A 144,179-nucleotide genomic window follows, 5' to 3' on the forward strand; every position below is an offset into this window, starting at 1 on the left:
GCAGCCAAGTGGCTTGACCTTAATTAGTGAGCCTGGTTACCCCCTCTCGGAACCACAGACTTAGAAATCGCCAGCTCATATACAGTGCATAAAATATATTTATATATATACCCTTATACACCATTTTAATAAAAAATATCACAAAATTCTTCTAAGTCCCTCGGGAAGAGTGAAAGACGCGCACGTTCATTTTCAGAGCTCCTAGACCTTCCTATAAGAAGTTAGCCAAAAAGTAGCTTCGAAAAACGCTTAGGTTAAGTTTCAGAGTTGCTTCTAATGTACCGAAGCTGGACTTAGACATAATTTCACTCTCACAACATTATGGCTGGTTGGAGACAGTCCGAACCACAAGTACCGGGTCCATGGTTCTGGGCGTATACTGGGGGGACGGGGGGGACTCCCATTAACCCCTGACTATACCGGGGATACGCTTATCACAATGCCTTTCCTGTCTGTGCTGAAGCAGGGCATTCTGGCAGCCAAGTGGCTTGACCTTTATTAGTGAGCCTGGTTACCCCCTCTCGGAACCACAGACTTAGAAATCGCCAGCTCATATACAGTGCATAAAATATATTTATATATATACCCTTATACACCATTTTAATAAAAAATATCACAAAATTCTTCTAAGTCCCTCGGGAAGAGTGAAAGACGCGCACGTTCATTTTCAGAGCTCCTAGACATTCCTATAAGAAGTTAGCCAAAAAGTATCTTCGAAAAACGCTTACTGTAGGTTAAGTTTGAGAATTGCTTCTAATGTACCAAAGCTGGACTTAGACATAATTTCACTCTCACAACATTATGGCTGGTTGGAGACAGTCCGAACAACAAGTACCGGGTCCATGGTTCTGGGCGTATACTGGGGGGACGGGGACGACTCCCATTAACCCTTGACTATACCGGGGATACGCTTATCACAATGCCTTTCTGGTCTGTGCTGAAGCAGGGCATTCTGGCAGCCAAGTGGCTTGACATTTATTAGTGAGCCTGGTTACCCCCTCTCGGAACCACAGACTTAGAAATCGCCAGCTCATATACAGTGCATAAAAAATATTTATATATATATATACCCTTATACACCATTTTAATAAAAAATATCACAAAATTCTTCTAAGTCCCTCGGGAAGAGTGAAAGACGCGCACGTTCATTTTCAGAGCTCCTAGACCTTCCTATAAGAAGTTAGCCAAAAAGTAGCTTCGAAAAACGCTTAGGTGAAGTTTCAGAGTTGCTTCTAATGTACCAAAGCTGGACTTAGACATAATTTCACTCTCACAACATTATGGCTGGTTGGAGACAGTCCGAACCACAAGTACCGGGTCCATGGTTCTTGGCGTATACTGGGGGGACGGGGACGACTCCCATTAACCCCTGACTATACCGGGGATACGCTTATCACAATGCCTTTCTGGTCTGTGCTGAAGCAGGGCATTCTGGCAGCCAAGTGGCTTGACCTTTATTAGTGAGCCTGGTTACCCCCTCTCGGAACAACAGACTTAGAAATCGCCAGCTCATATACAGTGCATAAAATATATTTATATATATACCCTTATACTCCATTTTAATAAAAAATATCACAAAATTCTTCTAAGTCCCTCGGGAAGAGTGAAAGACGCGCACGTTCATTTTCAGAGCTCCTAGACCTTCCTATAAGAAGTTAGCCAAAAAGTAGCTTCGAAAAACGCTTAGGTTAAGTTTCAGAGTTGCTTCTAATGTACCGAAGCTTGACTTAGACATAATTTCACTCTCACAACATTATGGCTGGTTGGAGACAGTCCGAACCACAAGTACCGGGTCCATGGTTCTGGGCGTATACTGGGGGGACGGGGGGGACTCCCATTAACCCCTGACTATACCGGGGATACGCTTATCACAATGCCTTTCTGGTCTGTGCTGAAGCAGGGCATTCTGGCAGCCAAGTGGCTTGACCTTAATTAGTGAGCCTGGTTACCCCCTCTCGGAACCACAGACTTAGAAATCGCCAGCTCATATACAGTGCATAAAATATATTTATATATATACCCTTATACACCATTTTAATAAAAAATATCACAAAATTCTTCTAAGTCCCTCGTGAAGAGTGAAAGACGCGCACGTTCATTTTCAGAGCTCCTAGACCTTCCTATAAGAAGTTAGCCAAAAAGTAGCTTCGAAAAACGCTTAGGTGAAGTTTCAGAGTTGCTTCTAATGTACCAAAGCTGGACTTAGACATAATTTCACTCTCACAACATTATGGCTGGTTGGAGACAGTCCGAACCACAAGTACCGGGTCCATGGTTCTGGGCGTATACTGGGGGGACGGGGGGGACTCCCATTAACCCCTGACTATACCGGGGATACGCTTATCACAATGCCTTTCCTGTCTGTGCTGAAGCAGGGCATTCTGGCAGCCAAGTGGCTTGACCTTTATTAGTGAGCCTGGTTACCCCCTCTCGGAACCACAGACTTAGAAATCGCCAGCTCATATACAGTGCATAAAATATATTTATATATATACCCTTATACACCATTTTAATAAAAAATATCACAAAATTCTTCTAAGTCCCTCGGGAAGAGTGAAAGACGCGCACGTTCATTTTCAGAGCTCCTAGACCTTCCTATAAGAAGTTAGCCAAAAAGTAGCTTCGAAAAACGCTTAGGTTAAGTTTCAGAGTTGCTTCTAATGTACCAAAGCTGGACTTAGACATAATTTCACTCTCACAACATTATGGCTGGTTGGAGACAGTCCGAACCACAAGTACCGGGTCCATGGTTCTGGGCGTATACTGGGGGGACGGGGACGACTCCCATTAACCCCTGACTATACCGGGGATACGCTTATCACAATGCCTTTCTGGTCTGTGCTGAAGCAGGGCATTCTGGCAGCCAAGTGGCTTGACCTTTATTAGTGAGCCTGGTTACCCCCTTTCGGAACAACAGACTTAGAAATCGCCAGCTCATATACAGTGCATAAAATATATTTATATATATACCCTTATACACCATTTTAATAAAAAATATCACAAAATTCTTCTAAGTCCCTCGGGAAGAGTGAAAGACGCGCACGTTCATTTTCAGAGCTCCTAGACCTTCCTATAAGAAGTTAGCCAAAAAGTAGCTTCGAAAAACGCTTAGGTTAAGTTTCAGAGTTGCTTCTAATGTACCGAAGCTGGACTTAGACATAATTTCACTCTCACAACATTATGGCTGGTTGGAGACAGTCCGAACCACAAGTACCGGGTCCATGGTTCTGGGCGTATACTGGGGGGACGGGGGGGACTCCCATTAACCCCTGACTATACCGGGGATACGCTTATCACAATGCCTTTCTGGTCTGTGCTGAAGCAGGGCATTCTGGCAGCCAAGTGGCTTGACCTTTATTAGTGAGCCTGGTTACCCCCTCTCGGAACCACAGACTTAGAAATCGCCAGCTCATATACAGTGCATAAAATATATTTATATATATACCTTTATACACCATTTTAATAAAAAATATCACAAAATTCTTCTAAGTCCCTCGGGAAGAGTGAAAGACGCGCACGTTCATTTTCAGAGCTCCTAGACCTTCCTATAAGAAGTTAGCCAAAAAGTAGCTTCGAAAAACGCTTAGTTTAAGTTTCAGAGTTGCTTCTAATGTACCGAAGCTGGACTTAGACATAATTTCACTCTCACAACATTATGGCTGGTTGGAGACAGTCCGAACCACAAGTACCGGGTCCATGGTTCTGGGCGTATACTGGGGGGACGGGGACGACTCCCATTAACCCCTGACTATACCGGGGATACGCTTATCACAATGCCTTTCTGGTCTGTGCTGAAGCAGGGCATTCTGGCAGCCAAGTGGCTTGACCTTTATTAGTGAGCCTGGTTACCCCCTCTCGGAACAACAGACTTAGAAATCGCCAGCTCATATACAGTGCATAAAATATATTTATATATATACCCTTATACACCATTTTAATAAAAAATATCACAAAATTCTTCTAAGTCCCTCGGGAAGAGTGAAAGACGCGCACGTTCATTTTCAGAGCTCCTAGACCTTCCTATAAGAAGTTAGCCAAAAAGTAGCTTCGAAAAACGCTTAGGTGAAGTTTCAGAGTTGCTTCTAATGTACCAAAGCTGGACTTAGACATAATTTCACTCTCACAACATTATGGCTGGTTGGAGACAGTCCGAACCACAAGTACCGGGTCCATGGTTCTGGGCGTATACTGGGGGGACGGGGAGGACTCCCATTAACCCCTGACTATACCGGGGATACGCTTATCACAATGCCTTTCTGGTCTGTGCTGAAGCAGGGCATTCTGGCAGCCAAGTGGCTTGACCTTAATTAGTGAGCCTGGTTACCCCCTCTCGGAACAACAGACTTAGAAATCGCCAGCTCATATACAGTGCATAAAATATATTTATATATATACCCTTATACACCATTTTAATAAAAAATATCACAAAATTCTTCTAAGTCCCTCGCGAAGAGTGAAAGACGCGCACGTTCATTTTCAGATCTCCTAGACCTTGCTATAAGAAGTTAGCCAAAAAGTAGCTTCGAAAAACGCTTAGGTTAAGTTTCAGAGTTGCTTCTAATGTACCGAAGCTGGACTTAGACATAATTTCACTCTCACAACATTATGGCTGGTTGGAGACAGTCCGAACCACAAGTACCGGGTCCATGGTTCTGGGCGTATACTGGGGGGACGGGGGGGACTCCCATTAACCCCTGACTATACCGGGGATACGCTTATCACAATGCCTTTCTGGTCTGTGCTGAAGCAGGGCATTCTGGCAGCCAAGTGGCTTGACCTTAATTAGTGAGCCTGGTTACCCCCTCTCGGAACCACAGACTTAGAAATCGCCAGCTCATATACAGTGCATAAAATATATTTATATATATACCCTTATACACCATTTTAATAAAAAATATCACAAAATTCTTCTAAGTCCCTCGGGAAGAGTGAAAGACGCGCACGTTCATTTTCAGAGCTCCTAGACCTTCCTATAAGAAGTTAGCCAAAAAGTAGCTTCGAAAAACGCTTAGGTGAAGTTTCAGAGTTGCTTCTAATGTACCAAAGCTGGACTTAGACATAATTTCACTCTCACAACATTATGGCTGGTTGGAGACAGTCCGAACCACAAGTACCGGGTCCATGGTGCTGGGCGTATACTGGGGGGACGGGGAGGACTCCCATTAACCCCTGACTATACCGGGGATACGCTTATCACAATGCCTTTCTGGTCTGTGCTGAAGCAGGGCATTCTGGCAGCCAAGTGGCTTGACCTTAATTAGTGAGCCTGGTTACCCCCTCTCGGAACAACAGACTTAGAAATCGCCAGCTCATATACAGTGCATAAAATATATTTATATATATACCCTTATACACCATTTTAATAAAAAATATCACAAAATTCTTCTAAGTCCCTCGCGAAGAGTGAAAGACGCGCACGTTCATTTTCAGATCTCCTAGACCTTGCTATAAGAAGTTAGCCAAAAAGTAGCTTCGAAAAACGCTTAGGTTAAGTTTCAGAGTTGCTTCTAATGTACCGAAGCTGGACTTAGACATAATTTCACTCTCACAACATTATGGCTGGTTGGAGACAGTCCGAACCACAAGTACCGGGTCCATGGTTCTGGGCGTATACTGGGGGGACGGGGGGGACTCCCATTAACCCCTGACTATACCGGGGATACGCTTATCACAATGCCTTTCTGGTCTGTGCTGAAGCAGGGCATTCTGGCAGCCAAGTGGCTTGACCTTAATTAGTGAGCCTGGTTACCCCCTCTCGGAACCACAGACTTAGAAATCGCCAGCTCATATACAGTGCATAAAATATATTTATATATATACCCTTATACACCATTTTAATAAAAAATATCACAAAATTCTTCTAAGTCCCTCGGGAAGAGTGAAAGACGCGCACGTTCATTTTCAGAGCTCCTAGACCTTCCTATAAGAAGTTAGCCAAAAAGTAGCTTCGAAAAACGCTTAGGTGAAGTTTCAGAGTTGCTTCTAATGTACCAAAGCTGGACTTAGACATAATTTCACTCTCACAACATTATGGCTGGTTGGAGACAGTCCGAACCACAAGTACCGGGTCCATGGTTCTGGGCGTATACTGGGGGGACGGGGGGGACTCCCATTAACCCCTGACTATACCGGGGATACGCTTATCACAATGCCTTTCTGGTCTGTGCTGAAGCAGGGCATTCTGGCAGCCAAGTGGCTTGACCTTAATTAGTGAGCCTGGTTACCCCCTCTCGGAACAACAGACTTAGAAATCGCCAGCTCATATACAGTGCATAAAATATATTTATATATATACCCTTATACACCATTTTAATAAAAAATATCACAAAATTCTTCTAAGTCCCTCGCGAAGAGTGAAAGACGCGCACGTTCATTTTCAGATCTCCTAGACCTTGCTATAAGAAGTTAGCCAAAAAGTAGCTTCGAAAAACGCTTTGGTTAAGTTTCAGAGTTGCTTCTAATGTACCGAAGCTGGACTTAGACATAATTTCACTCTCACAACATTATGGCTGGTTGGAGACAGTCCGAACCACAAGTACCGGGTCCATGGTTCTGGGCGTATACTGGGGGGACGGGGGGGACTCCCATTAACCCCTGACTATACCGGGGATACGCTTATCACAATGCCTTTCTGGTCTGTGCTGAAGCAGGGCATTCTGGCAGCCAAGTGGCTTGACCTTAATTAGTGAGCCTGGTTACCCCCTCTCGGAACCACAGACTTAGAAATCGCCAGCTCATATACAGTGCATAAAATATATTTATATATATACCCTTATACACCATTTTAATAAAAAATATCACAAAATTCTTCTAAGTCCCTCGGGAAGAGTGAAAGACGCGCACGTTCATTTTCAGAGCTCCTAGACCTTCCTATAAGAAGTTAGCCAAAAAGTAGCTTCGAAAAACGCTTAGGTGAAGTTTCAGAGTTGCTTCTAATGTACCAAAGCTGGACTTAGACATAATTTCACTCTCACAACATTATGGCTGGTTGGAGACAGTCCGAACCACAAGTACCGGGTCCATGGTTCTGGGCGTATACTGGGGGGACGGGGGGGACTCCCATTAACCCCTGACTATACCGGGGATACGCTTATCACAATGCCTTTCCTGTCTGTGCTGAAGCAGGGCATTCTGGCAGCCAAGTGGCTTGACCTTTATTAGTGAGCCTGGTTACCCCCTCTCGGAACCACAGACTTAGAAATCGCCAGCTCATATACAGTGCATAAAATATATTTATATATATACCCTTATACACCATTTTAATAAAAAATATCACAAAATTCTTCTAAGTCCCTCGGGAAGAGTGAAAGACGCGCACGTTCATTTTCAGAGCTCCTAGACATTCCTATAAGAAGTTAGCCAAAAAGTATCTTCGAAAAACGCTTACTGTAGGTTAAGTTTGAGAATTGCTTCTAATGTACCAAAGCTGGACTTAGACATAATTTCACTCTCACAACATTATGGCTGGTTGGAGACAGTCCGAACAACAAGTACCGGGTCCATGGTTCTGGGCGTATACTGGGGGGACGGGGACGACTCCCATTAACCCTTGACTATACCGGGGATACGCTTATCACAATGCCTTTCTGGTCTGTGCTGAAGCAGGGCATTCTGGCAGCCAAGTGGCTTGACATTTATTAGTGAGCCTGGTTACCCCCTCTCGGAACCACAGACTTAGAAATCGCCAGCTCATATACAGTGCATAAAAAATATTTATATATATATATACCCTTATACACCATTTTAATAAAAAATATCACAAAATTCTTCTAAGTCCCTCGGGAAGAGTGAAAGACGCGCACGTTCATTTTCAGAGCTCCTAGACCTTCCTATAAGAAGTTAGCCAAAAAGTAGCTTCGAAAAACGCTTAGGTGAAGTTTCAGAGTTGCTTCTAATGTACCAAAGCTGGACTTAGACATAATTTCACTCTCACAACATTATGGCTGGTTGGAGACAGTCCGAACCACAAGTACCGGGTCCATGGTTCTGGGCGTATACTGGGGGGACGGGGACGACTCCCATTAACCCCTGACTATACCGGGGATACGCTTATCACAATGCTTTTCTGGTCTGTGCTGAAGCAGGGCATTCTGGCAGCCAAGTGGCTTGACCTTTATTAGTGAGCCTGGTTACCCCCTCTCGGAACAACAGACTTAGAAATCGCCAGCTCATATACAGTGCATAAAATATATTTATATATATACCCTTATACACCATTTTAATAAAAAATATCACAAAATTCTTCTAAGTCCCTCGGGAAGAGTGAAAGACGCGCACGTTCATTTTCAGAGCTCCTAGACCTTCCTATAAGAAGTTAGCCAAAAAGTAGCTTCGAAAAACGCTTAGGTTAAGTTTCAGAGTTGCTTCTAATGTACCGAAGCTGGACTTAGACATAATTTCACTCTCACAACATTATGGCTGGTTGGAGACAGTCCGAACCACAAGTACCGGGTCCATGGTTCTGGGCGTATACTGGGGGGACGGGGGGGACTCCCATTAACCCCTGACTATACCGGGGATACGCTTATCACAATGCCTTTCTGGTCTGTGCTGAAGCAGGGCATTCTGGCAGCCAAGTGGCTTGACCTTAATTAGTGAGCCTGGTTACCCCCTCTCGGAACCACAGACTTAGAAATCGCCAGCTCATATACAGTGCATAAAATATATTTATATATATACCCTTATACACCATTTTAATAAAAAATATCACAAAATTCTTCTAAGTCCCTCGTGAAGAGTGAAAGACGCGCACGTTCATTTTCAGAGCTCCTAGACCTTCCTATAAGAAGTTAGCCAAAAAGTAGCTTCGAAAAACGCTTAGGTGAAGTTTCAGAGTTGCTTCTAATGTACCAAAGCTGGACTTAGACATAATTTCACTCTCACAACATTATGGCTGGTTGGAGACAGTCCGAACCACAAGTACCGGGTCCATGGTTCTGGGCGTATACTGGGGGGACGGGGGGGACTCCCATTAACCCCTGACTATACCGGGGATACGCTTATCACAATGCCTTTCCTGTCTGTGCTGAAGCAGGGCATTCTGGCAGCCAAGTGGCTTGACCTTTATTAGTGAGCCTGGTTACCCCCTCTCGGAACCACAGACTTAGAAATCGCCAGCTCATATACAGTGCATAAAATATATTTATATATATACCCTTATACACCATTTTAATAAAAAATATCACAAAATTCTTCTAAGTCCCTCGGGAAGAGTGAAAGACGCGCACGTTCATTTTCAGAGCTCCTAGACCTTCCTATAAGAAGTTAGCCAAAAAGTAGCTTCGAAAAACGCTTAGGTTAAGTTTCAGAGTTGCTTCTAATGTACCAAAGCTGGACTTAGACATAATTTCACTCTCACAACATTATGGCTGGTTGGAGACAGTCCGAACCACAAGTACCGGGTCCATGGTTCTGGGCGTATACTGGGGGGACGGGGACGACTCCCATTAACCCCTGACTATACCGGGGATACGCTTATCACAATGCCTTTCTGGTCTGTGCTGAAGCAGGGCATTCTGGCAGCCATGTGGCTTGACCTTTATTAGTGAGCCTGGTTACCCCCTTTCGGAACAACAGACTTAGAAATCGCCAGCTCATATACAGTGCATAAAATATATTTATATATATACCCTTATACACCATTTTAATAAAAAATATCACAAAATTCTTCTAAGTCCCTCGGGAAGAGTGAAAGACGCGCACGTTCATTTTCAGAGCTCCTAGACCTTCCTATAAGAAGTTAGCCAAAAAGTAGCTTCGAAAAACGCTTAGGTTAAGTTTCAGAGTTGCTTCTAATGTACCGAAGCTGGACTTAGACATAATTTCACTCTCACAACATTATGGCTGGTTGGAGACAGTCCGAACCACAAGTACCGGGTCCATGGTTCTGGGCGTATACTGGGGGGACGGGGGGGACTCCCATTAACCCCTGACTATACCGGGGATACGCTTATCACAATGCCTTTCTGGTCTGTGCTGAAGCAGGGCATTCTGGCAGCCAAGTGGCTTGACCTTAATTAGTGAGCCTGGTTACCCCCTCTCGGAACCACAGACTTAGAAATCGCCAGCTCATATACAGTGCATAAAATATATTTATATATATACCCTTATACACCATTTTAATAAAAAATATCACAAAATTCTTCTAAGTCCCTCGGGAAGAGTGAAAGACGCGCACGTTCATTTTCAGAGCTCCTAGACCTTCCTATAAGAAGTTAGCCAAAATGTAGCTTCGAAAAACGCTTAGGTGAAGTTTCAGAGTTGCTTCTAATGTAAAAAAGCTGGACTTAGACATAATTTCACTCTCACAACATTATGGCTGGTTGGAGACAGTTCGAACCACAAGTACCGGGTCCATGGTTCTGGGCGTATACTGGGGGGACGGGGACGACTCCCATTAACCCCTGACTATACCGGGGATACGCTTATCACAATGCCTTTCTGGTCTGTGCTGAAGCAGGGCATTCTGGCAGCCAAGTGGCTTGACCTTTATTAGTGAGCCTGGTTACCCCCTCTCGGAACAACAGACTTAGAAATCGCCAGCTCATATACAGTGCATAAAATATATTTATATATATACCCTTATACACCATTTTAATAAAAAATATCACAAAATTCTTCTAAGTCCCTCGCGAAGAGTGAAAGACGCGCACGTTCATTTTCAGATCTCCTAGACCTTGCTATAAGAAGTTAGCCAAAAAGTAGCTTCGAAAAACGCTTAGGTTAAGTTTCAGAGTTGCTTCTAATGTACCGAAGCTGGACTTAGACATAATTTCACTCTCACAACATTATGGCTGGTTGGAGACAGTCCGAACCACAAGTACCGGGTCCATGGTTCTGGGCGTATACTGGGGGGACGGGGACGACTCCCATTAACCCCTGACTATACCGGGGATACGCTTATCACAATGCATTTCTGGTCTGTGCTGAAGCAGGGCATTCTGGCAGCCAAGTGGCTTGACCTTAATTAGTGAGCCTGGTTACCCCCTCTCGGAACCACAGACTTAGAAATCGCCAGCTCATATACAGTGCATAAAATATATTTATATATATACCCTTATACACCATTTTAATAAAAAATATCACAAAATTCTTCTAAGTCCCTCGGGAAGAGTGAAAGACGCGCACGTTCATTTTCAGAGCTCCTAGACCTTCCTATAAGAAGTTAGCCAAAAAGTAGCTTCGAAAAACGCTTAGTTTAAGTTTCAGAGTTGCTTCTAATGTACCGAAGCTGGACTTAGACATAATTTCACTCTCACAACATTATGGCTGGTTGGAGACAGTCCGAACCACAAGTACCGGGTCCATGGTTCTGGGCGTATACTGGGGGGACGGGGACGACTCCCATTAACCCCTGACTATACCGGGGATACGCTTATCACAATGCCTTTCCGGTCTGTGCTGAAGCAGGGCATTCTGGCAGCCAAGTGGCTTGACCTTTATTAGTGAGCCTGGTTACCCCCTCTCGGAACAACAGACTTAGAAATCGCCAGCTCATATACAGTGCATAAAATATATTTATATATATACCCTTATACACCATTTTAATAAAAAATATCACAAAATTCTTCTAAGTCCCTCGGGAAGAGTGAAAGACGCGCACGTTCATTTTCAGAGCTCCTAGACCTTCCTATAAGAAGTTAGCCAAAATGTAGCTTCGAAAAACGCTTAGGTGAAGTTTCAGAGTTGCTTCTAATGTACCAAAGCTGGACTTAGACATAATTTCACTCTCACAACATTATGGCTGGTTGGAGACAGTTCGAACCACAAGTACCGGGTCCATGGTTCTGGGCGTATACTGGGGGGACGGGGACGACTCCCATTAACCCCTGACTATACCGGGGATACGCTTATCACAATGCCTTTCTGGTCTGTGCTGAAGCAGGGCATTCTGGCAGCCAAGTGGCTTGACCTTTATTAGTGAGCCTGGTTACCCCCTCTCGGAACAACAGACTTAGAAATCGCCAGCTCATATACAGTGCATAAAATATATTTATATATATACCCTTATACACCATTTTAATAAAAAATATCACAAAATTCTTCTAAGTCCCTCGCGAAGAGTGAAAGACGCGCACGTTCATTTTCAGATCTCCTAGACCTTGCTATAAGAAGTTAGCCAAAAAGTAGCTTCGAAAAACGCTTAGGTTAAGTTTCAGAGTTGCTTCTAATGTACCGAAGCTGGACTTAGACATAATTTCACTCTCACAACATTATGGCTGGTTGGAGACAGTCCGAACCACAAGTACCGGGTCCATGGTTCTGGGCGTATACTGGGGGGACGGGGACGACTCCCATTAACCCCTGACTATACCGGGGATACGCTTATCACAATGCATTTCTGGTCTGTGCTGAAGCAGGGCATTCTGGCAGCCAAGTGGCTTGACCTTAATTAGTGAGCCTGATTACCCCCTCTCGGAACCACAGACTTAGAAATCGCCAGCTCATATACAGTGCATAAAATATATTTATATATATACCCTTATACACCATTTTAATAAAAAATATCACAAAATTCTTCTAAGTACCTCGGGAAGAGTAAAAGACGCGCAAGTTCATTTTCAGAGCTCCTAGACCTTCTAATAAGAAGTTAGCCAAAAAGTAGCTTCGAAAAACGCTTAGGTGAAGTTTCAGAGTTGCTTCTAATGTACCAAAGCTGGACTTAGACATAATTTCACTCTCACAACATTATGGCTGGTTGGAGACAGTCCGAACCACAAGTACCGGGTCCATGGTTCTGGGCGTATACTGGGGGGACGGGGGGGACTCCCATTAACCCCTGACTATACCGGGGATACGCTTATCACAATGCCTTTCTGGTCTGTGCTGAAGCAGGGCATTCTGGAAGCCAAGTGGCTTGACCTTAATTAGTGAGCCTGGTTACCCCCTCTCGGAACCACAGACTTAGAAATCGCCAGCTCATATACAGTGCATAAAATATATTTATATATATACCCTTATCCACCATTTTAATAAAAAATATCACAAAATTCTTCTAAGTTCCTCGGGAAGAGTGAAAGACGAGCACGTTCATTTTCAGAGCTCCTAGACCATCCCATAAGAAGTTAGCCAAAAAGTAGCTTCGAAAAACGCTTAGGTGAAGTTTCAGAGTTGCTTCTAATGTACCAAAGCTGGACTTAGACATAATTTCACTCTCACAACATTATGGCTGGTTGGAGACAGTCCGAACCACAAGTACCGGGTCCATGGTTCTGGGCGTATACTGGGGGGACGGGGACGACTCCCATTAACCCCTGACTATACCGGGGATACGCTTATCACAATGCCTTTCCTGTCTGTGCTGAAGCAGGGCATTCTGGCAGCCAAGTGGCTTGACCTTTATTAGTGAGCCTGGTTACCCCCTCTCGGAACCACAGACTTAGAAATCGCCAGCTCATATACAGTGCATAAAATATATTTATATATATACCCTTATACACCATTTTAATAAAAAATATCACAAAATTCTTCTAAGTCCCTCGGGAAGAGTGAAAGACGCGCACGTTCATTTTCAGAGCTCCTAGACCTTCCTATAAGAAGTTAGCCAAAAAGTAGCTTCGAAAAACGCTTAGGTTAAGTTTCAGAGTTGCTTCTAATGTACCGAAGCTGGACTTAGACATAATTTCACTCTCACAACATTATGGCTGGTTGGAGACAGTCCGAACCACAAGTACCGGGTCCATGGTTCTGGGCGTATACTGGGGGGACGGGGACGACTCCCATTAACCCCTGACTATACCGGGGATACGCTTATCACAATGCCTTTCTGGTCTGTGCTGAAGCAGGGCATTCTGGCAGCCAAGTGGCTTGACCTTTATTAGTGAGCCTGGTTACCCCCTTTCGGAACAACAGACTTAGAAATCGCCAGCTCATATACAGTGCATAAAATATATTTATATATATACCCTTATACACCATTTTAATAAAAAATATCACAAAATTCTTCTAAGTCCCTCGGGAAGAGTGAAAGACGCGCACGTTCATTTTCAGAGCTCCTAGACCTTCCTATAAGAAGTTAGCCAAAAAGTAGCTTCGAAAAACGCTTAGGTGAAGTTTCAGAGTTGCTTCTAATGTACCAAAGCTGGACTTAGACATAATTTCACTCTCACAACATTATGGCTGGTTGGAGACAGTCCGAACCACAAGTACCGGGTCCATGGTTCTGGGCGTATACTGGGGGGACGGGGACGACTCCCATTAACCCCTGACTATACCGGGGATACGCTTATCACAATGCCTTTCTGGTCTGTGCTGAAGCAGGGCATTCTGGCAGCCAAGTGGCTTGACCTTTATTAGTGAGCCTGGTTACCCCCTTTCGGAACAACAGACTTAGAAATCGCCAGCTCATATACAGTGCATAAAATATATTTATATATATACCCTTATACACCATTTTAATAAAAAATATCACAAAATTCTTCTAAGTCCCTCGGGAAGAGTGAAAGACGCGCACGTTCATTTTCAGAGCTCCTAGACCTTCCTATAAGAAGTTAGCCAAAAAGTAGCTTCGAAAAACGCTTAGGTTAAGTTTCAGAGTTGCTTCTAATGTACCGAAGCTGGACTTAGACATAATTTCACTCTCACAACATTATGGCTGGTTGGAGACAGTCCGAACCACAAGTACCGGGTCCATGGTTCTGGGCGTATACTGGGGGGACGGGGGGGACTCCCATTAACCCCTGACTATACCGGGGATACGCTTATTACAATGCCTTTCCGGTCTGTGCTGAAGCAGGGCATTCTGGCAGCCAAGTGGCTTGACCTTTATTAGTGAGCCTGGTTACCCCCTCTCGGAACAACAGACTTAGAAATCGCCAGCTCATATACAGTGCATAAAATATATTTATATATATACCCTTATACACCATTTTAATAAAAAATATCACAAAATTCTTCTAAGTCCCTCGGGAAGAGTGAAAGACGCGCACGTTCATTTTCAGAGCTCCTAGACCTTCCTATAAGAAGTTAGCCAAAATGTAGCTTCGAAAAACGCTTAGGTGAAGTTTCAGAGTTGCTTCTAATGTACCAAAGCTGGACTTAGACATAATTTCACTCTCACAACATTATGGCTGGTTGGAGACAGTCCGAACCACAAGTACCGGGTCCATGGTTCTGGGCGTATACTGGGGGGACGGGGACGACTCCCATTAACCCCTGACTATACCGGGGATACGCTTATCACAATGCCTTTCTGGTCTGTGCTGAAGCAGGGCATTCTGGCAGCCAAGTGGCTTGACCTTTATTAGTGAGCCTGGTTACCCCCTCTCGGAACAACAGACTTAGAAATCGCCAGCTCATATACAGTGCATAAAATATATTTATATATATACCCTTATACACCATTTTAATAAAAAATATCACAAAATTCTTCTAAGTCCCTCGCGAAGAGTGAAAGACGCGCACGTTCATTTTCAGAGCTCCTAGACCTTGCTATAAGAAGTTAGCCAAAAAGTAGCTTCGAAAAACGCTTAGGTTAAGTTTCAGAGTTGCTTCTAATGTACCGAAGCTGGACTTAGACATAATTTCACTCTCACAACATTATGGCTGGTTGGAGACAGTCCGAACCACAAGTACCGGGTCCATGGTTCTGGGCGTATACTGGGGGGACGGGGACGACTCCCATTAACCCCTGACTATACCGGGGATACGCTTATCACAATGCCTTTCTGGCCTGTGCTGAAGCAGGGCATTCTGGAAGCCAAGTGGCTTGACCTTAATTAGTGAGCCTGGTTACCCCCTCTCGGAACCACAGACTTAGAAATCGCCAGCTCATATACAGTGCATAAAATATATTTATATATATACCCTTATCCACCATTTTAATAAAAAATATCACAAAATTCTTCTAAGTTCCTCGGGAAGAGTGAAAGACGAGCACGATCATTTTCAGAGCTCCTAGACCTTCCCATAAGAAGTTTGCCAAAAAGTAGCTTCGAAAAACGCTTAGGTGAAGTTTCAGAGTTGCTTCTAATGTACCAAAGCTGGACTTAGACATAATTTCACTCTCACAACATTATGGCTGGTTGGAGACAGTCCGAACCACAAGTACCGGGTCCATGGTTCTGGGCGTATACTGGGGGGACGGGGACGACTCCCATTAACCCCTGACTATACCGGGGATACGCTTATCACAATGCCTTTCTGGTCTGTGCTGAAGCAGGGCATTCTGGCAGCCAAGTGGCTTGACCTTAATTAGTGAGCCTGGTTACCCCCTCTCGGAACCACAGACTTAGAAATCGCCAGCTCATATACAGTGCATATAATATATTTATATATATACCCTTATACACCATTTTAATAAAAAATATCACAAAATTCTTCTAAGTCCCTCGGGAAGAGTGAAAGACGCGCACGTTCATTTTCAGAGCTCCTAGACCTTCCTATAAGAAGTTAGCCAAAAAGTAGCTTCGAAAAACGCTTAGGTTAAGTTTCAGAGTTGCTTCTAATGTACCGAAGCTGGACTTAGACATAATTTCACTCTCACAACATTATGGCTGTTTGGAGACAGTCCGAACCACAAGTACCGGGTCCATGGTTCTGGGCGTATACTGGGGGGACGGGGACGACTCCCATTAACCCCTGACTATACCGGGGATACGCTTATCACAATGCATTTCTGGTCTGTGCTGAAGCAGGGCATTCTGGCAGCCAAGTGGCTTGACCTTTATTAGTGAGCCTGATTACCCCCTCTCGGAACCACAGACTTAGAAATCGCCAGCTCATATACAGTGCATAAAATATATTTATATATATACCCTTATACACCATTTTAATAAAAAATATCACAAAATTCTTCTAAGTACCTCGGGAAGAGTGAAAGACGCGCACGTTCATTTTCAGAGCTCCTAGACCTTCTAATAAGAAGTTAGCCAAAAAGTAGCTTCGAAAAACGCTTAGGTGAAGTTTCAGAGTTGCTTCTAATGTACCAAAGCTGGACTTAGACATAATTTCACTCTCACAACATTATGGCTGGTTGGAGACAGTCCGAACCACAAGTACCGGGTCCATGGTTCTGGGCGTATACTGGGGGGACGGGGACGACTCCCATTAACCCCTGACTATACCGGGGATACACTTATCACAATGCCTTTCTGGTCTGTGCTGAAGCAGGGCATTCTGGCAGCCAAGTGGCTTGACCTTTATTAGTGAGCCTGGTTACCCCCTCTCGGAACCACAGACTTAGAAATCGCCAGCTCATATACAGTGCATAAAATATATTTATATATATACCCTTATACACCATTTTAATAAAAAATATCACAAAATTCTTCTAAGTCCCTCGGGAAGAGTGAATGACGCGCACGTTCATTTGCAGAGCTCCTAGACCTTCCTATAAGAAGTTAGCCAAAACGTAGCTTCTAAAAACGCTTAGGTTAAGTTTCAGAGTTGCTTCTAATGTACCAAAGCTGGACTTAGACATAATTTCACTCTCACAACATTATGGCTGGTTGGAGACAGTCCGAACCACAAGTACCGGGTCCATGGTTCTGGCCGTATACGGGGGGGACGGGGACGACTCCCATTAACCCCTGACTATACCGGGGATACGCTTATCACAATGCCTTTCTGGTCTGTGCTGAAGCAGGGCATTCTGGCAGCCAAGTGACTTGACATTTATTAGTGAGCCTGGTTACCCCCTCTCGGAACCACAGACTTAGAAATCGCCAGCTCATATACAGTGCATAAAATATATTTATATATATATATACCCTTATACACCATTTTAATAAAAAATATCACAAAATTCTTCTATGTCCCTCGGGAAGAGTGAAAGACGCGCACGTTCATTTTCAGAGCTCCTAGACCTTCCTATAAGAAGTTAGCCAAAAAGTAGCTTCGAAAAACGCTTAGGTTAAGTTTCAGAGTTGCTTCTAATGTACCAAAGCTGGACTTAGACATAATTTCACTCTCACAACATTATGGCTGGTTGGAGAGAGTCCGAACCACAAGTACCGAGTCCATGGTTCTGGGCGTATACTGGGGGGACGGGGACGACTCCCATTAACCCCTGACTATACCGGGGATACGCTTATCACAATGCCTTACTGGTCTGTGCTGAAGCAGGGCATTTCGGCAGCCAAGTGGCTTGACCTTTATTAGTGAGCCTGGTTACCCCCTCTCGGAACCACAGACTTAGAAATCGCCAGCTCATATACAGTGCATAAAATATATTTATATAATATATTTATATATATACCCTTATACACCATTTTAATAAAAAATATCACAAAATTCTTCTAAGTCCCTCGGGAAAGGTGAAAGACGCGCACGTTCATTTTCAGAGCTCCTAGACCTTCCTATAAGAAGTTAGCCAAAAATTAGCTTCGAAAAACGCTTAGGTTAAGTTTCAGAGTTGCTTCTAATGTACCAAAGCTGGACTTAGACATAATTTCACTCTCACAACATTATGGCTGGTTGGAGACAGTCCGAACCACAAGTACCGGGTCCATGGTTCTGGCCGTATACTGGGGGGACGGGGATGACTCCCATTAACCCCTGACTATACCGGGGATACGCTTATCACAATGCCTTTCTGGTCTGTGCTGAAGCAGGGCATTCTGGCAGCCAAGTGGCTTGACCTTTATTAGTGAGCCTGGTTACCCCCTCTCGGAACCACAGACTTAGAAATCGCCAGCTCATATACAGTGCATAAAATATATTTATATATATACCCTTATACACCATTTTAATAAAAAATATCACAAAATTCTTCTAAGTCCCTCGGGAAGAGTGAAAGACGCGCACGTTCATTTTCAGAGCTCCTAGACCTTCCTATAAGAAGTTAGCCAAAAAGTAGCTTCGAAAAACGCTTAGGTTAAGTTTCAGAGTTGCTTCTAATGTACCAAAGCTGGACTTAGACATAATTTCACTCTCACAACATTATGGCTGGTTGGAGAGAGTCCGAACCACAAGTACCGAGTCCATGGTTCTGGGCGTATACTGGGGGGACGGGGACGACTCCCATTAACCCCTGACTATACCGGGGATACGCTTATCACAATGCCTTACTGGTCTGTGCTGAAGCAGGGCATTTCGGCAGCCAAGTGGCTTGACCTTTATTAGTGAGCCTGGTTACCCCCTCTCGGAACCACAGACTTAGAAATCGCCAGCTCATATACAGTGCATAAAATATATTTATATAATATATTTATATATATACCCTTATACACCATTTTAATAAAAAATATCACAAAATTCTTCTAAGTCCCTCGGGAAGAGTGAAAGACGCGCACGTTCATTTTCAGAGCTCCTAGACCTTCCTATAAGAAGTTAGCCAAAAAGTAGCTTCGAAAAACGCTTAGGTTAAGTTTCAGAGTTGCTTCTAATGTACCAAAGCTGGACTTAGACATAATTTCACTCTCACAACATTATGGCTGGTTGGAGAGAGTCCGAACCACAAGTACCGAGTCCATGGTTCTGGGCGTATACTGGGGGGACGGGGACGACTCCCATTAACCCCTGACTATACCGGGGATACGCTTATCACAATGCCTTACTGGTCTGTGCTGAAGCAGGGCATTTCGGCAGCCAAGTGGCTTGACCTTTATTAGTGAGCCTGGTTACCCCCTCTCGGAACCACAGACTTAGAAATCGCCAGCTCATATACAGTGCATAAAATATATTTATATATATACCCTTATACACCATTTTAATAAAAAATATCACAAAATTCATCTAAGTCCCTCGGGAAGAGTGAATGACGCGCACGTTCATTTGCAGAGCTCCTAGACATTCCTATAAGAAGTTAGCCAAAACGTAGCTTCTAAAAACGCTTAGGTTAAGTTTCAGAGTTGCTTCTAATGTACCAAAGCTGGACTTAGACATAATTTCACTCTCACAACATTATGGCTGGTTGGAGACAGTCCGAACCACAAGTACCGGGTCCATGGTTCTGGCCGTATACGGGGGGACGGGGACGACTCCCATTAACCCCTGACTATACCGGGGATACGCTTATCACAATGCCTTTCTGGTTTGTGCTGAAGCAGGGCATTCTGGCAGCCAAGTGGCTTGACCTTAATTAGTGAGCCTGGTTACCCCCTCTCGGAACCACAGACTTAGAAATCGCCAGCTCATATACAGTGCATAAAATATATTTATATATATACCCTTATACACCATTTTAATAAAAAATATCACAAAATTCTTCTAAGTCCCTCGGGAAGAGTGAAAGACGCGCACGTTCATTTTCAGAGCTCCTAGACCTTCCTATAAGAAGTTAGCCAAAAAGTAGCTTCGAAAAACGCTTAGGTTAAGTTTCAGAGTTGCTTCTAATGTACCGAAGCTGGACTTAGACATAATTTCACTCTCACAACATTATGGCTGGTTGGAGACAGTCCGAACCACAAGTACCGGGTCCATGGTTCTGGGCGTATACTGGGGGGACGGGGACGACTCCCATTAACCCCTGACTATACCGGGGATACGCTTATCACAATGCTTTTCTGGTCTGTGCTGAAGCAGGGCATTCTGGCAGCCAAGTGGCTTGACCTTTATTAGTGAGCCTGATTACCCCCTCTCTGAACCACAGACTTAGAAATCGCCAGCTCATATACAGTGCATAAAATATATTTATATATATACCCTTATACACCATTTTAATAAAAAATATCACAAAATTCTTCTAAGTACCTCGGGAAGAGTGAAAGACGCGCACGTTCATTTTCAGAGCTCCTAGACCTTCTAATAAGAAGTTAGCCAAAAAGTAGCTTCGAAAAACGCTTAGGTGAAGTTTCAGAGTTGCTTCTAATGTACCAAAGCTGGACTTAGACATAATTTCACTCTCACAACATTATGGCTGGTTGGAGACAGTCCGAACCACAAGTACCGGGTCCATGGTTCTGGGCGTATACTGGGGGGACGGGGACGACTCCCATTAACCCCTGACTATACCGGGGATACGCTTATCACAATGCCTTTCTGGTCTGTGCTGAAGCAGGGCATTCTGGCAGCCAAGTGGCTTGACCTTTATTAGTGAGCCTGGTTACCCCCTCTCGGAACCACAGACTTAGAAATCGCCAGCTCATATACAGTGCATAAAATATATTTATATATATACCCTTATACACCATTTTAATAAAAAATATCACAAAATTCTTCTAAGTCCCTCGGGAAGAGTGAATGACGCGCACGTTCATTTGCAGAGCTCCTAGACCTTATTATAAGAAGTTAGCCAAAACGTAGCTTCTAAAAACGCTTAGGTTAAGTTTCAGAGTTGCTTCTAATGTACCAAAGCTGGACTTAGACATAATTTCACTCTCACAACATTATGGCTGGTTGGAGACAGTCCGAACCACAAGTACCGGGTCCATGGTTCTGGCCGTATACGGGGGGGACGGGGACGACTCCCATTAACCCCTGACTATACCGGGGATACGCTTATCACAATGCCTTTCTGGTCTGTGCTGAAGCAGGGCATTCTGGCAGCCAAGTGGCTTGACATTTATTAGTGAGCCTGGTTACCCCCTCTCGGAACCACAGACTTAGAAATCGCCAGCTCATATACAGTGCATAAAATATATTTATATATATATATACCCTTATACACCATTTTAATAAAAAATATCACAAAATTCTTCTAAGTCCCTCGGGAAGAGTGAAAGACGTGCACGTTCATTTTCAGAGCTCCTAGACCTTCCTATAAGAAGTTAGCCAAAAAGTAGCTTCGAAAAACGCTTAGGTTAAGTTTCAGAGTTGCTTCTAATGTACCAAAGCTGGACTTAGACATAATTTCACTCTCACAACATTATGGCTGGTTGGAGAGAGTCCGAACCACAAGTACCGAGTCCATGGTTCTGGGCGTATACTGGGGGGACGGGGACGACTCCCATTAACCCCTGACTATACCGGGGATACGCTTATCACAATGCCTTACTGGTCTGTGCTGAAGCAGGGCATTTCGGCAGCCAAGTGGCTTGACCTTTATTAGTGAGCCTGGTTACCCCCTCTCGGAACCACAGACTTAGAAATCGCCAGCTCATATACAGTGCATAAAATATATTTATATAATATATTTATATATATACCCTTATACACCATTTTAATAAAAAATATCACAAAATTCTTCTAAGTCCCTCGGGAAAGGTGAAAGACGCGCACGTTCATTTTCAGAGCTCCTAGACCTTCCTATAAGAAGTTAGCCAAAAAGTATCTTCGAAAAACGCTTAGGTTAAGTTTCAGAGTTGCTTCTAATGTACCAAAGCTGGACTTAGACATAATTTCACTCTCACAACATTATGGCTGGTTGGAGACAGTCCGAACCACAAGTACCGGGTCCATGGTTCTGGCCGTATACTGGGGGGACGGGGATGACTCCCATTAACCCCTGACTATACCGGGGATACGCTTATCACAATGCCTTTCTGGTCTGTGCTGAAGCAGGGCATTCTGGCAGCCAAGTGGCTTGACCTTTATTAGTGAGCCTGGTTACCCCCTCTCGGAACCACAGACTTAGAAATCGCCAGCTCATATACAGTGCATAAAATATATTTATATATATACCCTTATACACCATTTTAATAAAAAATATCACAAAATTCTTCTAAGTCCCTCGGGAAGAGTGAATGACGCGCACGTTCATTTGCAGAGCTCCTAGACCTTATTATAAGAAGTTAGCCAAAACGTAGCTTCTAAAAACGCTTAGGTTAAGTTTCAGAGTTGCTTCTAATGTACCAAAGCTGGACTTAGACATAATTTCACTCTCACAACATTATGGCTGGTTGGAGACAGTCCGAACCACAAGTACCGGGTCCATGGTTCTGGCCGTATACGGGGGGGACGGGGACGACTCCCATTAACCCCTGACTATACCGGGGATACGCTTATCACAATGCCTTTCTGGTCTGTGCTGAAGCAGGGCATTCTGGCAGCCAAGTGGCTTGACATTTATTAGTGAGCCTGGTTACCCCCTCTCGGAACCACAGACTTAGAAATCGCCAGCTCATATACAGTGCATAAAATATATTTATATATATATATACCCTTATACACCATTTTAATAAAAAATATCACAAAATTCTTCTAAGTCCCTCGGGAAGAGTGAAAGACGCGCACGTTCATTTTCAGAGCTCCTAGACCTTCCTATAAGAAGTTAGCCAAAAAGTAGCTTCGAAAAACGCTTAGGTTAAGTTTCAGAGTTGCTTCTAATGTACCAAAGCTGGACTTAGACATAATTTCACTCTCACAACATTATGGCTGGTTGGAGAGAGTCCGAACCACAAGTACCGAGTCCATGGTTCTGGGCGTATACTGGGGGGACGGGGACGACTCCCATTAACCCCTGACTATACCGGGGATACGCTTATCACAATGCCTTACTGGTCTGTGCTGAAGCAGGGCATTTCGGCAGCCAAGTGGCTTGACCTTTATTAGTGAGCCTGGTTACCCCCTCTCGGAACCACAGACTTAGAAATCGCCAGCTCATATACAGTGCATAAAATATATTTATATAATATATTTATATATATACCCTTATACACCATTTTAATAAAAAATATCACAAAATTCTTCTAAGTCCCTCGGGAAAGGTGAAAGACGCGCACGTTCATTTTCAGAGCTCCTAGACCTTCCTATAAGAAGTTAGCCAAAAAGTAGCTTCGAAAAACGCTTAGGTTAAGTTTCAGAGTTGCTTCTAATGTACCAAAGCTGGACTTAGACATAATTTCACTCTCACAACATTATGGCTGGTTGGAGACAGTCCGAACCACAAGTACCGGGTCCATGGTTCTGGCCGTATACTGGGGGGACGGGGATGACTCCCATTAACCCCTGACTATACCGGGGATACGCTTATCACAATGCCTTTCTGGTCTGTGCTGAAGCAGGGCATTCTGGCAGCCAAGTGGCTTGACCTTTATTAGTGAGCCTGGTTACCCCCTCTCGGAACCACAGACTTAGAAATCGCCAGCTCATATACAGTGCATAAAATATATTTATATATATACCCTTATACACCATTTTAATAAAAAATATCACAAAATTCTTCTAAGTCCCTCGGGAAGAGTGAAAGACGCGCACGTTCATTTTCAGAGCTCCTAGACCTTCCTATAAGAAGTTAGCCAAAAAGTAGCTTCGAAAAACGCTTAGGTTAAGTTTCAGAGTTGCTTCTAATGTACCAAAGCTGGACTTAGACATAATTTCACTCTCACAACATTATGGCTGGTTGGAGAGAGTCCGAACCACAAGTACCGAGTCCATGGTTCTGGGCGTATACTGGGGGGACGGGGACGACTCCCATTAACCCCTGACTATACCGGGGATACGCTTATCACAATGCCTTACTGGTCTGTGCTGAAGCAGGGCATTTCGGCAGCCAAGTGGCTTGACCTTTATTAGTGAGCCTGGTTACCCCCTCTCGGAACCACAGACTTAGAAATCGCCAGCTCATATACAGTGCATAAAATATATTTATATAATATATTTATATATATACCCTTATACACCATTTTAATAAAAAATATCACAAAATTCTTCTAAGTCCCTCGGGAAAGGTGAAAGACGCGCACGTTCATTTTCAGAGCTCCTAGACCTTCCTATAAGAAGTTAGCCAAAAAGTAGCTTCGAAAAACGCTTAGGTTAAGTTTCAGAGTTGCTTCTAATGTACCAAAGCTGGACTTAGACATAATTTCACTCTCACAACATTATGGCTGGTTGGAGAGAGTCCGAACCACAAGTACCGAGTCCATGGTTCTGGCCGTATACTGGGGGGACGGGGACGACTCCCATTAACGTCTGACTATACCGGGGATACGCTTATCACAATGCCTTTCTGGTCTGTGCTGAAGCAGGGCATTCTGGCAGCCAAGTGGCTTGACATTTATTAGTGAGCCTGGTTACCCCCTCTCGGAACCACAGACTTAGAAATCGCCAACTCATATACAGTGCATAAAATATATTTATATATATATACCCTTATACACCATTTTAATAAAAAATATCACAAAATTCTTCTAAGTCCCTCGGGAAGATTGAAAGACGCGCACGTTCATTTTCAGAGCTCCTAGACCTTCCTATAAGAAGTTAGCCAAAAAGTAGCTTCGAAAAACGCTTAGGTTAAGTTTCAGAGTTGCTTCTAATGTACCAAAGCTGGACTTAGACATAATTTCACTCTCACAACATTATGGCTGGTTGGAGACAGTCCGAACCACAAGTACCGGGTCCATGGTTCTGGCCGTATACTGGGGGGACGGGGACGACTCCCATTAACCCCTGACTATACCGGGGATACGCTTATCACAATGCCTTTCTGGTCTGTGCTGAAGCAGGGCATTCTGGCAGCCAAGTGGCTTGACCTTTATTAGTGAGCCTGGTTACCCCCTCTCGGAACCACAGACTTAGAAATCGCCAGCTCATATACAGTGCATAAAATATATTTATATATATACCCTTATACACCATTTTAATAAAAAATATCACAAAATTCTTCTAAGTCCCTCGGGAAGAGTGAAAGACGCGCACGTTCATTTTCAGATCTCCTAGACCTTCCTATAAGAAGTTAGCCAAAAAGTAGCTTCGAAAAACGCTTAGGTTAAGTTTCAGAGTTGCTTCTAATGTACCAAAGCTGGACTTAGACATAATTTCACTCTCACAACATTATGGCTGGTTGGAGACAGTCCGAACCACAAGTACCGGGTCAATGGTTCTGGGCGTATACTGGGGGGACGGGGACGACTCCCATTAACCCCTGACTATACCGGGGATACGCTTATCACAATGCCTTTCTGGTCTGTGCTGAAGCAGGGCATTCTGGCAGCCAAGTGGCTTGACCTTTATTAGTGAGCCTGGTTACCCCCTCTCGGAACCACAGACTTAGAAATCGCCAGCTCATATACAGTGCATAAAATATATTTATATATATACCCTTATACACCATTTTAATAAAAAATATCACAAAATTCTTCTAAGTCCCTCGGGAAGAGTGAATGACGCGCACGTTCATTTGCAAAGCTCCTAGACCTTCCTATAAGAAGTTAGCCAAAACGTAGCTTCTAAAAACGCTTAGGTTAAGTTTCAGAGTTGCTTCTAATGTACCAAAGCTGGACTTAGACATAATTTCACTCTCACAACATTATGGCTGGTTGGAGACAGTCCGAACCACAAGTACCGGGTCCATGGTTCTGGCCGTATACGGGGGGGACGGGGACGACTCCCATTAACCCCTGACTATACCGGGGATACGCTTATCACAATGCCTTTCTGGTCTGTGCTGAAGCAGGGCATTCTGGCAGCCAAGTGGCTTGACATTTATTAGTGAGCCTGGTTACCCCCTCTCGGAACCACAGACTTAGAAATCGCCAGCTCATATACAGTGCATAAAATATATTTATATATATATATACCCTTATACACCATTTTAATAAAAAATATCACAAAATTCTTCTAAGTCCCTCGGGAAGAGTGAAAGACGCGCAGGTTCATTTTCAGAGCTCCTAGACCTTCCTATAAGAAGTTAGCCAAAAAGTAGCTTCGAAAAACGCTTAGGTTAAGTTTCAGAGTTGCTTCTAATGTACCAAAGCAGGACTTAGACATAATTTCACTCTCACAACATTATGGCTGGTTGGAGAGAGTCCGAACCACAAGTACCGAGTCCATGGTTCTGGGCGTATACTGGGGGGACGGGGACGACTCCCATTAACCCCTGACTATACCGGGGATACGCTTATCACAATGCCTTACTGGTCTGTGCTGAAGCAGGGCATTTCGGCAGCCAAGTGGCTTGACCTTTATTAGTGAGCCTGGTTACCCCCTCTCGGAACCACAGACTTAAAAATCGCCAGCTCATATACAGTGCATAAAATATATTTATATAATATATTTATATATATACCCTTATACACAATTTTAATAAAAAATATCACAAAATTCTTCTAAGTCCCTCGGGAAAGGTGAAAGACGCGCACGTTCATTTTCAGAGCTCCTAGACCTTCCTATAAGAAGTTAGCCAAAAAGTAGCTTCGAAAAACGCTTAGGTTAAGTTTCAGAGTTGCTTCTAATGTACCAAAGCTGGACTTAGACATAATTTCACTCTCACAACATTATGGCTGGTTGGAGACAGTCCGAACCACAAGTACCGGGTCCATGGTTCTGGCCGTATACTGGGGGGACGGGGACGACTCCCATTAACCCCTGACTATACCGGGGATACGCTTATCACAATGCCTTTCTGGTCTGTGCTGAAGCAGGGCATTCTGCCAGCCAAGTGGCTTGACCTTTATTAGTGAGCCTGGTTACCCCCTCTCGGAACCACAGACTTAGAAATCGCCAGCTCATATACAGTGCATAAAATATATTTATATACAGTATATACCCTTATACACCATTTTAATAAAAAATATCACAAAATTCTTCTAAGTCCCTCGGGAAGAGTGAAAGACGCGCACGTTTATTTTCAGAGCTCCTAGACCTTCCTATAAGAAGTTAGCCAAAAAGTAGCTTCGAAAAACGCTTAGGTTAAGTTTCAGAGTTGCTTCTAATGTACCAAAGCTGGACTTAGACATAATTTCACTCTCACAACATTATGGCTGGTTGGAGAGAGTCCGAACCACAAGTACCGGGTCCATGGTTCTGGCCGTATACTGGGGGGACGGGGACGACTCCCATTAACGTCTGACTATACCGGGGATACGCTTATCACAATGCCTTTCTGGTCTGTGCTGAAGCAGGGCATTCTGGCAGCCAAGTGGCTTGACCTTTATTAGTGAGCCTGGTTACCCCCTCTCGGAACCACAGACTTAGAAATCGCCAGCTCATATACAGTGCATAAAATATATTTATACAGTATATATACCCTTATACACCATTTTAATAAAAAATATCACAAAATTCTTCTAAGTCCCTCGGGAAGAGAGAAAGACGCGCACGTTCATTTTCAGAGCTCCTAGACCTTCCTATAAGAAGTTAGCCAAAAAGTAGCTTCGAAAAACGCTTAGGTTAAGTTTCAGAGTTGCTTCTAATGTACCAAAGCTGGACTTAGACATAATTTCACTCTCACAACATTATGGCTGGTTGGAGAGAGTCCGAACCACAAGTACCGGGTCCATGGTTCTGGCCGTGTACTGGGGGGACGGGGACGACTCCCATTAACCCCTGACTATACCGGGGATACGCTTATCACAATGCCTTTCTGGTCTGTGCTGAAGCAGGGCATTCTGGCAGCCAAGTGGCTTGACCTTTATTAGTGAGCCTGGTTACCCCCTCTCGGAACCACAGACTTAGAAATCGCCAGCTCATATACAGTGCATAAAATATATTTATATATATACCCTTATACACCATTTTAATAAAAAATATCACAAAATTCTTCTAAGTCCCTCGGGAAGAGTGAAAGACGCGCACGTTCATTTTCAGAGCTCCTAGACCTTCCTATAAGAAGTTAGCCAAAAAGTAGCTTCTAAAAACGCTTAGGTTAAGTTTCAGAGTTGCTTCTAATGTACCAAAGCTGGACTTAGACATAATTTCACTCTCACAACATTATGGCTGGTTGGAGAGAGTCCGAACCACAAGTACCGAGTCCATGGTTCTGGGCGTATACTGGGGGGACGGGGACGACTCCCATTAACCCCTGACTATACCGGGGATACGCTTATCACAATGCCTTACTGGTCTGTGCTGAAGCAGGGCATTTCGGCAGCCAAGTGGCTTGACCTTTATTAGTGAGCCTGGTTACCCCCTCTCGGAACCACAGACTTAGAAATCGCCAGCTCATATACAGTGCATAAAATATATTTATATAATATATTTATATATATACCCTTATACACCATTTTAATAAAAAATATCACAAAATTCTTCTAAGTCCCTCGGGAAAGGTGAAAGACGCGCACGTTCATTTTCAGAGCTCCTAGACCTTCCTATAAGAAGTTAGCCAAAAAGTAGCTTCGAAAAACGCTTAGGTTAAGTTTCAGAGTTGCTTCTAATGTACCAAAGCTGGACTTAGACATAATTTCACTCTCACAACATTATGGCTGGTTGGAGAGAGTCCGAACCACAAGTACCGAGTCCATGGTTCTGGCCGTATACTGGGGGGACGGGGACGACTCCCATTAACGTCTGACTATACCGGGGATACGCTTATCACAATGCCTTTCTGGTCTGTGCTGAAGCAGGGCATTCTGGCAGCCAAGTGGCTTGACATTTATTAGTGAGCCTGGTTACCCCCTCTCGGAACCACAGACTTAGAAATCGCCAACTCATATACAGTGCATAAAATATATTTATATATACAGTATATACCCTTATACACCATTTTAATAAAAAATATCACAAAATTCTTCTAAGTCCCTCGGGAAGATTGAAAGACGCGCACGTTCATTTTCAGAGCTCCTAGACCTTCCTATAAGAAGTTAGCCAAAAAGTAGCTTCGAAAAACGCTTAGGTTAAGTTTCAGAGTTGCTTCTAATGTACCAAAGCTGGACTTAGACATAATTTCACTCTCACAACATTATGGCTGGTTGGAGACAGTCCGAACCACAAGTACCGGGTCCATGGTTCTGGCCGTATACTGGGGGGACGGGGACGACTCCCATTAACCCCTGACTATACCGGGGATACGCTTATCACAATGCCTTTCTGGTCTGTGCTGAAGCAGGGCATTCTGGCAGCCAAGTGGCTTGACCTTTATTAGTGAGCCTGGTTACCCCCTCTCGGAACCACAGACTTAGAAATCGCCAGCTCATATACAGTGCATAAAATATATTTATATATATACCCTTATACACCATTTTAATAAAAAATATCACAAAATTCTTCTAAGTCCCTCGGGAAGAGTGAATGACGCGCACGTTCATTTGCAAAGCTCCTAGACCTTCCTATAAGAAGTTAGCCAAAACGTAGCTTCTAAAAACGCTTAGGTTAAGTTTCAGAGTTGCTTCTAATGTACCAAAGCTGGACTTAGACATAATTTCACTCTCACAACATTATGGCTGGTTGGAGACAGTCCGAACCACAAGTACCGGGTCCATGGTTCTGGCCGTATACGGGGGGGACGGGGACGACTCCCATTAACCCCTGACTATACCGGGGATACGCTTATCACAATGCCTTTCTGGTCTGTGCTGAAGCAGGGCATTCTGGCAGCCAAGTGGCTTGACATTTATTAGTGAGCCTGGTTACCCCCTCTCGGAACCACAGACTTAGAAATCGCCAGCTCATATACAGTGCATAAAATATATTTATATATATATATACCCTTATACACCATTTTAATAAAAAATATCACAAAATTCTTCTAAGTCCCTCGGGAAGAGTGAAAGACGCGCAGGTTCATTTTCAGAGCTCCTAGACCTTCCTATAAGAAGTTAGCCAAAAAGTAGCTTCGAAAAACGCTTAGGTTAAGTTTCAGAGTTGCTTCTAATGTACCAAAGCAGGACTTAGACATAATTTCACTCTCACAACATTATGGCTGGTTGGAGAGAGTCCGAACCACAAGTACCGAGTCCATGGTTCTGGGCGTATACTGGGGGGACGGGGACGACTCCCATTAACCCCTGACTATACCGGGGATACGCTTATCACAATGCCTTACTGGTCTGTGCTGAAGCAGGGCATTTCGGCAGCCAAGTGGCTTGACCTTTATTAGTGAGCCTGGTTACCCCCTCTCGGAACCACAGACTTAGAAATCGCCAGCTCATATACAGTGCATAAAATATATTTATATAATATATTTATATATATACCCTTATACACAATTTTAATAAAAAATATCACAAAATTCTTCTAAGTCCCTCGGGAAAGGTGAAAGACGCGCACGTTCATTTTCAGAGCTCCTAGACCTTCCTATAAGAAGTTAGCCAAAAAGTAGCTTCGAAAAACGCTTAGGTTAAGTTTCAGAGTTGCTTCTAATGTACCAAAGCTGGACTTAGACATAATTTCACTCTCACAACATTATGGCTGGTTGGAGACAGTCCGAACCACAAGTACCGGGTCAATGGTTCTGGGCGTATACTGGGGGGACGGGGACGACTCCCATTAACCCCTGACTATACCGGGGATACGCTTATCACAATGCCTTTCTGGTCTGTGCTGAAGCAGGGCATTCTGGCAGCCAAGTGGCTTGAACTTTATTAGTGAGCCTGGTTACCCCCTCTCGGAACCACAGACTTAGAAATCGCCAGCTCATATACAGTGCATAAAATATATTTATATATATACCCTTATACACCATTTTAATAAAAAATATCACAAAATTCTTCTAAGTCCCTCGGGAAGAGTGAATGACGCGCACGTTCATTTGCAAAGCTCCTAGACCTTCCTATAAGAAGTTAGCCAAAACGTAGCTTCTAAAAACGCTTAGGTTAAGTTTCAGAGTTGCTTCTAATGTACCAAAGCTGGACTTAGACATAATTTCACTCTCACAACATTATGGCTGGTTGGAGACAGTCCGAACCACAAGTACCGGGTCCATGGTTCTGGCCGTATACGGGGGGGACGGGGACGACTCCCATTAACCCCTGACTATACCGGGGATACGCTTATCACAATGCCTTTCTGGTCTGTGCTGAAGCAGGGCATTCTGGCAGCCAAGTGGCTTGACATTTATTAGTGAGCCTGGTTACCCCCTCTCGGAACCACAGACTTAGAAATCGCCAGCTCATATACAGTGCATAAAATATATTTATATATATATATACCCTTATACACCATTTTAATAAAAAATATCACAAAATTCTTCTAAGTCCCTCGGGAAGAGTGAAAGACGCGCAGGTTCATTTTCAGAGCTCCTAGACCTTCCTATAAGAAGTTAGCCAAAAAGTAGCTTCGAAAAACGCTTAGGTTAAGTTTCAGAGTTGCTTCTAATGTACCAAAGCAGGACTTAGACATAATTTCACTCTCACAACATTATGGCTGGTTGGAGAGAGTCCGAACCACAAGTACCGAGTCCATGGTTCTGGGCGTATACTGGGGGGACGGGGACGACTCCCATTAACCCCTGACTATACCGGGGATACGCTTATCACAATGCCTTACTGGTCTGTGCTGAAGCAGGGCATTTCGGCAGCCAAGTGGCTTGACCTTTATTAGTGAGCCTGGTTACCCCCTCTCGGAACCACAGACTTAAAAATCGCCAGCTCATATACAGTGCATAAAATATATTTATATAATATATTTATATATATACCCTTATACACAATTTTAATAAAAAATATCACAAAATTCTTCTAAGTCCCTCGGGAAAGGTGAAAGACGCGCACGTTCATTTTCAGAGCTCCTAGACCTTCCTATAAGAAGTTAGCCAAAAAGTAGCTTCGAAAAACGCTTAGGTTAAGTTTCAGAGTTGCTTCTAATGTACCAAAGCTGGACTTAGACATAATTTCACTCTCACAACATTATGGCTGGTTGGAGACAGTCCGAACCACAAGTACCGGGTCCATGGTTCTGGCCGTATACAGGGGGGACGGGGACGACTCCCATTAACCCCTGACTATACCGGGGATACGCTTATCACAATGCCTTTCTGGTCTGTGCTGAAGCAGGGCATTCTGCCAGCCAAGTGGCTTGACCTTTATTAGTGAGCCTGGTTACCCCCTCTCGGAACCACAGACTTAGAAATCGCCAGCTCATATACAGTGCATAAAATATATTTATATACAGTATATACCCTTATACACCATTTTAATAAAAAATATCACAAAATTCTTCTAAGTCCCTCGGGAAGAGTGAAAGACGCGCACGTTTATTTTCAGAGCTCCTAGACCTTCCTATAAGAAGTTAGCCAAAAAGTAGCTTCGAAAAACGCTTAGGTTAAGTTTCAGAGTTGCTTCTAATGTACCAAAGCTGGACTTAGACATAATTTCACTCTCACAACATTATGGCTGGTTGGAGAGAGACCGAACCACAAGTACCGGGTCCATGGTTCTGGCCGTATACTGGGGGGACGGGGACGACTCCCATTAACGTCTGACTATACCGGGGATACGCTTATCACAATGCCTTTCTGGTCTGTGCTGAAGCAGGGCATTCTGGCAGCCAAGTGGCTTGACCTTTATTAGTGAGCCTGGTTACCCCCTCTCGGAACCACAGACTTAGAAATCGCCAGCTCATATACAGTGCATAAAATATATTTATACAGTATATATACCCTTATACACCATTTTAATAAAAAATATCACAAAATTCTTCTAAGTCCCTCGGGAAGAGAGAAAGACGCGCACGTTCATTTTCAGAGCTCCTAGACCTTCCTATAAGAAGTTAGCCAAAAAGTAGCTTCGAAAAACGCTTAGGTTAAGTTTCAGAGTTGCTTCTAATGTACCAAAGCAGGACTTAGACATAATTTCACTCTCACAACATTATGGCTGGTTGGAGAGAGTCCGAACCACAAGTACCGAGTCCATGGTTCTGGGCGTATACTGGGGGGACGGGGACGACTCCCATTAACCCCTGACTATACCGGGGATACGCTTATCACAATGCCTTACTGGTCTGTGCTGAAGCAGGGCATTTCGGCAGCCAAGTGGCTTGACCTTTATTAGTGAGCCTGGTTACCCCCTCTCGGAACCACAGACTTAAAAATCGCCAGCTCATATACAGTGCATAAAATATATTTATATAATATATTTATATATATACCCTTATACACAATTTTAATAAAAAATATCACAAAATTCTTCTAAGTCCCTCGGGAAAGGTGAAAGACGCGCACGTTCATTTTCAGAGCTCCTAGACCTTCCTATAAGAAGTTAGCCAAAAAGTAGCTTCGAAAAACGCTTAGGTTAAGTTTCAGAGTTGCTTCTAATGTACCAAAGCTGGACTTAGACATAATTTCACTCTCACAACATTATGGCTGGTTGGAGACAGTCCGAACCACAAGTACCGGGTCCATGGTTCTGGCCGTATACTGGGGGGACGGGGACGACTCCCATTAACCCCTGACTATACCGGGGATACGCTTATCACAATGCCTTTCTGGTCTGTGCTGAAGCAGGGCATTCTGCCAGCCAAGTGGCTTGACCTTTATTAGTGAGCCTGGTTACCCCCTCTCGGAACCACAGACTTAGAAATCGCCAGCTCATATACAGTGCATAAAATATATTTATATACAGTATATACCCTTATACACCATTTTAATAAAAAATATCACAAAATTCTTCTAAGTCCCTCGGGAAGAGTGAAAGACGCGCACGTTTATTTTCAGAGCTCCTAGACCTTCCTATAAGAAGTTAGCCAAAAAGTAGCTTCGAAAAACGCTTAGGTTAAGTTTCAGAGTTGCTTCTAATGTACCAAAGCTGGACTTAGACATAATTTCACTCTCACAACATTATGGCTGGTTGGAGAGAGACCGAACCACAAGTACCGGGTCCATGGTTCTGGCCGTATACTGGGGGGACGGGGACGACTCCCATTAACGTCTGACTATACCGGGGATACGCTTATCACAATGCCTTTCTGGTCTGTGCTGAAGCAGGGCATTCTGGCAGCCAAGTGGCTTGACCTTTATTAGTGAGCCTGGTTACCCCCTCTCGGAACCACAGACTTAGAAATCGCCAGCTCATATACAGTGCATAAAATATATTTATACAGTATATATACCCTTATACACCATTTTAATAAAAAATATCACAAAATTCTTCTAAGTCCCTCGGGAAGAGAGAAAGACGCGCACGTTCATTTTCAGAGCTCCTAGACCTTCCTATAAGAAGTTAGCCAAAAAGTAGCTTCGAAAAACGCTTAGGTTAAGTTTCAGAGTTGCTTCTAATGTACCAAAGCTGGACTTAGACATAATTTCACTCTCACAACATTATGGCTGGTTGGAGAGAGTCCGAACCACAAGTACCGGGTCCATGGTTCTGGCCGTGTACTGGGGGGACGGGGACGACTCCCATTAACCCCTGACTATACCGGGGATACGCTTATCACAATGCCTTTCTGGTCTGTGCTGAAGCAGGGCATTCTGGCAGCCAAGTGGCTTGACATTTATTAGTGAGCCTGGTTACCCCCTCTCGGAACCACAGACTTAGAAATCGCCAGCTCATATACAGTGCATAAAATATATTTATATATATATACCCTTATACACCATTTTAATAAAAAATATCACAAAATTCTTCTAAGTCCCTCGGGAAGATTGAAAGACGCGCACGTTCATTTTCAGAGCTCCTAGACCTTCCTATAAGAAGTTAGCCAAAAAGTAGCTTCGAAAAACGCTTAGGTTAAGTTTCAGAGTTGCTTCTAATGTACCAAAGCTGGACTTAGACATAATTTCACTCTCACAACATTATGGCTGGTTGGAGACAGTCCGAACCACAAGTACCGGGTCCATGGTTCTGGCCGTATACTGGGGGGACGGGGACGACTCCCATTAACCCCTGACTATACCGGGGATACGCTTATCACAATGCCTTTCTGGTCTGTGCTGAAGCAGGGCATTCTGGCAGCCAAGTGGCTTGACCTTTATTAGTGAGCCTGGTTACCCCCTCTCGGAACCACAGACTTAGAAATCGCCAGCTCATATACAGTGCATAAAATATATTTATATATATACCCTTATACACCATTTTAATAAAAAATATCACAAAATTCTTCTAAGTCCCTCGGGAAGAGTGAAAGAAGCGCATGTTCATTTTCAGATCTCCTAGACCTTCCTATAATAAGTTAGCCAAAAAGTAGCTTCGAAAAACGCTTAGGTTAAGTTTCAGAGTTGCTTCGAATGTACCAAAGCTGGACTTAGACATAATTTCACTCTCACAACATTATGGCTGGTTGGAGACAGTCCGAACCACAAGTACCGGGTCCATGGTTCTGGCCGTATACTGGGGGGACGGGGACGACTCCCATTAACGTCTGACTATACCGGGGATACGCTTATCACAATGCCTTTCTGGTCTGTGCTGAAGCAGGGCATTCTGGCAGCCAAGTGGCTTGACCTTTATTAGTGAGCCTGGTTACCCCCTCTCGGAACCACAGACTTAGAAATCGCCAGCTCATATACAGTGCATAAAATATATTTATACAGTATATATACCCTTATACACCATTTTAATAAAAAATATCACAAAATTCTTCTAAGTCCCTCGGGAAGAGAGAAAGACGCGCACGTTCATTTTCAGAGCTCCTAGACCTTCCTATAAGAAGTTAGCCAAAAAGTAGCTTCGAAAAACGCTTAGGTTAAGTTTCAGAGTTGCTTCTAATGTACCAAAGCTGGACTTAGACATAATTTCACTCTCACAACATTATGGCTGGTTGGAGAGAGTCCGAACCACAAGTACCGGGTCCATGGTTCTGGCCGTGTACTCGGGGGACGGGGACGACTCCCATTAACCCCTGACTATACCGGGGATACGCTTATCACAATGCCTTTCTGGTCTGTGCTGAAGCAGGGCATTCTGGCAGCCAAGTGGCTTGACATTTATTAGTGAGCCTGGTTACCCCCTCTCGGAACCACAGACTTAGAAATCGCCAGCTCATATACAGTGCATAAAATATATTTATATATATATACCCTTATACACCATTTTAATAAAAAATATCACAAAATTCTTCTAAGTCCCTCGGGAAGATTGAAAGACGCGCACGTTCATTTTCAGAGCTCCTAGACCTTCCTATAAGAAGTTAGCCAAAAAGTAGCTTCGAAAAACGCTTAGGTTAAGTTTCAGAGTTGCTTCTAATGTACCAAAGCTGGACTTAGACATAATTTCACTCTCACAACATTATGGCTGGTTGGAGACAGTCCGAACCACAAGTACCGGGTCCATGGTTCTGGCCGTATACTGGGGGGACGGGGACGACTCCCATTAACCCCTGACTATACCGGGGATACGCTTATCACAATGCCTTTCTGGTCTGTGCTGAAGCAGGGCATTCTGGCAGCCAAGTGGCTTGACCTTTATTAGTGAGCCTGGTTACCCCCTCTCGGAACCACAGACTTAGAAATCGCCAGCTCATATACAGTGCATAAAATATATTTATATATATACCCTTATACACCATTTTAATAAAAAATATCACAAAATTCTTCTAAGTCCCTCGGGAAGAGTGAAAGACGCGCATGTTCATTTTCAGATCTCCTAGACCTTCCTATAAGAAGTTAGCCAAAAAGTAGCTTCGAAAAACGCTTAGGTTAAGTTTCAGAGTTGCTTCTAATGTACCAAAGCTGAACTTAGACATAATTTCACTCTCACAACATTATGGCTGGTTGGAGACAGTCCGAACCACAAGTACCGGGTCCATGGTTCTGGCCGTATACTGGGGGGACGGGGACGACTCCCATTAACCCCTGACTATACCGGGGATACGCTTATCACAATGCCTTTCTGGTCTGTGCTGAAGCAGGGCATTCTGGCAGCCAAGTGGCTTGACCTTTATTAGTGAGCCTGGTTACCCCCTCTCGGAACCACAGACTTAGAAATCGCCAGCTCATATACAGTGCATAAAATATATTTATATATATACCCTTATACACCATTTTAATAAAAAATATCACAAAATTCTTCTAAGTCCCTCGGGAAGAGTGAAAGACGCGCACGTTCATTTTCAGATCTGCTAGACCTTCCTATAATAAGTTAGCCAAAAAGTAGCTTCGAAAAACGCTTAGGTTAAGTTTCAGAGTTGCTTCGAATGTACCAAAGCTGGACTTAGACATAATTTCACTCTCACAACATTATGGCTGGTTGGAGACAGTCCGAACCACAAGTACCGGGTCCATGGTTCTGGCCGTATACTGGGGGGACGGGGACGACTCCCATTAACCCCTGACTATACCGGGGATACGCTTATCACAATGCCTTTCTGGTCTGTGCTGAAGCAGGGCATTCTGGCAGCCAAGTGGCTTGACCTTTATTAGTGAGCCTGGTTACCCCCTCTCGGAACCACAGACTTAGAAATCGCCAGCTCATATACAGTGCATAAAATATATTTTTATATATACCCTTATACACCATTTTAATAAAAAATATCACAAAATTCTTCTAAGTCCCTCGGGAAGAGTGAAAGACGCGCACGTTCATTTTCAGATCTCCTAGACCTTCCTATAATAAGTTAGCCAAAAAGTAGCTTCGAAAAACGCTTAGGTTAAGTTTCAGAGTTGCTTCTAATGTACCAAAGCTGGACTTAGACATAATTTCACTCTCACAACATTATGGCTGGTTGGAGACAGTCCGAACCACAAGTACCGGGTCCATGGTTCTGGCCGTATACTGGGGGGACGGGGACGACTCCCATTAACCCCTGACTATACCGGGGATACGCTTATCACAATGCCTTTCTGGTCTGTGCTGAAGCAGGGCATTCTGGCAGCCAAGTGGCTTGACCTTTATTAGTGAGCCTGGTTACCCCCTCTCGGAACCACAGACTTAGAAATCGCCAGCTCATATACAGTGCATAAAATATATTTTTATATATACCCTTATACACCATTTTAATAAAAAATATCACAAAATTCTTCTAAGTCCCTCGGGAAGAGTGAAAGACGCGCACGTTCATTTTCAGATCTCCTAGACCTTCCTATAATAAGTTAGCCAAAAAGTAGCTTCGAAAAACGCTTAGGTTAAGTTTCAGAGTTGCTTCTAATGTACCAAAGCTGGACTTAGACATAATTTCACTCTCACAACATTATGGCTGGTTGGAGACAGTCCGAACCACAAGTACCGGGTCCATGGTTCTGGCCGTATACTGGGGGGACGGGGACGACTCCCATTAACCCCTGACTATACCGGGGATACGCTTATCACAATGCCTTTCTGGTCTGTGCTGAAGCAGGGCATTCTGGCAGCCAAGTGGCTTGACCTTTATTAGTGAGCCTGGTTACCCCCTCTCGGAACCACAGACTTAGAAATCGCCAGCTCATATACAGTGCATAAAATATATTTATACAGTATATATACCCTTATACACCATTTTAATAAAAAATATCACAAAATTCTTCTAAGTCCCTCGGGAAGAGAGAAAGACGCGCACGTTCATTTTCAGAGCTCCTAGACCTTCCTATAAGAAGTTAGCCAAAAAGTAGCTTCGAAAAACGCTTAGGTTAAGTTTCAGAGTTGCTTCTAATGTACCAAAGCTGGACTTAGACATAATTTCACTCTCACAACATTATGGCTGGTTGGAGAGAGTCCGAACCACAAGTACCGGGTCCATGGTTCTGGCCGTGTACTGGGGGGACGGGGACGACTCCCATTAACCCCTGACTATACCGGGGATACGCTTATCACAATGCCTTTCTGGTCTGTGCTGAAGCAGGGCATTCTGGCAGCCAAGTGGCTTGACATTTATTAGTGAGCCTGGTTACCCCCTCTCGGAACCACAGACTTAGAAATCGCCAGCTCATATACAGTGCATAAAATATATTTATATATATATACCCTTATACACCATTTTAATAAAAAATATCACAAAATTCTTCTAAGTCCCTCGGGAAGATTGAAAGACGCGCACGTTCATTTTCAGAGCTCCTAGACCTTCCTATAAGAAGTTAGCCAAAAAGTAGCTTCGAAAAACGCTTAGGTTAAGTTTCAGAGTTGCTTCTAATGTACCAAAGCTGGACTTAGACATAATTTCACTCTCACAACATTATGGCTGGTTGGAGACAGTCCGAACCACAAGTACCGGGTCCATGGTTCTGGCCGTATACTGGGGGGACGGGGACGACTCCCATTAACCCCTGACTATACCGGGGATACGCTTATCACAATGCCTTTCTGGTCTGTGCTGAAGCAGGGCATTCTGGCAGCCAAGTGGCTTGACCTTTATTAGTGAGCCTGGTTACCCCCTCTCGGAACCACAGACTTAGAAATCGCCAGCTCATATACAGTGCATAAAATATATTTATATATATACCCTTATACACCATTTTAATAAAAAATATCACAAAATTCTTCTAAGTCCCTCGGGAAGAGTGAAAGAAGCGCATGTTCATTTTCAGATCTCCTAGACCTTCCTATAATAAGTTAGCCAAAAAGTAGCTTCGAAAAACGCTTAGGTTAAGTTTCAGAGTTGCTTCTAATGTACCAAAGCTGGACTTAGACATAATTTCACTCTCACAACATTATGGCTGGTTGGAGAGAGTCCGAACCACAAGTACCGGGTCCATGGTTCTGGCCGTGTACTCGGGGGACGGGGACGACTCCCATTAACCCCTGACTATACCGGGGATACGCTTATCACAATGCCTTTCTGGTCTGTGCTGAAGCAGGGCATTCTGGCAGCCAAGTGGCTTGACATTTATTAGTGAGCCTGGTTACCCCCTCTCGGAACCACAGACTTAGAAATCGCCAGCTCATATACAGTGCATAAAATATATTTATATATATATACCCTTATACACCATTTTAATAAAAAATATCACAAAATTCTTCTAAGTCCCTCGGGAAGATTGAAAGACGCGCACGTTCATTTTCAGAGCTCCTAGACCTTCCTATAAGAAGTTAGCCAAAAAGTAGCTTCGAAAAACGCTTAGGTTAAGTTTCAGAGTTGCTTCTAATGTACCAAAGCTGGACTTAGACATAATTTCACTCTCACAACATTATGGCTGGTTGGAGACAGTCCGAACCACAAGTACCGGGTCCATGGTTCTGGCCGTATACTGGGGGGACGGGGACGACTCCCATTAACCCCTGACTATACCGGGGATACGCTTATCACAATGCCTTTCTGGTCTGTGCTGAAGCAGGGCATTCTGGCAGCCAAGTGGCTTGACCTTTATTAGTGAGCCTGGTTACCCCCTCTCGGAACCACAGACTTAGAAATCGCCAGCTCATATACAGTGCATAAAATATATTTATATATATACCCTTATACACCATTTTAATAAAAAATATCACAAAATTCTTCTAAGTCCCTCGGGAAGAGTGAAAGACGCGCATGTTCATTTTCAGATCTCCTAGACCTTCCTATAAGAAGTTAGCCAAAAAGTAGCTTCGAAAAACGCTTAGGTTAAGTTTCAGAGTTGCTTCTAATGTACCAAAGCTGAACTTAGACATAATTTCACTCTCACAACATTATGGCTGGTTGGAGACAGTCCGAACCACAAGTACCGGGTCCATGGTTCTGGCCGTATACTGGGGGGACGGGGACGACTCCCATTAACCCCTGACTATACCGGGGATACGCTTATCACAATGCCTTTCTGGTCTGTGCTGAAGCAGGGCATTCTGGCAGCCAAGTGGCTTGACCTTTATTAGTGAGCCTGGTTACCCCCTCTCGGAACCACAGACTTAGAAATCGCCAGCTCATATACAGTGCATAAAATATATTTATATATATACCCTTATACACCATTTTAATAAAAAATATCACAAAATTCTTCTAAGTCCCTCGGGAAGAGTGAAAGACGCGCACGTTCATTTTCAGATCTCCTAGACCTTCCTATAATAAGTTAGCCAAAAAGTAGCTTCGAAAAACGCTTAGGTTAAGTTTCAGAGTTGCTTCGAATGTACCAAAGCTGGACTTAGACATAATTTCACTCTCACAACATTATGGCTGGTTGGAGACAGTCCGAACCACAAGTACCGGGTCCATGGTTCTGGCCGTATACTGGGGGGACGGGGACGACTCCCATTAACCCCTGACTATACCGGGGATACGCTTATCACAATGCCTTTCTGGTCTGTGCTGAAGCAGGGCATTCTGGCAGCCAAGTGGCTTGACCTTTATTAGTGAGCCTGGTTACCCCCTCTCGGAACCACAGACTTAGAAATCGCCAGCTCATATACAGTGCATAAAATATATTTTTATATATACCCTTATACACCATTTTAATAAAAAATATCACAAAATTCTTCTAAGTCCCTCGGGAAGAGTGAAAGACGCGCACGTTCATTTTCAGATCTCCTAGACCTTCCTATAATAAGTTAGCCAAAAAGTAGCTTCGAAAAACGCTTAGGTTAAGTTTCAGAGTTGCTTCTAATGTACCAAAGCTGGACTTAGACATAATTTCACTCTCACAACATTATGGCTGGTTGGAGACAGTCCGAACCACAAGTACCGGGTCCATGGTTCTGGCCGTATACTGGGGGGACGGGGACGACTCCCATTAACCCCTGACTATACCGGGGATACGCTTATCACAATGCCTTTCTGGTCTGTGCTGAAGCAGGGCATTCTGGCAGCCAAGTGGCTTGACCTTTATTAGTGAGCCTGGTTACCCCCTCTCGGAACCACAGACTTAGAAATCGCCAGCTCATATACAGTGCATAAAATATATTTATATATATACCCTTATACACCATTTTAATAAAAAATATCACAAAATTCTTCTAAGTCCCTCGGGAAGAGAGAAAGACGCGCACGTTCATTTTCAGAGCTCCTAGACCTTCCTATAATAAGTTAGCCAAAAAGTAGCTTCGAAAAACGCTTAGGTTAAGTTTCAGAGTTGCTTCTAATGTACCAAAGCTGGACTTAGACATAATTTCACTCTCACAACATTATGGCTGGTTGGAGACAGTCCGAACCACAAGTACCGGGTCCATGGTTCTGGCCGTATACTGGGGGGACGGGGACGACTCCCATTAACCCCTGACTATACCGGGGATACGCTTATCACAATGCCTTTCTGGTCTGTGCTGAAGCAGGGCATTCTGGCAGCCAAGTGGCTTGACCTTTATTAGTGAGCCTGGTTACCCCCTCTCGGAACCACAGACTTAGAAATCGCCAGCTCATATACAGTGCATAAAATATATTTATATATATACCCTTATACACCATTTTAATAAAAAATATCACAAAATTCTTCTAAGTCCCTCGGGAAGAGTGAAAGACGCGCACGTTCATTTTCAGATCTCCTAGACCTTCCTATAATAAGTTAGCCAAAAAGTAGCTTCGAAAAACGCTTAGGTTAAGTTTCAGAGTTGCTTCGAATGTACCAAAGCTGGACTTAGACATAATTTCACTCTCACAACATTATGGCTGGTTGGAGACAGTCCGAACCACAAGTACCGGGTCCATGGTTCTGGCCGTATACTGGGGGGACGGGGACGACTCCCATTAACGTCTGACTATACCGGGGATACGCTTATCACAATGCCTTTCTGGTCTGTGCTGAAGCAGGGCATTCTGGCAGCCAAGTGGCTTGACCTTTATTAGTGAGCCTGGTTACCCCCTCTCGGAACCACAGACTTAGAAATCGCCAGCTCATATACAGTGCATAAAATATATTTATACAGTATATATACCCTTATACACCATTTTAATAAAAAATATCACAAAATTCTTCTAAGTCCCTCGGGAAGAGAGAAAGACGCGCACGTTCATTTTCAGAGCTCCTAGACCTTCCTATAAGAAGTTATCCAAAAAGTAGCTTCGAAAAACGCTTAGGTTAAGTTTCAGAGTTGCTTCTAATGTACCAAAGCTGGACTTAGACATAATTTCACTCTCACAACATTATGGCTGGTTGGAGAGAGTCCGAACCACAAGTACCGGGTCCATGGTTCTGGCCGTGTACTCGGGGGACGGGGACGACTCCCATTAACCCCTGACTATACCGGGGATACGCTTATCACAATGCCTTTCTGGTCTGTGCTGAAGCAGGGCATTCTGGCAGCCAAGTGGCTTGACATTTATTAGTGAGCCTGGTTACCCCCTCTCGGAACCACAGACTTAGAAATCGCCAGCTCATATACAGTGCATAAAATATATTTATATATATACCCTTATACACCATTTTAATAAAAAATATCACAAAATTCTTCTAAGTCCCTCGGGAAGAGTGAAAGACGCGCACGTTCATTTTCAGATCTCCTAGACCTTCCTATAATAAGTTAGCCAAAAAGTAGCTTCGAAAAACGCTTAGGTTAAGTTTCAGAGTTGCTTCGAATGTACCAAAGCTGGACTTAGACATAATTTCACTCTCACAACATTATGGCTGGTTGGAGACAGTCCGAACCACAAGTACCGGGTCCATGGTTCTGGCCGTATACTGGGGGGACGGGGACGACTCCCATTAACGTCTGACTATACCGGGGATACGCTTATCACAATGCCTTTCTGGTCTGTGCTGAAGCAGGGCATTCTGGCAGCCAAGTGGCTTGACCTTTATTAGTGAGCCTGGTTACCCCCTCTCGGAACCACAGACTTAGAAATCGCCAGCTCATATACAGTGCATAAAATATATTTATACAGTATATATACCCTTATACACCATTTTAATAAAAAATATCACAAAATTCTTCTAAGTCCCTCGGGAAGAGAGAAAGACGCGCACGTTCATTTTCAGAGCTCCTAGACCTTCCTATAAGAAGTTATCCAAAAAGTAGCTTCGAAAAACGCTTAGGTTAAGTTTCAGAGTTGCTTCTAATGTACCAAAGCTGGACTTAGACATAATTTCACTCTCACAACATTATGGCTGGTTGGAGAGAGTCCGAACCACAAGTACCGGGTCCATGGTTCTGGCCGTGTACTCGGGGGACGGGGACGACTCCCATTAACCCCTGACTATACCGGGGATACGCTTATCACAATGCCTTTCTGGTCTGTGCTGAAGCAGGGCATTCTGGCAGCCAAGTGGCTTGACATTTATTAGTGAGCCTGGTTACCCCCTCTCGGAACCACAGACTTAGAAATCGCCAGCTCATATACAGTGCATAAAATATATTTATATATATATACCCTTATACACCATTTTAATAAAAAATATCACAAAATTCTTCTAAGTCCCTCGGGAAGATTGAAAGACGCGCACGTTCATTTTCAGAGCTCCTAGACCTTCCTATAAGAAGTTAGCCAAAAAGTAGCTTCGAAAAACGCTTAGGTTAAGTTTCAGAGTTGCTTCTAATGTACCAAAGCTGGACTTAGACATAATTTCACTCTCACAACATTATGGCTGGTTGGAGACAGTCCGAACCACAAGTACCGGGTCCATGGTTCTGGCCGTATACTGGGGGGACGGGGACGACTCCCATTAACCCCTGACTATACCGGGGATACGCTTATCACAATGCCTTTCTGGTCTGTGCTGAAGCAGGGCATTCTGGCAGCCAAGTGGCTTGACCTTTATTAGTGAGCCTGGTTACCCCCTCTCGGAACCACAGACTTAGAAATCGCCAGCTCATATACAGTGCATAAAATATATTTATATATATACCCTTATACACCATTTTAATAAAAAATATCACAAAATTCTTCTAAGTCCCTCGGGAAGAGTGAAAGACGCGCATGTTCATTTTCAGATCTCCTAGACCTTCCTATAAGAAGTTAGCCAAAAAGTAGCTTCGAAAAACGCTTAGGTTAAGTTTCAGAGTTGCTTCTAATGTACCAAAGCTGAACTTAGACATAATTTCACTCTCACAACATTATGGCTGGTTGGAGACAGTCCGAACCACAAGTACCGGGTCCATGGTTCTGGCCGTATACTGGGGGGACGGGGACGACTCCCATTAACCCCTGACTATACCGGGGATACGCTTATCACAATGCCTTTCTGGTCTGTGCTGAAGCAGGGCATTCTGGCAGCCAAGTGGCTTGACCTTTATTAGTGAGCCTGGTTACCCCCTCTCGGAACCACAGACTTAGAAATCGCCAGCTCATATACAGTGCATAAAATATATTTATATATATACCCTTATACACCATTTTAATAAAAAATATCACAAAATTCTTCTAAGTCCCTCGGGAAGAGTGAAAGACGCGCACGTTCATTTTCAGATCTCCTAGACCTTCCTATAATAAGTTAGCCAAAAAGTAGCTTCGAAAAACGCTTAGGTTAAGTTTCAGAGTTGCTTCGAATGTACCAAAGCTGGACTTAGACATAATTTCACTCTCACAACATTATGGCTGGTTGGAGACAGTCCGAACCACAAGTACCGGGTCCATGGTTCTGGCCGTATACTGGGGGGACGGGGACGACTCCCATTAACCCCTGACTATACCGGGGATACGCTTATCACAATGCCTTTCTGGTCTGTGCTGAAGCAGGGCATTCTGGCAGCCAAGTGGCTTGACCTTTATTAGTGAGCCTGGTTACCCCCTCTCGGAACCACAGACTTAGAAATCGCCAGCTCACATACAGTGCATAAAATATATTTTTATATATACCCTTATACACCATTTTAATAAAAAATATCACAAAATTCTTCTAAGTCCCTCGGGAAGAGTGAAAGACGCGCACGTTCATTTTCAGATCTCCTAGACCTTCCTATAATAAGTTAGCCAAAAAGTAGCTTCGAAAAACGCTTAGGTTAAGTTTCAGAGTTGCTTCGAATGTACCAAAGCTGGACTTAGACATAATTTCACTCTCACAACATTATGGCTGGTTGGAGACAGTCCGAACCACAAGTACCGGGTCCATGGTTCTGGCCGTATACTGGGGGGACGGGGACGACTCCCATTAACCCCTGACTATACCGGGGATACGCTTATCACAATGCCTTTCTGGTCTGTGCTGAAGCAGGGCATTCTGGCAGCCAAGTGGCTTGACCTTTATTAGTGAGCCTGGTTACCCCCTCTCGGAACCACAGACTTAGAAATCGCCAGCTCATATACAGTGCATAAAATATATTTATATATATACCCTTATACACCATTTTAATAAAAAATATCACAAAATTCTTCTAAGTCCCTCGGGAAGAGTGAAAGACGCGCACGTTCATTTTCAGATCTCCTAGACCTTCCTATAATAAGTTAGCCAAAAAGTAGCTTCGAAAAACGCTTAGGTTAAGTTTCAGAGTTGCTTCTAATGTACCAAAGCTGGACTTAGACATAATTTCACTCTCACAACATTATGGCTGGTTGGAGACAGTCCGAACCACAAGTACCGGGTCCATGGTTCTGGCCGTATACTGGGGGGACGGGGACGACTCCCATTAACCCCTGACTATACCGGGGATACGCTTATCACAATGCCTTTCTGGTCTGTGCTGAAGCAGGGCATTCTGGCAGCCAAGTGGCTTGACCTTTATTAGTGAGCCTGGTTACCCCCTCTCGGAACCACAGACTTAGAAATCGCCAGCTCATATACAGTGCATAAAATATATTTATATATATACCCTTATACACCATTTTAATAAAAAATATCACAAAATTCTTCTAAGTCCCTCGGGAAGAGTGAAAGACGCGCACGTTCATTTTCAGATCTCCTAGACCTTCCTATAAGAAGTTAGCCAAAAAGTTGCTTCGAAAAACGCTTAGGTTAAGTTTCAGAGTTGCTTCTAATGTACCAAAGCTGAACTTAGACATAATTTCACTCTCACAACATTATGGCTGGTTGGAGACAGTCCGAACCACAAGTACCGGGTCCATGGTTCTGGCCGTATACTGGGGGGACGGGGACGACTCCCATTAACCCCTGACTATACCGGGGATACGCTTATCACAATGCCTTTCTGGTCTGTGCTGAAGCAGGGCATTCTGGCAGCCAAGTGGCTTGACATTTATTAGTGAGCCTGGTTACCCCCTCTCGGAACCACAGACTTAGAAATCGCCAGCTCATATACAGTGCATAAAATATATTTATATATATATACCCTTATACACCATTTTAATAAAAAATATCACAAAATTCTTCTAAGTCCCTCGGGAAGAGTGAAAGACGCGCACGTTCATTTTCAGATCTCCTAGACCTTCCTATAATAAGTTAGCCAAAAAGTAGCTTCGAAAAACGCTTAGGTTAAGTTTCAGAGTTGCTTCGAATGTACCAAAGCTGGACTTAGACATAATTTCACTCTCACAACATTATGGCTGGTTGGAGACAGTCCGAACCACAAGTACCGGGTCCATGGTTCTGGCCGTATACTGGGGGGACGGGGACGACTCCCATTAACCCCTGACTATACCGGGGATACGCTTATCACAATGCCTTTCTGGTCTGTGCTGAAGCAGGGCATTCTGGCAGCCAAGTGGCTTGACCTTTATTAGTGAGCCTGGTTACCCCCTCTCGGAACCACAGACTTAGAAATCGCCAGCTCATATACAGTGCATAAAATATATTTTTATATATACCCTTATACACCATTTTAATAAAAAATATCACAAAATTCTTCTAAGTCCCTCGGGAAGAGTGAAAGACGCGCACGTTCATTTTCAGATCTCCTAGACCTTCCTATAATAAGTTAGCCAAAAAGTAGCTTCGAAAAACGCTTAGGTTAAGTTTCAGAGTTGCTTCTAATGTACCAAAGCTGGACTTAGACATAATTTCACTCTCACAACATTATGGCTGGTTGGAGACAGTCCGAACCACAAGTACCGGGTCCATGGTTCTGGCCGTATACTGGGGGGACGGGGACGACTCCCATTAACCCCTGACTATACCGGGGATACGCTTATCACAATGCCTTTCTGGTCTGTGCTGAAGCAGGGCATTCTGGCAGCCAAGTGGCTTGACCTTTATTAGTGAGCCTGGTTACCCCCTCTCGGAACCACAGACTTAGAAATCGCCAGCTCATATACAGTGCATAAAATATATTTATATATATACCCTTATACACCATTTTAATAAAAAATATCACAAAATTCTTCTAAGTCCCTCGGGAAGAGTGAAAGACGCGCACGTTCATTTTCAGATCTCCTAGACCTTCCTATAATAAGTTAGCCAAAAAGTAGCTTCGAAAAACGCTTAGGTTAAGTTTCAGAGTTGCTTCTAATGTACCAAAGCTGGACTTAGACATAATTTCACTCTCACAACATTATGGCTGGTTGGAGACAGTCCGAACCACAAGTACCGGGTCCATGGTTCTGGCCGTATACTGGGGGGACGGGGACGACTCCCATTAACCCCTGACTATACCGGGGATACGCTTATCACAATGCCTTTCTGGTCTGTGCTGAAGCAGGGCATTCTGGCAGCCAAGTGGCTTGACCTTTATTAGTGAGCCTGGTTACCCCCTCTCGGAACCACAGACTTAGAAATCGCCAGCTCATATACAGTGCATAAAATATATTTATATATATACCCTTATACACCATTTTAATAAAAAATATCACAAAATTCTTCTAAGTCCCTCGGGAAGAGTGAAAGACGCGCACGTTCATTTTCAGATCTCCTAGACCTTCCTATAAGAAGTTAGCCAAAAAGTTGCTTCGAAAAACGCTTAGGTTAAGTTTCAGAGTTGCTTCTAATGTACCAAAGCTGAACTTAGACATAATTTCACTCTCACAACATTATGGCTGGTTGGAGACAGTCCGAACCACAAGTACCGGGTCCATGGTTCTGGCCGTATACTGGGGGGACGGGGACGACTCCCATTAACCCCTGACTATACCGGGGATACGCTTATCACAATGCCTTTCTGGTCTGTGCTGAAGCAGGGCATTCTGGCAGCCAAGTGGCTTGACATTTATTAGTGAGCCTGGTTACCCCCTCTCGGAACCACAGACTTAGAAATCGCCAGCTCATATACAGTGCATAAAATATATTTATATATATATACCCTTATACACCATTTTAATAAAAAATATCACAAAATTCTTCTAAGTCCCTCGGGAAGATTGAAAGACGCGCACGTTCATTTTCAGAGCTCCTAGACCTTCCTATAAGAAGTTAGCCAAAAAGTAGCTTCGAAAAACGCTTAGGTTAAGTTTCAGAGTTGCTTCTAATGTACCAAAGCTGGACTTAGACATAATTTCACTCTCACAACATTATGGCTGGTTGGAGACAGTCCGAACCACAAGTACCGGGTCCATGGTTCTGGCCGTATACTGGGGGGACGGGGACGACTCCCATTAACCCCTGACTATACCGGGGATACGCTTATCACAATGCCTTTCTGGTCTGTGCTGAAGCAGGGCATTCTGGCAGCCAAGTGGCTTGACCTTTATTAGTGAGCCTGGTTACCCCCTCTCGGAACCACAGACTTAGAAATCGCCAGCTCATATACAGTGCATAAAATATATTTATATATATACCCTTATACACCATTTTAATAAAAAATATCACAAAATTCTTCTAAGTCCCTCGGGAAGAGTGAAAGACGCGCATGTTCATTTTCAGATCTCCTAGACCTTCCTATAAGAAGTTAGCCAAAAAGTAGCTTCGAAAAACGCTTAGGTTAAGTTTCAGAGTTGCTTCTAATGTACCAAAGCTGAACTTAGACATAATTTCACTCTCACAACATTATGGCTGGTTGGAGACAGTCCGAACCACAAGTACCGGGTCCATGGTTCTGGCCGTATACTGGGGGGACGGGGACGACTCCCATTAACGTCTGACTATACCGGGGATACGCTTATCACAATGCCTTTCTGGTCTGTGCTGAAGCAGGGCATTCTGGCAGCCAAGTGGCTTGACCTTTATTAGTGAGCCTGGTTACCCCCTCTCGGAACCACAGACTTAGAAATCGCCAGCTCATATACAGTGCATAAAATATATTTATATATATACCCTTATACACCATTTTAATAAAAAATATCACAAAATTCTTCTACAGTAAGTCCCTCGGGAAGAGTGAAAGACGCGCACGTTCATTTTCAGATCTCCTAGACCTTCCTATAATAAGTTAGCCAAAAAGTAGCTTCGAAAAACGCTTAGGTTAAGTTTCAGAGTTGCTTCGAATGTACCAAAGCTGGACTTAGACATAATTTCACTCTCACAACATTATGGCTGGTTGGAGACAGTCCGAACCACAAGTACCGGGTCCATGGTTCTGGCCGTATACTGGGGGGACGGGGACGACTCCCATTAACCCCTGACTATACCGGGGATACGCTTATCACAATGCCTTTCTGGTCTGTGCTGAAGCAGGGCATTCTGGCAGCCAAGTGGCTTGACCTTTATTAGTGAGCCTGGTTACCCCCTCTCGGAACCACAGACTTAGAAATCGCCAGCTCATATACAGTGCATAAAATATATTTATATATATACCCTTATACACCATTTTAATAAAAAATATCACAAAATTCTTCTAAGTCCCTCGGGAAGAGTGAAAGACGCGCACGTTCATTTTCAGATCTCCTAGACCTTCCTATAATAAGTTAGCCAAAAAGTAGCTTCGAAAAACGCTTAGGTTAAGTTTCAGAGTTGCTTCTAATGTACCAAAGCTGGACTTAGACATAATTTCACTCTCACAACATTATGGCTGGTTGGAGACAGTCCGAACCACAAGTACCGGGTCCATGGTTCTGGCCGTATACTGGGGGGACGGGGACGACTCCCATTAACCCCTGACTATACCGGGGATACGCTTATCACAATGCCTTTCTGGTCTGTGCTGAAGCAGGGCATTCTGGCAGCCAAGTGGCTTGACCTTTATTAGTGAGCCTGGTTACCCCCTCTCGGAACCACAGACTTAGAAATCGCCAGATCATATACAGTGCATAAAATATTTTTATATATATACCCTTATACACCATTTTAATAAAAAATATCACAAAATTCTTCTAAGTCCCTCGGGAAGAGTGAAAGACGCGCACGTTCATTTTCAGATCTCCTAGACCTTCCTATAATAAGTTAGCCAAAAAGTAGCTTCGAAAAACGCTTAGGTTAAGTTTCAGAGTTGCTTCTAATGTACCAAAGCTGAACTTAGACATAATTTCACTCTCACAACATTATGGCTGGTTGGAGACAGTCCGAACCACAAGTACCGGGTCCATGGTTCTGGCCGTATACTGGGGGGACGGGGACGACTCCCATTAACCCCTGACTATACCGGGGATACGCTTATCACAATGCCTTTCTGGTCTGTGCTGAAGCAGGGCATTCTGGCAGCCAAGTGGCTTGACCTTTATTAGTGAGCCTGGTTACCCCCTCTCGGAACCACAGACTTAGAAATCGCCAGCTCATATACAGTGCATAAAATATATTTATATATATACCCTTATACACCATTTTAATAAAAAATATCACAAAATTCTTCTAAGTCCCTCGGGAAGAGAGAAAGACGCGCAGGTTCATTTTCAGAGCTCCTAGACCTTCCTATAAGAAGTTAGCCAAAAAGTAGCTTCGAAAAACGCTTAGGTTAAGTTTCAGAGTTGCTTCTAATGTACCAAAGCTGGACATAGACATAATTTCACTCTCACAACATTATGGCTGGTTGGAGAGAGTCCGAACCACAAGTACCGGGTCCATGGTTCTGGCCGTATACTGGGGGGACGGGGACGACTCCCATTAACGTCTGACTATACCGGGGATACGCTTATCACAATGCCTTTCTGGTCTGTGCTGAAGCAGGGCATTCTGGCAGCCAAGTGGCTTGACCTTTATTAGTGAGCCTGGTTACCCCCTCTCGGAACCACAGACTTAGAAATCGCCAGCTCATATACAGTGCATAAAATATATTTATATATATACCCTTATACACCATTTTAATAAAAAATATCACAAAATTCTTCTAAGTCCCTCGGGAAGAGTGAAAGACGCGCACGTTCATTTTCAGATCTCCTAGACCTTCCTATAATAAGTTAGCCAAAAAGTAGCTTCGAAAAACGCTTAGGTTAAGTTTCAGAGTTGCTTCTAATGTACCAAAGCTGGACTTAGACATAATTTCACTCTCACAACATTATGGCTGGTTGGAGACAGTCCGAACCACAAGTACCGGGTCCATGGTTCTGGCCGTATACTGGGGGGACGGGGACGACTCCCATTAACCCCTGACTATACCGGGGATACGCTTATCACAATGCCTTTCTGGTCTGTGCTGAAGCAGGGCATTCTGGCAGCCAAGTGGCTTGACCTTTATTAGTGAGCCTGGTTACCCCCTCTCGGAGCCACAGACTTAGAAATCGCCAGCTCATATACAGTGCATAAAATATATTTATATATATACCCTTATACACCATTTTAATAAAAAATATCACAAAATTCTTCTAAGTCCCTCGGGAAGAGTGAAAGACGCGCACGTTCATTTTCAGATCTCCTAGACCTTCCTATAATAAGTTAGCCAAAAAGTAGCTTCGAAAAACGCTTAGGTTAAGTTTCAGAGTTGCTTCTAATGTACCAAAGCTGGACTTAGACATAATTTCACTCTCACAACATTATGGCTGGTTGGAGACAGTCCGAACCACAAGTACCGGGTCCATGGTTCTGGCCGTATACTGGGGGGACGGGGACGACTCCCATTAACCCCTGACTATACCGGGGATACGCTTATCACAATGCCTTTCTGGTCTGTGCTGAAGCAGGGCATTCTGGCAGCCAAGTGGCTTGACCTTTATTAGTGAGCCTGGTTACCCCCTCTCGGAACCACAGACTTAGAAATCGCCAGCTCATATACAGTGCATAAAATATATTTATATATATACCCTTATACACCATTTTAATAAAAAATATCACAAAATTCTTCTAAGTCCCTCGGGAAGAGTGAAAGACGCGCACGTTCATTTTCAGATCTCCTAGACCTTCCTATAATAAGTTAGCCAAAAAGTAGCTTCGAAAAACGCTTAGGTTAAGTTTCAGAGTTGCTTCTAATGTACCAAAGCTGGACTTAGACATAATTTCACTCTCACAACATTATGGCTGGTTGGAGACAGTCCGAACCACAAGTACCGGGTCCATGGTTCTGGCCGTATACTGGGGGGACGGGGACGACTCCCATTAACCCCTGACTATACCGGGGATACGCTTATCACAATGCCTTTCTGGTCTGTGCTGAAGCAGGGCATTCTGGCAGCCAAGTGGCTTGACCTTTATTAGTGAGCCTGGTTACCCCCTCTCGGAACCACAGACTTAGAAATCGCCAGCTCATATACAGTGCATAAAATATATTTATATATATACCCTTATACACCATTTTAATAAAAAATATCACAAAATTCTTCTAAGTCCCTCGGGAAGAGTGAAAGACGCGCACGTTCATTTTCAGATCTCCTAGACCTTCCTATAAGAAGTTAGCCAAAAAGTAGCTTCGAAAAACGCTTAGGTTAAGTTTCAGAGTTGCTTCTAATGTACCAAAGCTGAACTTAGACATAATTTCACTCTCACAACATTATGGCTGGTTGGAGACAGTCCGAACCACAAGTACCGGGTCCATGGTTCTGGCCGTATACTGGGGGGAAGGGGACGACTCCCATTAACCCCTGACTATACCGGGGATACGCTTATCACAATGCCTTTCTGGTCTGTGCTGAAGCAGGGCATTCTGGCAGCCAAGTGGCTTGACCTTTATTAGTGAGCCTGGTTACCCCCTCTCGGAACCACAGACTTAGAAATCGCCAGATCATATACAGTGCATAAAATATTTTTATATATATACCCTTATACACCATTTTAATAAAAAATATCACAAAATTCTTCTAAGTCCCTCGGGAAGAGTGAAAGACGCGCACGTTCATTTTCAGATCTCCTAGACCTTCCTATAATAAGTTAGCCAAAAAGTAGCTTCGAAAAACGCTTAGGTTAAGTTTCAGAGTTGCTTCTAATGTACCAAAGCTGAACTTAGACATAATTTCACTCTCACAACATTATGGCTGGTTGGAGACAGTCCGAACCACAAGTACCGGGTCCATGGTTCTGGCCGTATACTGGGGGGACGGGGACGACTCCCATTAACCCCTGACTATACCGGGGATACGCTTATCACAATGCCTTTCTGGTCTGTGCTGAAGCAGGGCATTCTGGCAGCCAAGTGGCTTGACCTTTATTAGTGGGCCTGGTTACCCCCTCTCGGAACCACAGACTTAGAAATCGCCAGCTCATATACAGTGCATAAAATATATTTATATATATACCCTTATACACCATTTTAATAAAAAATATCACAAAATTCTTCTAAGTCCCTCGGGAAGAGTGAAAGACGCGCACGTTCATTTTCAGATCTCCTAGACCTTCCTATAAGAAGTTAGCCAAAAAGTAGCTTCGAAAAACGCTTAGGTTAAGTTTCAGAGTTGCTTCTAATGTACCAAAGCTGGACATAGACATAATTTCACTCTCACAACATTATGGCTGGTTGGAGAGAGTCCGAACCACAAGTACCGGGTCCATGGTTCTGGCCGTATACTGGGGGGACGGGGACGACTCCCATTAACCCCTGACTATACCGGGGATACGCTTATCACAATGCCTTTCTGGTCTGTGCTGAAGCAGGGCATTCTGGCAGCCAAGTGGCTTGACCTTTATTAGTGAGCCTGGTTACCCCCTCTCGGAACCACAGACTTAGAAATCGCCAGCTCATATACAGTGCATAAAATATATTTATATATATACCCTTATACACCATTTTAATAAAAAATATCACAAAATTCTTCTAAGTCCCTCGGGAAGAGTGAAAGACGCGCACGTTCATTTTCAGATCTCCTAGACCTTCCTATAATAAGTTAGCCAAAAAGTAGCTTCTTAAAACGCTTAGGTTAAGTTTCAGAGTTGCTTCTAATGTACCAAAGCTGAACTTAGACATAATTTCACTCTCACAACATTATGGCTGGTTGGAGACAGTCCGAACCACAAGTACCGGGTCCATGGTTCTGGCCGTATACTGGGGGGACGGGGACGACTCCCATTAACCCCTGACTATACCGGGGATACGCTTATCACAATGCCTTTCTGGTCTGTGCTGAAGCAGGGCATTCTGGCAGCCAAGTGGCTTGACCTTTATTAGTGAGCCTGGTTACCCCCTCTCGGAACCACAGACTTAGAAATCGCCAGCTCATAAACAGTGCATAAAATATATTTATATATATACCCTTATACACCATTTTAATAAAAAATATCACAAAATTCTTCTAAGTCCCTCGGGAAGAGAGAAAGACGCGCAGGTTCATTTTCAGACCTCCTAGACCTTCCTATAAGAAGTTAGCCAAAAAGTAGCTTCGAAAAACGCTTAGGTTAAGTTTCAGAGTTGCTTCTAATGTACCAAAGCTGGACTTAGACATAACTTCACTCTCACAACATTATGGCTGGTTGGAGACAGTCCGAACCACAAGTACCGGGTCCATGGTTCTGGCCGTATACTGGGGGGACGGGGACGACTCCCATTAACCCCTGACTATACCAGGGATACGCTTATCACAATGCCTTTCTGGTCTGTGCTGAAGCAGGGCATTCTGGCAGCCAAGTGGCTTGACCTTTATTAGTGAGCCTGGTTACCCCCTCTCGGAACCACAGACTTAGAAATCGCCAGCTCATATACAGTGCATAAAATATATTTATATATATACCCTTATACACCATTTTAATAAAAAATATCACAAAATTCTTCTAAGTCCCTCGGGAAGAGTGAAAGACGCGCACGTTCATTTTCAGATCTCCTAGACCTTCCTATAAGAAGTTAGCCAAAAAGTAGCTTCGAAAAACGCTTAGGTTAAGTTTCAGAGTTGCTTCTAATGTACCAAAGCTGAACTTAGACATAATTTCACTCTCACAACATTATGGCTGGTTGGAGACAGTCCGAACCACAAGTACCGGGTCCATGGTTCTGGCCGTATACTGGGGGGACGGGGACGACTCCCATTAACCCCTGACTATACCGGGGATACGCTTATCACAATGCCTTTCTGGTCTGTGCTGAAGCAGGGCATTCTGGCAGCCAAGTGGCTTGACCTTTATTAGTGAGCCTGGTTACCCCCTCTCGGAACCACAGACTTAGAAATCGCCAGATCATATACAGTGCATAAAATATTTTTATATATATACCCTTATACACCATTTTAATAAAAAATATCACAAAATTCTTCTAAGTCCCTCGGGAAGAGTGAAAGACGCGCACGTTCATTTTCAGATCTCCTAGACCTTCCTATAATAAGTTAGCCAAAAAGTAGCTTCGAAAAACGCTTAGGTTAAGTTTCAGAGTTGCTTCTAATGTACCAAAGCTGAACTTAGACATAATTTCACTCTCACAACATTATGGCTGGTTGGAGACAGTCCGAACCACAAGTACCGGGTCCATGGTTCTGGCCGTATACTGGGGGGACGGGGACGACTCCCATTAACCCCTGACTATACCGGGGATACGCTTATCACAATGCCTTTCTGGTCTGTGCTGAAGCAGGGCATTCTGGCAGCCAAGTGGCTTGACCTTTATTAGTGAGCCTGGTTACCCCCTCTCGGAACCACAGACTTAGAAATCGCCAGCTCATATACAGTGCATAAAATATATTTATATATATACCCTTATACACCATTTTAATAAAAAATATCACAAAATTCTTCTAAGTCCCTCGGGAAGAGTGAAAGACGCGCACGTTCATTTTCAGATCTCCTAGACCTTCCTATAATAAGTTAGCCAAAAAGTAGCTTCGAAAAACTCTTAGGTTAAGTTTCAGAGTTGCTTCTAATGTACCAAAGCTGGACTTAGACATAATTTCACTCTCACAACATTATGCCTGGTTGGAGACAGTCCGAACCACAAGTACCGGGTCCATGGTTCTGGCCGTATACTGGGGGGACGGGGACGACTCCCATTAACCCCTGACTATACCGGGGATACGCTTATCACAATGCCTTTCTGGTCTGTGCTGAAGCAGGGCATTCTGGCAGCCAAGTGGCTTGACCTTTATTAGTGAGCCTGGTTACCCCCTCTCGGAACCACAGACTTAGAAATCGCCAGATCATATACAGTGCATAAAATATTTTTATATATATACCCTTATACACCATTTTAATAAAAAATATCACAAAATTCTTCTAAGTCCCTCGGGAAGAGTGAAAGACGCGCACGTTCATTTTCAGATCTCCTAGACCTTCCTATAATAAGTTAGCCAAAAAGTAGCTTCGAAAAACGCTTAGGTTAAGTTTCAGAGTTGCTTCTAATGTACCAAAGCTGAACTTAGACATAATTTCACTCTCACAACATTATGGCTGGTTGGAGACAGTCCGAACCACAAGTACCGGGTCCATGGTTCTGGCCGTATACTGGGGGGACGGGGACGACTCCCATTAACCCCTGACTATACCGGGGATACGCTTATCACAATGCCTTTCTGGTCTGTGCTGAAGCAGGGCATTCTGGCAGCCAAGTGGCTTGACCTTTATTAGTGAGCCTGGTTACCCCCTCTCGGAACCACAGACTTAGAAATCGCCAGGTCATATACAGTGCATAAAATATATTTATATATATACCCTTATACACCATTTTAATAAAAAATATCACAAAATTCTTCTAAGTCCCTCGGGAAGAGAGAAAGACGCGCAGGTTCATTTTCAGAGCTCCTAGACCTTCCTATAAGAAGTTAGCCAAAAAGTAGCTTCGAAAAACGCTTAGGTTAAGTTTCAGAGTTGCTTCTAATGTACCAAAGCTGGACATAGACATAATTTCACTCTCACAACATTATGGCTGGTTGGAGAGAGTCCGAACCACAAGTACCGGGTCCATGGTTCTGGCCGTATACTGGGGGGACGGGGACGACTCCCATTAACGTCTGACTATACCGGGGATACGCTTATCACAATGCCTTTCTGGTCTGTGCTGAAGCAGGGCATTCTGGCAGCCAAGTGGCTTGACCTTTATTAGTGAGCCTGGTTACCCCCTCTCGGAACCACAGACTTAGAAATCGCCAGCTCATATACAGTGCATAAAATATATTTATATATATACCCTTATACACCATTTTAACAAAAAATATCACAAAATTCTTCTAAGTCCCTCGGGAAGAGTAAAAGACGCGCACGTTCATTTTCAGATCTCCTAGACCTTCCTATAATAAGTTAGCCAAAAAGTAGCTTCGAAAAACGCTTAGGTTAAGTTTCAGAGTTGCTTCTAATGTACCAAAGCTGGACTTAGACATAATTTCACTCTCACAACATTATGGCTGGTTGGAGACAGTCCGAACCACAAGTACCGGGTCCATGGTTCTGGCCGTATACTGGGGGGACGGGAACGACTCCCATTAACCCCTGACTATACCGGGGATACGCTTATCACAATGCCTTTCTGGTCTGTGCTGAAGCAGGGCATTCTGGCAGCCAAGTGGCTTGACCTTTATTAGTGAGCCTGGTTACCCCCTCTCGGAGCCACAGACTTAGAAATCGCCAGCTCATATACAGTGCATAAAATATATTTATATATATACCCTTATACACCATTTTAATAAAAAATATCACAAAATTCTTCTAAGTCCCTCGGGAAGAGTGAAAGACGCGCACGTTCATTTTCAGATCTCCTAGACCTTCCTATAATAAGTTAGCCAAAAAGTAGCTTCGAAAAACGCTTAGGTTAAGTTTCAGAGTTGCTTCTAATGTACCAAAGCTGGACTTAGACATAATTTCACTCTCACAACATTATGGCTGGTTGGAGACAGTCCGAACCACAAGTACCGGGTCCATGGTTCTGGCCGTATACTGGGGGGACGGGGACGACTCCCATTAACCCCTGACTATACCGGGGATACGCTTATCACAATGCCTTTCTGGTCTGTGCTGAAGCAGGGCATTCTGGCAGCCAAGTGGCTTGACCTTTATTAGTGAGCCTGGTTACCCCCTCTCGGAACCACAGACTTAGAAATCGCCAGCTCATATACAGTGCATAAAATATATTTATATATATACCCTTATACACCATTTTAATAAAAAATATCACAAAATTCTTCTAAGTCCCTCGGGAAGAGTGAAAGACGCGCACGTTCATTTTCAGATCTCCTAGACCTTCCTATAAGAAGTTAGCCAAAAAGTAGCTTCGAAAAACGCTTAGGTTAAGTTTCAGAGTTGCTTCTAATGTACCAAAGCTGAACTTAGACATAATTTCACTCTCACAACATTATGGCTGGTTGGAGACAGTCCGAACCACAAGTACCGGGTCCATGGTTCTGGCCGTATACTGGGGGGACGGGGACGACTCCCATTAACCCCTGACTATACCGGGGATACGCTTATCACAATGCCTTTCTGGTCTGTGCTGAAGCAGGGCATTCTGGCAGCCAAGTGGCTTGACCTTTATTAGTGGGCCTGGTTACCCCCTCTCGGAACCACAGACTTAGAAATCGCCAGCTCATATACAGTGCATAAAATATATTTATATATATACCCTTATACACCATTTTAATAAAAAATATCACAAAATTCTTCTAAGTCCCTCGGGAAGAGTGAAAGACGCGCACATTCATTTTCAGATCTCCTAGACCTTCCTATAAGAAGTTAGCCAAAAAGTAGCTTCGAAAAACGCTTAGGTTAAGTTTCAGAGTTGCTTCTAATGTACCAAAGCTGGACATAGACATAATTTCACTCTCACAACATTATGGCTGGTTGGAGAGAGTCCGAACCACAAGTACCGGGTCCATGGTTCTGGCCGTATACTGGGGGGACGGGGACGACTCCCATTAACCCCTGACTATACCGGGGATACGCTTATCACAATGCCTTTCTGGTCTGTGCTGAAGCAGGGCATTCTGGCAGCCAAGTGGCTTGACCTTTATTAGTGAGCCTGGTTACCCCCTCTCGGAACCACAGACTTAGAAATCGCCAGCTCATATACAGTGCATAAAATATATTTATATATATACCCTTATACACCATTTTAATAAAAAATATCACAAAATTCTTCTAAGTCCCTCGGGAAGAGTGAAAGACGCGCACGTTCATTTTCAGATCTCCTAGACCTTCCTATAATAAGTTAGCCAAAAAGTAGCTTCGAAAAACGCTTAGGTTAAGTTTCAGAGTTGCTTCTAATGTACCAAAGCTGGACTTAGACATAATTTCACTCTCACAACATTATGGCTGGTTGGAGACAGTCCGAACCACAAGTACCGGGTCCATGGTTCTGGCCGTATACTGGGGGGACGGGGACGACTCCCATTAACCCCTGACTATACCGGGGATAGGCTTATCACAATGCCTTTCTGGTCTGTGCTGAAGCAGGGCATTCTGGCAGCCAAGTGGCTTGACCTTTATTAGTGAGCCTGGTTACCCCCTCTCGGAACCACAGACTTAGAAATCGCCAGCTCATATACAGTGCATAAAATATATTTATATATATACCCTTATACACCATTTTAATAAAAAATATCACAAAATTCTTCTAAGTCCCTCGGGAAGAGTGAAAGACGCGCACGTTCATTTTCAGATCTCCTAGACCTTCCTATAAGAAGTTAGCCAAAAAGTAGCTTCGAAAAACGCTTAGGTTAAGTTTCAGAGTTGCTTCTAATGTACCAAAGCTGAACTTAGACATAATTTCACTCTCACAACATTATGGCTGGTTGGAGACAGTCCGAACCACAAGTACCGGGTCCATGGTTCTGGCCGTATACTGGGGGGACGGGGACGACTCCCATTAACCCCTGACTATACCGGGGATACGCTTATCACAATGACTTTCTGGTCTGTGCTGAAGCAGGGCATTCTGGCAGCCAAGTGGCTTGACCTTTATTAGTGAGCCTGGTTACCCCCTCTCGGAACCACAGACTTAGAAATCGCCAGCTCATAAACAGTGCATAAAATATATTTATATATATACCCTTATACACCATTTTAATAAAAAATATCACAAAATTCTTCTAAGTCCCTCGGGAAGAGAGAAAGACGCGCAGGTTCATTTTCAGACCTCCTAGACCTTCCTATAAGAAGTTAGCCAAAAAGTAGCTTCGAAAAACGCTTAGGTTAAGTTTCAGAGTTGCTTCTAATGTACCAAAGCTGGACTTAGACATAATTTCACTCTCACAACATTATGGCTGGTTGGAGACAGTCCGAACCACAAGTACCGGGTCCATGGTTCTGGCCGTATACTGGGGGGACGGGGACGACTCCCATTAACCCCTGACTATACCGGGGATACGCTTATCACAATGCCTTTCTGGTCTGTGCTGAAGCAGGGCATTCTGGCAGCCAAGTGGCTTGACCTTTATTAGTGAGCCTGGTTACCCCCTCTCGGAACCACAGACTTAGAAATCGCCAGCTCATATACAGTGCATAAAATATATTTATATATATACCCTTATACACCATTTTAATAAAAAATATCACAAAATTCTTCTAAGTCCCTCGGGAAGAGTGAAAGACGCGCACGTTCATTTTCAGATCTCCTAGACCTTCCTATAAGAAGTTAGCCAAAAAGTAGCTTCGAAAAACGCTTAGGTTAAGTTTCAGAGTTGCTTCTAATGTACCAAAGCTGAACTTAGACATAATTTCACTCTCACAACATTATGGCTGGTTGGAGACAGTCCGAACCACAAGTACCGGGTCCATGGTTCTGGACGTATACTGGGGGGACGGGGACGACTCCCATTAACCCCTGACTATACCGGGGATACGCTTATCACAATGCCTTTCTGGTCTGTGCTGAAGCAGGGCATTCTGGCAGCCAAGTGGCTTGACCTTTATTAGTGGGCCTGGTTACCCCCTCTCGGAACCACAGACTTAGAAATCGCCAGCTCATATACAGTGCATAAAATATATTTATATATATACCCTTATACACCATTTTAATAAAAAATATCACAAAATTCTTCTAAGTCCCTCGGGAAGAGTGAAAGACGCGCACGTTCATTTTCAGATCTCCTAGACCTTCCTATAAGAAGTTAGCCAAAAAGTAGCTTCGAAAAACGCTTAGGTTAAGTTTCAGAGTTGCTTCTAATGTACCAAAGCTGGACATAGACATAATTTCACTCTCACAACATTATGGCTGGTTGGAGAGAGTCCGAACCACAAGTACCGGGTCCATGGTTCTGGCCGTATACTGGGGGGACGGGGACGACTCCCATTAACCCCTGACTATACCGGGGATACGCTTATCACAATGCCTTTCTGGTCTGTGCTGAAGCAGGGCATTCTGGCAGCCAAGTGGCTTGACCTTTATTAGTGAGCCTGGTTACCCCCTCTCGGAACCACAGACTTAGAAATCGCCAGCTCATATACAGTGCATAAAATATATTTATATATATACCCTTATACACCATTTTAATAAAAAATATCACAAAATTCTTCTAAGTCCCTCGGGAAGAGTGAAAGACGCGCACGTTCATTTTCAGATCTCCTAGACCTTCCTATAATAAGTTAGCCAAAAAGTAGCTTCGAAAAACGCTTAGGTTAAGTTTCAGAGTTGCTTCTAATGTACCAAAGCTGGACTTAGACATAATTTCACTCTCACAACATTATGGCTGGTTGGAGACAGTCCGAACCACAAGTACCGGGTCCATGGTTCTGGCCGTATACTGGGGGGACGGGGACGACTCCCATTAACCCCTGACTATACCGGGGATAGGCTTATCACAATGCCTTTCTGGTCTGTGCTGAAGCAGGGCATTCTGGCAGCCAAGTGGCTTGACCTTTATTAGTGAGCCTGGTTACCCCCTCTCGGAACCACAGACTTAGAAATCGCCAGCTCATATACAGTGCATAAAATATATTTATATATATACCCTTATACACCATTTTAATAAAAAATATCACAAAATTCTTCTAAGTCCCTCGGGAAGAGTGAAAGACGCGCACGTTCATTTTCAGATCTCCTAGACCTTCCTATAAGAAGTTAGCCAAAAAGTAGCTTCGAAAAACGCTTAGGTTAAGTTTCAGAGTTGCTTCTAATGTACCAAAGCTGAACTTAGACATAATTTCACTCTCACAACATTATGGCTGGTTGGAGACAGTCCGAACCACAAGTACCGGGTCCATGGTTCTGGCCGTATACTGGGGGGACGGGGACGACTCCCATTAACCCCTGACTATACCGGGGATACGCTTATCACAATGCCTTTCTGGTCTGTGCTGATGCAGGGCATTCTGGCAGCCAAGTGGCTTGACCTTTATTAGTGAGCCTGGTTACCCCCTCTCGGAACCACAGACTTAGAAATCGCCAGCTCATATACAGTGCATAAAAAATATATTTATATATATACCCTTATACACCATTTTAATAAAAAATATCACAAAATTCTTCTAAGTCCCTCGGGAAGAGTGAAAGACGCGCACGTTCATTTTCAGAGCTCCTAGACCTTCCTATAAGAAGTTAGCCAAAAAGTAGCTTCGATAAACGCTTAGGTTATGTTTCAGAGTTGCTTCTAATGTACCAAAGCTGGACTTAGACATAATTTCACTCTCACAACATTATGGCTGGTTGGAGAGAGTCCGAACCACAAGTACCGAGTCCATGGTTCTGGGCGTATACTGGGGGGACGGGGACGACTCCCATTAACCCCTGACTATACCGGGGATACGCTTATCACAATGCCTTACTGGTCTGTGCTGAAGCAGGGCATTTCTGCAGCCAAGTTGCTTGACATTTATTAGTGAGCCTGGTTACCCCCTCTCGGAACCACAGACTTAGAAATCGCAAGCTCATATACAGTGCATAAAATATATGTATATAATATATTTATATATATACCCTTATACACCATTTTAATAAAAAATATCACAAAATTCTTCTAAGTCCCTCGGGAAGAGTGAAAGACGCGCACGTTCATTTTCAGAGCTCCTAGACCTTCCTATAAGAAGTTAGCCAAAAAGTAGCTTCGAAAAACGCTTAGGTTAAGTTTCAGAGTTGCTTCTAATGTACCAAAGCTGGACTTAGACATAATTTCACTCTCACAACATTATGGCTGGTTGGAGACAGTTCGAACCACAAGTACCGGGTCCATGGTTCTGGCCGTATACTGGGGGGACGGGGACGACTCCCATTAACCCCTGACTATACCGGGGATACGCTTATCACAATGCCTTTCTGGTCTGTGCTGAAGCAGGGCATTCTGGCAGCCAAGTGGCTTGATCTTTATTAGTGAGCCTGGTTACCCCCTCTCGGAACCACAGACTTAGAAATCGCCAGCTCATATACAGTGCATAAAAAATATTTATATTTATATACCCTTATACACCATTTTAATAAAAAATATCACAAAATTCTTCTAAGTCCCTCGGGAAGAGTGAAAGACGCGCACGTTCATTTTCAGAGCTCCTAGACCTTCCTATAAGAAGTTAGCCAAAAAGTAGCTTCGATAAACGCTTAGGTTATGTTTCAGAGTTGCTTCTAATGTACCAAAGCTGGACTTAGACATAATTTCACTCTCACAACATTATGGGTGGTTGGAGAGAGTCCGAACCACAAGTACCGAGTCCATGGTTCTGGGCGTATACTGGGGGGACGGGGACGACTCCCATTAACCCCTGACTATACCGGGGATACGCTTATCACAATGCCTTACTGGTCTGTGCTGAAGCAGGGCATTTCGGTAAGCCAAGTTGCTTGACATTTATTAGTGAGCCTGGTTACCCCCTCTCGGAACCACAGACTTAGAAATCGCCAGCTCATATACAGTGCATAAAATATATGTATATAATATATTTATATATATACCCTTATACACCATTTTAATAAAAAATATCACAAAATTCTTCTAAGTCCCTCGGGAAGAGTGAAAGACGCGCACGTTCATTTTCAGAGCTCCTAGACCTTCCTATAAGAAGTTAGCCAAAAAGTAGCTTCGAAAAACGCTTAGGTTAAGTTTCAGAGTTGCTTCTAATGTACCAAAGCTGGACTTAGACATAATTTCACTCTCACAACATTATGGCTGGTTGGAGACAGTTCGAACCACAAGTACCGGGTCCATGGTTCTGGCCGTATACTGGGGGGACGGGGACGACTCCCATTAACCCCTGACTATACCGGGGATACGCTTATCACAATGCCTTTCTGGTCTGTGCTGAAGCAGGGCATTCTGGCAGCCAAGTGGCTTGACCTTTATTAGTGAGCCTGGTTACCCCCTCTCGGAACCACAGACTTAGAAATCGCCAGCTCATATACAGTGCATAAAATATATTTATATATATATACCCTTATACACCATTTTAATAAAAAATATCACAAAATTCTTCTAAGTCCCTCGGGAAGAGTGAAAGACGCGCACGTTCATTTTCAGAGCTCCTAGAGCTTCCTATAAGAAGTTAGCCTAAAAGTAGCTTCGAAAAACGCTTAGGTTAAGTTTCAGAGTTGCTTCTAATGTACCAAAGCTGGACTTAGACATAATTTCACTCTCACAACATTATGGCTGGTTGGAGAGAGTCCGAACCACAAGTACCGGGTCCATGGTTCTGGCCGTATACTGTCGGGGACGGGGACGACTCCCATTAACCCCTGACTATACCGGGGATACGCTTATCACAATGCCTTACTGGTCTGTGCTGAAGCAGGGCATTCTGGCAGCCAAGTGGCTTGACCTTTATTAGTGAGCCTGGTTACCCCCTCTCGGAACCACAGACTTAGAAATCGCCAGCTCATATACAGTGCATAAAATATATTTATATATATACCCTTATACACCATTTTAATAAAAAATATCACAAAATTCTTCTAAGTCCCTCGGGAATAGTGAAAGACGCGCACGTTCATTTTCAGAGCTCCTAGACCTTCCTATAAGAAGTTAGCCAAAAAGTAGCTTCGAAAAACGCTTAGGTTAAGTTTCAGAGTTGCTTCTAATGTACCAAAGCTGGACTTAGACATAATTTCACTCTCACAACATTATGGCTGGTTGGAGAGAGTCCGAACCACAAGTACCGGGTCCATGGTTCTGGCCGTATACTGGGGGGACGGGGACGACTCCCATTAACCCCTGACTATACCGGGGATACGCTTATCACAATGCCTTACTGGTCTGTGCTGAAGCAGGGCATTCTGGCAGCCAAGTGGCTTGACCTTTATTAGTGAGCCTGGTTACCCCCTCTCGGAACCACAGACTTAGAAATCGCCAGCTCATATACAGTGCATAAAATATATTTATATATATATACCCTTATACACCATTTTAATAAAAAATATCACAAAATTCTTCTAAGTCCCTCGGGAAGAGTGAAAGACGCGCACGTTCATTTTCAGAGCTTCTAGACCTTCCTATAAGAAGTTAGCCTAAAAGTAGCTTCGAAAAACGCTTAGGTTAAGTTTCAGAGTTGCTTCTAATGTACCAAAGCTGGACTTAGACATAATTTCACTCTCACAACATTATGGCTGGTTGGAGAGAGTCCGAACCACAAGTACCGGGTCCATGGTTCTGGCCGTATACTGTCGGGGACGGGGACGACTCCCATTAACCCCTGACTATACCGGGGATACGCTTATCACAATGCCTTTCTGGTCTGTGCTGAAGCAGGGCATTCTGGCAGCCAAGTGGCTTGACCTTTATTAGTGAGCCTGGTTACCCCCTCTCGGAACCACAGACTTAGAAATCGCCAGCTCATATACAGTGCATAAAATATATTTATATATATACCCTTATACACCATTTTAATAAAAAATATCACAAAATTCTTCTAAGTCCCTCGGGAATAGTGAAAGACGCGCACGTTCATTTTCAGAGCTCCTAGACCTTCCTATAAGAAGTTAGCCAAAAAGTAGCTTCGAAAAACGCTTAGGTTAAGTTTCAGAGTTGCTTCTAATGTACCAAAGCTGGACTTAGACATAATTTCACTCTCACAACATTATGGCTGGTTGGAGAGAGTCCGAACCACAAGTACCGGGTCCATGGTTCTGGCCGTATACTGGGGGGACGGGGACGACTCCCATTAACCCCTGACTATACCGGGGATACGCTTATCACAATGCCTTACTGGTCTGTGCTGAAGCAGGGCATTCTGGCAGCCAAGTGGCTTGACCTTTATTAGTGAGCCTGGTTACCCCCTCTCGGAACCACAGACTTAGAAATCGCCAGCTCATATACAGTGCATAAAATATATTTATATATATACCCTTATACACCATTTTAATAAAAAATATCACAAAATTCTTCTAAGTCCCTCGGGAAGAGTGAAAGACGCGCACGTTCATTTTCAGATCTCCTAGACCTTCCTACTGTATAAGAAGTTAGCCAAAAAGTAGCTTCGAAAAACGCTTAGGTTAAGTTTCAGAGTTGCTTCTAATGTACCAAAGCTGGACTTAGACATAATTTCACTCTCACAACATTATGGCTGGTTGGAGACAGTCCGAACCACAAGTACCGGGTCCATGGTTCTGGCCGTATACTGGGGGGACGGGGACGACTCCCATTAACCCCTGACTACACCGGGGATACGCTTATCACAATGCCTTTCTGGTCTGTGCTGAAGCAGGGCATTCTGGCAGCCAAGTGGCTTGACCTTTATTAGTGAGCCTTGTTACCCCCTCTCGGAACCACAGACTTAGAAATCGCCAGCTCATATACAGTGCATAAAATATATTTATATATATACCCTTATACACCATTTTAATAAAAAATATCACAAAATTCTTCTAAGTCCCTCGGGAAGAGTGAATGACGCGCACGTTCATTTTCAGATCTCCTAGACCTTCCTATAAGAAGTTAGCCAAAAAGTAGCTTCGAAAAACGCTTAGTTTAAGTTTCAGAGTTGCTTCTAATGTACCAAAGCTGGACTTAGACATAATTTCACTCTCACAACATTATGGCTGGTTGGAGAGAGTCCGAACCACAAGTACCGGGTCCATGGTTCTGGCCGTATACTGGGAGGACGGGGACGACTCCCATTAACCCCTGACTATACCGGGGATACGCTTATCACAATGCCTTTCTGGTCTGTGCTGAAGCAGGGCATTCTGGCAGCCAAGTGGCTTGACATTTATTAGTGAGCCTGGTTACCCCCTCTCGGAACCACAGACTTAGAAATCGCCAGCTCATATACAGTGCATAAAATATATGTATATATATATATATACCCTTATACACCATTTTAATAAAAAATATCACAAAATTCTTCTAAGTCCCTCGGGAAGATTGAAAGACGCGCACGTTCATTTTCAGAGCTCCTAGACCTTCCTATAAGAAGTTAGCCAAAAAGTAGCTTCGAAAAACGCTTAGGTTAAGTTTCAGAGTTGCTTCTAATGTACCAAAGCTGGACTTAGACATAATTTCACTCTCACAACATTATGGCTGGTTGGAGACAGTTCGAACCACAAGTACCGGGTCCATGGTTCTGGCCGTATACTGGGGGGACGGGGACGACTCCCATTAACCCCTGACTATACCGGGGATACGCTTATCACAATGCCTTTCTGGTCTGTGCTGAAGCAGGGCATTCTGGCAGCCAAGTGGCTTGACCTTTATTAGTGAGCCTGGTTACCCCCTCTCGGAACCACAGACTTAGAAATCGCCAGCTCATATACAGTGCATAAAATATATTTATATATATATACCCTTATACACCATTTTAATAAAAAATATCACAAAATTCTTCTAAGTCCCTCGGGAAGATTGAAAGACGCGCACGTTCATTTTCAGAGCTCCTAGACCTTCCTATAAGAAGTTAGCCAAAAAGTAGCTTCGAAAAACGCTTAGGTTAAGTTTCAGAGTTGCTTCTAATGTACCAAAGCTGGACTTAGACATAATTTCACTCTCACAACATTATGGCTGGTTGGAGAGAGTCCGAACCACAAGTACCGGGTCCATGGTTCTGGCCGTATACTGGGGGGACGGGGACGACTCCCATTAACCCCTGACTATACCGGGGATACGCTTATCACAATGCCTTACTGGTCTGTGCTGAAGCAGGGCATTCAGGCAGCCAAGTGGCTTGACCTTTATTAGTGAGCCTGGTTACCCCCTCTCGGAACCACAGACTTAGAAATCGCCAGCTCATATACAGTGCATAAAATATATTTATATATATACCCTTATACACCATTTTAATAAAAAATATCACAAAATTCTTCTAAGTCCCTCGGGAAGAGTGAAAGACGCGCACGTTCATTTTCAGATCTCCTAGACCTTCCTATAAGAAGTTAGCCAAAAAGTAGCTTCGAAAAACGCTTAGGTTAAGTTTCAGAGTTACTTCTAATGTACCAAAGCTGGACTTAGACATAATTTCACTCTCACAACATTATGGCTGGTTGGAGAGAGTCCGAACCACAAGTACCGGGTCCATGGTTCTGGCCGTATACTGTCGGGGACGGGGACGACTCCCATTAACCCCTGACTATACCGGGGATACGCTTATCACAATGCCTTTCTGGTCTGTGCTGAAGCAGGGCATTCTGGCAGCCAAGTGGCTTGACCTTTATTAGTGAGCCTGGTTACCCCCTCTCGGAACCACAGACTTAGAAATCGCCAGCTCATATACAGTGCATAAAATATATTTATATATATACCCTTATACACCATTTTAATAAAAAATATCACAAAATTCTTCTAAGTCCCTCGGGAATAGTGAAAGACGCGCACGTTCATTTTCAGAGCTCCTAGACCTTCCTATAAGAAGTTAGCCAAAAAGTAGCTTCGAAAAACGCTTAGGTTAAGTTTCAGAGTTGCTTCTAATGTACCAAAGCTGGACTTAGACATAATTTCACTCTCACAACATTATGGCTGGTTGGAGAGAGTCCGAACCACAAGTACCGGGTCCATGGTTCTGGCCGTATACTGGGGGGACGGGGACGACTCCCATTAACCCCTGACTATACCGGGGATACGCTTATCACAATGCCTTACTGGTCTGTGCTGAAGCAGGGCATTCTGGCAGCCAAGTGGCTTGACCTTTATTAGTGAGCCTGGTTACCCCCTCTCGGAACCACAGACTTAGAAATCGCCAGCTCATATACAGTGCATAAAATATATTTATATATATACCCTTATACACCATTTTAATAAAAAATATCACAAAATTCTTCTAAGTCCCTCGGGAAGAGTGAAAGACGCGCACGTTCATTTTCAGATCTCCTAGACCTTCCTACTGTATAAGAAGTTAGCCAAAAAGTAGCTTCGAAAAACGCTTAGGTTAAGTTTCAGAGTTGCTTCTAATGTACCAAAGCTGGACTTAGACATAATTTCACTCTCACAACATTATGGCTGGTTGGAGACAGTCCGAACCACAAGTACCGGGTCCATGGTTCTGGCCGTATACTGGGGGGACGGGGACGACTCCCATTAACCCCTGACTACACCGGGGATACGCTTATCACAATGCCTTTCTGGTCTGTGCTGAAGCAGGGCATTCTGGCAGCCAAGTGGCTTGACCTTTATTAGTGAGCCTTGTTACCCCCTCTCGGAACCACAGACTTAGAAATCGCCAGCTCATATACAGTGCATAAAATATATTTATATATATACCCTTATACACCATTTTAATAAAAAATATCACAAAATTCTTCTAAGTCCCTCGGGAAGAGTGAATGACGCGCACGTTCATTTTCAGATCTCCTAGACCTTCCTATAAGAAGTTAGCCAAAAAGTAGCTTCGAAAAACGCTTAGTTTAAGTTTCAGAGTTGCTTCTAATGTACCAAAGCTGGACTTAGACATAATTTCACTCTCACAACATTATGGCTGGTTGGAGAGAGTCCGAACCACAAGTACCGGGTCCATGGTTCTGGCCGTATACTGGGAGGACGGGGACGACTCCCATTAACCCCTGACTATACCGGGGATACGCTTATCACAATGCCTTTCTGGTCTGTGCTGAAGCAGGGCATTCTGGCAGCCAAGTGGCTTGACATTTATTAGTGAGCCTGGTTACCCCCTCTCGGAACCACAGACTTAGAAATCGCCAGCTCATATACAGTGCATAAAATATATGTATATATATATATATACCCTTATACACCATTTTAATAAAAAATATCACAAAATTCTTCTAAGTCCCTCGGGAAGATTGAAAGACGCGCACGTTCATTTTCAGAGCTCCTAGACCTTCCTATAAGAAGTTAGCCAAAAAGTAGCTTCGAAAAACGCTTAGGTTAAGTTTCAGAGTTGCTTCTAATGTACCAAAGCTGGACTTAGACATAATTTCACTCTCACAACATTATGGCTGGTTGGAGACAGTTCGAACCACAAGTACCGGGTCCATGGTTCTGGCCGTATACTGGGGGGACGGGGACGACTCCCATTAACCCCTGACTATACCGGGGATACGCTTATCACAATGCCTTTCTGGTCTGTGCTGAAGCAGGGCATTCTGGCAGCCAAGTGGCTTGACCTTTATTAGTGAGCCTGGTTACCCCCTCTCGGAACCACAGACTTAGAAATCGCCAGCTCATATACAGTGCATAAAATATATTTATATATATATACCCTTATACACCATTTTAATAAAAAATATCACAAAATTCTTCTAAGTCCCTCGGGAAGATTGAAAGACGCGCACGTTCATTTTCAGAGCTCCTAGACCTTCCTATAAGAAGTTAGCCAAAAAGTAGCTTCGAAAAACGCTTAGGTTAAGTTTCAGAGTTGCTTCTAATGTACCAAAGCTGGACTTAGACATAATTTCACTCTCACAACATTATGGCTGGTTGGAGAGAGTCCGAACCACAAGTACCGGGTCCATGGTTCTGGCCGTATACTGGGGGGACGGGGACGACTCCCATTAACCCCTGACTATACCGGGGATACGCTTATCACAATGCCTTACTGGTCTGTGCTGAAGCAGGGCATTCTGGCAGCCAAGTGGCTTGACCTTTATTAGTGAGCCTGGTTACCCCCTCTCGGAACCACAGACTTAGAAATCGCCAGCTCATATACAGTGCATAAAATATATTTATATATATACCCTTATACACCATTTTAATAAAAAATATCACAAAATTCTTCTAAGTCCCTCGGGAAGAGTGAAAGACGCGCACGTTCATTTTCAGATCTCCTAGACCTTCCTATAAGAAGTTAGCCAAAAAGTAGCTTCGAAAAACGCTTAGGTTAAGTTTCAGAGTTACTTCTAATGTACCAAAGCTGGACTTAGACATAATTTCACTCTCACAACATTATGGCTGGTTGGAGAGAGTCCGAACCACAAGTACCGGGTCCATGGTTCTGGCCGTATACTGTCGGGGACGGGGACGACTCCCATTAACCCCTGACTATACCGGGGATACGCTTATCACAATGCCTTACTGGTCTGTGCTGAAGCAGGGCATTCTGGCAGCCAAGTGGCTTGACCTTTATTAGTGAGCCTGGTTACCCCCTCTCGGAACCACAGACTTAGAAATCGCCAGCTCATATACAGTGCATAAAATATATTTATATATATACCCTTATACACCATTTTAATAAAAAATATCACAAAATTCTTCTAAGTCCCTCGGGAATAGTGAAAGACGCGCACGTTCATTTTCAGAGCTCCTAGACCTTCCTATAAGAAGTTAGCCAAAAAGTAGCTTCGAAAAACGCTTAGGTTAAGTTTCAGAGTTGCTTCTAATGTACCAAAGCTGGACTTAGACATAATTTCACTCTCACAACATTATGGCTGGTTGGAGACAGTCCGAACCACAAGTACCGGGTCCATGGTTCTGGCCGTATACTGGGGGGACGGGGACGACTCCCATTAACCCCTGACTATACCGGGGATACGCTTATCACATTGCCTTTCTGGTCTGTGCTGAAGCAGGGCATTCTGGCAGCCAAGTGGCTTGACCTTTATTAGTGAGCCTGGTTACCCCCTCTCGGAACCACAGACTTAGAAATCGCCAGCTCATATACAGTGCATAAAATATATTTATATATATACCCTTATACACCATTTTAATAAAAAATATCACAAAATTCTTCTAAGTCCCTCGGGAAGAGTGAAAGACGCGCACGTTCATTTTCAGATCTCCTAGACCTTCCTATAAGAAGTTAGCCAAAAAGTAGCTTCGAAAAACGCTTAGTTTAAGTTTCAGAGTTGCTTCTAATGTACCAAAGCTGGACTTAGACATAATTTCACTCTCACAACATTATGGCTGGTTGGAGACAGTTCGAACCACAAGTACCGGGTCCATGGTTCTGGCCGTATACTGGGGGGACGGGGACGACTCCCATTAACCCCTGACTATACCGGGGATACGCTTATCACAATGCCTTTCTGGTCTGTGCTGAAGCAGGGCATTCTGGCAGCCAAGTGGCTTGACCTTTATTAGTGAGCCTGGTTACCCCCTCTCGGAACCACAGACTTAGAAATCGCCAGCTCATATACAGTGCATAAAATATATTTATATATATATACCCTTATACACCATTTTAATAAAAAATATCACAAAATTCTTCTAAGTCCCTCGGGAAGATTGAAAGACGCGCACGTTCATTTTCAGAGCTCCTAGACCTTCCTATAAGAAGTTAGCCAAAAAGTAGCTTCGAAAAACGCTTAGGTTAAGTTTCAGAGTTGCTTCTAATGTACCAAAGCTGGACTTAGACATAATTTCACTCTCACAACATTATGGCTGGTTGGAGAGAGTCCGAACCACAAGTACCGGGTCCATGGTTCTGGCCGTATACTGGGGGGACGGGGACGACTCCCATTAACCCCTGACTATACCGGGGATACGCTTATCACAATGCCTTACTGGTCTGTGCTGAAGCAGGGCATTCTGGCAGCCAAGTGGCTTGACCTTTATTAGTGAGCCTGGTTACCCCCTCTCGGAACCACAGACTTAGAAATCGCCAGCTCATATACAGTGCATAAAATATATTTATATATATACCCTTATACACCATTTTAATAAAAAATATCACAAAATTCTTCTAAGTCCCTCGGGAAGAGTGAAAGACGCGCACGTTCTTTTTCAGATCTCCTAGACCTTCCTATAAGAAGTTAGCCAAAAAGTAGCTTCGAAAAACGCTTAGGTTAAGTTTCAGAGTTACTTCTAATGTACCAAAGCTGGACTTAGACATAATTTCACTCTCACAACATTATGGCTGGTTGGAGAGAGTCCGAACCACAAGTACCGGGTCCATGGTTCTGGCCGTATACTGGGGGGACGGGGACGACTCCCATTAACCCCTGACTATACCGGGGATACGCTTATCACAATGCCTTACTGGTCTGTGCTGAAGCAGGGCATTCTGGCAGCCAAGTGGCTTGACCTTTATTAGTGAGCCTGGTTACCCCCTCTCGGAACCACAGACTTAGAAATCGCCAGCTCATATACAGTGCATAAAATATATTTATATATATACCCTTATACACCATTTTAATAAAAAATATCACAAAATTCTTCTAAGTCCCTCGGGAAGAGTGAAAGACGCGCACTTTCATTTTCAGATCTCCTAGACCTTCCTATAAGAAGTTAGCCAAAAAGTAGCTTCGAAAAACGCTTAGTTTAAGTTTCAGAGTTGCTTCTAATGTACCAAAGCTGGACTTAGACATAATTTCACTCTCACAACATTATGGCTGGTTGGAGAGAGTCCGAACCACAAGTACCGGGTCCATGGTTCTGGCCGTATACTGGGAGGACGGGGACGACTCCCATTAACCCCTGACTATACCGGGGATACGCTTATCACAATGCCTTTCTGGTCTGTGCTGAAGCAGGGCATTCTGGCAGCCAAGTGGCTTGACATTTATTAGTGAGCCTGGTTACCCCCTCTCGGAACAACAGACTTAGAAATCGCCAGCTCATATACAGTGCATAAAATATATTTATATATATACCCTTATACACCATTTTAATAAAAAATATCACAAAATTCTTCTAAGTCCCTCGGGAATAGTGAAAGACGCGCACGTTCATTTTCAGAGCTCCTAGACCTTCCTATAAGAAGTTAGCCAAAAAGTAGCTTCGAAAAACGCTTAGGTTAAGTTTCAGAGTTCTTCTAATGTACCAAAGCTGGACTTAGACATAATTTCACTCTCACAACATTATGGCTGGTTGGAGACAGTCCGAACCACAAGTACCGGGTCCATGGTTCTGGCCGTATACTGGGGGGACGGGGACGACTCCCATTAACCCCTGACTATACCGGGGATACGCTTATCACAGTGCCTTTCTGGTCTGTGCTGAAGCAGGGCATTCTGGCAGCCAAGTGGCTTGACCTTTATTAGTGAGCCTGGTTACCCCCTCTCGGAACCACAGACTTAGAAATCGCCAGCTCATATACAGTGCATAAAATATATTTATATATATACCCTTATACACCATTTTAATAAAAAATATCACAAAATTCTTCTAAGTCCCTCGGGAAGAGTGAAAGACGCGCACGTTCATTTTCAGATCTCCTAGACCTTCCTATAAGAAGTTAGCCAAAAAGGAGCTTCGAAAAACGCTTAGTTTAAGTTTCAGAGTTGCTTCTAATGTACCAAAGCTGGACTTAGACATAATTTCACTCTCACAACATTATGGCTGGTTGGAGACAGTTCGAACCACAAGTACCGGGTCCATGGTTCTGGCCGTATACTGGGGGGACGGGGACGACTCCCATTAACCCCTGACTATACCGGGGATACGCTTATCACAATGCCTTTCTGGTCTGTGCTGAAGCAGGGCATTCTGGCAGCCAAGTGGCTTGACCTTTATTAGTGAGCCTGGTTACCCCCTCTCGGAACCACAGACTTAGAAATCGCCAGCTCATATACAGTGCATAAAATATATTTATATATATATACCCTTATACACCATTTTAATAAAAAATATCACAAAATTCTTCTAAGTCCCTCGGGAAGATTGAAAGACGCGCACGTTCATTTTCAGAGCTCCTAGACCTTCCTATAAGAAGTTAGCCAAAAAGTAGCTTCGAAAAACGCTTAGGTTAAGTTTCAGAGTTGCTTCTAATGTACCAAAGCTGGACTTAGACATAATTTCACTCTCACAACATTATGGCTGGTTGGAGAGAGTCCGAACCACAAGTACCGGGTCCATGGTTCTGGCCGTATACTGGGGGGACGGGGACGACTCCCATTAACCCCTGACTATACCGGGGATACGCTTATCACAATGCCTTACTGGTCTGTGCTGAAGCAGGGCATTCTGGCAGCCAAGTGGCTTGACCTTTATTAGTGAGCCTGGTTACCCCCTCTCGGAACCACAGACTTAGAAATCGCCAGCTCATATACAGTGCATAAAATATATTTATATATATACCCTTATACACCATTTTAATAAAAAATATCACAAAATTCTTCTAAGTCCCTCGGGAAGAGTGAAAGACGCGCACGTTCATTTTCAGATCTCCTAGACCTTCCTATAAGAAGTTAGCCAAAAAGTAGCTTCGAAAAACGCTTAGGTTAAGTTTCAGAGTTACTTCTAATGTACCAAAGCTGGACTTAGACATAATTTCACTCTCACAACATTATGGCTGGTTGGAGAGAGTCCGAACCACAAGTACCGGGTCCATGGTTCTGGCCGTATACTGGGGGGACGGGGACGACTCCCATTAACCCCTGACTATACCGGGGATACGCTTATCACAATGCCTTACTGGTCTGTGCTGAAGCAGGGCATTCTGGCAGCCAAGTGGCTTGACCTTTATTAGTGAGCCTGGTTACCCCCTCTCGGAACCACAGACTTAGAAATCGCCAGCTCATATACAGTGCATAAAATATATTTATATATATACCCTTATACACCATTTTAATAAAAAATATCACAAAATTCTTCTAAGTCCCTCGGGAAGAGTGAAAGACGCGCACGTTCATTTTCAGATCTCCTAGACCTTCCTATAAGAAGTTAGCCAAAAAGTAGCTTCGAAAAACGCTTAGTTTAAGTTTCAGAGTTGCTTCTAATGTACCAAAGCTGGACTTAGACATAATTTCACTCTCACAACATTATGGCTGGTTGGAGAGAGTCCGAACCACAAGTACCGGGTCCATGGTTCTGGCCGTATACTGGGAGGACGGGGACGACTCCCATTAACCCCTGACTATACCGTGGATACGCTTATCACAATGCCTTTCTGGTCTGTGCTGAAGCAGGGCATTCTGGCAGCCAAGTGGCTTGACATTTATTAGTGAGCCTGGTTACCCCCTCTCGGAACCACAGACTTAGAAATCGCCAGCTCATATACAGTGCATAAAATATATGTATATATATATATACCCTTATACACCATTTTAATAAAAAATATCACAAAATTCTTCTAAGTCCCTCGGGAAGATTGAAAGACGCGCACTTTCATTTTCAGAGCTCCTAGACCTTCCTATAAGAAGTTAGCCAAAAAGTAGCTTCGAAAAACGCTTAGGTTAAGTTTCAGAGTTGCTTCTAATGTACCAAAGCTGGACTTAGACATAATTTCACTCTCACAACATTATGGCTGGTTGGAGAGAGTCCGAACCACAAGTACCGGGTCCATAATTCTGGCCGTATACTGTCGGGGACGGGGACGACTCCCATTAACCCCTGACTATACCGGGGATACGCTTATCACAATGCCTTACTGGTCTGTGCTGAAGCAGGGCATTCTGGCAGCCAAGTGGCTTGACCTTTATTAGTGAGCCTGGTTACCCCCTCTCGGAACCACAGACTTAGAAATCGCCAGCTCATATACAGTGCATAAAATATATTTATATATATACTGTACCCTTATACACCATTTTAATAAAAAATATCACAAAATTCTTCTAAGTCCCTCGGGAAGAGTGAAAGACGCGCACGTTCATTTTCAGATCTCCTAGACCTTCCTACTGTATAATAAGTTAGCCAAAAAGTAGCTTCGAAAAACGCTTAGGTTAAGTTTCAGAGTTGCTTCTAATTTACCAAAGCTGGACTTAGACATAATTTCACTCTCACAACATTATGGCTGGTTGGAGACAGTCCGAACCACAAGTACCGGGTCCATGGTTCTGGCCGTATACTGGGGGGACGGGGACGACTCCCATTAACCCCTGACTATACCGGGGATACGCTTATCACAGTGCCTTTCTGGTCTGTGCTGAAGCAGGGCATTCTGGCAGCCAAGTGGCTTGACCTTTATTAGTGAGCCTGGTTACCCCCTCTCGGAACCACAGACTTAGAAATCGCCAGCTCATATACAGTGCATAAAATATATTTATATATATACCCTTATACACCATTTTAATAAAAAATATCACAAAATTCTTCTAAGTCCCTCGGGAATAGTGAAAGACGCGCACGTTCATTTTCAGATCTCTTAGACCTTCCTATAAGAAGTTAGCCAAAAAGTAGCTTCGAAAAACGCTTAGGTTAAGTTTCAGAGTTGCTTCTAATGTACCAAAGCTGGACTTAGACATAATTTCACTCTCACAACATTATGGCTGGTTGGAGACAGTCCGAACCACAAGTACCGGGTCCATGGTTCTGGCCGTATACTGGGGGGACGGGGACGACTCCCATTAACCCCTGACTATACCGGGGATACACTTATCACAGTGCCTTTCTGGTCTGTGCTGAAGCAGGGCATTCTGGCAGCCAAGTGGCTTGACCTTTATTAGTGAGCCTGGTTACCCCCTCTCGGAACCACAGACTTAGAAATCGCCAGCTCATATACAGTGCATAAAATATATTTATATACTGTATATACCCTTATACACCATTTTAATAAAAAATATCACAAAATTCTTCTAAGTCCCTCGGGAAGAGTGAAAGACGCGCACGTTCATTTTCAGATCTCCTAGACCTTCCTATAAGAAGTTAGCCAAAAAGTAGCTTCGAAAAACGCTTAGGTTAAGTTTCAGAGTTGCTTCTAATGTACCAAAGCTGGACTTAGACATAATTTCACTCTCACAACATTATGGCTGGTTGGAGACAGTCCGAACCACAAGTACCGGGTCCATGGTTCTGGCCGTATACTGGGGGGACGGGGACGACTCCCATTAACCCCTGACTACACCGGGGATACGCTTATCACAATGCCTTTCTGGTATGTGCTGAAGAAGGGCATTCTGGCAGCCAAGTGGCTTGACCTTTATTAGTGAGCCTGGTTACCCCCTCTCGGAACCACAGACTTAGAAATCGCCAGCTCATATACAGTGCATAAAATATATTTATATATATACCCTTATACACCATTTTAATAAAAAATATCACAAAATTATTCTAAGTCCCTCGGGAAGAGTGAATGACGCGCACGTTCATTTTTAGAGCTCCTAGACCTTCCTATAAGAAGTTAGCAAAAAAGTAGCTTCGAAAAACGCTTAGGTTAAGTTTCAGAGTTGCTTCTAATGTACCAAAGCTGGACTTAGACATAATTTCACTCTCACAACATTATGGCTGGTTGGAGACAGTCCGAACCACAAGTACCGGGTCCATGGTTCTGGCCGTATACTGGGGGGACGGGGACGACTCCCATTAACCCCTGACTACACCGGGGATACGCTTATCACAATGCCTTTCTGGTCTGTGCTGAAGCAGGGCATTCTGGCAGCCAAGTGGCTTGACATTTATTAGTGAGCCTTGTTACCCCCTCTCGGAACCACAGACTTAGAAATCGCCAGCTCATATACAGTGCATAAAAAATATTTATATATATATATACCCTTATACACCATTTTAATAAAAAATATCACAAAATTCTTCTAAGTCCCTCGGGAAGAGAGAAAGACGCGCACGTTCATTTTCAGAGCTCCTAGACCTTCCTATAAGAAGTTAGCCAAAAAGCAGCTTCGAAAAACGCTTAGGTTAAGTTTCAGAGTTGCTTCTAATGTACCAAAGCTGGACTTAGACATAATTTCACTCTCACAACATTATGGCTGGTTGGAGACAGTCCGAACCACAAGTACCGGGTCCATGGTTCTGGCCGTATACTGGGGGGACGGGGACGACTCCCATTAACCCCTGACTATACCGGGGATACGCTTATCACAGTGCCTTTCTGGTCTGTGCTGAAGCAGGGCATTCTGGCAGCCAAGTGGCTTGACCTTTATTAGTGAGCCTGGTTACCCCCTCTCGGAACCACAGACTTAGAAATCGCCAGCTCATATACAGTGCATAAAATATATTTATATATATACCCTTATACACCATTTTAATAAAAAATATCACAAAATTCTTCTAAGTCCCTCGGGAAGAGTGAAAGACGCGCACGTTCATTTTCAGATCTCCTAGACCTTCCTATAAGAAGTTAGCCAAAAAGTAGCTTCGAAAAACGCTTAGGTTAAGTTTCAGAGTTGCTTCTAATGTACCAAAGCTGGACTTAGACATAATTTCACTCTCACAACATTATGGCTGGTTGGAGACAGTCCGAACCACAAGTACCGGGTCCATGGTTCTGGCCGTATACTGGGGGGACGGGGACGACTCCCATTAACCCCTGACTATACCGGGGATACGCTTATCACAGTGCCTTTCTGGTCTGTGCTGAAGCAGGGCATTCTGGCAGCCAAGTGGCTTGACCTTTATTAGTGATCCTGGTTACCCCCTCTCGGAACCACAGACTTAGAAATCGCCAGCTCATATACAGTGCATAAAATATATTTATATACTGTATATACCCTTATACACCATTTTAATAAAAAATATCACAAAATTCTTCTAAGTCCCTCGGGAAGAGTGAAAGACGCGCACGTTCATTTTCAGATCTCCTAGACCTTCCTATAAGAAGTTAGCCAAAAAGTAGCTTCGAAAAACGCTTAGGTTAAGTTTCAGAGTTGCTTCTAATGTACCAAAGCTGGACTTAGACATAATTTCACTCTCACAACATTATGGCTGGTTGGAGACAGTCCGAACCACAAGTACCGGGTCCATGGTTCTGGCCGTATACTGGGGGGACGGGGACGACTCCCATTAACCCCTGACTACACCGGGGATACGCTTATCACAATGCCTTTCTGGTCTGTGCTGAAGCAGGGCATTCTGGCAGCCAAGTGGCTTGACCTTTATTAGTGAGCCTGGTTACCCCCTCTCGGAACCACAGACTTAGAAATCGCCAGCTCATATACAGTGCATAAAATATATTTATATATATACCCTTATACACCATTTTAATAAAAAATATCACAAAATTATTCTAAGTCCCTCGGGAAGAGTGAATGACGCGCACGTTCATTTTTAGAGCTCCTAGACCTTCCTATAAGAAGTTAGCAAAAAAGTAGCTTCGAAAAACGCTTAGGTTAAGTTTCAGAGTTGCTTCTAATGTACCAAAGCTGGACTTAGACATAATTTCACTCTCACAACATTATGGCTGGTTGGAGACAGTCCGAACCACAAGTACCGGGTCCATGGTTCTGGCCGTATACTGGGGGGACGGGGACGACTCCCATTAACCCCTGACTACACCGGGGATACGCTTATCACAATGCCTTTCTGGTCTGTGCTGAAGCAGGGCATTCTGGCAGCCAAGTGGCTTGACATTTATTAGTGAGCCTTGTTACCCCCTCTCGGAACCACAGACTTAGAAATCGCCAGCTCATATACAGTGCATAAAAAATATTTATATATATATATATACCCTTATACACCATTTTAATAAAAAATATCACAAAATTCTTCTAAGTCCCTCGGGAAGAGAGAAAGACGCGCACGTTCATTTTCAGAGCTCCTAGACCTTCCTATAAGAAGTTAGCCAAAAAGCAGCTTCGAAAAACGCTTAGGTTAAGTTTCAGAGTTGCTTCTAATGTACCAAAGCTGGACTTAGACATAATTTCACTCTCACAACATTATGGCTGGTTGGAGACAGTCCGAACCACAAGTACCGGGTCCATGGTTCTGGCCGTATACTGGGGGGACGGGGACGACTCCCATTAACCCCTGACTATACCGGGGATACGCTTATCACAGTGCCTTTCTGGTCTGTGCTGAAGCAGGGCATTCTGGCAGCCAAGTGGCTTGACCTTTATTAGTGAGCCTGGTTACCCCCTCTCGGAACCACAGACTTAGAAATCGCCAGCTCATATACAGTGCATAAAATATATTTATATACTGTATATACCCTTATACACCATTTTAATAAAAAATATCACAAAATTCTTCTAAGTCCCTCGGGAAGAGTGAAAGACGCGCACGTTCATTTTCAGATCTCCTAGACCTTCCTATAAGAAGTTAGCCAAAAAGTAGCTTCGAAAAACGCTTAGGTTAAGTTTCAGAGTTGCTTCTAATGTACCAAAGCTGGACTTAGACATAATTTCACTCTCACAACATTATGGCTGGTTGGAGACAGTCCGAACCACAAGTACCGGGTCCATGGTTCTGGCCGTATACTGGGGGGACGGGGACGACTCCCATTAACCCCTGACTATACCGGGGATACGCTTATCACAATGCCTTTCTGGTCTGTGCTGAAGCAGGGCATTCTGGCAGCCAAGTGGCTTGACATTTATTAGTGAGCCTTGTTACCCCCTCTCGGAACCACAGACTTAGAAATCGCCAGCTCATATACAGTGCATAAAAAATATTTATATATATATACCCTTATACACCATTTTAATAAAAAATATCACAAAATTCTTCTAAGTCCCTCGGGAAGAGAGAAAGACGCGCACGTTCATTTTCAGAGCTCCTAGACCTTCCTATAAGAAGTTAGCCAAAAAGTAGCTTCGAAAAACGCTTAGGTTAAGTTTCAGAGTTGCTTCTAATTTACCAAAGCTGGACTTAGACATAATTTCACTCTCACAACATTATGGCTGGTTGGAGACAGTCCGAACCACAAGTACCGGGTCCATGGTTCTGGCCGTATACTGGGGGGACGGGGACGACTCCCATTAACCCCTGACTACACCGGGGATACGCTTATCACAATGCCTTTCTGGTCTGTGCTGAAGCAGGGCATTCTGGCAGCCAAGTGGCTTGACCTTTATTAGTGAGCCTTGTTACCCCCTCTCGGAACCACAGACTTAGAAATCGCCAGCTCATATACAGTGCATAAAATATATTTATATATATACCCTTATACACCATTTTAATAAAAAATATCACAAAATTCTTCTAAGTCCCTCGGGAAGAGTGAATGACGCGCACGTTCATTTTTAGAGCTCCTAGACCTTCCTATAAGAAGTTAGCCAAAAAGTAGCTTCGAAAAACGCTTAGGTTAAGTTTCAGAGTTGCTTCTAATGTACCAAAGCTGGACTTAGACATAATTTCACTCTCACAACATTATGGCTGGTTGGAGACAGTCCGAACCACAAGTACCGGGTCCATGGTTCTGGCCGTATACTGGGGGGACGGGGACGACTCCCATTAACCCCTGACTATACCGGGGATACGCTTATCACAGTGCCTTTCTGGTCTGTGCTGAAGCAGGGCATTCTGGCAGCCAAGTGGCTTGACTTTTATTAGTGAGCCTGGTTACCCCCTCTCGGAACCACAGACTTAGAAATCGCCAGCTCATATACAGTGCATAAAAAATATTTATATATATATACCCTTATACACCATTTTAATAAAAAATATCACAAAATTCTTCTAAGTCCCTCGGGAAGAGAGAAAGACGCGCACGTTCATTTTCAGAGCTCCTAGACCTTCCTATAAGAAGTTAGCCAAAAAGCAGCTTCGAAAAACGCTTAGGTTAAGTTTCAGAGTTGCTTCTAATGTACCAAAGCTGGACTTAGACATAATTTCACTCTCACAACATTATGGCTGGTTGGAGACAGTCCGAACCACAAGTACCGGGTCCATGGTTCTGGCCGTATACTGGGGGGACGGGGACGACTCCCATTAACCCCTGACTATACCGGGGATACGCTTATCACAGTGCCTTTCTGGTCTGTGCTGAAGCAGGGCATTCTGGCAGCCAAGTGGCTTGACCTTTATTAGTGAGCCTGGTTACCCCCTCTCGGAACCACAGACTTAGAAATCGCCAGCTCATATACAGTGCATAAAATATATTTATATATATACCCTTATACACCATTTTAATAAAAAATATCACAAAATTCTTCTAAGTCCCTCGGGAAGAGTGAAAGACGCGCACGTTCATTTTCAGATCTCCTAGACCTTCCTATAAGAAGTTAGCCAAAAAGTAGCTTCGAAAAACGCTTAGGTTAAGTTTCAGAGTTGCTTCTAATGTACCAAAGCTGGACTTAGACATAATTTCACTCTCACAACATTATGGCTGGTTGGAGACAGTCCGAACCACAAGTACCGGGTCCATGGTTCTGGCCGTATACTGGGGGGACGGGGACGACTCCCATTAACCCCTGACTATACCGGGGATACGCTTATCACAATGCCTTTCTGGTCTGTGCTGAAGCAGGGCATTCTGGCAGCCAAGTGGCTTGACATTTATTAGTGAGCCTTGTTACCCCCTCTCGGAACCACAGACTTAGAAATCGCCAGCTCATATACAGTGCATAAAAAATATTTATATATATATACCCTTATACACCATTTTAATAAAAAATATCACAAAATTCTTCTAAGTCCCTCGGGAAGAGAGAAAGACGCGCACGTTCATTTTCAGAGCTCCTAGACCTTCCTATAAGAAGTTAGCCAAAAAGTAGCTTCGAAAAACGCTTAGGTTAAGTTTCAGAGTTGCTTCTAATTTACCAAAGCTGGACTTAGACATAATTTCACTCTCACAACATTATGGCTGGTTGGAGACAGTCCGAACCACAAGTACCGGGTCCATGGTTCTGGCCGTATACTGGGGGGACGGGGACGACTCCCATTAACCCCTGACTACACCGGGGATACGCTTATCACAATGCCTTTCTGGTCTGTGCTGAAGCAGGGCATTCTGGCAGCCAAGTGGCTTGACCTTTATTAGTGAGCCTTGTTACCCCCTCTCGGAACCACAGACTTAGAAATCGCCAGCTCATATACAGTGCATAAAATATATTTATATATATACCCTTATACACCATTTTAATAAAAAATATCACAAAATTCTTCTAAGTCCCTCGGGAAGAGTGAATGACGCGCACGTTCATTTTTAGAGCTCCTAGACCTTCCTATAAGAAGTTAGCCAAAAAGTAGCTTCGAAAAACGCTTAGGTTAAGTTTCAGAGTTGCTTCTAATGTACCAAAGCTGGACTTAGACATAATTTCACTCTCACAACATTATGGCTGGTTGGAGACAGTCCGAACCACAAGTACCGGGTCCATGGTTCTGGCCGTATACTGGGGGGACGGGGACGACTCCCATTAACCCCTGACTATACCGGGGATACGCTTATCACAGTGCCTTTCTGGTCTGTGCTGAAGCAGGGCATTCTGGCAGCCAAGTGGCTTGACTTTTATTAGTGAGCCTGGTTACCCCCTCTCGGAACCACAGACTTAGAAATCGCCAGCTCATATACAGTGCATAAAAAATATTTATATATATATACCCTTATACACCATTTTAATAAAAAATATCACAAAATTCTTCTAAGTCCCTCGGGAAGAGAGAAAGACGCGCACGTTCATTTTCAGAGCTCCTAGACCTTCCTATAAGAAGTTAGCCAAAAAGCAGCTTCGAAAAACGCTTAGGTTAAGTTTCAGAGTTGCTTCTAATGTACCAAAGCTGGACTTAGACATAATTTCACTCTCACAACATTATGGCTGGTTGGAGACAGTCCGAACCACAAGTACCGGGTCCATGGTTCTGGCCGTATACTGGGGGGACGGGGACGACTCCCATTAACCCCTGACTATACCGGGGATACGCTTATCACAGTGCCTTTCTGGTCTGTGCTGAAGCAGGGCATTCTGGCAGCCAAGTGGCTTGACCTTTATTAGTGAGCCTGGTTACCCCCTCTCGGAACCACAGACTTAGAAATCGCCAGCTCATATACAGTGCATAAAATATATTTATATATATACCCTTATACACCATTTTAATAAAAAATATCACAAAATTCTTCTAAGTCCCTCGGGAATAGTGAAAGACGCGCACGTTCATTTTCAGAGCTCCTAGACCTTCCTATAAGAAGTTAGCCAAAAAGTAGCTTCGAATAACGCTTAGGTTAAGTTTCAGAGTTGCTTCTAATGTACCAAAGCTGGACTTAGACATAATTTCACTCTCACAACATTATGGCTGGTTGGAGAGAGTCCGAACCACAAGTACCGGGTCCATGGTTCTGGCCGTATACTGGGGGGACGGGGACGACTCCCATTAACCCCTGACTATACCGGGGATACGCTTATCACAGTGCCTTTCTGGTCTGTGCTGAAGCAGGGCATTCTGGCAGCCAAGTGGCTTGACCTTTATTAGTGAGCCTGGTTACCCCCTCTCGGAACCACAGACTTAGAAATCGCCAGCTCATATACAGTGCATAAAATATATTTATATATATACCCTTATACACCATTTTAATAAAAAATATCACAAAATTCTTCTAAGTCCCTCGGGAATAGTGAAAGACGCGCACGTTCATTTTCAGAGCTCCTAGACCTTCCTATAAGAAGTTAGCCAAAAAGTAGCTTCGAAAAACGCTTAGGTTAAGTTTCAGAGTTGCTTCTAATGTACCAAAGCTGGACTTAGACATAATTTCACTCTCACAACATTATGGCTGGTTGGAGAGAGTCCGAACCACAAGTACCGGGTCCATGGTTCTGGCCGTATACTGGGGGGACGGGGACGACTCCCATTAACCCCTGACTATACCGGGGATACGCTTATCACAATGCCTTACTGGTCTGTGCTGAAGCAGGGCATTCTGGCAGCCAAGTGGCTTGACCTTTATTAGTGAGCCTGGTTACCCCCTCTCGGAACCACAGACTTAGAAATCGCCAGCTCATATACAGTGCATAAAATATATTTATATATATACCCTTATACACCATTTTAATAAAAAATATCACAAAATTCTTCTAAGTCCCTCGGGAAGAGTGAAAGACGCGCACGTTCATTTTCAGATCTCCTAGACCTTCCTACTGTATAAGAAGTTAGCCAAAAAGTAGCTTCGAAAAACGCTTAGGTTAAGTTTCAGAGTTGCTTCTAATGTACCAAAGCTGGACTTAGACATAATTTCACTCTCACAACATTATGGCTGGTTGGAGACAGTCCGAACCACAAGTACCGGGTCCATGGTTCTGGCCGTATACTGGGGGGACGGGGACGACTCCCATTAACCCCTGACTACACCGGGGATACGCTTATCACAATGCCTTTCTGGTCTGTGCTGAAGCAGGGCATTCTGGCAGCCAAGTGGCTTGACCTTTATTAGTGAGCCTGGTTACCCCCTCTCGGAACCACAGACTTAGAAATCGCCAGCTCATATACAGTGCATAAAATATATTTATATATATACCCTTATACACCATTTTAATAAAAAATATCACAAAATTCTTCTAAGTCCCTCGGGAAGAGAGAAAGACGCGCACGTTCATTTTCAGAGCTCCTAGACCTTCCTATAAGAAGTTAGCCAAAAAGCAGCTTCGAAAAACGCTTAGGTTAAGTTTCAGAGTTGCTTCTAATGTACCAAAGCTGGACTTAGACATAATTTCACTCTCACAACATTATGGCTGGTTGGAGACAGTCCGAACCACAAGTACCGGGTCCATGGTTCTGGCCGTATACTGGGGGGACGGGGACGACTCCCATTAACCCCTGACTATACCGGGGATACGCTTATCACAGTGCCTTTCTGGTCTGTGCTGAAGCAGGGCATTCTGGCAGCCAAGTGGCTTGACCTTTATTAGTGAGCCTGGTTACCCCCTCTCGGAACCACAGACTTAGAAATCGCCAGCTCATATACAGTGCATAAAATATATTTATATATATACCCTTATACACCATTTTAATAAAAAATATCACAAAATTCTTCTAAGTCCCTCGGGAAGAGTGAAAGACGCGCACGTTCATTTTCAGATCTCCTAGACCTTCCTATAAGAAGTTAGCCAAAAAGTAGCTTCGAAAAACGCTTAGGTTAAGTTTCAGAGTTGCTTCTAATGTACCAAAGCTGGACTTAGACATAATTTCACTCTCACAACATTATGGCTGGTTGGAGAGAGTCCGAACCACAAATACCGGGTCCATGGTTCTGGCCGTATACTGGGAGGACGGGGACGACTCCCATTAACCCCTGACTATACCGGGGATACGCTTATCACAATGCCTTTCTGGTCTGTGCTGAAGCAGGGCATTCTGGCAGCCAAGTGGCTTGACATTTATTAGTGAGCCTGGTTACCCCCTCTCGGAACCACAGACTTAGAAATCGCCAGCTCATATACAGTGCATAAAATATATGTATATATATATATACCCTTATACACCATTTTAATAAAAAAAATCACAAAATTCTTCTAAGTCCCTCGGGAAGATTGAAAGACGCGCACGTTCATTTTCAGAGCTCCTAGACCTTCCTATAAGAAGTTAGCCAAAAAGTAGCTTCGAAAAACGCTTAGGTTAAGTTTCAGAGTTGCTTCTAATGTACCAAAGCTGGACTTAGACATAATTTCACTCTCACAACATTATGGCTGGTTGGAGAGAGTCCGAACCACAAGTACCGGGTCCATGGTTCTGGGCGTATACTGGGGGGACGGGGACGACTCCCATTAACCCCTGACTATACCGGGGATACGCTTATCACAGTGCCTTTCTGGTCTGTGCTGAAGCAGGGCATTCTGGCAGCCAAGTGGCTTGACCTTTATTAGTGAGCCTGGTTACCCCCTCTCGGAACCACAGACTTAGAAATCGCCAGCTCATATACAGTGCATAAAATATATTTATATATATACCCTTATACACCATTTTAATAAAAAATATCACAAAATTCTTCTAAGTCCCTCGGGAATAGTGAAAGACGCGCACGTTCATTTTCAGAGCTCCTAGACCTTCCTATAAGAAGTTAGCCAAAAAGTAGCTTCGAAAAACGCTTAGGTTAAGTTTCAGAGTTGCTTCTAATGTACCAAAGCTGGACTTAGACATAATTTCACTCTCACAACATTATGGCTGGTTGGAGAGAGTCCGAACCACAAGTACCGGGTCCATGGTTCTGGCCGTATACTGGGGGGACGGGGACGACTCCCATTAACCCCTGACTATACCGGGGATACGCTTATCACAATGCCTTACTGGTCTGTGCTGAAGCAGGGCATTCTGGCAGCCAAGTGGCTTGACCTTTATTAGTGAGCCTGGTTACCCCCTCTCGGAACCACAGACTTAGAAATCGCCAGCTCATATACAGTGCATAAAATATATTTATATATATACCCTTATACACCATTTTAATAAAAAATATCACAAAATTCTTCTAAGTCCCTCGGGAAGAGTGAAAGACGCGCACGTTCATTTTCAGATCTCCTAGACCTTCCTACTGTATAAGAAGTTAGCCAAAAAGTAGCTTCGAAAAACGCTTAGGTTAAGTTTCAGAGTTGCTTCTAATGTACCAAAGCTGGACTTAGACATAATTTCACTCTCACAACATTATGGCTGGTTGGAGACAGTCCGAACCACAAGTACCGGGTCCATGGTTCTGGCCGTATACTGGGGGGACGGGGACGACTCCCATTAACCCCTGACTACACCGGGGATACGCTTATCACAATGCCTTTCTGGTCTGTGCTGAAGCAGGGCATTCTGGCAGCCAAGTGGCTTGACCTTTATTAGTGAGCCTGGTTACCCCCTCTCGGAACCACAGACTTAGAAATCGCCAGCTCATATACAGTGCATAAAATATATTTATATATATACCCTTATACACCATTTTAATAAAAAATATCACAAAATTCTTCTAAGTCCCTCGGGAAGAGAGAAAGACGCGCACGTTCATTTTCAGAGCTCCTAGACCTTCCTATAAGAAGTTAGCCAAAAAGCAGCTTCGAAAAACGCTTAGGTTAAGTTTCAGAGTTGCTTCTAATGTACCAAAGCTGGACTTAGACATAATTTCACTCTCACAACATTATGGCTGGTTGGAGACAGTCCGAACCACAAGTACCGGGTCCATGGTTCTGGCCGTATACTGGGGGGACGGGGACGACTCCCATTAACCCCTGACTATACCGGGGATACGCTTATCACAGTGCCTTTCTGGTCTGTGCTGAAGCAGGGCATTCTGGCAGCCAAGTGGCTTGACCTTTATTAGTGAGCCTGGTTACCCCCTCTCGGAACCACAGACTTAGAAATCGCCAGCTCATATACAGTGCATAAAATATATTTATATATATACCCTTATACACCATTTTAATAAAAAATATCACAAAATTCTTCTAAGTCCCTCGGGAAGAGTGAAAGACGCGCACGTTCATTTTCAGATCTCCTAGACCTTCCTATAAGAAGTTAGCCAAAAAGTAGCTTCGAAAAACGCTTAGGTTAAGTTTCAGAGTTGCTTCTAATGTACCAAAGCTGGACTTAGACATAATTTCACTCTCACAACATTATGGCTGGTTGGAGAGAGTCCGAACCACAAATACCGGGTCCATGGTTCTGGCCGTATACTGGGAGGACGGGGACGACTCCCATTAACCCCTGACTATACCGGGGATACGCTTATCACAATGCCTTTCTGGTCTGTGCTGAAGCAGGGCATTCTGGCAGCCAAGTGGCTTGACATTTATTAGTGAGCCTGGTTACCCCCTCTCGGAACCACAGACTTAGAAATCGCCAGCTCATATACAGTGCATAAAATATATGTATATATATATATACCCTTATACACCATTTTAATAAAAAATATCACAAAATTCTTCTAAGTCCCTCGGGAAGATTGAAAGACGCGCACGTTCATTTTCAGAGCTCCTAGACCTTCCTATAAGAAGTTAGCCAAAAAGTAGCTTCGAAAAACGCTTAGGTTAAGTTTCAGAGTTGCTTCTAATGTACCAAAGCTGGACTTAGACATAATTTCACTCTCACAACATTATGGCTGGTTGGAGAGAGTCCGAACCACAAGTACCGGGTCCATGGTTCTGGGCGTATACTGGGGGGACGGGGACGACTCCCATTAACCCCTGACTATATCGGGGATACGCTTATCACAATGCATTTCTGGTCTGTGCAGAAGCAGAGCATTCTGGCAGCCAAGTGGCTTGACCTTTATTATTGAGCCTGGTTACCCCGTCTCGGAACCACAGACTTAGAAATCGCCAGCTCATATACAGTGCATAAAATATATTTATATAATATATTTATATATATACCCTTATACACCATTTTAATAAAAAATATCACAAAATTCTTCTAAGTCCCTCGGGAAGAGTGAAAGACGCGCACGTTCATTGTCAGAGCTCCTAGACCTTCCTATAAGAAGTTAGCCAAAAAGTAGCTTCGAAAAACGCTTAGGTTAAGTTTCAGAGTTGCTTCTAATGTACCAAAGCTGGACTTAGACATAATTTCACTCTCACAACATTATGGCTGGTTGGAGACAGTCCGAACCACAAGTACCGGGTCCATGGTTCTGGCCGTATACTGGGGGGACGGGGACGACTCCCATTAACCCCTGACTATACCGGGGATACGCTTATCACAATGCCTTTCTGGTCTGTGCTGAAGCAGGGCATTATGGCAGCCAAGTGGCTTGACCTTTATTAGTGAGCCTGGTTACCCCCTCTCGGAACAACAGACTTAGAAATCGCCAGCTCATATACAGTGCATAAAATATATTTATATATATACCCTTATACACCATTTTAATAAAAAATATCACAAAATTCTTCTAAGTCCCTCGGGTAGAGTGAAAGACGCGCACGTTCATTTTCAGAGCTCCTAGACCTTCCTATAAGAAGTTAGCCAAAAAGTAGCTTCGAAAAACGCTCAGGTTAAGTTTCAGAGTTGCTTCTAATGTACCAAAGCTGGACTTAGACATAATTTCACTCTCACAACATTATGGCTGGTTGGAGAGAGTCCGAACCACAAGTACCGGGTCCATGGTTCTGGCCGTATACTGGGGGGACGGGGACGACTCCCATTAACCCCTGACTATACCGGGGATACGCTTATCACAATGCCTTACTGGTCTGTGCTGAAGCAGGGCATTCTGGCAGCCAAGTGGCTTGACCTTTATTAGTGAGCCTGGTTACCCCCTCTCGGAACCACAGACTTAGAAATCGCCAGCTCATATAGAGTGCATAAAATATATTTATATATATACCCTTATACACCATTTTAATAAAAAATATCACAAAATTCTTCTAAGTCCCTCGGGAATAGTGAAAGACGCGCACGTTCATTTTCAGAGCTCCTAGACCTTCCTATAAGAAGTTAGCCAAAAAGTAGCTTCGAAAAACGCTTAGGTTAAGTTTCAGAGTTGCTTCTAATGTACCAAAGCTGGACTTAGACATAATTTCACTCTCACAACATTATGGCTGGTTGGAGAGAGTCCGAACCACAAGTACCGGGTCCATGGTTCTGGCCGTATACTGGGGGGACGGGGACGACTCCCATTAACCCCTGACTATACCGGGGATACGCTTATCACAATGCCTTACTGGTCTGTGCTGAAGCAGGGCATTCTGGCAGCCAAGTGGCTTGACCTTTATTAGTGAGCCTGGTTACCCCCTCTCGGAACCACAGACTTAGAAATCGCCAGCTCATATACAGTGCATAAAATATATTTATATATATACCCTTATACACCATTTTAATAAAAAATATCACAAAATTCTTCTAAGTCCCTCGGGAAGAGTGAAAGACGCGCACGTTCATTTTCAGATCTCCTAGACCTTCCTACTGTATAAGAAGTTAGCCAAAAAGTAGCTTCGAAAAACGCTTAGGTTAAGTTTCAGAGTTGCTTCTAATGTACCAAAGCTGGACTTAGACATAATTTCACTCTCACAACATTATGGCTGGTTGGAGACAGTCCGAACCACAAGTACCGGGTCCATGGTTCTGGCCGTATACTGGGGGGACGGGGACAACTCCCATTAACCCCTGACTACACCGGGGATACACTTATCACAATGCCTTTCTGGTCTGTGCTGAAGCAGGGCATTCTGGCAGCCAAGTGGCTTGACCTTTATTAGTGAGCCTGGTTACCCCCTCTCGGAACCACAGACTTAGAAATCGCCAGCTCATATACAGTGCATAAAATATATTTATATATATACCCTTATACACCATTTTAATAAAAAATATCACAAAATTCTTCTAAGTCCCTCGGGAAGAGTGAATGACGCGCACGTTCATTTTTAGAGCTCCTAGACCTTCCTATAAGAAGTTAGCCAAAAAGTAGCTTCGAAAAACGCTTAGGTTAAGTTTCAGAGTTGCTTCTAATGTACCAAAGCTGGACTTAGACATAATTTCACTCTCACAACTTTATGGCTGGTTGGAGACAGTCCGAACCACAAGTACCGGGTCCATGGTTCTGGCCGTATACTGGGGGGACGGGGACGACTCCCATTAACCCCTGACTATACCGGGGATACGCTTATCACAATGCCTTTCTGGTCTGTGCTGAAGCAGGGCATTATGGCAGCCAAGTGGCTTGACCTTTATTAGTGAGCCTGGTTACCCCCTCTCGGAACCACAGACTTAGAAATCGCCAGCTCATATACAGTGCATAAAATATATTTAAATATATACCCTTATACACCATTTTAATAAAAAATATCACAAAATTCTTCTAAGTCCCTCGGGTAGAGTGAAAGACGCGCACGTTCATTTTCAGAGCTCCTAGACCTTCCTATAAGAAGTTAGCCAAAAAGTAGCTTCGAAAAACGCTTAGGTTAAGTTTCAGAGTTGCTTCTAATGTACCAAAGCTGGACTTAGACATAATTTCACTCTCACAACATTATGGCTGGTTGGAGAGAGTCCGAACCACAAGTACCGGGTCCATGGTTCTGGCCGTATACTGGGGGGACGGGGACGACTCCCATTAACCCCTGACTATACCGGGGATACGCTTATCACAATGCCTTACTGGTCTGTGCTGAAGCAGGGCATTCTGGCAGCCAAGTGGCTTGACCTTTATTAGTGAGCCTGGTTACCCCCTCTCGGAACCACAGACTTAGAAATCGCCAGCTCATATAGAGTGCATAAAATATATTTATATATATACCCTTATACACCATTTTAATAAAAAATATCACAAAATTCTTCTAAGTCCCTCGGGAATAGTGAAAGACGCGCACGTTCATTTTCAGAGCTCCTAGACCTTCCTATAAGAAGTTAGCCAAAAAGTAGCTTCGAAAAACGCTTAGGTTAAGTTTCAGAGTTGCTTCTAATGTACCAAAGCTGGACTTAGACATAATTTCACTCTCACAACATTATGGCTGGTTGGAGAGAGTCCGAACCACAAGTACCGGGTCCATGGTTCTGGCCGTATACTGGGGGGACGGGGACGACTCCCATTAACCCCTGACTATACCGGGGATACGCTTATCACAATGCCTTACTGGTCTGTGCTGAAGCAGGGCATTCTGGCAGCCAAGTGGCTTGACCTTTATTAGTGAGCCTGGTTACCCCCTCTCGGAACCACAGACTTAGAAATCGCCAGCTCATATACAGTGCATAAAATATATTTATATATATACCCTTATACACCATTTTAATAAAAAATATCACAAAATTCTTCTAAGTCCCTCGGGAAGAGTGAAAGACGCGCACGTTCATTTTCAGATCTCCTAGACCTTCCTACTGTATAAGAAGTTAGCCAAAAAGTAGCTTCGAAAAACGCTTAGGTTAAGTTTCAGAGTTGCTTCTAATGTACCAAAGCTGGACTTAGACATAATTTCACTCTCACAACATTATGGCTGGTTGGAGACAGTCCGAACCACAAGTACCGGGTCCATGGTTCTGGCCGTATACTGGGGGGACGGGGACAACTCCCATTAACCCCTGACTACACCGGGGATACACTTATCACAATGCCTTTCTGGTCTGTGCTGAAGCAGGGCATTCTGGCAGCCAAGTGGCTTGACCTTTATTAGTGAGCCTGGTTACCCCCTCTCGGAACCACAGACTTAGAAATCGCCAGCTCATATACAGTGCATAAAATATATTTATATATATACCCTTATACACCATTTTAATAAAAAATATCACAAAATTCTTCTAAGTCCCTCGGGAAGAGTGAATGACGCGCACGTTCATTTTTAGAGCTCCTAGTCCTACTGTATAAGAAGTTAGCCAAAAAGTAGCTTCGAAAAACGCTTAGGTTAAGTTTCAAAGTTGCTTCTAATGTACCAAAGCTGGACTTAGACATAATTTCACTCTCACAACATTATGGCTGGTTGGAGACAGTCCGAACCACAAGTGCCGGGTCCATGGTTCTGGCCGTATACTGGGGGGACGGGGACGACTCCCATTTACCCCTGACTATACCGGGGATACGCTTATCACAGTGCCTTTCTGGTCTGTGCTGAAGCAGGGCATTCTGGCAGCCAAGTGGCTTGACCTTTATTAGTGAGCCTGGTTACCCCCTCTCGGAACCACAGACTTAGAAATCGCCAGCTCATATACAGTGCATAAAATATATTTATATATTTACCCTTATACACCATTTTAATAAAAAATATCACAAAATTCTTCTAAGTCCCTCGGGAAGATTGAAAGACGCGCACGTTCATTTTCAGAGCTCCTAGACCTTCCTATAAGAAGTTAGCCAAAAAGTAGCTTCGAAAAACGCTTAGGTTAAGTTTCAGAGTTGCTTCTAATGTACCAAAGCTGGACTTAGACATAATTTCACTCTCACAACATTATGGCTGGTTGGAGACAGTCCGAACCACAAGTACCGGGTCCATGGTTCTGGCCGTATACTGGGGGGACGGGGCAACTCCCATTAACCCCTGACTACACCGGGGATACGCTTATCACAATGCCTTTCTGGTCTGTGCTGAAGCAGGGCATTCTGGCAGCCAAGTGGCTTGACCTTTATTAGTGAGCCTGGTTACCCCCTCTCGGAACCACAGACTTAGAAATCGCCAGCTCATATACAGTGCATAAAATATATTTATATATATACCCTTATACACCATTTTAATAAAAAATATCACAAAATTCTTCTAAGTCCCTCGGGAAGAGTGAATGACGCGCACGTTCATTTTTAGAGCTCCTAGACCTTCCTATAAGAAGTTAGCCAAAAAGTAGCTTCGAAAAACGCTTAGGTTAAGTTTCAGAGTTGCTTCTAATGTACCAAAGCTGGACTTAGACATAATTTCACTCTCACAACTTTATGGCTGGTTGGAGACAGTCCGAACCACAAGTACCGGGTCCATGGTTCTGGCCGTATACTGGGGGGACGGGGACGACTCCCATTAACCCCTGACTATACCGGGGATACGCTTATCACAATGCCTTTCTGGTCTGTGCTGAAGCAGGGCATTCTGGCAGCCAAGTGGCTTGACATTTATTAGTGAGCCTTGTAACCCCCTCTCGGAACCACAGACTTAGAAATCGCCAGCTCATATACAGTGCATAAAATATATTTATATATATACCCTTATACACCATTTTAATAAAAAATATCACAAAATTCTTCTAAGTCCCTCGGGAAGAGAGAAAGACGCGCACGTTCATTTTCAGATCTCCTAGACCTTCCTATAAGAAGTTAGCCAAAAAGTAGCTTCGAAAAACGCTTAGGTTAAGTTTCAGAGTTGCTTCTAATGTACCAAAGCTGGACTTAGACATAATTTCACTCTCACAACATTATGGCTGGTTGGAGAGAGTCCGAACCACAAATACCGGGTCCATGGTTCTGGCCGTATACTGGGAGGACGGGGACGACTCCCATTAACCCCTGACTATACCGGGGATACGCTTATCACAATGCCTTTCTGGTCTGTGCTGAAGCAGGGCATTCTGGCAGCCAAGTGGCTTGACATTTATTAGTGAGCCTGGTTACCCCCTCTCGGAACCACAGACTTAGAAATCGCCAGCTCATATACAGTGCATAAAATATATGTATATATATATATACCCTTATACACCATTTTAATAAAACATATCACAAAATTCTTCTAAGTCCCTCGGGAAGATTGAAAGACGCGCACGTTCATTTTCAGAGCTCCTAGACCTTCCTATAAGAAGTTAGCCAAAAAGTAGCTTCGAAAAACGCTTAGGTTAAGTTTCAGAGTTGCTTCTAATGTACCAAAGCTGGACTTAGACATAATTTCACTCTCACAACATTATGGCTGGTTGGAGAGAGTCCGAACCAAAAGTACCGGGTCCATGGTTCTGGGCGTATACTGGGGGGACGGGGACGACTCCCATTAACCCCTGACTATATCGGGGATACGCTTATCACAATGCATTTCTGGTCTGTGCAGAAGCAGAGCATTCTGGCAGCCAAGTGGCTTGACCTTTATTATTGAGCCTGGTTACCCCGTCTCGGAACCACAGACTTAGAAATCGCCAGCTCATATACAGTGCATAAAATATATTTATATATATACCCTTATACACCATTTTAATAAAAAATATCACAAAATTCTTCTAAGTCCCTCGGGAAGAGTGAAAGACGCGCACGTTCATTTTCAGAGCTCCTAGACCTTCCTATAAGAAGTTAGCCAAAAAGTAGCTTCGAAAAACGCTTAGGTTAAGTTTCAGAGTTGCTTCTAATGTACCAAAGCTGGACTTAGACATAATTTCACTCTCACAACATTATGGCTGGTTGGAGAGAGTCCGAACCACAAGTACCGGGTCCATGGTTCTGGCCGTATACTGGGGGGACGGGGACGACTCCCATTAACCCCTGACTATACCGGGGATACGCTTATCACAATGCCTTACTGGTCTGTGCTGAAGCAGGGCATTCTGGCAGCCAAGTGGCTTGACCTTTATTAGTGAGCCTGGTTACCCCCTCTCGGAACCACAGACTTAGAAATCGCCAGCTCATATAGAGTGCATAAAATATATATATATATATATACCCTTATACACCATTTTAATAAAAAATATCACAAAATTCTTCTAAGTCCCTCGGGAATAGTGAAAGACGCGCACGTTCATTTTCAGAGCTCCTAGACCTTCCTATAAGAAGTTAGCCAAAAAGTAGCTTCGAAAAACGCTTAGGTTAAGTTTCAGAGTTGCTTCTAATGTACCAAAGCTGGACTTAGACATAATTTCACTCTCACAACATTATGGCTGGTTGGAGAGAGTCCGAACCACAAGTACCGGGTCCATGGTTCTGGCCGTATACTGGGGGGACGGGGACGACTCCCATTAACCCCTGACTATACCGGGGATACGCTTATCACAATGCCTTACTGGTCTGTGCTGAAGCAGGGCATTCTGGCAGCCAAGTGGCTTGACCTTTATTAGTGAGCCTGGTTACCCCCTCTCGGAACCACAGACTTAGAAATCGCCAGCTCATATAGAGTGCATAAAATATATTTATATATATACCCTTATACACCATTTTAATAAAAAAATATCACAAAATTCTTCTAAGTCCCTCGGGAATAGTGAAAGACGCGCACATTCATTTTCAGAGCTCCTAGACCTTCCTATAAGAAGTTAGCCAAAAAGTAGCTTCGAAAAACGCTTAGGTTAAGTTTCAGAGTTGCTTCTAATGTACCAAAGCTGGACTTAGACATAATTTCACTCTCACAACATTATGGCTGGTTGGAGAGAGTCCGAACCACAAGTACCGGGTCCATGGTTCTGGCCGTATACTGGGGGGATGGGGACGACTCCCATTAACCCCTGACTATACCGGGGATACGCTTATCACAATGCCTTACTGGCCTGTGCTGAAGCAGGGCATTCTGGCAGCCAAGTGGCTTGACCTTTATTAGTGAGCCTGGTTACCCCCTCTCGGAACCACAGACTTAGAAATCGCCAGCTCATATACAGTGCATAAAATATATTTATATATATACCCTTATACACCATTTTAATAAAAAATATCACAAAATTCTTCTAAGTCCCTCGGGAAGAGTGAAAGACGCGCACGTTCATTTTCAGATCTCCTAGACCTTCCTACTGTATAAGAAGTTAGCCAAAAAGTAGCTTCGAAAAACGCTTAGGTTAAGTTTCAGAGTTGCTTCTAATGTACCAAAGCTGGACTTAGACATAATTTCACTCTCACAACATTATGGCTGGTTGGAGACAGTCCGAACCACAAGTACCGGGTCCATGGTTCTGGCCGTATACTGGGGGGACGGGGACAACTCCCATTAACCCCTGACTACACCGGGGATACACTTATCACAATGCCTTTCTGGTCTGTGCTGAAGCAGGGCATTCTGGCAGCCAAGTGGCTTGACCTTTATTAGTGAGCCTGGTTACCCCCTCTCGGAACCACAGACTTAGAAATCGCCAGCTCATATACAGTGCATAAAATATATTTATATATATACCCTTATACACCATTTTAATAAAAAATATCACAAAATTCTTCTAAGTCCCTCGGGAAGAGTGAATGACGCGCACGTTCATTTTTAGAGCTCCTAGACCTTCCTATAAGAAGTTAGCCAAAAAGTAGCTTCGAAAAACGCTTAGGTTAAGTTTCAGAGTTGCTTCTAATGTACCAAAGCTGGACTTAGACATAATTTCACTCTCACAACATTATGGCTGGTTGGAGACAGTCCGAACCACAAGTACCGGGTCCATGGTTCTGGCCGTATACTGGGGGGACGGGGACGACTCCCATTAACCCCTGACTATACCGGGGATACGCTTATCACAGTGCCTTTCTGGTCTGTGCTGAAGCAGGGCATTCTGGCAGCCAAGTGGCTTGATCTTTATTAGTGAGCCTGGTTACCCCCTCTCGGAACCACAGACTTAGAAATCGCCAGCTCATATACAGTGCATAAAATATATTTATATATATACCCTTATACACCATTTTAATAAAAAATATCACAAAATTCTTCTAAGTCCCTCGGGAAGATTGAAAGACGCGCACGTTCATTTTCAGAGCTCCTAGACCTTCCTATAAGAAGTTAGCCAAAAAGTAGCTTCGAAAAACGCTTAGGTTAAGTTTCAGAGTTGCTTCTAATGTACCAAAGCTGGACTTAGACATAATTTCACTCTCACAACATTATGGCTGGTTGGAGACAGTCCGAACCACAAGTACCGGGTCCATGGTTCTGGCCGTATACTGGGGGGACGGGGACGACTCCCATTAACCCCTGACTATACCGGGGATACGCTTATCACAATGCCTTTCTGGTCTGTGCTGAAGCAGGGCATTCTGGCAGCCAAGTGGCTTGACATTTATTAGTGAGCCTTGTTACCCCCTCTCGGAACCACAGACTTAGAAATCGCCAGCTCATATACAGTGCATAAAAAATATTTATATATATATACCCTTATACACCATTTTAATAAAAAATATCACAAAATTCTTCTAAGTCCCTCGGGAAGAGAGAAAGACGCGCACGTTCATTTTCAGAGCTCCTAGACCTTCCTATAAGAAGTTAGCCAAAAAGCAGCTTCGAAAAACGCTTAGGTTAAGTTTCAGAGTTGTTTCTAATGTACCAAAGCTGGACTTAGACATAATTTCACTCTCACAACATTATGGCTGGTTGGAGACAGTCCGAACCACAAGTAGCGGGTCCATGGTTCTGGCCGTATACTGGGGGGACGGGGACGACTCCCATTAACCCCTGACTATACCGGGGATACGCTTATCACAGTGCCTTTCTGGTCTGTGCTGAAGCAGGGCATTCTGGCAGCCAAGTGGCTTGACCTTTATTAGTGAGCCTGGTTACCCCCTCTCGAAACCACAGACTTAGAAATCGCCAGCTCATATACAGTGCATAAAATATATTTATATATATACCCTTATACACCATTTTAATAAAAAATATCACAAAATTCTTCTAAGTCCCTCGGGAAGAGAGAAAGACGCGCACGTTCATTTTCAGATCTCCTAGACCTTCCTATAAGAAGTTAGCCAAAAAGTAGCTTCGAAAAACGCTTAGGTTAAGTTTCAGAGTTGCTTCTAATGTACCAAAGCTGGACTTAGACATAATTTCACTCTCACAACATTATGGCTGGTTGGAGAGAGTCCGAACCACAAGTACCGGGTCCATGGTTCTGGCCGTATATTGGGAGGACGGGGACGACTCCCATTAACCCCTGACTATACCGGGGATACGCTTATCACAATGCCTTTCTGGTCTGTGCTGAAGCAGGGCATTCTGGCAGCCAAGTGGCTTGACATTTATTAGTGAGCCTGGTTACCCCCTCTCGGAACCACAGACTTAGAAATCGCCAGCTCATATAGAGTGCATAAAATATATTTATATATATACCCTTATACACCATTTTAATAAAAAAATATCACAAAATTCTTCTAAGTCCCTCGGGAATAGTGAAAGACGCGCACATTCATTTTCAGAGCTCCTAGACCTTCCTATAAGAAGTTAGCCAAAAAGTAGCTTCGAAAAACGCTTAGGTTAAGTTTCAGAGTTGCTTCTAATGTACCAAAGCTGGACTTAGACATAATTTCACTCTCACAACATTATGGCTGGTTGGAGAGAGTCCGAACCACAAGTACCGGGTCCATGGTTCTGGCCGTATACTGGGGGGATGGGGACGACTCCCATTAACCCCTGACTATACCGGGGATACGCTTATCACAATGCCTTACTGGCCTGTGCTGAAGCAGGGCATTCTGGCAGCCAAGTGGCTTGACCTTTATTAGTGAGCCTGGTTACCCCCTCTCGGAACCACAGACTTAGAAATCGCCAGCTCATATACAGTGCATAAAATATATTTATATATATACCCTTATACACCATTTTAATAAAAAATATCACAAAATTCTTCTACAGTAAGTCCCTCGGGAAGAGTGAAAGACGCGCACGTTCATTTTCAGATCTCCTAGACCTTCCTACTGTATAAGAAGTTAGCCAAAAAGTAGCTTCGAAAAACGCTTAGGTTAAGTTTCAGAGTTGCTTCTAATGTACCAAAGCTGGACTTAGACATAATTTCACTCTCACAACATTATGGCTGGTTGGAGACAGTCCGAACCACAAGTACCGGGTCCATGGTTCTGGCCGTATACTGGGGGGACGGGGACAACTCCCATTAACCCCTGACTACACCGGGGATACACTTATCACAATGCCTTTCTGGTCTGTGCTGAAGCAGGGCATTCTGGCAGCCAAGTGGCTTGACCTTTATTAGTGAGCCTGGTTACCCCCTCTCGGAACCACAGACTTAGAAATCGCCAGCTCATATACAGTGCATAAAATATATTTATATATATACCCTTATACACCATTTTAATAAAAAATATCACAAAATTCTTCTAAGTCCCTCGGGAAGAGTGAATGACGCGCACGTTCATTTTTAGAGCTCCTAGACCTTCCTATAAGAAGTTAGCCAAAAAGTAGCTTCGAAAAACGCTTAGGTTAAGTTTCAGAGTTGCTTCTAATGTACCAAAGCTGGACTTAGACATAATTTCACTCTCACAACATTATGGCTGGTTGGAGACAGTCCGAACCACAAGTACCGGGTCCATGGTTCTGGCCGTATACTGGGGGGACGGGGACGACTCCCATTAACCCCTGACTATACCGGGGATACGCTTATCACAGTGCCTTTCTGGTCTGTGCTGAAGCAGGGCATTCTGGCAGCCAAGTGGCTTGATCTTTATTAGTGAGCCTGGTTACCCCCTCTCGGAACCACAGACTTAGAAATCGCCAGCTCATATACAGTGCATAAAATATATTTATATATATACCCTTATACACCATTTTAATAAAAAATATCACAAAATTCTTCTAAGTCCCTCGGGAAGATTGAAAGACGCGCACGTTCATTTTCAGAGCTCCTAGACCTTCCTATAAGAAGTTAGCCAAAAAGTAGCTTCGAAAAACGCTTAGGTTAAGTTTCAGAGTTGCTTCTAATGTACCAAAGCTGGACTTAGACATAATTTCACTCTCACAACATTATGGCTGGTTGGAGACAGTCCGAACCACAAGTACCGGGTCCATGGTTCTGGCCGTATACTGGGGGGACGGGGACGACTCCCATTAACCCCTGACTATACCGGGGATACGCTTATCACAATGCCTTTCTGGTCTGTGCTGAAGCAGGGCATTCTGGCAGCCAAGTGGCTTGACATTTATTAGTGAGCCTTGTTACCCCCTCTCGGAACCACAGACTTAGAAATCGCCAGCTCATATACAGTGCATAAAAAATATTTATATATATATACCCTTATACACCATTTTAATAAAAAATATCACAAAATTCTTCTAAGTCCCTCGGGAAGAGAGAAAGACGCGCACGTTCATTTTCAGAGCTCCTAGACCTTCCTATAAGAAGTTAGCCAAAAAGCAGCTTCGAAAAACGCTTAGGTTAAGTTTCAGAGTTGTTTCTAATGTACCAAAGCTGGACTTAGACATAATTTCACTCTCACAACATTATGGCTGGTTGGAGACAGTCCGAACCACAAGTAGCGGGTCCATGGTTCTGGCCGTATACTGGGGGGACGGGGACGACTCCCATTAACCCCTGACTATACCGGGGATACGCTTATCACAGTGCCTTTCTGGTCTGTGCTGAAGCAGGGCATTCTGGCAGCCAAGTGGCTTGACCTTTATTAGTGAGCCTGGTTACCCCCTCTCGAAACCACAGACTTAGAAATCGCCAGCTCATATACAGTGCATAAAATATATTTATATATATACCCTTATACACCATTTTAATAAAAAATATCACAAAATTCTTCTAAGTCCCTCGGGAAGAGAGAAAGACGCGCACGTTCATTTTCAGATCTCCTAGACCTTCCTATAAGAAGTTAGCCAAAAAGTAGCTTCGAAAAACGCTTAGGTTAAGTTTCAGAGTTGCTTCTAATGTACCAAAGCTGGACTTAGACATAATTTCACTCTCACAACATTATGGCTGGTTGGAGAGAGTCCGAACCACAAGTACCGGGTCCATGGTTCTGGCCGTATATTGGGAGGACGGGGACGACTCCCATTAACCCCTGACTATACCGGGGATACGCTTATCACAATGCCTTTCTGGTCTGTGCTGAAGCAGGGCATTCTGGCAGCCAAGTGGCTTGACATTTATTAGTGAGCCTGGTTACCCCCTCTCGGAACCACAGACTTAGAAATCGCCAGCTCATATACAGTGCATAAAATATATGTATATATATATATACCCTTATACACCATTTTAATAAAAAATATCACAAAATTCTTCTAAGTCCCTCGGGAAGAGTGAAAGACGCGCACGTTCATTGTCAGAGCTCCTAGACCTTCCTATAAGAAGTTAGCCAAAAAGTAGCTTCGAAAAACGCTTAGGTTAAGTTTCAGAGTTGCTTCTAATGTACCAAAGCTGGACTTAGACATAATTTCACTCTCACAACATTATGGCTGGTTGGAGACAGTCCGAACCACAAGTACCGGGTCCATGGTTCTGGCCGTATACTGGGGGGACGGGGACGACTCCCATTAACCCCTGACTATACCGGGGATACGCTTATCACAATGCCTTTCTGGTCTGTGCTGAAGCAGGGCATTCTGGCAGCCAAGTGGCTTGACCTTTATTAGTGAGCCTGGTTACCCCCTCTCGGAACCACAGACTTAGAAATCGCCAGCTCATATACAGTGCATAAAATATATTTATATATATACCCTTATACACCATTTTAATAAAAAATATCACAAAATTCTTCTAAGTCCCTCAGGAAGAGTGAAAGACGCGCACGTTCATTTTCAGAGCTCCTAGACCTTCCTATAAGAAGTTAGCCAAAAAGTAGCTTCGAAAAACGCTTAGGTTAAGTTTCAGAGTTGCTTCTAATGTACCAAAGCTGGACTTAGACATAATTTCACTCTCACAACATTATGGCTGGTTGGAGAGAGTCCGAACCACAAGTTCCGGGTCCATGGTTCTGGCCGTATACTGGGAGGACGGGGACGACTCCCAATAACCCCTGACTATACCGGGGATACGCTTATCACAATGCCTTTCTGGTCTGTGCTGAAGCAGGGCATTCTGGCAGCCAAGTGGCTTGACATTTATTAGTGAGCCTGGTTACCCCCTCTCGGAACCACAGACTTAGAAATCGCCAGCTCATATACAGTGCATAAAATATATTTATATATATACATACCCTTATACACCATTTTAATAAAAAATATCACAAAATTCTTCTAAGTCCCTCGGGAAGATTGAAAGACGCGCACGTTCATTTTCAGAGCTCCTAGACCTTCCTATAAGAAGTTAGCCAAAAAGTAGCTTCGAAAAACGCTTAGGTTAAGTTTCAGAGTTGCTTCTAATGTACCAAAGCTGGACTTAGACATAATTTCACTCTCACAACATTATGGCTGGTTGGAGAGAGTCCGAACCACAAGTACCGGGTCCATGGTTCTGGGCGTATACTGGGGGGACGGGGACGACTCCCATTAACCCCTGACTATACCGGGGATACGCTTATCACAATGCCTTTCTGGTCTGTGCTGAAGCAGAGCATTCTGGCAGCCAAGTGGCTTGACCTTTATTATTGAGCCTGGTTACCCCGTCTCGGAACCACAGACTTAGAAATCACCAGCTCATATACAGTGCATAAAATATATTTATATAATATATTTATATATATACCCTTATACACCATTTTAATAAAAAATATCACAAAATTCTTCTAAGTCCCTCGGGAAGAGTGAAAGACGCGCACGTTCATTTTCAGAGCTCCTAGACCTTCCTATAAGAAGTTAGCCAAAAAGTAGCTTCGAAAAACGCTTAGGTAAAGTTTCAGAGTTGCTTCTAATGTACCAAAGCTGGACTTAGACATAATTTCACTCTCACAACATTATGGCTGGTTGGAGAGAGTCCGAACCACAAGTACTGGGTCCATGGTTCTGGCCGTATACTGGGGGGACGGGGACGACTCCCATTAACGCCTGACTATACCGGGGATACGCTTATCACAATGCCTTTCTGGTCTGGGCTGAAGCTGGGCATTCTGGCAGCCAAGTGGCTTGACCTTTATTAGTGAGCCTAGTTACCCCCTCTCGGAACCACAGACTTAGAAATCGCCAGCTCATATACAGTGCATAAAATATATTTATATATATACATACCCTTATACACCATTTTAATAAAAAATATCACAAAATTCTTCTAAGTCCCTCGGGAAGATTGAAAGACGCGCACGTTCATTTTCAGAGCTCCTAGACCTTCCTATAAGAAGTTAGCCAAAAAGTAGCTTCGAAAAACGCTTAGGTTAAGTTTCAGAGTTGCTTCTAATGTACCAAAGCTGGACTTAGACATAATGTCACTCTCACAACATTATGGCTGGTTGGAGAGAGTCCGAACCACAAGTACCGGGTCCATGGTTCTGGGCGTATACTGGGGGGACGGGGACGACTCCCATTAACCCCTGACTATACCGGGGATACGCTTATCACAATGCCTTTCTGGTCTGTGCTGAAGCAGAGCATTCTGGCAGCCAAGTGGCTTGACCTTTATTATTGAGCCTGGTTACCCCGTCTCGGAACCACAGACTTAGAAATCACCAGCTCATATACAGTGCATAAAATATATTTATATAATATATTTATATATATACCCTTATACACCATTTTAATAAAAAATATCACAAAATTCTTCTAAGTCCCTCGGGAAGAGTGAAAGACGCGCACGTTCATTTTCAGAGCTCCTAGACCTTCCTATAAGAAGTTAGCCAAAAAGTAGCTTCGAAAAACGCTTAGGTAAAGTTTCAGAGTTGCTTCTAATGTACCAAAGCTGGACTTAGACATAATTTCACTCTCACAACATTATGGCTGGTTGGAGAGAGTCCGAACCACAAGTACTGGGTCCATGGTTCTGGCCGTATACTGGGGGGACGGGGACGACTCCCATTAACGCCTGACTATACCGGGGATACGCTTATCACAATGCCTTTCTGGTCTGGGCTGAAGCAGGGCATTCTGGCAGCCAAGTGGCTTGACCTTTATTAGTGAGCCTAGTTACCCCCTCTCGGAACCACAGACTTAGAAATCGCCAGCTCATATACAGTGCATAAAATATATTTATATATATACCCTTATACACCATTTTAATAAAAAATATCACAAAATTCTTCTAAGTCCCTCGGGAAGATTGAAAGACGCGCACGTTCATTTTCAGAGCTCCTAGACCTTCCTATAAGAAGTTAGCCAAAAAGTAGCTTCGAAAAACGCTTAGGTTAAGTTTCAGAGTTGCTTCTAATGTACCAAAGCTGGACTTAGACATAATTTCACTCTCACAACATTATGGCTGGTTGGAGACAGTCCGAACCACAAGTACCGGGTCCATGGTTCTGGCCGTATACTGGGGGGACGGGGACGACTCCCATTAACCCCTGACTATACCGGGGATACGCTTATCACAATGCCTTTCTGGTCTGTGCTGAAGCAGGGCATTCTGGCAGCCAAGTGGCTTGACCTTTATTAGTGAGGCGGGTTACCCCCTCTCGGAACCACAGACTTAGAAATCGCCAGCTCATATACAGTGCATAAAACATATTTATATATATACCCTTATACACCATTTTAATAAAAAATATCACAAAATTCTTCTACTGTAAGTCCCTCGGGAAGAGTGAAAGACGCGCACGTTCATTTTCAGAGCTCCTAGACCTTCCTATAAGAAGTTAGCCAAAAAGTAGCTTCGAAAAACGCTTAGGTTAAGTTTCAGAGTTGCTTCTAATGTACCAAAGCTGGACTTAGACATAATTTCACTCTCACAACATTATGGCTGGTTGGAGAGAGTCCGAACCACAAGTACCGGGTCCATGGTTCTGGCCGTATACTGGGGGGACGGGGACGACTCCCATTAACCCCTGACTATACCGGGGATACGCTTATCACAATGCCTTTCTGGTCTGTGCTGAAGCAGGGCATTCTGGCAGCCAAGTGGCTTGACCTTTATTAGTGAGCCTGGTTACCCCCTCTCGGAACCACAGACTTAGAAATCGCCAGCTCATATACAGTGCATAAAATATATTTATATATATACCCTTATACACCATTTTAATAAAAAATATCACAAAATTCTTCTAAGTCCCTCAGGAAGAGTGAAAGACGCGCACGTTCATTTTCAGAGCTCCTAGACCTTCCTATAAGAAGTTAGCCAAAAAGTAGCTTCGAAAAACGCTTAGGTTAAGTTTCAGAGTTGCTTCTAATGTACCAAAGCTGGACTTAGACATAATTTCACTCTCACAACATTATGGCTGGTTGGAGAGAGTCCGAACCACAAGTACCGGGTCCATGGTTCTGGCCGTATACTGGGAGGACGGGGACGACTCCCAATAACCCCTGACTATACCGGGGATACGCTTATCACAATGCCTTTCTGGTCTGTGCTGAAGCAGGGCATTCTGGCAGCCAAGTGGCTTGACATTTATTAGTGAGCCTGGTTACCCCCTCTCGGAACCACAGACTTAGAAATCGCCAGCTCATATACAGTGCATAAAATATATTTATATATATACATACCCTTATACACCATTTTAATAAAAAATATCACAAAATTCTTCTAAGTCCCTCGGGAAGATTGAAAGACGCGCACGTTCATTTTCAGAGCTCCTAGACCTTCCTATAAGAAGTTAGCCAAAAAGTAGCTTCGAAAAACGCTTAGGTTAAGTTTCAGAGTTGCTTCTAATGTACCAAAGCTGGACTTAGACATAATTTCACTCTCACAACATTATGGCTGGTTGGAGAGAGTCCGAACCACAAGTACCGGGTCCATGGTTCTGGGCGTATACTGGGGGGACGGGGACGACTCCCATTAACCCCTGACTATACCGGGGATACGCTTATCACAATGCCTTTCTGGTCTGTGCTGAAGCAGAGCATTCTGGCAGCCAAGTGGCTTGACCTTTATTATTGAGCCTGGTTACCCCGTCTCGGAACCACAGACTTAGAAATCACCAGCTCATATACAGTGCATAAAATATATTTATATAATATATTTATATATATACCCTTATACACCATTTTAATAAAAAATATCACAAAATTCTTCTAAGTCCCTCGGGAAGAGTGAAAGACGCGCACGTTCATTTTCAGAGCTCCTAGACCTTCCTATAAGAAGTTAGCCAAAAAGTAGCTTCGAAAAACGCTTAGGTAAAGTTTCAGAGTTGCTTCTAATGTACCAAAGCTGGACTTAGACATAATTTCACTCTCACAACATTATGGCTGGTTGGAGAGAGTCCGAACCACAAGTACTGGGTCCATGGTTCTGGCCGTATACTGGGGGGACGGGGACGACTCCCATTAACGCCTGACTATACCGGGGATACGCTTATCACAATGCCTTTCTGGTCTGGGCTGAAGCAGGGCATTCTGGCAGCCAAGTGGCTTGACCTTTATTAGTGAGCCTAGTTACCCCCTCTCGGAACCACAGACTTAGAAATCGCCAGCTCATATACAGTGCATAAAATATATTTATATATATACCCTTATACACCATTTTAATAAAAAATATCACAAAATTCTTCTAAGTCCCTCGGGAAGAGTGAAAGACGCGCACGTTCATTTTCAGATCTCCTAGACCTTCCTACTGTATAAGAAGTTAGCCAAAAAGTAGCTTCGAAAAACGCTTAGGTTAAGTTTCAGAGTTGCTTCTAATGTACCAAAGCTGGACTTAGACATAATTTCACTCTCACAACATTATGGCTGGTTGGAGACAGTCCGAACCACAAGTACCGGGTCCATGGTTCTGGCCGTATACTGGGGGGACGGGGACAACTCCCATTAACCCCTGACTACACCGGGGATACACTTATCACAATGCCTTTCTGGTCTGTGCTGAAGCAGGGCATTCTGGCAGCCAAGTGGCTTGACCTTTATTAGTGAGCCTGGTTACCCCCTCTCGGAACCACAGACTTAGAAATCGCCAGCTCATATACAGTGCATAAAATATATTTATATATATACCCTTATACACCATTTTAATAAAAAATATCACAAAATTCTTCTAAGTCCCTCGGGAAGATTGAAAGACGCGCACGTTCATTTTCAGAGCTCCTAGACCTTCCTATAAGAAGTTAGCCAAAAAGTAGCTTCGAAAAACGCTTAGGTTAAGTTTCAGAGTTGCTTCTAATGTACCAAAGCTGGACTTAGACATAATTTCACTCTCACAACATTATGGCTGGTTGGAGACAGTCCGAACCACAAGTACCGGGTCCATGGTTCTGGCCGTATACTGGGGGGACGGGGACGACTCCCATTAACCCCTGACTATACCGGGGATACGCTTATCACAATGCCTTTCTGGTCTGTGCTGAAGCAGGGCATTCTGGCAGCCAAGTGGCTTGACATTTATTAGTGAGCCTTGTTACCCCCTCTCGGAACCACAGACTTAGAAATCGCCAGCTCATATACAGTGCATAAAATATATGTATATATATATACCCTTATACACCATTTTAATAAAAAATATCACAAAATTCTTCTAAGTCCCTCGGGAAGAGTGAAAGACGCGCACGTTCATTGTCAGAGCTCCTAGACCTTCCTATAAGAAGTTAGCCAAAAAGTAGCTTCGAAAAACGCTTAGGTTAAGTTTCAGAGTTGCTTCTAATGTACCAAAGCTGGACTTAGACATAATTTCACTCTCACAACATTATGGCTGGTTGGAGACAGTCCGAACCACAAGTACCGGGTCCATGGTTCTGGCCGTATACTGGGGGGACGGGGACGACTCCCATTAACCCCTGACTATACCGGGGATACGCTTATCACAATGCCTTTCTGGTCTGTGCTGAAGCAGGGCATTCTGGCAGCCAAGTGGCTTGACCTTTATTAGTGAGCCTGGTTACCCCCTCTCGGAACCACAGACTTAGAAATCGCCAGCTCATATACAGTGCATAAAATATATTTATATATATACCCTTATACACCATTTTAATAAAAAATATCACAAAATTCTTCTAAGTCCCTCAGGAAGAGTGAAAGACGCGCACGTTCATTTTCAGAGCTCCTAGACCTTCCTATAAGAAGTTAGCCAAAAAGTAGCTTCGAAAAACGCTTAGGTTAAGTTTCAGAGTTGCTTCTAATGTACCAAAGCTGGACTTAGACATAATTTCACTCTCACAACATTATGGCTGGTTGGAGAGAGTCCGAACCACAAGTACCGGGTCCATGGTTCTGGCCGTATACTGGGAGGACGGGGACGACTCCCAATAACCCCTGACTATACCGGGGATACGCTTATCACAATGCCTTTCTGGTCTGTGCTGAAGCAGGGCATTCTGGCAGCCAAGTGGCTTGACATTTATTAGTGAGCCTGGTTACCCCCTCTCGGAACCACAGACTTAGAAATCGCCAGCTCATATACAGTGCATAAAATATATTTATATATATACATACCCTTATACACCATTTTAATAAAAAATATCACAAAATTCTTCTAAGTCCCTCGGGAAGATTGAAAGACGCGCACGTTCATTTTCAGAGCTCCTAGACCTTCCTATAAGAAGTTAGCCAAAAAGTAGCTTCGAAAAACGCTTAGGTTAAGTTTCAGAGTTGCTTCTAATGTACCAAAGCTGGACTTAGACATAATTTCACTCTCACAACATTATGGCTGGTTGGAGAGAGTCCGAACCACAAGTACCGGGTCCATGGTTCTGGGCGTATACTGGGGGGACGGGGACGACTCCCATTAACCCCTGACTATACCGGGGATACGCTTATCACAATGCCTTTCTGGTCTGTGCTGAAGCAGAGCATTCTGGCAGCCAAGTGGCTTGACCTTTATTATTGAGCCTGGTTACCCCGTCTCGGAACCACAGACTTAGAAATCACCAGCTCATATACAGTGCATAAAATATATTTATATAATATATTTATATATATACCCTTATACACCATTTTAATAAAAAATATCACAAAATTCTTCTAAGTCCCTCGGGAAGAGTGAAAGACGCGCACGTTCATTTTCAGAGCTCCTAGACCTTCCTATAAGAAGTTAGCCAAAAAGTAGCTTCGAAAAACGCTTAGGTAAAGTTTCAGAGTTGCTTCTAATGTACCAAAGCTGGACTTAGACATAATTTCACTCTCACAACATTATGGCTGGTTGGAGAGAGTCCGAACCACAAGTACTGGGTCCATGGTTCTGGCCGTATACTGGGGGGACGGGGACGACTCCCATTAACGCCTGACTATACCGGGGATACGCTTATCACAATGCCTTTCTGGTCTGTGCTGAAGCAGGGCATTCTGGCAGCCAAGTGGCTTGACCTTTATTAGTGAGCCTAGTTACCCCCTCTCGGAACCACAGACTTAGAAATCGCCAGCTCATATACAGTGCATAAACTATATTTATATATATACCCTTATACACCATTTTAATAAAAAATATCACAAAATTCTTCTAAGTCCCTCGGGAAGATTGAAAGACGCGCACGTTCATTTTCAGAGCTCCTAGACCTTCCTATAAGAAGTTAGCCAAAAAGTAGCTTCGAAAAACGCTTAGGTTAAGTTTCAGAGTTGCTTCTAATGTACCAAAGCTGGACTTAGACATAATTTCACTCTCACAACATTATGGCTGGTTGGAGACAGTCCGAACCACAAGTACCGGGTCCATGGTTCTGGCCGTATACTGGGGGGACGGGGACGACTCCCATTAACCCCTGACTATACCGGGGATACGCTTATCACAATGCCTTTCTGGTCTGTGCTGAAGCAGGGCATTCTGGCAGCCAAGTGGCTTGACCTTTATTAGTGAGCCGGGTTACCCCCTCTCGGAACCACAGACTTAGAAATCGCCAGCTCATATACAGTGCATAAAACATATTTATATATATACCCTTATACACCATTTTAATAAAAAATATCACAAAATTCTTCTAAGTCCCTCGGGAAGAGTGAAAGACGCGCACGTTCATTTTCAGAGCTCCTAGACCTTCCTATAAGAAGTTAGCCAAAAAGTAGCTTCGAAAAACGCTTAGGTTAAGTTTCAGAGTTGCTTCTAATGTACCAAAGCTGGACTTAGACATAATTTCACTCTCACAACATTATGGCTGGTTGGAGAGATTCCGAACCACAAGTACCGGGTCCATGGTTCTGGCCGTATACTGGGGGGACGGGGACGACTCCCATTAACCCCTGACTATACCGGGGATACGCTTATCACAATGCCTTTCTGGTCTGTGCTGAAGCAGGGCATTCTGGCAGCCAAGTGGCTTGACCTTTATTAGTGAGCCTGGTTACCCCCTCTCGGAACCACAGACTTAGAAATCGCCAGCTCATATACAGTGCATAAAATATATTTATATATATACCCTTATACACCATTTTAATAAAAAATATCACAAAATTCTTCTAAGTCCCTCGGGAAGAGTGAAAGACGCGCACATTCATTTTCAGAGCTCCTAGACCTTCCTATAAGAAGTTAGCCAAAAAGTAGCTTCGAAAAACGCTTAGGTTAAGTTTCAGAGTTGCTTCTAATGTACCAAAGCTGGACTTAGACATAATTTCACTCTCACAACATTATGGCTGGTTGGAGACAGTCCGAACCACAAGTACCGGGTCCATGGTTCTGGCCGTATACTGGGGGGACGGGGACGACTCCCATTAACCCCTGACTATACCGGGGATACGCTTATCACAATGCCTTTCTGGTCTGTGCTGAAGCAGGGCATTCTGGCAGCCAAGTGGCTTGACCTTTATTAGTGAGCCCGGTTACCCCCTCTCGGAACCACAGACTTAGAAATCGCCAGCTCATATACAGTGCATAAAATATATTTATATATATACCCTTATACACCATTTTAATAAAAAATATCACAAAATTCTTCTAAGTCCCTCGGGAAGAGTGAAAGACGCGCACGTTCATTTTCAGATCTCCTAGACCTTCCTACTGTATAAGAAGTTAGCCAAAAAGTAGCTTCGAAAAACGCTTAGGTTAAGTTTCAGAGTTGCTTCTAATGTACCAAAGCTGGACTTAGACATAATTTCACTCTCACAACATTATGGCTGGTTGGAGAGAGTCCGAACCACAAGTACCGGGTCCATGGTTCTGGCCGTATACTGGGGGGACGGGGACGACTCCCATTAACCCCTGACTATACCGGGGATACGCTTATCACAATGCCTTTCTGGTCTGTGCTGAAGCAGGGCATTCTGGCAGCCAAGTGGCTTGACCTTTATTAGTGAGCCTGGTTACCCCCTCTCGGAACCACAGACTTAGAAATCGCCAGCTCATATACAGTGCATAAAATATATTTATATATATACCCTTATACACCATTTTAATAAAAAATATCACAAAATTCTTCTAAGTCCCTCAGGAAGAGTGAAAGACGCGCACGTTCATTTTCAGAGCTCCTAGACCTTCCTATAAGAAGTTAGCCAAAAAGTAGCTTCGAAAAACGCTTAGGTTAAGTTTCAGAGTTGCTTCTAATGTACCAAAGCTGGACTTAGACATAATTTCACTCTCACAACATTATGGCTGGTTGGAGAGAGTCCGAACCACAAGTACCGGGTCCATGGTTCTGGCCGTATACTGGGAGGACGGGGACGACTCCCATTAACCCCTGACTATACCGGGGATACGCTTATCACAATGCCTTTCTGGTCTGTGCTGAAGCAGGGCATTCTGGCAGCCAAGTGGCTTGACATTTATTAGTGAGCCTGGTTACCCCCTCTCGGAACCACAGACTTAGAAATCGCCAGCTCATATACAGTGCATAAAATATATTTATATATATACCCTTATACACCATTTTAATAAAAAATATCACAAAATTCTTCTAAGTCCCTCGGGAAGATTGAAAGACGCGCACGTTCATTTTCAGAGCTCCTAGACCTTCCTATAAGAAGTTAGCCAAAAAGTAGCTTCGAAAAACGCTTAGGTTAAGTTTCAGAGTTGCTTCTAATGTACCAAAGCTGGACTTAGACATAATTTCACTCTCACAACATTATGGCTGGTTGGAGACAGTCCGAACCACAAGTACCGGGTCCATGGTTCTGGCCGTATACTGGGGGGACGGGGACGACTCCCATTAACCCCTGACTATACCGGGGATACGCTTATCACAATGCCTTTCTGGTCTGTGCTGAAGCAGGGCATTCTGGCAGCCAAGTGGCTTGACCTTTATTAGTGAGCCTGGTTACCCCCTCTCGGAACCACAGACTTAGAAATCGCCAGCTCATATACAGTGCATAAAATATATTTATATATATACCCTTATACACCATTTTAATAAAAAATATCACAAAATTCTTCTAAGTCCCTCGGGAAGAGTGAAAGACGCGCACATTCATTTTCAGAGCTCCTAGACCTTCCTATAAGAAGTTAGCCAAAAAGTAGCTTCGAAAAACGCTTAGGTTAAGTTTCAGAGTTGCTTCTAATGTACCAAAGCTGGACTTAGACATAATTTCACTCTCACAACATTATGGCTGGTTGGAGACAGTCCGAACCACAAGTACCGGGTCCATGGTTCTGGCCGTATACTGGGGGGACGGGGACGACTCCCATTAACCCCTGACTATACCGGGGATACGCTTATCACAATGCCTTTCTGGTCTGTGCTGAAGCAGGGCATTCTGGCAGCCAAGTGGCTTGACCTTTATTAGTGAGCCTGGTTACCCCCTCTCGGAACCACAGACTTAGAAATCGCCAGCTCATATACAGTGCATAAAATATATTTATATATATACCCTTATACACCATTTTAATAAAAAATATCACAAAATTCTTCTAAGTCCCTCGGGAAGAGTGAAAGATGCGCACGTTCATTTTCAGATCTCCTAGACCTTCCTACTGTATAAGAAGTTAGCCAAAAAGTAGCTTCGAAAAACGCTTAGGTTAAGTTTCAGAGTTGCTTCTAATGTACCAAAGCTGGACTTAGACATAATTTCACTCTCACAACATTATGGCTGGTTGGAGAGAGTCCGAACCACAAGTACCGGGTCCATGGTTCTGGCCGTATACTGGGGGGACGGGGACGACTCCCATTAACCCCTGACTATACCGGGGATACGCTTATCACAATGCCTTACTGGTCTGTGCTGAAGCAGGGCATTCTGGCAGCCAAGTGGTTTGACCTTTATTAGTGAGCCTGGTTACCCCCTCTCGGAACCACAGACTTAGAAATCGCCAGCTCATATACAGTGCATAAAATATATTTATATATATACCCTTATACACCATTTTAATAAAAAATATCACAAAATTCTTCTAAGTCCCTCGGGAAGAGTGAAAGACGCGCACGTTCATTTTCAGATCTCCTAGACCTTCCTACTGTATAAGAAGTTAGCCAAAAAGTAGCTTCGAAAAACGCTTAGGTTAAGTTTCAGAGTTGCTTCTAATGTACCAAAGCTGGACTTAGACATAATTTCACTCTCACAACATTATGGCTGGTTGGAGACAGTCCGAACCACAAGTACCGGGTCCATGGTTCTGGCCGTATACTGGGGGGACGGGGACGACTCCCATTAACCCCTGACTATACCGGGGATACGCTTATCACAATGCCTTACTGGTCTGTGCTGAAGCAGGGCATTCTGGCAGCCAAGTGGTTTGACCTTTATTAGTGAGCCTGGTTACCCCCTCTCGGAACCACAGACTTAGAAATCGCCAGCTCATATACAGTGCATAAAATATATTTATATATATACCCTTATACACCATTTTAATAAAAAATATCACAAAATTCTTCTAAGTCCCTCAGGAAGAGTGAAAGACGCGCACGTTCATTTTCAGAGCTCCTAGACCTTCCTATAAGAAGTTAGCCAAAAAGTAGCTTCGAAAAACGCTTAGGTTAAGTTTCAGAGTTGCTTCTAATGTACCAAAGCTGGACTTAGACATAATTTCACTCTCACAACATTATGGCTGGTTGGAGAGAGTCCGAACCACAAGTACCGGGTCCATGGTTCTGGCCGTATACTGGGAGGACGGGGACGACTCCCATTAACCCCTGACTATACCGGGGATACGCTTATCACAATGCCTTTCTGGTCTGTGCTGAAGCAGGGCATTCTGGCAGCCAAGTGGCTTGACATTTATTAGTGAGCCTGGTTACCCCCTCTCGGAACCACAGACTTAGAAATCGCCAGCTCATATACAGTGCATAAAATATATTTATATATATATATACCCTTATACACCATTTTAATAAAAAATATCACAAAATTCTTCTAAGTCCCTCGGGAAGAGTGAAAGACGCGCACGTTCATTTTCAGAGCTCCTAGACCTTCCTATAAGAAGTTAGCCAAAAAGTAGCTTCGAAAAACGCTTAGGTAAAGTTTCAGAGTTGCTTCTAATGTACCAAAGCTGGACTTAGACATAATTTCACTCTCACAACATTATGGCTGGTTGGAGAGAGTCCGAACCACAAGTACTGGGTCCATGGTTCTGGCCGTATACTGGGGGGACGGGGACGACTCCCATTAACGCCTGACTATACCGGGGATACGCTTATCACAATGCCTTTCTGGTTTGTGCTGAAGCAGGGCATTCTGGCAGCCAAGTGGCTTGACCTTTATTAGTGAGCCTAGTTACCCCCTCTCGGAACCACAGACTTAGAAATCGCCAGCTCATATACAGTGCATAAAATATATTTATATATATACCCTTATACACCATTTTAATAAAAAATATCACAAAATTCTTCTAAGTCCCTCGGGAAGATTGAAAGACGCGCACGTTCATTTTCAGAGCTCCTAGACCTTCCTATAAGAAGTTAGCCAAAAAGTAGCTTCGAAAAACGCTTAGGTTAAGTTTCAGAGTTGCTTCTAATGTACCAAAGCTGGACTTAGACATAATTTCACTCTCACAACATTATGGCTGGTTGGAGACAGTCCGAACCACAAGTACCGGGTCCATGGTTCTGGCCGTATACTGGGGGGACGGGGACGACTCCCATTAACCCCTGACTATACCGGGGATACGCTTATCACAATGCCTTTCTGGTCTGTGCTGAAGCAGGGCATTCTGGCAGCCAAGTGGCTTGACCTTTATTAGTGAGCCTGGTTACCCCCTCTCGGAACCACAGACTTAGAAATCGCCAGCTCATATACAGTGCATAAAATATATTTATATATATACCCTTATACACCATTTTAATAAAAAATATCACAAAATTCTTCTAAGTCCCTCGGGAAGAGTGAAAGACGCGCACATTCATTTTCAGAGCTCCTAGACCTTCCTATAAGAAGTTAGCCAAAAAGTAGCTTCGAAAAACGCTTAGGTTAAGTTTCAGAGTTGCTTCTAATGTACCAAAGCTGGACTTAGACATAATTTCACTCTCACAACATTATGGCTGGTTGGAGACAGTCCGAACCACAAGTACCGGGTCCATGGTTCTGGCCGTATACTGGGGGGACGGGGACGACTCCCATTAACCCCTGACTATACCGGGGATACGCTTATCACAATGCCTTTCTGGTCTGTGCTGAAGCAGGGCATTCTGGCAGCCAAGTGGCTTGACCTTTATTAGTGAGGCGGGTTACCCCCTCTCGGAACCACAGACTTAGAAATCGCCAGCTCATATACAGTGCATAAAACATATTTATATATATACCCTTATACACCATTTTAATAAAAAATATCACAAAATTCTTCTACTGTAAGTCCCTCGGGAAGAGTGAAAGACGCGCACGTTCATTTTCAGAGCTCCTAGACCTTCCTATAAGAAGTTAGCCAAAAAGTAGCTTCGAAAAACGCTTAGGTTAAGTTTCAGAGTTGCTTCTAATGTACCAAAGCTGGACTTAGACATAATTTCACTCTCACAACATTATGGCTGGTTGGAGAGAGTCCGAACCACAAGTACCGGGTCCATGGTTCTGGCCGTATACTGGGGGGACGGGGACGACTCCCATTAACCCCTGACTATACCGGGGATACGCTTATCACAATGCCTTTCTGGTCTGTGCTGAAGCAGGGCATTCTGGCAGCCAAGTGGCTTGACCTTTATTAGTGAGCCTGGTTACCCCCTCTCGGAACCACAGACTTAGAAATCGCCAGCTCATATACAGTGCATAAAATATATTTATATATATACCCTTATACACCATTTTAATAAAAAATATCACAAAATTCTTCTAAGTCCCTCAGGAAGAGTGAAAGACGCGCACGTTCATTTTCAGAGCTCCTAGACCTTCCTATAAGAAGTTAGCCAAAAAGTAGCTTCGAAAAACGCTTAGGTTAAGTTTCAGAGTTGCTTCTAATGTACCAAAGCTGGACTTAGACATAATTTCACTCTCACAACATTATGGCTGGTTGGAGAGAGTCCGAACCACAAGTACCGGGTCCATGGTTCTGGCCGTATACTGGGAGGACGGGGACGACTCCCAATAACCCCTGACTATACCGGGGATACGCTTATCACAATGCCTTTCTGGTCTGTGCTGAAGCAGGGCATTCTGGCAGCCAAGTGGCTTGACATTTATTAGTGAGCCTGGTTACCCCCTCTCGGAACCACAGACTTAGAAATCGCCAGCTCATATACAGTGCATAAAATATATTTATATATATACATACCCTTATACACCATTTTAATAAAAAATATCACAAAATTCTTCTAAGTCCCTCGGGAAGATTGAAAGACGCGCACGTTCATTTTCAGAGCTCCTAGACCTTCCTATAAGAAGTTAGCCAAAAAGTAGCTTCGAAAAACGCTTAGGTTAAGTTTCAGAGTTGCTTCTAATGTACCAAAGCTGGACTTAGACATAATTTCACTCTCACAACATTATGGCTGGTTGGAGAGAGTCCGAACCACAAGTACCGGGTCCATGGTTCTGGGCGTATACTGGGGGGACGGGGACGACTCCCATTAACCCCTGACTATACCGGGGATACGCTTATCACAATGCCTTTCTGGTCTGTGCTGAAGCAGAGCATTCTGGCAGCCAAGTGGCTTGACCTTTATTATTGAGCCTGGTTACCCCGTCTCGGAACCACAGACTTAGAAATCACCAGCTCATATACAGTGCATAAAATATATTTATATAATATATTTATATATATACCCTTATACACCATTTTAATAAAAAATATCACAAAATTCTTCTAAGTCCCTCGGGAAGAGTGAAAGACGCGCACGTTCATTTTCAGAGCTCCTAGACCTTCCTATAAGAAGTTAGCCAAAAAGTAGCTTCGAAAAACGCTTAGGTAAAGTTTCAGAGTTGCTTCTAATGTACCAAAGCTGGACTTAGACATAATTTCACTCTCACAACATTATGGCTGGTTGGAGAGAGTCCGAACCACAAGTACTGGGTCCATGGTTCTGGCCGTATACTGGGGGGACGGGGACGACTCCCATTAACGCCTGACTATACCGGGGATACGCTTATCACAATGCCTTTCTGGTCTGGGCTGAAGCAGGGCATTCTGGCAGCCAAGTGGCTTGACCTTTATTAGTGAGCCTAGTTACCCCCTCTCGGAACCACAGACTTAGAAATCGCCAGCTCATATACAGTGCATAAAATATATTTATATATATACCCTTATACACCATTTTAATAAAAAATATCACAAAATTCTTCTAAGTCCCTCGGGAAGATTGAAAGACGCGCACGTTCATTTTCAGAGCTCCTAGACCTTCCTATAAGAAGTTAGCCAAAAAGTAGCTTCGAAAAACGCTTAGGTTAAGTTTCAGAGTTGCTTCTAATGTACCAAAGCTGGACTTAGACATAATTTCACTCTCACAACATTATGGCTGGTTGGAGACAGTCCGAACCACAAGTACCGGGTCCATGGTTCTGGCCGTATACTGGGGGGACGGGGACGACTCCCATTAACCCCTGACTATACCGGGGATACGCTTATCACAATGCCTTTCTGGTCTGTGCTGAAGCAGGGCATTCTGGCAGCCAAGTGGCTTGACCTTTATTAGTGAGCCGGGTTACCCCCTCTCGGAACCACAGACTTAGAAATCGCCAGCTCATATACAGTGCATAAAACATATTTATATATATACCCTTATACACCATTTTAATAAAAAATATCACAAAATTCTTCTAAGTCCCTCGGGAAGAGTGAAAGACGCGCACGTTCATTTTCAGAGCTCCTAGACCTTCCTATAAGAAGTTAGCCAAAAAGTAGCTTCGAAAAACGCTTAGGTTAAGTTTCAGAGTTGCTTCTAATGTACCAAAGCTGGACTTAGACATAATTTCACTCTCACAACATTATGGCTGGTTGGAGAGAGTCCGAACCACAAGTACCGGGTCCATGGTTCTGGCCGTATACTGGGGGGACGGGGACGACTCCCATTAACCCCTGACTATACCGGGGATACGCTTATCACAATGCCTTTCTGGTCTGTGCTGAAGCAGGGCATTCTGGCAGCCAAGTGGCTTGACCTTTATTAGTGAGCCTGGTTACCCCCTCTCGGAACCACAGACTTAGAAATCGCCAGCTCATATACAGTGCATAAAATATATTTATATATATACCCTTATACACCATTTTAATAAAAAATATCACAAAATTCTTCTAAGTCCCTCGGGAAGAGTGAAAGACGCGCACGTTCATTTTCAGATCTCCTAGACCTTCCTACTGTATAAGAAGTTAGCCAAAAAGTAGCTTCGAAAAACGCTTAGGTTAAGTTTCAGAGTTGCTTCTAATGTACCAAAGCTGGACTTAGACATAATTTCACTCTCACAACATTATGGCTGGTTGGAGACAGTCCGAACCACAAGTACCGGGTCCATGGTTCTGGCCGTATACTGGGGGGACGGGGACAACTCCCATTAACCCCTGACTACACCGGGGATACACTTATCACAATGCCTTTCTGGTCTGTGCTGAAGCAGGGCATTCTGGCAGCCAAGTGGCTTGACCTTTATTAGTGAGCCTGGTTACCCCCTCTCGGAACCACAGACTTAGAAATCGCCAGCTCATATACAGTGCATAAAATATATTTATATATATACCCTTATACACCATTTTAATAAAAAATATCACAAAATTCTTCTAAGTCCCTCGGGAAGATTGAAAGACGCGCACGTTCATTTTCAGAGCTCCTAGACCTTCCTATAAGAAGTTAGCCAAAAAGTAGCTTCGAAAAACGCTTAGGTTAAGTTTCAGAGTTGCTTCTAATGTACCAAAGCTGGACTTAGACATAATTTCACTCTCACAACATTATGGCTGGTTGGAGACAGTCCGAACCACAAGTACCGGGTCCATGGTTCTGGCCGTATACTGGGGGGACGGGGACGACTCCCATTAACCCCTGACTATACCGGGGATACGCTTATCACAATGCCTTTCTGGTCTGTGCTGAAGCAGGGCATTCTGGCAGCCAAGTGGCTTGACATTTATTAGTGAGCCTTGTTACCCCCTCTCGGAACCACAGACTTAGAAATCGCCAGCTCATATACAGTGCATAAAATATATGTATATATATATACCCTTATACACCATTTTAATAAAAAATATCACAAAATTCTTCTAAGTCCCTCGGGAAGAGTGAAAGACGCGCACGTTCATTGTCAGAGCTCCTAGACCTTCCTATAAGAAGTTAGCCAAAAAGTAGCTTCGAAAAACGCTTAGGTTAAGTTTCAGAGTTGCTTCTAATGTACCAAAGCTGGACTTAGACATAATTTCACTCTCACAACATTATGGCTGGTTGGAGACAGTCCGAACCACAAGTACCGGGTCCATGGTTCTGGCCGTATACTGGGGGGACGGGGACGACTCCCATTAACCCCTGACTATACCGGGGATACGCTTATCACAATGCCTTTCTGGTCTGTGCTGAAGCAGGGCATTCTGGCAGCCAAGTGGCTTGACCTTTATTAGTGAGCCTGGTTACCCCCTCTCGGAACCACAGACTTAGAAATCGCCAGCTCATATACAGTGCATAAAATATATTTATATATATACCCTTATACACCATTTTAATAAAAAATATCACAAAATTCTTCTAAGTCCCTCAGGAAGAGTGAAAGACGCGCACGTTCATTTTCAGAGCTCCTAGACCTTCCTATAAGAAGTTAGCCAAAAAGTAGCTTCGAAAAACGCTTAGGTTAAGTTTCAGAGTTGCTTCTAATGTACCAAAGCTGGACTTAGACATAATTTCACTCTCACAACATTATGGCTGGTTGGAGAGAGTCCGAACCACAAGTACCGGGTCCATGGTTCTGGCCGTATACTGGGAGGACGGGGACGACTCCCAATAACCCCTGACTATACCGGGGATACGCTTATCACAATGCCTTTCTGGTCTGTGCTGAAGCAGGGCATTCTGGCAGCCAAGTGGCTTGACATTTATTAGTGAGCCTGGTTACCCCCTCTCGGAACCACAGACTTAGAAATCGCCAGCTCATATACAGTGCATAAAATATATTTATATATATACATACCCTTATACACCATTTTAATAAAAAATATCACAAAATTCTTCTAAGTCCCTCGGGAAGATTGAAAGACGCGCACGTTCATTTTCAGAGCTCCTAGACCTTCCTATAAGAAGTTAGCCAAAAAGTAGCTTCGAAAAACGCTTAGGTTAAGTTTCAGAGTTGCTTCTAATGTACCAAAGCTGGACTTAGACATAATTTCACTCTCACAACATTATGGCTGGTTGGAGAGAGTCCGAACCACAAGTACCGGGTCCATGGTTCTGGGCGTATACTGGGGGGACGGGGACGACTCCCATTAACCCCTGACTATACCGGGGATACGCTTATCACAATGCCTTTCTGGTCTGTGCTGAAGCAGAGCATTCTGGCAGCCAAGTGGCTTGACCTTTATTATTGAGCCTGGTTACCCCGTCTCGGAACCACAGACTTAGAAATCACCAGCTCATATACAGTGCATAAAATATATTTATATAATATATTTATATATATACCCTTATACACCATTTTAATAAAAAATATCACAAAATTCTTCTAAGTCCCTCGGGAAGAGTGAAAGACGCGCACGTTCATTTTCAGAGCTCCTAGACCTTCCTATAAGAAGTTAGCCAAAAAGTAGCTTCGAAAAACGCTTAGGTAAAGTTTCAGAGTTGCTTCTAATGTACCAAAGCTGGACTTAGACATAATTTCACTCTCACAACATTATGGCTGGTTGGAGAGAGTCCGAACCACAAGTACTGGGTCCATGGTTCTGGCCGTATACTGGGGGGACGGGGACGACTCCCATTAACGCCTGACTATACCGGGTATACGCTTATCACAATGCCTTTCTGGTCTGTGCTGAAGCAGGGCATTCTGGCAGCCAAGTGGCTTGACCTTTATTAGTGAGCCTAGTTACCCCCTCTCGGAACCACAGACTTAGAAATCGCCAGCTCATATACAGTGCATAAAATATATTTATATATATACCCTTATACACCATTTTAATAAAAAATATCACAAAATTCTTCTAAGTCCCTCGGGAAGATTGAAAGACGCGCACGTTCATTTTCAGAGCTCCTAGACCTTCCTATAAGAAGTTAGCCAAAAAGTAGCTTCGAAAAACGCTTAGGTTAAGTTTCAGAGTTGCTTCTAATGTACCAAAGCTGGACTTAGACATAATTTCACTCTCACAACATTATGGCTGGTTGGAGACAGTCCGAACCACAAGTACCGGGTCCATGGTTCTGGCCGTATACTGGGGGGACGGGGACGACTCCCATTAACCCCTGACTATACCGGGGATACGCTTATCACAATGCCTTTCTGGTCTGTGCTGAAGCAGGGCATTCTGGCAGCCAAGTGACTTGACCTTTATTAGTGAGCCGGGTTACCCCCTCTCGGAACCACAGACTTAGAAATCGCCAGCTCATATACAGTGCATAAAACATATTTATATATATACCCTTATACACCATTTTAATAAAAAATATCACAAAATTCTTCTAAGTCCCTCGGGAAGAGTGAAAGACGCGCACGTTCATTTTCAGAGCTCCTAGACCTTCCTATAAGAAGTTAGCCAAAAAGTAGCTTCGAAAAACGCTTAGGTTAAGTTTCAGAGTTGCTTCTAATGTACCAAAGCTGGACTTAGACATAATTTCACTCTCACAACATTATGGCTGGTTGGAGAGAGTCCGAACCACAAGTACCGGGTCCATGGTTCTGGCCGTATACTGGGGGGACGGGGACGACTCCCATTAACCCCTGACTATACCGGGGATACGCTTATCACAATGCCTTTCTGGTCTGTGCTGAAGCAGGGCATTCTGGCAGCCAAGTGGCTTGACCTTTATTAGTGAGCCTGGTTACCCCCTCTCGGAACCACAGACTTAGAAATCGCCAGCTCATATACAGTGCATAAAATATATTTATATATATACCCTTATACACCATTTTAATAAAAAATATCACAAAATTCTTCTAAGTCCCTCGGGAAGAGTGAAAGACGCGCACATTCATTTTCAGAGCTCCTAGACCTTCCTATAAGAAGTTAGCCAAAAAGTAGCTTCGAAAAACGCTTAGGTTAAGTTTCAGAGTTGCTTCTAATGTACCAAAGCTGGACTTAGACATAATTTCACTCTCACAACATTATGGCTGGTTGGAGACAGTCCGAACCACAAGTACCGGGTCCATGGTTCTGGCCGTATACTGGGGGGACGGGGACGACTCCCATTAACCCCTGACTATACCGGGGATACGCTTATCACAATGCCTTTCTGGTCTGTGCTGAAGCAGGGCATTCTGGCAGCCAAGTGGCTTGACCTTTATTAGTGAGCCTGGTTACCCCCTCTCGGAACCACAGACTTAGAAATCGCCAGCTCATATACAGTGCATAAAATATATTTATATATATACCCTTATACACCATTTTAATAAAAAATATCACAAAATTCTTCTAAGTCCCTCGGGAAGAGTGAAAGACGCGCACGTTCATTTTCAGATCTCCTAGACCTTCCTACTGTATAAGAAGTTAGCCAAAAAGTAGCTTCGAAAAACGCTTAGGTTAAGTTTCAGAGTTGCTTCTAATGTACCAAAGCTGGACTTAGACATAATTTCACTCTCACAACATTATGGCTGGTTGGAGAGAGTCCGAACCACAAGTACCGGGTCCATGGTTCTGGCCGTATACTGGGGGGACGGGGACGACTCCCATTAACCCCTGACTATACCGGGGATACGCTTATCACAATGCCTTTCTGGTCTGTGCTGAAGCAGGGCATTCTGGCAGCCAAGTGGCTTGACCTTTATTAGTGAGCCTGGTTACCCCCTCTCGGAACCACAGACTTAGAAATCGCCAGCTCATATACAGTGCATAAAATATATTTATATATATACCCTTATACACCATTTTAATAAAAAATATCACAAAATTCTTCTAAGTCCCTCAGGAAGAGTGAAAGACGCGCACGTTCATTTTCAGAGCTCCTAGACCTTCCTATAAGAAGTTAGCCAAAAAGTAGCTTCGAAAAACGCTTAGGTTAAGTTTCAGAGTTGCTTCTAATGTACCAAAGCTGGACTTAGACATAATTTCACTCTCACAACATTATGGCTGGTTGGAGAGAGTCCGAACCACAAGTACCGGGTCCATGGTTCTGGCCGTATACTGGGAGGACGGGGACGACTCCCATTAACCCCTGACTATACCGGGGATACGCTTATCACAATGCCTTTCTGGTCTGTGCTGAAGCAGGGCATTCTGGCAGCCAAGTGGCTTGACATTTATTAGTGAGCCTGGTTACCCCCTCTCGGAACCACAGACTTAGAAATCGCCAGCTCATATACAGTGCATAAAATATATTTATATATATACCCTTATACACCATTTTAATAAAAAATATCACAAAATTCTTCTAAGTCCCTCGGGAAGATTGAAAGACGCGCACGTTCATTTTCAGAGCTCCTAGACCTTCCTATAAGAAGTTAGCCAAAAAGTAGCTTCGAAAAACGCTTAGGTTAAGTTTCAGAGTTGCTTCTAATGTACCAAAGCTGGACTTAGACATAATTTCACTCTCACAACATTATGGCTGGTTGGAGACAGTCCGAACCACAAGTACCGGGTCCATGGTTCTGGCCGTATACTGGGGGGACGGGGACGACTCCCATTAACCCCTGACTATACCGGGGATACGCTTATCACAATGCCTTTCTGGTCTGTGCTGAAGCAGGGCATTCTGGCAGCCAAGTGGCTTGACCTTTATTAGTGAGCCTGGTTACCCCCTCTCGGAACCACAGACTTAGAAATCGCCAGCTCATATACAGTGCATAAAATATATTTATATATATACCCTTATACACCATTTTAATAAAAAATATCACAAAATTCTTCTAAGTCCCTCGGGAAGAGTGAAAGACGCGCACATTCATTTTCAGAGCTCCTAGACCTTCCTATAAGAAGTTAGCCAAAAAGTAGCTTCGAAAAACGCTTAGGTTAAGTTTCAGAGTTGCTTCTAATGTACCAAAGCTGGACTTAGACATAATTTCACTCTCACAACATTATGGCTGGTTGGAGACAGTCCGAACCACAAGTACCGGGTCCATGGTTCTGGCCGTATACTGGGGGGACGGGGACGACTCCCATTAACCCCTGACTATACCGGGGATACGCTTATCACAATGCCTTTCTGGTCTGTGCTGAAGCAGGGCATTCTGGCAGCCAAGTGGCTTGACCTTTATTAGTGAGCCTGGTTACCCCCTCTCGGAACCACAGACTTAGAAATCGCCAGCTCATATACAGTGCATAAAATATATTTATATATATACCCTTATACACCATTTTAATAAAAAATATCACAAAATTCTTCTAAGTCCCTCGGGAAGAGTGAAAGATGCGCACGTTCATTTTCAGATCTCCTAGACCTTCCTACTGTATAAGAAGTTAGCCAAAAAGTAGCTTCGAAAAACGCTTAGGTTAAGTTTCAGAGTTGCTTCTAATGTACCAAAGCTGGACTTAGACATAATTTCACTCTCACAACATTATGGCTGGTTGGAGAGAGTCCGAACCACAAGTACCGGGTCCATGGTTCTGGCCGTATACTGGGGGGACGGGGACGACTCCCATTAACCCCTGACTATACCGGGGATACGCTTATCACAATGCCTTACTGGTCTGTGCTGAAGCAGGGCATTCTGGCAGCCAAGTGGTTTGACCTTTATTAGTGAGCCTGGTTACCCCCTCTCGGAACCACAGACTTAGAAATCGCCAGCTCATATACAGTGCATAAAATATATTTATATATATACCCTTATACACCATTTTAATAAAAAATATCACAAAATTCTTCTAAGTCCCTCGGGAAGAGTGAAAGACGCGCACGTTCATTTTCAGATCTCCTAGACCTTCCTACTGTATAAGAAGTTAGCCAAAAAGTAGCTTCGAAAAACGCTTAGGTTAAGTTTCAGAGTTGCTTCTAATGTACCAAAGCTGGACTTAGACATAATTTCACTCTCACAACATTATGGCTGGTTGGAGACAGTCCGAACCACAAGTACCGGGTCCATGGTTCTGGCCGTATACTGGGGGGACGGGGACGACTCCCATTAACCCCTGACTATACCGGGGATACGCTTATCACAATGCCTTACTGGTCTGTGCTGAAGCAGGGCATTCTGGCAGCCAAGTGGTTTGACCTTTATTAGTGAGCCTGGTTACCCCCTCTCGGAACCACAGACTTAGAAATCGCCAGCTCATATACAGTGCATAAAATATATTTATATATATACCCTTATACACCATTTTAATAAAAAATATCACAAAATTCTTCTAAGTCCCTCAGGAAGAGTGAAAGACGCGCACGTTCATTTTCAGAGCTCCTAGACCTTCCTATAAGAAGTTAGCCAAAAAGTAGCTTCGAAAAACGCTTAGGTTAAGTTTCAGAGTTGCTTCTAATGTACCAAAGCTGGACTTAGACATAATTTCACTCTCACAACATTATGGCTGGTTGGAGAGAGTCCGAACCACAAGTACCGGGTCCATGGTTCTGGCCGTATACTGGGAGGACGGGGACGACTCCCATTAACCCCTGACTATACCGGGGATACGCTTATCACAATGCCTTTCTGGTCTGTGCTGAAGCAGGGCATTCTGGCAGCCAAGTGGCTTGACATTTATTAGTGAGCCTGGTTACCCCCTCTCGGAACCACAGACTTAGAAATCGCCAGCTCATATACAGTGCATAAAATATATTTATATATATATATACCCTTATACACCATTTTAATAAAAAATATCACAAAATTCTTCTAAGTCCCTCGGGAAGAGTGAAAGACGCGCACGTTCATTTTCAGAGCTCCTAGACCTTCCTATAAGAAGTTAGCCAAAAAGTAGCTTCGAAAAACGCTTAGGTAAAGTTTCAGAGTTGCTTCTAATGTACCAAAGCTGGACTTAGACATAATTTCACTCTCACAACATTATGGCTGGTTGGAGAGAGTCCGAACCACAAGTACTGGGTCCATGGTTCTGGCCGTATACTGGGGGGACGGGGACGACTCCCATTAACGCCTGACTATACCGGGGATACGCTTATCACAATGCCTTTCTGGTTTGTGCTGAAGCAGGGCATTCTGGCAGCCAAGTGGCTTGACCTTTATTAGTGAGCCTAGTTACCCCCTCTCGGAACCACAGACTTAGAAATCGCCAGCTCATATACAGTGCATAAAATATATTTATATATATACCCTTATACACCATTTTAATAAAAAATATCACAAAATTCTTCTAAGTCCCTCGGGAAGATTGAAAGACGCGCACGTTCATTTTCAGAGCTCCTAGACCTTCCTATAAGAAGTTAGCCAAAAAGTAGCTTCGAAAAACGCTTAGGTTAAGTTTCAGAGTTGCTTCTAATGTACCAAAGCTGGACTTAGACATAATTTCACTCTCACAACATTATGGCTGGTTGGAGACAGTCCGAACCACAAGTACCGGGTCCATGGTTCTGGCCGTATACTGGGGGGACGGGGACGACTCCCATTAACCCCTGACTATACCGGGGATACGCTTATCACAATGCCTTTCTGGTCTGTGCTGAAGCAGGGCATTCTGGCAGCCAAGTGGCTTGACCTTTATTAGTGAGCCTGGTTACCCCCTCTCGGAACCACAGACTTAGAAATCGCCAGCTCATATACAGTGCATAAAATATATTTATATATATACCCTTATACACCATTTTAATAAAAAATATCACAAAATTCTTCTAAGTCCCTCGGGAAGAGTGAAAGACGCGCACATTCATTTTCAGAGCTCCTAGACCTTCCTATAAGAAGTTAGCCAAAAAGTAGCTTCGAAAAACGCTTAGGTTAAGTTTCAGAGTTGCTTCTAATGTACCAAAGCTGGACTTAGACATAATTTCACTCTCACAACATTATGGCTGGTTGGAGACAGTCCGAACCACAAGTACCGGGTCCATGGTTCTGGCCGTATACTGGGGGGACGGGGACGACTCCCATTAACCCCTGACTATACCGGGGATACGCTTATCACAATGCCTTTCTGGTCTGTGCTGAAGCAGGGCATTCTGGCAGCCAAGTGGCTTGACCTTTATTAGTGAGCCTGGTTACCCCCTCTCGGAACCACAGACTTAGAAATCGCCAGCTCATATACAGTGCATAAAATATATTTATATATATACCCTTATACACCATTTTAATAAAAAATATCACAAAATTCTTCTAAGTCCCTCGGGAAGAGTGAAAGATGCGCACGTTCATTTTCAGATCTCCTAGACCTTCCTACTGTATAAGAAGTTAGCCAAAAAGTAGCTTCGAAAAACGCTTAGGTTAAGTTTCAGAGTTGCTTCTAATGTACCAAAGCTGGACTTAGACATAATTTCACTCTCACAACATTATGGCTGGTTGGAGAGAGTCCGAACCACAAGTACCGGGTCCATGGTTCTGGCCGTATACTGGGGGGACGGGGACGACTCCCATTAACCCCTGACTATACCGGGGATACGCTTATCACAATGCCTTACTGGTCTGTGCTGAAGCAGGGCATTCTGGCAGCCAAGTGGTTTGACCTTTATTAGTGAGCCTGGTTACCCCCTCTCGGAACCACAGACTTAGAAATCGCCAGCTCATATACAGTGCATAAAATATATTTATATATATACCCTTATACACCATTTTAATAAAAAATATCACAAAATTCTTCTAAGTCCCTCGGGAAGAGTGAAAGACGCGCACGTTCATTTTCAGATCTCCTAGACCTTCCTACTGTATAAGAAGTTAGCCAAAAAGTAGCTTCGAAAAACGCTTAGGTTAAGTTTCAGAGTTGCTTCTAATGTACCAAAGCTGGACTTAGACATAATTTCACTCTCACAACATTATGGCTGGTTGGAGACAGTCCGAACCACAAGTACCGGGTCCATGGTTCTGGCCGTATACTGGGGGGACGGGGACGACTCCCATTAACCCCTGACTATACCGGGGATACGCTTATCACAGTGCCTTTCTGGTCTGTGCTGAAGCAGGGCATTCTGGCAGCCAAGTGGCTTGATCTTTATTAGTGAGCCTGGTTACCCCCTCTCGGAACCACAGACTTAGAAATCGCCAGCTCATATACAGTGCATAAAATATATTTATATATATACCCTTATACACCATTTTAATAAAAAATATCACAAAATTCTTCTAAGTCCCTCGGGAAGATTGAAAGACGCGCACGTTCATTTTCAGAGCTCCTAGACCTTCCTATAAGAAGTTAGCCAAAAAGTAGCTTCGAAAAACGCTTAGGTTAAGTTTCAGAGTTGCTTCTAATGTACCAAAGCTGGACTTAGACATACTTTCACTCTCACAACATTATGGCTGGTTGGAGACAGTCCGAACCACAAGTACCGGGTCCATGGTTCTGGCCGTATACTGGGGGGACGGGGCGACTCCCATTAACCCCTGACTACACCGGGGATACGCTTATCACAATGCCTTTCTGGTCTGTGCTGAAGCAGGGCATTCTGGCAGCCAAGTGGCTTGACCTTTATTAGTGAGCCTGGTTACCCCCTCTCGGAACCACAGACTTAGAAATCGCCAGCTCATATACAGTGCATAAAATATATTTATATATATACCCTTATACACCATTTTAATAAAAAATATCACAAAATTCTTCTAAGTCCCTCGGGAAGAGTGAATGACGCGCACGTTCATTTTTAGAGCTCCTAGACCTTCCTATAAGAAGTTAGCCAAAAAGTAGCTTCGAAAAACGCTTAGGTTAAGTTTCAGAGTTGCTTCTAATGTACCAAAGCTGGACTTAGACATAATTTCACTCTCACAACATTATGGCTGGTTGGAGAGAGTCCGAACCACAAGTACCGGGTCCATGGTTCTGGCCGTATATTGGGAGGACGGGGACGACTCCCATTAACCCCTGACTATACCGGGGATACGCTTATCACAATGCCTTTCTGGTCTGTGCTGAAGCAGGGCATTCTGGCAGCCAAGTGGCTTGACATTTATTAGTGAGCCTGGTTACCCCCTCTCGGAACCACAGACTTAGAAATCGCCAGCTCATATACAGTGCATAAAATATATGTATATATATATATACCCTTATACACCATTTTAATAAAAAATATCACAAAATTCTTCTAAGTCCCTCGGGAAGATTGAAAGACGCGCACGTTCATTTTCAGAGCTTCTAGACCTTCCTATAAGAAGTTAGCCAAAAAGTAGCTTCGAAAAACGCTTAGGTTAAGTTTCAGAGTTGCTTCTAATGTACCAAAGCTGGACTTAGACATAATTTCACTCTCACAACATTATGGCTGGTTGGAGAGAGTCCGAACCACAAGTACCGGGTCCATGGTTCTGGGCGTATACTGGGGGGACGGGGACGACTCCCATTAACCCCTGACTATATCGGGGATACGCTTATCACAATGCATTTCTGGTCTGTGCAGAAGCAGAGCATTCTGGCAGCCAAGTGGCTTGACCTTTATTATTGAGCCTGGTTACCCCGTCTCGGAACCACAGACTTAGAAATCGCCAGCTCATATACAGTGCATAAAATATATTTATATAATATATTTATATATATACCCTTATACACCATTTTAATAAAAAATATCACAAAATTCTTCTAAGTCCCTCGGGAAGAGTGAAAGACGCGCACGTTCATTGTCAGAGCTCCTAGACCTTCCTATAAGAAGTTAGCCAAAAAGTAGCTTCGAAAAACGCTTACAGTAGGTTAAGTTTCAGAGTTGCTTCTAATGTACCAAAGCTGGACTTAGACATAATTTCACTCTCACAACATTATGGCTGGTTGGAGACAGTCCGAACCACAAGTACCGGGTCCATGGTTCTGGCCGTATACTGGGGGGACGGGGACGACTCCCATTAACCCCTGACTATACCGGGGATACGCTTATCACAATGCCTTTCTGGTCTGTGCTGAAGCAGGGCATTCTGGCAGCCAAGTGGCTTGACCTTTATTAGTGAGCCTGGTTACCCCCTCTCGGAACCACAGACTTAGAAATCGCCAGCTCATATACAGTGCATAAAATATATTTATATATATACCCTTATACACCATTTTAATAAAAAATATCACAAAATTCTTCTAAGTCCCTCAGGAAGAGTGAAAGACGCGCACGTTCATTTTCAGAGCTCCTAGACCTTCCTATAAGAAGTTAGCCAAAAAGTAGCTTCGAAAAACGCTTAGGTTAAGTTTCAGAGTTGCTTCTAATGTACCAAAGCTGGACTTAGACATAATTTCACTCTCACAACATTATGGCTGGTTGGAGAGAGTCCGAACCACAAGTACCGGGTCCATGGTTCTGGCCGTATACTGGGAGGACGGGGACGACTCCCATTAACCCCTGACTATACCGGGGATACGCTTATCACAATGCCTTTCTGGTCTGTGCTGAAGCAGAGCATTCTGGCAGCCAAGTGGCTTGACCTTTATTATTGAGCCTGGTTACCCCGTCTCGGAACCACAGACTTAGAAATCACCAGCTCATATACAGTGCATAAAATATATTTATATAATATATTTATATATATACCCTTATACACCATTTTAATAAAAAATATCACAAAATTCTTCTAAGTCCCTCGGGAAGAGTGAAAGACGCGCACGTTCATTTTCAGAGCTCCTAGACCTTCCTATAAGAAGTTAGCCAAAAAGTAGCTTCGAAAAACGCTTAGGTAAAGTTTCAGAGTTGCTTCTAATGTACCAAAGCTGGACTTAGACATAATTTCACTCTCACAACATTATGGCTGGTTGGAGAGAGTCCGAACCACAAGTACTGGGTCCATGGTTCTGGCCGTATACTGGGGGGACGGGGACGACTCCCATTAACCCCTGACTATACCGGGGATACGCTTATCACAATGCCTTTCTGGTCTGTGCTGAAGCAGGGCATTCTGGCAGCCAAGTGGCTTGACCTTTATTAGTGAGCCTAGTTACCCCCTCTCGGAACCACAGACTTAGAAATCGCCAGCTCATATACAGTGCATAAAATATATTTATATATATACCCTTATACACCATTTTAATAAAAAATATCACAAAATTCTTCTAAGTCCCTCGGGAAGATTGAAAGACGCGCACGTTCATTTTCAGAGCTCCTAGAACTTCCTATAAGAAGTTAGCCAAAAAGTAGCTTCGAAAAACGCTTAGGTTAAGTTTCAGAGTTGCTTCTAATGTACCAAAGCTGGACTTAGACATAATTTCACTCTCACAACATTATGGCTGGTTGGAGACAGTCCGAACCACAAGTACCGGGTCCATGGTTCTGGCCGTATACTGGGGGGACGGGGACGACTCCCATTAACCCCTGACTATACCGGGGATACGCTTATCACAATGCCTTTCTGGTCTGTGCTGAAGCAGGGCATTCTGGCAGCCAAGTGGCTTGACCTTTATTAGTGAGCCTGGTTACCCCCTCTCGGAACCACAGACTTAGAAATCGCCAGCTCATATACAGTGCATAAAATATATTTATATATATACCCTTATACACCATTTTAATAAAAAATATCACAAAATTCTTCTAAGTCCCTCGGGAAGAGTGAAAGACGCGCACGTTCATTTTCAGAGCTCCTAGACCTTCCTATAAGAAGTTAGCCAAAAAGTAGCTTCGAAAAACGCTTAGGTTATGTTTCAGAGTTGCTTCTAATGTACCAAAGCTGGACTTAGACATAATTTCACTCTCACAACATTATGGCTGGTTGGAGAGAGTCCGAACCACAAGTACCGAGTCCATGGTTCTGGGCGTACTGTATACTGGGGGGACGGGGACGACTCCCATTAACCCCTGACTATACCGGGGATACGCTTATCACAATGCCTTTCTGGTCTGTGCTGAAGCAGGGCATTCTGGCAGCCAAGTGGCTTGACCTTTATTAGTGAGCCTGGTTACCCCCTCTCGGAACCACAGACTTAGAAATCGCCAGCTCATATACAGTGCATAAAATATATTTATATATATACCCTTATACACCATTTTAATAAAAAATATCACAAAATTCTTCTAAGTCCCTCGGGAAGAGTGAAAGACGCGCACGTTCATTTTCAGATCTCCTAGACCTTCCTACTGTATAAGAAGTTAGCCAAAAAGTAGCTTCGAAAAACGCTTAGGTTAAGTTTCAGAGTTGCTTCTAATGTACCAAAGCTGGACTTAGACATAATTTCACTCTCACAACATTATGGCTGGTTGGAGAGAGTCCGAACCACAAGTACCGGGTCCATGGTTCTGGCCGTATACTGGGGGGACGGGGACGACTCCCATTAACCCCTGACTATACCGGGGATACGCTTATCACAATGCCTTTCTGGTCTGTGCTGAAGCAGGGCATTCTGGCAGCCAAGTGGCTTGACCTTTATTAGTGAGCCTGGTTACCCCCTCTTGGAACCACAGACTTAGAAATCGCCAGCTCATATACAGTGCATAAAATATATTTATATATATACCCTTATACACCATTTTAATAAAAAATATCACAAAATTCTTCTAAGTCCCTCGGGAAGAGTGAAAGACGCGCACGTTCATTTTCAGATCTCCTAGACCTTCCTATAAGAAGTTAGCCAAAAAGTAGCTTCGAAAAACGCTTAGGTTATGTTTCAGAGTTGCTTCTAATGTACCAAAGCTGGACTTAGACATAATTTCACTCTCACAACATTATGGCTGGTTGGAGAGAGTCCGAACCACAAGTACCGAGTCCATGGTTCTGGGCGTATACTGGGGGGACGGGGACGACTCCCATTAACCCCTGACTATACCGGGGATACGCTTATCACAATGACTTTCTGGTCTGTGCTGAAGCAGGGCATTCTGGCAGCCAAGTGGCTTGACCTTTATTAGTGAGCCTGGTTACCCCCTCTCGGAACCACAGACTTAGAAATCGCCAGCTCATATACAGTGCATAAAATATATTTATATATATACCCTTATACACCATTTTCATAAAAAATATCACAAAATTCTTCTAAGTCCCTCGGGAAGAGTGAAAGACGCGCACGTTCATTTTCAGATCTCCTAGACCTTCCTACTGTATAAGAAGTTAGCCAAAAAGTAGCTTCGAAAAACGCTTAGGTTAAGTTTCAGAGTTGCTTCTAATGTACCAAAGCTGGACTTAGACATAATTTCACTCTCACAACATTATGGCTGGTTGGAGAGAGTACGAACCACAAGTACCGGGTCCATGGTTCTGGCCGTATACTGGGGAGACGGGGACGACTCCCATTAACACCTGACTATACCGGGGATACGCTTATCACAATGCCTTTCTGGTCTGTGCTGAAGCAGGGCATTCTGGCAGCCAAGTGGCTTGACATTTATTAGTGAGCCTGGTTACCCCCTATCGGAACCACAGACTTAGAAATCGCCAGCTCATATACAGTGCATAAAAAATATTTATATATATACCCTTATACACCATTTTAATAAAAAATATCACAAAATTCTTCTAAGTCCCTCGGGAAGAGTGAAAGACGCGCACGTTCATTTTCAGAGCTCCTAGACCTTCCTATAAGAAGTTAGCCAAAAAGTAGCTTCGAAAAACGCTTAGGTTATGTTTCAGAGTTGCTTCTAATGTACCAAAGCTGGACTTAGACATAATTTCACTCTCACAACATTATGGCTGGTTGGAGAGAGTCCGAACCACAAGTACCGAGTCCATGGTTCTGGGCGTATACTGGGGGGACGGGGACGACTCCCATTAACCCCTGACTATACCGGGGATACACTTATCACAATGCCTTACTGGTCTGTGCTGAAGCAGGGCATTTCGGCAGCCAAGTTGCTTGACATTTATTAGTGAGCCTGGTTACCCCCTCTCGGAACCACAGACTTAGAAATCGCCAGCTCATATACAGTGCATAAAATATATGTATATAATATATTTATATATATACCCTTATACACCATTTTAATAAAAAATATCACAAAATTCTTCTAAGTCCCTCGGGAAGAGTGAAAGACGCGCACGTTCATTTTCAGAGCTCCTAGACCTTCCTATAAGAAGTTAGACAAAAAGTAGCTTCGAAAAACGCTTAGGTTAAGTTTCAGAGTTGCTTCTAATGTACCAAAGCTGGACTTAGACATAATTTCACTCTCACAACATTATGGCTGGTTGGAGACAGTTCGAACCACAAGTACCGGGTCCATGGTTCTGGCCGTATACTGGGGGGACGGGGGGGACTCCCATTAACCCCTGACTATACCGGGGATACGCTTATCACAATGCCTTTCTGGTCTGTGCTGAAGCAGGGCATTCTGGCAGCCAAGTGGCTTGACCTTTATTAGTGAGCCTGGTTACCCCCTCTCGGAACCACAGACTTAGAAATCGCCAGCTCATATACAGTGCATAAAATATATTTATATATATATACCCTTATACACCATTTTAATAAAAAATATCACAAAATTCTTCTAAGTCCCTCGGGAAGAGTGAAAGACGCGCACGTTCATTTTCAGAGCTCCTAGACCTTCCTATAAGAAGTTAGCCTAAAAGTAGCTTCGAAAAACGCTTAGGTTAAGTTTCAGAGTTGCTTCTAATGTACCAAAGCTGGACTTAGACATAATTTCACTCTCACAACATTATGGCTGGTTGGAGAGAGTCCGAACCACAAGTACCGGGTCCATGGTTCTGGCCGTATACTGGGGGGACGGGGACGACTCCCATTAACCCCTGACTATACCGGGGATACGCTTATCACAATGCCTTACTGGTCTGTGCTGAAGCAGGGCATTCTGGCAGCCAAGTGGCTTGACCTTTATTAGTGAGCCTGGTTACCCCCTCTCGGAACCACAGACTTAGAAATCGCCAGCTCATATACAGTGCATAAAATATATTTATATATATACCCTTATACACCATTTTAATAAAAAATATCACAAAATTCTTCTAAGTCCCTCGGGAATAGTGAAAGACGCGCACGTTCATTTTCAGAGCTCCTAGACCTTCCTATAAGAAGTTAGCCAAAAAGTAGCTTCGAAAAACGCTTAGGTTAAGTTTCAGAGTTGCTTCTAATGTACCAAAGCTGGACTTAGACATAATTTCACTCTCACAACATTATGGCTGGTTGGAGACAGTCCGAACCACAAGTACCGGGTCCATGGTTCTGGCCGTATACTGGGGGGACGGGGACGACTCCCATTAACCCCTGACTATACCGGGGATACGCTTATCACAATGCCTTACTGCTCTGTGCTGAAGCAGGGCATTCTGGCAGCCAAGTGGCTTGACCTTTATTAGTGAGCCTGGTTACCCCCTCTCGGAACCACAGACTTAGAAATCGCCAGCTCATATACAGTGCATAAAATATATTTATATATATACCCTTATACACCATTTTAATAAAAAATATCACAAAATTCTTCTAAGTACCTCGGGAAGAGTGAAAGACGCGCACATTCATTTTCAGAGCTCCCAGACCTTCCTATAAGAAGTTAGCCAAAAAGTAGCTTCGAAAAACGCTTAGGTTAAGTTTCAGAGTTGCTTCTAATGTACCAAAGCTGGACTTAGACATAATTTCACTCTCACAACATTATGGCTGGTTGGAGAGAGTCCGAACCACAAGTACCGGGTCCATGGTTCTGGCCGTATACTGGGGGGACGGGGACGACTCCCATTAACCCCTGACTATACCGGGGATACGCTTATCACAATGCCTTTCTGGTCTGTGCTGAAGCAGGTCATTCTGGCAGCCAAGTGGCTTGACCTTTATTAGTGAGCCTGGTTACCCCCTCTCGGAACCACAGACTTAGAAATCGCCAGCTCATATACAGTGCATAAAATATATTTATATATATACCCTTATACACCATTTTAATAAAAAATATCACAAAATTCTTCTAAGTCCTTCGGGAAGAGTGAAAGACGCGCACGTTCATTTTCAGATCTCCTAGACCTTCCTATAAGAAGTTAGCCAAAAAGTAGCTTCGAAAAACGCTTAGGTTAAGTTTCAGAGTTGCTTCTAATGTACCAAAGCTGGACTTAGACATAATTTCACTCTCACAACATTATGGCTGGTTGGAGACAGTCCGAACCACAAGTACCGAGTCCATGGTTCTGGGCGTATACTGGGGGGACGGGGACGACTCCCATTAACCCCTGACTATACCGGGGATACGCTTATCACAATGCCTTACTGGTCTGTGCTGAAGCAGGGCATTTCGGCAGCCAAGTTGCTTGACATTTATTAGTGAGCCTGGTTACCCCCTCTCGGAACCACAGACTTAGAAATCGCCAGCTCATATACAGTGCATAAAATATATGTATATAATATATTTATATATATACCCTTATACACCATTTTAATAAAAAATATCACAAAATTCTTCTAAGTCCCTCGGGAAGAGTGAAAGACGCGCACGTTCATTTTCAGAGCTCCTAGACCTTCCTATAAGAAGTTAGCCAAAAAGTAGCTTCGAAAAACGCTTAGGTTAAGTTTCAGAGTTGCTTCTAATGTACCAAAGCTGGACTTAGACATAATTTCACTCTCACAACATTATGGCTGGTTGGAGACAGTTCGAACCACAAGTACCGGGTCCATGGTTCTGGCCGTATACTGGGGGGACGGGGGGGACTCCCATTAACCCCTGACTATACCGGGGATACGCTTATCACAATGCCTTTCTGGTCTGTGCTGAAGCAGGGCATTCTGGCAGCCAAGTGGCTTGACCTTTATTAGTGAGCCTGGTTACCCCCTCTCGGAACCACAGACTTAGAAATCGCCAGCTCATATACAGTGCATAAAATATATTTATATATATATACCCTTATACACCATTTTAATAAAAAATATCACAAAATTCTTCTAAGTCCCTCGGGAAGAGTGAAAGACGCGCACGTTCATTTTCAGAGCTCCTAGACCTTCCTATAAGAAGTTAGCCTAAAAGTAGCTTCGAAAAACGCTTAGGTTAAGTTTCAGAGTTGCTTCTAATGTACCAAAGCTGGACTTAGACATAATTTCACTCTCACAACATTATGGCTGGTTGGAGAGAGTCCGAACCACAAGTACCGGGTCCATGGTTCTGGCCGTATACTGGGGGGACGGGGACGACTCCCATTAACCCCTGACTATACCGGGGATACGCTTATCACAATGCCTTACTGGTCTGTGCTGAAGCAGGGCATTCTGGCAGCCAAGTGGCTTGACCTTTATTAGTGAGCCTGGTTACCCCCTCTCGGAACCACAGACTTAGAAATCGCCAGCTCATATACAGTGCATAAAATATATTTATATATATACCCTTATACACCATTTTAATAAAAAATATCACAAAATTCTTCTAAGTCCCTCGGGAATAGTGAAAGACGCGCACGTTCATTTTCAGAGCTCCTAGACCTTCCTATAAGAAGTTAGCCAAAAAGTAGCTTCGAAAAACGCTTAGGTTAAGTTTCAGAGTTGCTTCTAATGTACCAAAGCTGGACTTAGACATAATTTCACTCTCACAACATTATGGCTGGTTGGAGACAGTCCGAACCACAAGTACCGGGTCCATGGTTCTGGCCGTATACTGGGGGGACGGGGACGACTCCCATTAACCCCTGACTATACCGGGGATACGCTTATCACAATGCCTTACTGCTCTGTGCTGAAGCAGGGCATTCTGGCAGCCAAGTGGCTTGACCTTTATTAGTGAGCCTGGTTACCCCCTCTCGGAACCACAGACTTAGAAATCGCCAGCTCATATACAGTGCATAAAATATATTTATATATATACCCTTATACACCATTTTAATAAAAAATATCACAAAATTCTTCTAAGTACCTCGGGAAGAGTGAAAGACGCGCACATTCATTTTCAGAGCTCCCAGACCTTCCTATAAGAAGTTAGCCAAAAAGTAGCTTCGAAAAACGCTTAGGTTAAGTTTCAGAGTTGCTTCTAATGTACCAAAGCTGGACTTAGACATAATTTCACTCTCACAACATTATGGCTGGTTGGAGAGAGTCCGAACCACAAGTACCGGGTCCATGGTTCTGGCCGTATACTGGGGGGACGGGGACGACTCCCATTAACCCCTGACTATACCGGGGATACGCTTATCACAATGCCTTTCTGGTCTGTGCTGAAGCAGGTCATTCTGGCAGCCAAGTGGCTTGACCTTTATTAGTGAGCCTGGTTACCCCCTCTCGGAACCACAGACTTAGAAATCGCCAGCTCATATACAGTGCATAAAATATATTTATATATATACCCTTATACACCATTTTAATAAAAAATATCACAAAATTCTTCTAAGTCCTTCGGGAAGAGTGAAAGACGCGCACGTTCATTTTGAGATCTCCTAGACCTTCCTATAAGAAGTTAGCCAAAAAGTAGCTTCGAAAAACGCTTAGGTTAAGTTTCAGAGTTGCTTCTAATGTACCAAAGCTGGACTTTGACATAATTTCACTCTCACAACATTATGGCTGGTTGGAGAGAGTCCGAACCACAAGTACCGGGTCCATGGTTCTGGCCGTATACTGGGGGGACGGGGACGACTCCCATTAACCCCTGACTATACCGGGGATACGCTTATCACAATGCCTTTCTGGTCTGTGCTGAAGCAGGGCATTCTGGCAGCCAAGTGGCTTGACCTTTATTAGTAAGCCTGGTTACCCCTTCTCGGAACCACAGACTTAGAAATCGCCAGCTCATATACAGTGCATAAAATATATTTATATATATATATATATATATACCCTTATACACTATTTTAATAAAAAATATCACAAAATTCTTCTAAGTCCCTCGGGAAGATTGAAAGACGCGCACGTTCATTTTCAGAGCTCCTAGACCTTCCTATAAGAAGTTAGCCAAAAAGTAGCTTCGAAAAACGCTTAGGTTAAGTTTCAGAGTTGCTTCTAATGTACCAAAGCTGGACTTAGACATAATTTCACTCTCACAACATTATGGCTGGTTGGAGACAGTCCGAACCACAAGTACCGGGTCCATGGTTCTGGCCGTATACGGGGGGGACGGGGACGACTCCCATTAACCCCTGACTATACCGGGGATACGCTTATCACAATGCCTTTCTGGTCTGTGCTGAAGCAGGGCATTCTGGCAGCCAAGTGGCTTGACCTTTATTAGTGAGCCTGGTTACCCCCTCTCGGAACCACAGACTTAGAAATCGCCAGCTCATATACAGTGCATAAAATATATTTATATATATATATATATACCCTTATACACTATTTTAATAAAAAATATCACAAAATTCTTCTAAGTCCCTCGGGAAGATTGAAAGACGCGCACGTTCATTTTCAGAGCTCCTAGACCTTCCTATAAGAAGTTAGCCAAAAAGTAGCTTCGAAAAACGCTTAGGTTAAGTTTCAGAGTTGCTTCTAATGTACCAAAGCTGGACTTAGACATAATTTCACTCTCACAACATTATGGCTGGTTGGAGACAGTCCGAACCACAAGTACCGGGTCCATGGTTCTGGCCGTATACTGGGGGGACGGGGACGACTCCCATTAACCCCTGACTATACCGGGGATACGCTTATCACAATGCCTTTCTGGTCTGTGCTGAAGCAGGGCATTCTGGCAGCCAAGTGGCTTGACCTTTATTAGTGAGCCTGGTTACCCCCTCTCGGAACCACAGACTTAGAAATCGCCAGCTCATATACAGTGCATAAAACATATTTATATATATACCCTTATACACCATTTTAATAAAAAATATCACAAAATTCTTCTAAGTCCCTCGGGAAGAGTGAAAGACGCGCACGTTCATTTTCAGAGCTCCTAGACCTTCCTATAAGAAGTTAGCCAAAAAGTAGCTTCGAAAAACGCTTAGGTTAAGTTTCAGAGTTGCTTCTAATGTACCAAAGCTGGACTTAGACATAATTTCACTCTCACAACATTATGGCTGGTTGGAGAGAGTCCGAACCACAAGTACCGGGTCCATGGTTCTGGGCGTATACTGGGGGGACGGGGACGACTCCCATTAACCCCTGACTATACCGGGGATACGCTTATCACAATGCCTTTCTGGTCTGTGCTGAAGCAGGGCATTCTGGCAGCCAAGTGGCTTGACCTTTATTAGTGAGCCTGGTTACCCCCTCTCGGAACCACAGACTTAGAAATCGCCAGCTCATATACAGTGCATAAAATATATTTATATATATACCCTTATACACCATTTTAATAAAAAATATCACAAAATTCTTCTAAGTCCCTCGGGAAGAGTGAAAGACGCGCACATTCATTTTCAGAGCTCCTAGACCTTCCTATAAGAAGTTAGCCAAAAAGTAGCTTCGAAAAACGCTTAGGTTAAGTTTCAGAGTTGCTTCTAATGTACCAAAGCTGGACTTAGACATAATTTCACTCTCACAACATTATGGCTGGTTGGAGACAGTCCGAACCACAAGTACCGGGTCCATGGTTCTGGCCGTATACTGGGGGGACGGGGACGACTCCCATTAACCCCTGACTATACCGGGGATACGCTTATCACAATGCCTTTCTGGTCTGTGCTGAAGCAGGGCATTCTGGCAGCCAAGTGGCTTGACCTTTATTAGTGAGCCTGGTTACCCCCTCTCGGAACCACAGACTTAGAAATCGCCAGCTCATATACAGTGCATAAAATATATGTATATAATATATTTATATATATACCCTTATACACCATTTTAATAAAAAATATCACAAAATTCTTCTAAGTCCCTCGGGAAGAGTGAAAGACGCGCACGTTCATTTTCAGAGCTCCTAGACCTTCCTATAAGAAGTTAGCCAAAAAGTAGCTTCGAAAAACGCTTAGGTTAAGTTTCAGAGTTGCTTCTAATGTACCAAAGCTGGACTTAGACATAATTTCACTCTCACAACATTATGGCTGGTTGGAGACAGTTCGAACCACAAGTACCGGGTCCATGGTTCTGGCCGTATACTGGGGGGACGGGGACGACTCCCATTAACCCCTGACTATACCGGGGATACGCTTATCACAATGCCTTTCTGGTCTGTGCTGAAGCAGGGCATTCTGGCAGCC

This window comes from Ascaphus truei, chromosome 4 (assembly GCF_040206685.1).
Source record: "Ascaphus truei isolate aAscTru1 chromosome 4, aAscTru1.hap1, whole genome shotgun sequence".
NCBI lineage: Eukaryota > Metazoa > Chordata > Amphibia > Anura > Ascaphidae > Ascaphus > Ascaphus truei.